At 42.5% G+C, this 144,179-nt stretch overlaps 2 protein-coding genes across 4 annotated transcripts; both read right to left on the minus strand.

Annotated features, from left to right (window-relative positions):
* Window positions 1-9,275: 9,275 nt before the first annotated feature.
* Window positions 9,276-16,646, minus strand: LOC116945321 (frizzled-8-like). Its single transcript, XM_032959725.2, has 2 exons — window positions 14,536-16,646; window positions 9,276-12,910 (listed from the first exon to the last, which is right to left on the minus strand). Exons 1-2 carry the CDS (start codon window positions 16,020-16,022, stop codon window positions 12,445-12,447), a joined length of 1,953 nt encoding a protein of 650 aa, XP_032815616.2. The 5' UTR covers window positions 16,023-16,646; the 3' UTR covers window positions 9,276-12,444.
* An 18,776-nt stretch (window positions 16,647-35,422) lies between these two features.
* Window positions 35,423-106,134, minus strand: LOC116945297 (pleckstrin homology domain-containing family M member 1-like). Of its 3 annotated transcripts, none has more exons than XM_032959715.2 (12): window positions 105,982-106,134; window positions 98,719-98,800; window positions 97,756-98,012; window positions 92,463-92,673; window positions 89,320-90,589; window positions 79,582-79,760; window positions 77,817-78,558; window positions 64,470-64,615; window positions 60,218-60,411; window positions 54,634-54,697; window positions 45,106-45,263; window positions 35,423-41,031 (listed from the first exon to the last, which is right to left on the minus strand). In XM_032959715.2, exons 2-12 carry the CDS (start codon window positions 98,767-98,769, stop codon window positions 40,863-40,865), a joined length of 3,441 nt encoding a protein of 1,146 aa, XP_032815606.2. In that variant the 5' UTR covers window positions 98,770-98,800; window positions 105,982-106,134; the 3' UTR covers window positions 35,423-40,862. The 3 variants fall into 3 exon arrangements, 2 of the variants coding, with proteins under 2 accessions (XP_032815606.2, XP_032815612.2); XM_032959721.2 differs by having other exon boundaries at window positions 98,719-98,833; window positions 105,982-106,128; XR_004403229.2 differs by lacking the exon at window positions 60,218-60,411 and having other exon boundaries at window positions 40,895-41,031.
* Between the last annotated feature and the right edge of the window lie 38,045 nt (window positions 106,135-144,179).

The following is a 144,179-nucleotide window of genomic DNA, read 5'->3' on the forward strand; positions in this document are numbered from 1 at the left end:
CAGGTTTCAAGTTGCAATAATTAACATTTTAAAGAAGATAACCAGGTAAACTTCATGGCTGTGTTGTGGCCGAAACGTCGTGATTTTTTGTTATTTTATTTTCACCTACGTGACTTTACCCAATAGAACCAAAGAGTATGGATCCTAGCAGTCACGAAAGCTTTAAATCTAGAATTCATGGCAAATACTTATGAAATGCTTTGAAGGTGAACTGGGACCAATGTAGGTTTCTCTGCCTGGCCGAGCATTTGTAGAAATGGATGTCATTCCCCAAGCGCTCATGCACCAACTTCATATTACGTTTTTGATAACGAATAAAAAAACATTTACAAGTATGAAACAGCTATATGTGAGATCGAGACTTCATACAGAAAGTAACAAAACATATTGGAAGGGGAGCCTTAGTTATTCACGGCGACATTAATATATATTTTATGGAAATTAAATCAAATAAAGGCGTAAGCATAAGTGGACAAATTATCAACCATCTTACAATTACTGATGAGATACTCATTGTAAAAAAAATGCAAATGAATGGTAGGACTTTATTGAAGTACTCAAAAACAAGTCCGAATGTATGGCATTTAGATAAATATGAATAAGACGAAAAATAATGTTACAATAGGTTTGGTAAACAAAAGGAAACAATTGTATAGCGAACATCTGGATAACTCATGAGATATGAATACCTATTCATCAGGTGATGACGGACGCTTGTGATTTATTTTATTTTATACCTGCGTGACTTTACCGAAAGAGCCACTGTAGAGATGAAGTGATGAGATCAGTTCCTCTGGAGGAGCTAGAAGATCATGAAGGATGATGTTGGCCTGGGGAGGCCTTCATCTCGCAGTGGATAAAGCATTATTGATGATGTCTCCTTCTGTAATGATAGTGTGAAGTGGTTAGGTTTAAAATAGATCACAATAATAAACATTGATTGTCATTTACAATAAATCATCTTGATTTAAAGCTTTCGTGACTGCAGTAATTCATATTCTTAGCTCTTTCGGTAAAGTCACGTTGAAGGGAAACAATAAAATAATATATATATAATACAATACAAACTCTCACGACGTTTCGACCACCTGATGACGACCGTTTGTGTTATGGTCGAAACGTCGTGAGAATTTTTATTGTTTTATATATTTTTTATTATTTTATTGTTTCCCTTCAACGTGACTTTACCGAAAGAGCTAAGAATAGAAATAAATCATCTTGTTCCAAAGTTGGATAAAAAATATATATAAATTTTTACCTACTCTATCAAACACTTTACTGCAATTAGTGTAGCAAAAACTATCTTTAGAAACCACATTAACAGTGGCACAAAGGCAAAGATCTCCCATACATATTAACATAACATAATGTTGGGGCAAGTGCCGTTAGCGAGCACCTATGAATGTCGGCACGGCGCACGATGGGGTGGGTGGCCAGGACCACGCGCGGCCGCCTTTGTCTCCCCAGTGACGATGTTTACACACCGCACCAGGTACTTATTTGAGGCTAAGTCGACCTTGGGGAGGCCCAGAACCGATACAGATAATCGTCACTGGTGTTGACCGGATTCGTAGCATGGCACGCGAACCGCTACACTACCGCTCCCCACTAAAAGTGGCACTAACACATACATACATACATGATCCACATCTAATTCATCTTACAAGGGAATATTTGCCATCCGGGTACTTCGCCTCACAGTCCACTCCTTGCGAGACCTGTCGGCATGGCTTTAGCTCCTTGTTTGGCCAAAATAACCTTATTTTGACAAAACATTCCCATATCTGTCCATCAGGTTATCAGGCCCCGGACACTAGGCTTATCTCATAACGAACGCTATATTATTATTATAAGTCTGGCGCCAAACTTTGCGTGAACCTGCAAGGTGATCTGCCATTATGTTTTTTTGTATCCACTATTCTCCATGTGTGGCCAATAGGAGGAAATGACCAACACCTCTGCACTGATAAAGACCATTCACGTTCATTGATGCGTGTCTGACTGTATGGGTCACAAAGGTAGTCTTCAACAAAGCAACTAGAAAAGTTGCTTATATAAAAACAGAAGTTTGTTTGACAGTCAGCTCTCGTCCTATACACATTTCCGTGTCGGTGGAATGCTTAGCAACAGCGTGAGACTTAATTGAAGAGAGGGCACATCCTGAAAGAAAGAAAAAAAACTGTTTAACATTTATTCAGACAAATGTGAGAGGTTAATCAGTAACAAGTGACAGGACAAATGGAACCGGGTAAAGCACAAACCACGACTTTAAAAACCCACCGGTTGGAGTGAGATGTTGGGACGAGAGGAAAGAGGAGTTGAGATGTTGGGATGAGAGGAGAGAGGGGCTGTTATATCAATTATAATCCACTTTCTGTACACTTCAAAGCTCCATTGACCCTTGATACAGTTTGTTTTAGGAAGGTCCCCACTTTGCAATGTTATCCAATTCAATCAATGAGTGGTTGTCATGTGAGAAGAAAACGCGAACGCGTTTTCAAGAACCCATTTGCTGTACTGTCACGTCTTGGATGCCTTTCAGTCCAAGCCTAACATCACTTGATATCCCCAGGCAATCTTTCATCCAAGTGCTTACCAGGCTCAGCTTCTGTGATTCAATTAAGAGTGGGTGCATACAGGGTAATGGTATCTGTCCATGAGACATGAGGTTAGAGTGTTCAACCTACGATTGGACGTTTGCAAGTTTTTTCAGGGGTTGTCGGGACGCCACGGTGGCTAGGAGATATTAACAACCTCGCCTGGGGTACAGGAGATCGTGGGCTCGATCCCGACCATGACGCCTGCTGTATATTTGGAGTTTGCGTGTCTGTGGATTTTTCTCCGGGTCCTCCGGTTTTTCCCTCCACATTTAGAATCAACATCGCGCGTTTAGAGCAGGGGTCGGCAACCGCAATGGAAAAAAGAGCCATTTAAATTTCGATTTAAAGCTTTCGTGACTGCATGAATTCATATTCGTGATTCTTTGGGTAAAGTCACGAAGAAGGGAATAATAAAATAATACAAATGAAACAATGCAATTCTCACGACGTTTCGATTGCAACACAAGCAATCATCATCAGGTGTGAAAACCACAGCAAAAACCGCCACTTTTTTCAAATGTTTTTGCTGTGGTTTTCACACCTTATGATGACTGCTTGTGTTGCAATCGAAACGTCGTGATAATCCTATTGTTTAATTTGTATTAATTTATTATTTCCCTTCTACGTGACTTTACCGAAAGAACCAAAACTAAGAGGAGCCATTGTTTTCGAATTCGGTAACAGCAACAACAAAAACCCAAGAGCCGCAATGCATGTCATACGAGACGGTGGTGATTAATACACAACGTCACGAAGCAGTCTTTCAAGAGCCGCATGCGGCTTCGGAGCTGCAAGTTAGCCGACCCCTGGTTTAGAGTATTTGGCTGCTTTGATTTAAAGCTTTCGTGACTGCAGGGATTCATATTCTTGGTTCTTTCGGTAAAGTCACGTAGAAGGGAACACAATAAAATAATATAAATATAAAACAATAAAATTCTCACGACGTTTCGACTGCAACACAAGCAATCATCATCAGGTGTGAAAACCACAGCAAGAAAATGTATTATTTTATTGTTTCCCTTCTACGTGACTTTACCGAAAGAACCAAGAATATTTGGCTGCTATAAATGCCCACGTAATAAGCCAATTCGTTGGCCTTTCTGTTGTGGCCAGGTCGCGCTTCTGAAAATGAGCTATACCGGCATAGCTCAATGGGCGTTACCTGGTAAAAAAAAATAGTTGAGTTTAGTTTTGTTCAGGGGATGACTAAGCCTCTCATCATCCTTCCAGGGTCAGTGAAACGAGTATTTGTAAGTTAGTCAACAGTAGTCGTCCTATACAGAGACTGGCTCTCGTCACGGGAATGTGTAATTATCACCCACACGGCACAGTAAAGATGCTTGTCACCGAAGACTCACTTGAGCAAGAAGACACTCTGTATTTTTTAGGTTTTTTTTACAGATTAAAACACATGAAACGTATACGTTCTTATTTAAACACAACTCTTAAAAAAATAAACACTAATTTCTGCACGGAAACCAGATTATTTATATATTTTAAACTGCGAGCATAAATATACAATTAAACTGCTGTGTTTGCTTTCATACAGACTAATTATTTCCTTGTGACTGCATTTTCTTGAACAAGGTTCACAATACAAATGTTGCACCGTGGAGTAATGATTTACATTTTAACATCGAGGTTTGTAGTTTGTACGTATTTTCCACACGTTACAAGCTTTTGTTGCCTTGCTCTGCCACTCATGCTATGACCGAATGAATGAATACTCTACAAAACTCATCCTTTTGGCTTAAAACATTGGGTTACTCTGGTATATAAGTGATGGAAATATTGTAGCCGGAACAATGTATTGCAAACGGCATGTGCTTTAAATTAAATTAGAATACTTTCCTACCTACACACCCACACACCTAAATTCCTTTCCTAAACAAACAAACAAAAGCGGCCTTTTGTCAATCCGCTGATGAATGTAGGCGTCTCCACGCCACGCTGTGTCAGTCATGGGGGTTTGTTTGACCATATTTCACCACGCTGGGCAGTGCGGGTTAGTGAAGGGGGTGGGGTTCCCAGGACCGGTTCAGATATCACTCGCCACTGATATTAGCCGTGGTCAGGAATCAACTCACGTCACCTTCTTTGTCTATTTAACTCAGACTTTATTGCACAAGGTGAGAGACCAATGAAACACTCCCCTGCACGGAACGCAAGTAGCTGGGCGTTGCGTGCTTTATTCATAATCAGAAATTGGCGATTTAAAATATCTCAGCGTAGTGTTAATCGAGTCCATAATCCCACTCGAATCAACACAATTCGTACCACTTTGTGGAATGTAATAAGTGGCTCCCTAATAGATAAACTGGTCTCTGTCATAGGAATGAGGTGCGTTGCACTTTTGTATCAGGACCGCCATAGGAAAACAGAACTGCGTAATGCTCGCTTGTGAAGCGAGATAATGACTGCTCAATAGATGGAAATTACACATTCCCATGGCAGAAACAAATTTTCACCTATGGCAGCCATTGTTCTTAAAACCTTTTTTCATTGTGATATATACGTACATGGTACAGGTACGAGTGCATTGAAACCAAAGCTCTTTTTAGCAATAGAGGCTTGGGATGATACATACATACGATACAGTACTATATATATACACACACACATGAGAAAATCACTCGGAGTGCACCCGATCACATCAGCTTTGGGACGCTAAGCAGAGTCGGGCCTAGCCAGTGCTAGGATGGGCGGCCACATGCATAACAGCTGTTTTAAGCTTCGGACCTACATTACATTGTGGATATCCGAGAGCAGTGCAACATAATTCATTGCTGTACTGCACTTATATGCTCCCGCGTCTATATGCTACCCCCCTTCACCAACAGGTGCCGACCGGCGTGGTGAAGTATGGTTAAATAACCCCTAAAACCCGCAGAGGGAGTGTGTGAAGGGCAGAGCCGGATGATGACATTGCTGGGATGATGACATTGCTGGGCCCCTAAGCCAGTGGCTCTTCACCTGGGGTTCGAGATGCCCTTTCTGCGGGTGCGAGACGTGGCCAGGTGATTTTTTTTTTACAAGGTTATTTATCGAAAGACAAATTAAGCATTGGAACGTAAGTGCAACGACTTTTGATTTAAAGCTTTCGTGACTGCAGGGATTCATATTCTTGGTTCTTTCGGTAAAGTCACGCACAAGGGAAACAACAACAAAAAAACAATAAAAATATAAAACAATACAACTACTTTATTTCATAAAACCCATGTTTTTTTTACAGTAAAGGTTCGTAATCGAGGAATTATTGTGTATTGTTGTGATATCGGAATGGAAATAACCGTTTTAGACATACTTATTTCGCTATCTCCTTTATTTTTCAACCGATTATGTAAAACTTGAAACTTCCCATTATTATTCTTTCGTGTTTAGAGGCTCCCCCCCCCCCCCCCCTAATCTGTAGCTTACTTCGCTTATGCTTAAATCCAGCACTTGCTGCTGGAGGCCCTCATCCAGCGAGTGGCATGACAAAGCTGCTTTGCCTGTAACATGTACGCACATATGATGATACGTATGCTGCACATGCGCATGTGTAGATGTCCGCATCTAACACCGCTGTGCGGGCATTCCGGCAGAAACCAGGTGTGCTGCATTTTCCTCTCGCTCTGTGGTGATCGAGATGCGCGACCACGAGTGAGTGTTTCCCCACCACCACCACCCTTCTTCCACGCTTTTAAGCTCGGGGCTTTATCAGATGGTCCCCGGTAGCCCTCTGTAAACACGCGCATACCCCTGCGAGCCTCAATTAGCCTGGAAGTGCTTATTTGGCTGGAGGAATGTAGGATGTTTGCCGGCTTGGAAAACTGGCACGTGATGGCAGGCGGGAGGCAACGCGCCTCCGTCCATTAGCGGCTCATTAGCGCTGCCAACCAACCCCAGGGCCCCCTGCTCCCGCCTCCGTGCTGCCCTTAAACATTTGGTTGACAAAATCATGAATAGGGACGCGGATGGGGGAAGGGTAAGACGATGGCGGGAGGGGGAGGGGAGTGTGGGGGGTGGATGGTTGAAGGGTGGTTGGGGAAGTCGAGGGTGGCCGATTGAGGTGAAGTCCACGCAGGAGGAGTGATGTGGGTGGCTGTGGGTGATGGAAGAGGCTGTGGGTGATGTTCGACTCTGCCTCGAATGAGTACCTGGTGCGGTGTGTACTGGGAAGACAAAGGCGGCCGGGCGGGGTTCTGGCCACGCCACTACCACGTGCGCCGCGCCGGCCTTCAAGGGTGCTACTCGCTAACAGCACTTGCCCCCAACAGCTTGTTAAGGCTACACGGGGGATCTTCATCTTTGTGGGTGATGGTGTTCGTGTTTCCTCGACCACGCAAGCGTCTTGTATGCGGGGATTCCGGCGCACAGCCAACATGAATACATGAACCGGTCTTGGGGGCCTCCCCTACGTCGCCTCAGCCTTAAATGAGTACCTGGTGCGGTGTGGGAAGACAAAGGCGGCCGGGCGTGGTGCTGGCACCTATTGCCCCAACAGTCTGTTGAAGGTTGCACGGGGGATCTTTGTTTGGTGTGGGTGATGGTTGGAGAGGTGTTGGATGAAATCCAATCGCTTTGGCGACAGGGTTGATGGATCACACGTAGATAGATCTGCGTGCGCCCGAAACGCATTTGCCTTCAAGGGTTACGGCAAGTCAAGCCAATGGTGGTTTGCTGGCCTGTGGCGTGCAGCTGGCAGTGAGAATGCTGAGAGAGTCAAAACCAAAGCCCTCTCCGGGTTGAGTGTCGGGTGAGTGGTGAGCGTCGGGTGAGTGGTGAGAGTCGGGTGAGTGGTGAGAGTCGGGTGAGTGGTGAGTGTCGGGTGAGTGGTGAGAGTCGGGTGAGTGGTGAGTGTCGGGTGAGTGGTGAGTGTCGGGTGAGTGGTGAGCGTCGGGTGAGTGGTTAGTGAGTGGTGAGTGAGTGGTGAGTGTCGGGTGAGTGGTGAGAGTCGGGTGAGTGGTGAGCGTCGGGTGAGTGGTGAGAGTCGGGTGGGTGGTGAGTGTCGGGTGAGTGGTGAGTGTCGCATGAGTGGTGAGTGAGTGGTGAGAGTCGGGTGAGTGGTGAGTGAGTGGTGAGTGAGTGGTGAGTGTCGGGTGAGTGGTGAGAGTCGGGTGAGTGGTGAGTGTCGGGTGAGTGATGAGAGTCGGGTGAGTGTCGGGTGAGTGGTGAGAGTCGGGTGAGTGGTGAGTGAGTGGTGAGTGAGTGGTGAGTAGTGAGAGTCGGGTGAGTGGTGAGTGGTGAGAGTCGGGTGAGTGGTGAGTGAGTGGTGAGAATCGGGTGAGTGGTGAGAGTCGGGTGAGTGGTGAGTGAGTGGTGAGTGGTGAGTGTCGGGTGAGTGGTGAGAGTCGGGTGAGTGGTGAGCAAGTGTGACGGGGTTGAGGAGTGGTGCTTGGAACGTCGCCCGTATGGACCGGCACTTGTACTCGGTAAGGAATTATGGACAAAATATATCCTAAGGGGCCGTCCATAAATGACGTCACGCGATTTAGGACGATTTTTGACCCCCCCCCCCCTTCGTCACACGGCGTCACAAAAAGTCAGACCCCCCCTCAAATATGACGTCACAAAGCTCTGCCCCCCCCCCCTATAAAAATAAAACATACTTCAAATCGCTTTAAACTATTTGTCATTGTAGTGCGTATTTAATGTGGTGCTGCACTCTGATGTTGTAGGAGAGAACATTTATTAAAAAGTATATTTAATTAAGTAGAACGTGTTGTCTATATTTATTTAAAGTTGCGCATTTTGATGTGACGTCACATTTCTCACCCCCCCCCCTCGTCACACATCGTCACAAATGTCTGACCCCCCCCCCCAAGCGCGTGACGTCATTTATGGGCGGCCCCTAAGCAGGACCCCCCTTAAAAACAATATCGCGACTCCGTGAGGAATACTTTGATTAAAATATATATAAATCAAGTGTTCGTGTCTCCCTGTTCATTCGAGCAGGTGTGGAGCCTTGATCCAGCGATGGAAATTCCACATTCACGTGGTGGGAGTCAGTCTTACAATGGACAGCAAATGTTGACTTTCCACAAAATGGTACTTGTTTTATATACACTAGAAGCATGATGGGCTGAATCGACCCAAACCAGAAAATATTCTCGCAGCATTCACGTTGAGCCTCAGCGACAAATAAGTGCATCTTTAAAAGACTTTAAAAAAACATAGAATAGAAGAAGTGCGTGGCTTTTCCGAACCTGAGATCTGCTAATGTAGGAGGGGCATTCAAATAGAGCCGGCTTACACAGTGTTCCTGAAACAATAATGGTTTTGTACAATAGTGCACAATTTGGATTTATGAAGCGTTTAAGCGAGCTTTAATTCTCAGCGCGAGAAGTCCTGCTGAGAGTCGAGGAAATGCGATTAAAGAGAAAGAGAGCCCCTTACTCGACAAACCAGTTTCCATGCCCTTTTATCATCCCCAGGGCAGAATGTGCCACAAGCCGTGAATGGACATCTCGTGCAGGCGGCGTCGACAAAGCCACACGGGGACAACTAGTTTCCTTTAGTTTGGGCGCATCTTAAAACCAGCGCCCACGTCTTAAAGGGAGGCTCCATGCCCACGTCTTAAAGGGAGGCTCCATGCCCACGTAAAATCTCGCCGATCACCATCATTGATTTCACGTTGGCTTGACCCTGCCGAATGTCGAAACCAGTACGGAGTTTTCTTGCATTGAATCAGCGCCTGCTGAGGTTTACTCCTCGAGGGCCGTGGGGCCGATGGGTTGTGTAAATTGTACTTCAATGTGTGTTGCTTTGAGAGGAATATATATATGAAGTGAGCGTATTTTGTCTGCTTGTCAACAACAACAACAAAAAAGCGGATAATTCTTTGCACGGTCGTGAGATACCGAGAGTCTCACGGATTGCCTGTGAGACTCGCCGTCTTTCGCATAATATGCCTTTGTATTGGGGCTTACGGTGCAATTGTAGTAGCGATGGTGGTGATAGTGATGATAATATTTGGTGATGTTGATGTTTCTGATGATAATTATGTCAATGATGGAGGTAAAGATGGCAATTAGTGACTGACTTTGGTGACGAAGGATTAATGGATGCCAAATAGGAGGATGCCATTTGTGATATTAATTATTGTGATGGTAATTGATAGTGATGATATGAATTATTTATGTGATCGATGATGGTTGATGTCAATGTGCCATGAAAAAAGGGCCATTGCCCAAAACGTCATAAATGAAACATGTTTTTTCCTTTTAAGGCCTCAGTGTTATTGACGAATGCGTTGAGTTTGTTGTTATTTGAGCTTGTGCACCATCGATAACGCAATATCACACGAAAAATGTGTGGTCATTATCGTGAAGATCCTTTTTGCTTTGTGATGAATAATGATTGGAATAAAATTATTGTAGCTCCGTTTATGCAAATTGCATCTAAAAGCACTGTAGAATTTGTAATGCCTGGTTTTCACTGATTATGACGATCATATTTGGTGATGTTTTCTAATGACAATACCGTATACTCAACGGTAATAATGAATGATTCATGCCAATGATATTTCCTCATGCTGATTATTCCAACAATTATAATTGGTTGTGTAATATTCCTTAAAGACCCTGTACTCATTCTCTGCAATATTCATGCTTTTGTCTTTGCTCTGTTGTTGTGCTCAGGCACCATGGATCTCCCTTGTAAAATATCCGGGAAACCGGCTCAACTGGATCAACTGTGTAACAAATTAAATAAATCTTGATTTGAAGATAAAAATTAAAACAAAACTCCAATCTCTTATGAAGATAATGTTGTCAGTAAGGAATGCTATGCTAATGATCAATGTTATTGAGGTCTGATGTTAATTATGATGTTTTTTTTTACTTTAAACTCATTTAGCTAATTCCTATTGGGTCTTCTTGGATGTGAAAGAAGACCGGAGAAAACCCTAACATATGAGATGGTGACACTCACATTTCACGCAAATTATATCAACTAAGTACCTCTGCTAAAATTAGTTTTAGCCACTGCTTATCTTTGTTGATGGCCATTAACCATCGGTGGAAACTCCACAGTAAACTCCACAGTAAACTCCACAGTAATCATCCATAGGACAAACCATTGTAGACTTACAACTGCAACTCATTTATTGACTCCTGGTTGCGTTTTCAACTTTCAACCTCACAACTTGTTAAGTAGCCGCTTTCACCACAATTCCGTTCAGTTATATGCATTATCGGACTGCACCAATAAGACAACATGGAAGCTTTTAAATAAAATCACAAGACAGCAATCGAATTCAATTTGAAAAATATATATATATTTCAACAAGTATCAACTTAGCAAGTGAAGCGTTCGTAAAATAGCATATAAATTAATTGGTGTATTTTCACTGGAATGCATCAACAATCATACATATGTAAACACGTGTTCCTAAATACATAGTAGCTGTACATTATTTACATAGCATATACTTCTCAATGGTAATCGGCATACATATATAACAATAGCAACAATAATGAATGCACAACAGCCTAAGGTTTGTACAAGATCAGAATCTCTTTAAGTGACTTAAGGTAATCTAGATTGACTTAAGGTATCAATATCCGATAATTATTCTCTTCATTGACAGTGGATTTAACAATTCCCAACTGCTGCAAGAATGAGAAAGCAAACGTATGAACTGTACCCTCTACTTCATTCATTCACTATACAGTATTCACATAAGGGACAACGCGGTGGCCTGAATTAATCAATTATACTTGAAATGTGTGAGTTGCCTTTGCATTGACAGGTACGATTGAACGGTTGATTGCCATCCTTTATTTATTCCAGTGAGAGTCCGAGATTCATGACCTCTTTCCCCACCAGGTCCGACAATAACAAAGCTAATTAAGTATCGTGTGTTCCGTGAGCACTACAAGGTTGCTTCAGTCCAATTTGTATCTTCTGCTCAAAGCGGAAGCGGGCAGTGTGCATCACCACTGGTGGCCCTAAGCCAGGAGTGGAAATCTCACATTTTTTGTCACGGGGCAAATGTTCCATACTTCAACCAGATCCCCACAAAGTAGATTCCATTTTTGGATTGACGTGTGTGAATCTTATGAATTGACGATTTTGATGTTGGAGAGTTAGATGGCACCTGTATCTGTCAGTGGTAAAAAAAATCCACAGTCATATACTAGGTGCCATTATCGCCACAAAATTAAGCACTGTGGAATGAAATAAAAAAGGAGTTGCAGGTATGAAATGTGGTTCCCTCTGCCATAGGAATGCGGAATTTCCACCACTGGCTTAGGGCCATGAATGGAGATGAGAATATCGAATGTGTTACAGCAGTAACGGAGTGGTGACTTCCCGTATGCATTGACTATAGTATGATGATATCAGGTTCATAATGGAGGTTCCTTTGTAATTGTAACAACCGGCCAAGTTGCGTCATTATCGCAGTACTTGAACGATGAAAATTTATGAATTAAAATTATGTTTATGGAGGGCCCACTCAGTCCTCAATCCTTCAAGGGATGATAAAAACCAACACCAATTCATAGGAAATAAAAAGCAGTTATATATGAAAACATGGGAATGTGTAATGTTCGTTGTTGGCTCAGGGTCACGAATTGAGATGTGCATAACCCAATGGTTGTTTGAGAGGGAAAACTATTTGACTGACTCTTATTCCGACTTGGTCCCCTTAAGAGTACTAAGCATTGCCTACAATTTCCCATTAATAATTGGACTGAATATTGGGGTCTCTGTGATTCTAACTTCCTACGGGTATTCTCCGGCATTGTTTCAAAAAATGTTTTGATCATTATTGAGGTCACCTATAAGTGTCCTCTTGAAGATCCCTCTCATTGACCAATACGTCGAGGCTCGCTAACCATCGGCTGGCCCATGTGTCCTACACGTGGGAGAAGGGCAGCTGCTTCGGGTACGATCCAGACCCTCTTCCGGCTCCGATCGGGGACCTGTGCCTCTTCCCCGCGCGCCAGGCCCGGCACCTTTTGTAAAACCTCTTCCATGACCCGGCCGTCTTGCCCGACCAGATCCATGCACCCGACGTGATGCCGCCCACCAGGCACACAAAGTACTTGAGCATGAATACCGCAAAGTCTGGCCGGGCACCCGGTTCGGGCAGGTGACCTGGCCCAGGTCCACACGCACTGGGATCCACGGAGAAGCCACCATCGCCGCCGACACCGCCCCCGCATACCAGGGTCCGCTCCCAGCTGTCGCGGTGCTGCTGCTCGTACAGGTGGCACACGACCGCCACGGCCGCGGGCACCGTGTAGAGCACAGCGAATACCCCGATGCGGACCATGAGCCGCTCCAGTTTCTCTGTCTTGGCGCCTCCGGGATTCGCGCTGCTGCACAGTGAGAAACGGGCGGCGGTGATTGGATGAGCGCGGTGTGGTGAACACGAGCAATGAAGAGTGGTTGAAAGCTTGAAATGCCACCCGGCGCAATGGGGAAAGGGTTTTTGGGGCATAACGTAATAGACTTTAAGTTTCTGGCTCTGCCTCTATTCCTGACAAACTAGCACTAATCCTCCCGTTGACCCTAACCCTACCTCCAATCCCACCCCTTTGCGAGGAACCTTTTAATGTTTCGTTTGTGTTTCAGTTTTTGGCGTTTACAGGGTGTGTGTACACGAGAGACGTCGCAACATTTGGTCAGCAGTGACAGATTAACTCACCCCTCAACTCAGCTCGCTCAATATCCTTCATGGCCCCCCTTGGGCTACTCAGCATGGGCCCCCCTTATATACTTACACCCCCAACTTCAAAATCATTCTCGTGCCCCTACTGGACGTCAGCAGTGGAAATGAACAGCCTAATGACGGTACAAAATACACTCGGCAACAGAGGCGCGGGGCTAAGTGCCACGCAGTATCCGACTACAGAGGGCCCCAGACTTAGAATTTGTTAGCCAAAATCCCTAATTCTGAACAATTGTCTTTACTAAAACAGTATTGCTATCCAATCCAGTTAATTGCTTAAGCTAGAGTTTAATGTGGCGGCTCTAAAGTACAACCATTGTTGATATCGCACTAATGTGCCAATGCCTGAGGTTTGAACTGCAACATTCCATGAGTGGAGCCCTTTAATGACAGAGCCACGCTGCCAGATAGTTTATAGTGGTGTCCTGCAAGGATGGTAGGCTGCGTGTTAGACTGTAGCACAGTGAGAATATAAAAACAAACAAGACAAAGATCCCCCGTATAGCTGTAACAGAGGCTGTTGGGGCAAGTGCTGTTAGCGAGCACCTATGAAGGCCGACACGGCACACGAGGGATTGGATAACCAACACCACGCCCGGCTGCCTTTATCTCCCTAGTGGCGATGCTTAAACACCGCACCAGGTTCTCATTTGAGGCTGAGTCGACCTAGGGGAGGCCAGGACCGGTTCAAATAATCGTCACCGGTGTTGGCCGTGAGCGGGAATGGAACTCGAGCCGCCGGGTTCGGAGCGCAGTGTAGCGCTGACCACTACATCACAGCTCCCCACAGTGCTAATGACACCTCAATCATAGACAGGTCTTCATAATGTTCATATACTAGCTATTAAATCTGATCTAGCCTTAACCTCAGTTACCTTAGCAAAGCCTATAGATAGTCTGCAAATTTAACAGCCCCTCCTCGTCAGAACCATAATATTATACTGGTCACTAACACTAACAGTTCCATGAATATGATCTTAATCGCTAACCCTAACAATAACACTGAAGTATAAGCTAACATTAACCTCAGCTTGAACCCTGACCTTAAATATTTCCTCTCCCGCCCATCATCCTCATGCTGATATTAACATGGCCTTAGAAGTTCAACATACATACTTAGCATAAACCCAAAGGTTAGAGTTAACACTGGCATCACCTCCACACAAAACCTCAACGGTAATACTATACAAAAAATAAACCCCATATGGTTAAACATCCGTGCTTACAACAGCGACCCTTCCTTTATTGCTTCATCACCATCACAGCACGCACCTCTGCATCAGTTGCTGCTGCTGCTGCATCAGCTGCTGCACCTGCTGCTGCATCTGTTGCTGCTGCTGTTTGATGGCGTTTCGGATCCGAAAGAGCGCCACCAACCCCGCCAGCAGGAACGCCGTGCCCACCAGCAGGTACGCGACCAGAGGAGCCAGCACAAAACCGCGAAGGTTGTCCAGGCTCTGGTTGCCCACGGAGCAGATCCCGGCCACGGGGTCACCGTCCACGGCGTTCATGGCCAGCGCCGCGATGGCTTTAATGCTCGGCAGGAGCCAGGCGGCCAGGTGATAATACTGCGAGTAGCCGGCTATGGCCTCGCTGCCCCACTTCAATCCCGCGGCCATGAACCAGGTGAGGGACAGGATGACCCACCACACGCAGCCAGCCATGCCGAAGAAGTAAGTGAGCAGGAAGACGGCGGTGCAGAGCGCTGGTCCGGAGCTCGCGTAGAGGACGTGGTGCCAGTCCGCGCTGCACGCCACAGCCTCGTGGCCCGCCACCATCCGCACGATGTAGCCGAGCGACGCCAGCATGCAGCACAGCGACAGGAAGATGATGGGCCGCTCCGGGTACTTGAAGCGCTCCATGTCGATAAGGAAGGTGCTCACCGTGGCGAACGTGGCCGCGAAGCACAGCGACGACCACAGGCCGATCCAGAAGGACGCGAACGTGCGCTGCTCCCGCCCGAGGAACGGCGAGTGGCAGGGCGTCGCGCAATTGCGCACCTGTCCCGTGCGCACGCGGTCGTAGAGGACGTGGCGAGGGTTCGAGATGCGCACCAGTGGCGCCCTGCAGCCGCAGATCGGTTCGCACTCCGCGCTGCCCCCGATCACTCTGCCCCTGCCTCCTGCTGCTGCCGCTGCCCCTGGCTGCCTTCCCCCGTCTCTGGGCGGCACCTGCCTGTCGGTCACGTCGTCCTCGTCCTCGTCGGAGGAGGAGGAGGGGATGCCACCGTCGCCTTGGCCCGCAGGCGCCCCCGGGGGATGCCCCGCGTCGTTGCGGTTGTGGTCCATGCAGAGGCTGTCGGCTGAACCTTGCTCGGGCAGGCGGTCGCAGCGCATGCGGTCGGGCCACGCGAATCCGTACTGGCGCATGAGCGGCGCGCAGCCGGCGCGGGCCCTCTCGCACACCGAGCGGCACGGCGGCAGCGGCTGCTTGTAGTCCTCCAGGCAGATCGGAGTGTACATGCTGCACAGGAAGAAGCGCAGGTCCGGCGAGCAGTGGATTTCGACGAGGGGCCAGAATTGGTGCACCTCGAGGCCGGCCTCCTCCTGCGAGTCGTGGCGAAAGTCGTTGGGCATGTACGTGTGGTTGTAGCCGATGCCTCTGCACATGGGCACCGTGATTTCCTGGCACACGGGGTCCCGCGCGAGGGATGTGGATGGAGCGCAGATGAGCAGCAGAAGCATCTTCATCGTAGTCTTCATCGTCGTCGTCGTCTTCATTTCCAGCAACGGCAGCGGCAGCAGCAGCAGCAAAAGCATCGCTAGCGATCGCGCAGTGGAGATTGTCGAGCCTGTGGTTTGCTCGAGAAACTGAATCGGAAGGACGACGGCTTCGAAATCGTGGTTTAAAGTTTTGTTTCGCGTGTTGGAATTGTGAATGGACGCAGTTCATGAAATCGCGGCTCTCAACGAGAGCGCATCCCGGCGAGAACCCAAGTCCCAGGTTGAGCGGTAACAGTTAGTTTTGCATTCTTGGCTTTTGCCCAAAAGCTTCCAAAAATTAACTTCTTGTCATTAACAATAATAATGATGATGACGATTCTGCTATTTATAAACTCGCTTTATCCCACCAATGACATGATAAGAACTGCGAAGACATTCGCTTTGAATGTGCTACGGATTGCCTTGGACAAAATTCGGAGGAGTACTAACAACGCGCAGATGAAGAAGCACTCACCAAACAACAGAATCGCGCGCCAGAAGTGTTTTTAGCGGACCGCACAGCGCCCATCCTCCTTATGTAATCAATGCGAGAGGAGCCAAAGGGACGAGGCTTGGGTCGCGGAGCCTTGCTCCGCCTTCATCCCGAGTCGCGTGGCCAATCAGCCCCAGCAGCTCCGCGCTCTGTGGGGGGTCTCTGCGGGGGGCGAGTTTGTTCGCAGAAGCGAGGGATGAGTGAGGTTGGGTGGAAGGGTGGGGGCACGCCACTGAGCCGTGGAGCTGCAGGAGGAGTTGGGTGATGGGGCGGGGGGCCCAGGATTTGTGCGGGGTGGTGAGTGCGAGAATTAAAACAAAACAATTAAAAAGGCCAGGGGGTGGGTGGGGGGGGGTGGTGGTGGCTAGGCAGCATTAACGGCAATGGATGGGCGTTTATTCAAATACAAGTGTAGGGACTGCTGGAATAGTTGTGGTCATTTAGAGCTATCTCCATAGTCTATACAGGGATGTGTCCGCCGTGTATACGGACGCGTGGCAATCAGAAAGTCACGGCGTACGAGGGGGGGGGGGGTGGTGTGGTGGTGTGGTCAGCACCACGCCCGGCGGCCTTTGTCTCCCCAGTGTGCCTGATGTTCACACACAGCGCGTGGGTGAATCGTACAGGGCAGAGTTCTACCAACGCACGAAACAGCGCGCGCGTTGTTGTGGCAGTGTGGTTGTCCCCGCGGGCCCTTCTCAATCATCCGCAAAAAATCGCGTCCACCGCTTCCTTTGTTTGTGCCATCGCCAGGAGGTGTTTGCCTAATCACCACAGCGCATACGATTAGGAGACCTCTAATACCAGCCGGTCCCGTAGCAGGGAGCACCAGCGTTCGTGGAAGTTGTGCCACGTAGACTCGGGTTGGGAAAAAAAAAACCCCATTTCACTGTCCCCACCCGCGTCATTAGGTGACCAAATGTCCCCTTATTTTCATCGTGCATCATAGAGTACGGATTATTTGGTGATACTGCGTTGTTGGCTGTAGCGCAACAAGCACAAGTAACAGCAAACTCAACTCATTCGTCAGTGACGCTGCCTTGAAAAAAATCAAACGGGAATGGGAGCTTTGAGTGGCAGTTTTGTGCTCGAAGGGCGCCACGTGTCTAAGCAAAAAAAAAGTATTTGACTTGACTATAATAGGCGACGTCTTGGGCAATGGCATTTCTTGACGTTACTCTTTAATTACGTGCCATGAAGGGCCATTGGCCGAAACGTCACATGCATCATAATCATGGTGAACCATTTATAGTTATCCCGTTGATATCCAGTGTGTCTTCTCAACAAACGGTTTGACTATTACAGCGATGGCTCCACTTCTTACAGAGAATGTATTACGATTCAACGAGTGCAATGACATTGGTGGGAGATGTGTGAGATGCTTCGAAATAAAGTGTTGTCTCTGCTCCAATGTATGCCGATTATAAATTAATGGGGTATCTGTAAATGGATCACCCAGGAATACAAAGCCAAATATCCCAGTACCGTGTAACCAATTTGCCATACTGTGCTGTTGGCGGTACGAGTTAAGGGACACACACACACATATTTATGTGCACGCATATGCATAAGTACAGCTCCTTTGCCAATCCACTGCTAGATGAGGGCTTCCCCACACCATAACGGGGCGTGGGGGTTATTTTTTCTATACCTTTACCAGTAGGGGTTGGTAAAGGTGGGCGGGGTGGGGGGGGCATAGACTTGGGAGCATATCTTCTTTGGTTCTTTCGGTAAAGTCACGTAGAATGAGAATAAAATAATAAATTGATAAAATAAAATAACACAATAATATTCTCACGACGTTTCGGCCACAACACAAGCGGCCTTCATCAGCATAGTGCAGTACGGCAATATACGTTTCCGCACTACCCTCTGCTCGCCACCACGTAGGCATGCACCCATTGGACAACTTGTCTGCGCAGGACGTTCACTCATGCAGCTAATAGCCAGGCTGAAACTGCTTAACTTCTGAGAGCTCACGGGCGATTTGGCCATATGCACATAGAACACAGTTTGAGGAATTTGATGAAACCTAGTGTAGATACTCATATCCATTTGCCGGCCATGAACAATTAGTGGAAATTCCACATGGCGATGGCATGGGCCAGTTTGGGCATATTGCCTTCCGACAAAGTCGTTTCCAAAGATAGTTTATCTTCAGGAGGGTTTAGCTTTTGGGTCCAATCTCGATTCACATTTTTCGTGTTTTTTTTGTTGTTGTTGTTACAATGTGGGAGGAAGTCTGGATGTCCGGGGAAAACCTACGTCCACACGCTCGGAGGAAACACTTAAACTCACTTGCAGTACTGCCTCCTATAGCCACCTCGTTGCTGTGCGACATCCGGTTTCCCGTTCATCATCCCTGAGCAAGTGGTGGAAATTCCACATTGTGATGGCATAGGCTAACCACTTTCTCACGGTTAACAAGTACTTAACGCATGAATGCTTTTTTTAAAAGCATATTTGTTCAACATTGTGGTTTACGTAAAAATGCAGCAGCCGTACATTCAGCTGTTTATTTGTGCTAGTCTCTAAACACATAAATGTCTGGCAAAACGCAGCCAAACCCAGTGATTATGTGACCACTCCGAGCAGGAACATTCCTCCTGTGGGCCATATCATCGAGGAGTTCTTACAATCCATTGTCAGCCTCACTGCTGCCTCCAAAGGCTACGTAATAAGACCACGGTTCGACAGGGTGTTTGAATCGTAGTCTCTCAAATGGCAGCAATACGACCACGTGCTCAGGTGAGCGACCTCCAAGGGCTTGTCGGGTGTTGCAGGCGTGGGACTGTGAAGTGTCCAGGAGGTAGCAGTGTTGAGTGCTACCCCCTCAAAGTTTCCTTCAACACGAAAGGAGAAACATCCGGAACGTGCTTACCCTGAGTATGTATCCCTATTCCTCCCTATTATTTTGAAAAAAAAAGAAAGAGGTTCTTCAGCTCTGGACTTGGCTCCTTGGTTTTGTCACGCCCTGTGTGCGTGCGTTCTGTTTGTCTGTCAGACGGAACTTGCTACTTTCATGGTCATACTGAAGGTCTGACTCTTAATAAGGTTCCTTCCTTTTGGAATATAATTTATGCTTCCAATGGTTTCCATACCAGTCGTGGGCTGGTAGCTGCTATTTGTATACACAATATTGTATTACATTTTAATTGCAGTAACTACAAAATTCACTTGACCCTATTTCATTAAAAAGGTCTTGAAAAAAACTGTTTAGTTTGTGCTAAACACTGTTTTTAAAAAAAAAATCACTGATTGGAATTGCATTGGGAAGTCCATGGGGTTGGAGGGCTGTCCCGTGGAGGGCCTTGTGGAATTACAGGGGTGGAGCCAGGGGGGGTGACAGGGGGGGTGACATTCTGCGTGTAAGTGTACGACACTCGGTCTGGCGGACTGCGTTGCAACTGCCATTGTCAGAGCGTGTCGCCAACCGATGGCGTCTAGTTCAACAGCCTGACTCTCTAATCATTCTTGAAATAAAAATTTGTTAAATGTCACCCCGGCCTGAAATCCTGGCTCCGCCCCTGCGTGGAAACATCTCTCTGTCTCTCTCTCTCTCTTCAGCGCCCTACTGGAGTGGTTGTAGTTAGCTCTTCATGGAGGGAAGGGGCACTGTTCATTTTATTTTTCATTTACATCCTGGGATTTCCCAAGATTAGGGAAGGGGGCGCTCCCCAAGGCACAAAAAGCTACGTCTCATATCGGTCTTTTCTCCTTTGAGAGCAAGGGTTGGGGTGGTGGGCTCATTCTTTCTGGGTTTTCTGAGCATTTTTACTCAATGCAGGTAAATGTAGTCTTTGTGCAAGGTAACTGGTGCATTAAGCACACACATCAAAAGGAAGGTAGGATAGTTTATTTCGTTTCATTTAATGTTCACGTATGTACTGTATTGTAATATGAGCCGATAAATAATTCATTGCAACCGATGCCACTTATTTCTGTATGTATCTTCTTACCAACCTTGTATGAAATATAAAATAAAATAAGCAGAAAGTAATTCTCATTCTCATATTTGTCCCTCCACATTAAAAAAAACACGTTAAAGTATGTTTGTAACATCCCATTATCCACACAGCCTGCTTGGAAGAGAGATAGATTGATTGTTTTAATCTATACATTTTTGTGTGTCTCACATGTTAGCTGCATCATCATTCTATGTATAATTCACAGTAGTTTCAGGTAACTCACTTCTCCGTGTGGATCTTGTTACCTGACCTGAACATACGTTGGTTTGCTCAGGAGGATCTATTCACTTTGGTGTGCGTTTGGTATTTCTCCCTTTGTATTTTGGGAAAGAAATGCCGCTTGACATATGTGGGGTATGTAATGGATACACCCTGCGTCCTGGATATTGCGATTAGCCTTGATCCCACACGTTTGGTCATCGGTTAAAACCAATGCATCTCGACAATGGGCTCAGTTTAACACGTAAGGCTTTCGCGACCAATGTTATACATAATAGAGGCTTATGGGTTAGACCGCATACATATAAATGCGTCGTTAAACCCGCCACCACCCGACACAGCCAACTAGTAATGTTTGTCACGTAAATAAACATTCAAATTCGTTACTAGTACAGCACACTGGTGTGTTGGAGAGGAAATCCACAACATTTACATGTACAATTTCGGGTTTACTCTCCAACACACCGGTGTGCTCGCTTAATTGGCATGTTTTTTTGTTTAAGTGACAAACCTTAGTAATTGGCTGTGTCGGGTGGTGGCGGGTTTAACGACACATTTATATTTACGCGATCTAACCCAAAAACCTCTGTTATGGTAATGAGCTCGGTAATATACTCTTCTTTTGGGGGGGGGGGGAGTGATGGTCTGATGGTTGTACCGTGGTGCTTGGCTGACACCTGGGAATCCCTAAAATAAAGTTTTACATCAGAGAAACGTATCAGCAGCACATTAGAACATTACAATACCACACCAACTCATTATCACATGTGAATTATAGATATCGCCACAGTGACAACAGTCACATCTTTTTGCTAATAGCATCATTTTCACATTCAAAAGTCAAAGTACTTATTTCTGCTGGCATTTCAGAACCAGCAGTGGAAATTATTTATTCTTATGGTGTGGGACCAGTCTATCCATAGTAGAACCACTGTTGAAGTGGTTATTATTTTATTTACCCTCTAGGGTTAATTGGCCATACAGATTAGTAAAATGCATGCCCATCTGTCTGTGTGCAAACTCCTATGCCTACGGAAATGGAGAAATACATTCTACAAAAATGTGTATAATGGAACCAATATGGACAGCTGAGGATTAAGAGCACTGTGAAAGTGGTTTGCTGACTTTCGACCTACATGGAATTAAAATTGAATGTGTGAAAATGCTGGGAGCTAACCAACGTCAACGATTACAAGAGAGCCCCTTACGTATTCTTGGTTCTTTTGGTCAAGTCACGTAGAAGGGAAACAATAAAATAATAAAAAATATAAAACAATACAATTCTCACGACGTTTCGACTGCAACACAAGCAATCATCAGAATAACATTTTCTTGCTGTGGTTTTCACACCTGATGATGATTGCTTGTGTTGCTGTCGAAACGTCATGAGAATTTTATTGTTTTATATTTATATTATTTTTATTGTTTCCCTTCTACGTGACTTTACCGAAGGAACCAAGAATATGAATCCCTGCAGTCACGAAAGCTTTAAATCAAAATTTAGCCCCTTACGTGTTTAGCATCGCATTTTAAAGGCAGTTATCAGATTAACATTCATTCCCATTAGCCACTTGGCTTCCATTTGAGGTCACTTGTCCTATCCTAAACTGGGTTCCTTGCCAATACGTATATAGAGGAGTAGTATGGAGACGTGACGTTATAGGCGCTGTGAGGTGCGATGACATCATGTCACCTGGGGGTACTTAAGGGGGGGGGGGGGGCCGTGACGAAAGCGGGGTCGTTGTGGGAGCCCGGGATGGTGAGCGGTTGAAGAGACAGCCAGGGGTGGAGCTCGAAACGTCTGTAGGAGCCGGCTGTAGTTAGGGAGGTGGTGCTCCCCTCGGTCGGGCGGTGTTGGCGGAACCCCCGTCCCTGCTCGAGTGAGAGAGCCCGAAGAGACGGCCAGCAGGCTAGCAGTAGAGAGAGCTAAGGGTCCACGTGAAGGACCGAGTGGAGGACACCGACCCCTGGTGTTTACTTACCACCTTCATTGTTAATGAACCGGCGCAAGCCCTTACTCAGCTGAAGATCTTCCTCCACGTCGTCATTCACTACACAACACATAGTCTGCGTAACATACACGGATTGGCTAATGTGATATGTTAAACAAACAAAAAAAACCACACACAATTAAAAGCCTCTTTATCAACCGACTGGCTGGATGAATTCCTCCAAACGCTGTGTCGGTCAGCGAGGTTGTTCGTGCATACATCAGGCTGGTCTGTGCGAGTTGGTGAAGGTGGGATGGGTAAGGGTGTGAACCAATGCCCGATATCATGCGCCACTGATGTTAGCCGTGGCTGTGAATGGAATTCAGGTCGCTGGGTGGCATAGCGCATCACTACGCCACCTCCGATGTGATATGTATGTTGTCATTATTAAAGTCTGCCGTATATACGATTATTTATTAAGGCGTAATAATGCTATACATGTTTCTACATTATTGTAAAACTAATGTACTTTCTGTCTTTATTTTGCCTGCAGCGGAATTTGCTGTCCTTCCTCTGCTTATTTAAACCCCAGGAATCTCGACGAAACGTGTAACTGTAGTCGTAACGAGGCCCTTACCTATCACGGCTATAAAAGGTTAACTGTCATACAGTTAACTGTGCACATCTGTGGATCGATCAACATTTACCTTGCGTGTTAAGTCAACACTTTGCTGATTGTGGCTCTTTAGGGGACTAATCATAGGCTTTCTAATTAACGGCGAGCAGTTAATTGGGAAGGACGGCCTGTTAAATTGGACCCCGAGGCTAAATCCCCACACAATGCTCACATCAGGGGTCAGCAGGAGTTAACGTGGGGAGAGTTGGGGGGTTAGGTTAGCGGGAGGTTGCGGGAGTTGCACAACGCATTCCCAAATGTATTTAAAGCCGAACGTTAAACCATCTAAAACTCTCTGCGCGTGTGTGGAACACGTGTTAACCGCACAGTGAATGCAGCCCTTCAGGTTAACGTCGAGACTGGTCCTGCTCGTGCACGTGGCTTGTGACTGCACACACAGACACACACTGGTGCCAAACGTGTGTTGCTTTTTGCGTGTAAAAGTACTCGTCTTGTTTTCCAGCCTGCATTTCACTGTTAATAATAATAATACTGTCATTTCATAGAGCGTCATTTATGCTAATGGAATCCCAAAACGCTTTCCCGCCTCGTGTTTCCCACCATTTGCAGGAGATTTACCATGGGCTGTACAATCAATTCAATATTGCACGGCAACATGTCACGAAAGTTGAAACATTCTTGATGCAAGGGTAACTAATAGAAATATTACTGTGTAAATTAAAGAATGCATACTGGACGAAATTGTATATTCAAATTACTCGCGATCATCACCCCTCCCGCGGGAAACTTGGCAGGACCCTCCTAACAAAGCGTCATGAGAGTCAGTTAGGCGTTTCTGGGTAATGCAAGCTTACCTTAAGCTTTGTAAGGTAGTGTGGTGACCATGGAACAACAGCTTTAACAACTATAGAAGTGTGGAAATGCAACACAGGATTCACGTGAATTTCATGAGTCAGTTTCCGCTTGGGCTTCCGGATCTTTAAGCGATGGCTTCCGATTGCATTTTCATCATCATCATCACCACCACCACCACCATCATCATCGTCGTCAAGTACAGTTTAAGAAGTACTAATACTTAAACAATCCCAATGCAGAAGTATCCTGAAGAAAAGAAAAAAAAAACGCCTTGACATTCAGAGGCTCCTCCGGAAAAAATAAAGCGTATATGTTTCGTGTTAATATAATAAGCTATGCAATTATATGGAGTCGAATGTTCAATTCCTGCAATTGTCCATGAATAGGGAGACAAATGTGGCAAAGTGTGCGCGGTGTTGGCCACATCATCCCTATGCATGATGCCATCCTTAATAGGTGCTTGCCTAACAGCATGTGTGCCTGCAGTCTGATACAAGATGGTGTGGGGCCATCAAGATTATGTGGGATCATCTTGTATTGTTTGTGAAGCACACATTCACGTTCTTACACAGTTCGTTATCGAGACGCTTACAATGAAAACACAACAATCGGCACAGCTTTGGAAGTGTTGGCTTGGCCCGGGTGCCACTTTCATCCTCAAACTAAATGCAGGTTTGAGGAAGGGCCCACAGACAGGTGAACGATTTATTTTTAGGAAATGAATATTGTGCGGGCATGGTTGCTGTTTGTTTTCGCTCGGCGTTAACGTCTGTTTGAAGTTTCTGCCGAGAGAGGTAACAGCAAAAACAGCCCGCTCATTCCCAGAGGGAGTACCGGGAGTGTTGGTGTTGGTGCTAATGAAAAGCAATTGAGTGAGCCCTCATGTTTACTGAGGCGTTCAATCCATTGACACCAACAATATTAATAATTCGTGGAGTCTGCAGGAAAGCCTTTAATGGGATGAGTCTCTCAAGGCTTTTGTTTTTCACCAGGAGTGTGTTTGCTGAGGATGTTTGGCAATTTCCCCTTTACAGCAGTGGTTCTCAACCGGGGGTACATGAACCCCAGGGAGTACGTGGCAATGTCCCAGGTGGTTCGTGGGGCGATTTATAAACGTGTGAAATCATATCATACGTGAAAGTCATTGGTGATTAACAATAATGTACAAATATGCAAATATAAAATAACTACGATATATTTTAAATCCATATGGTAACATAGAACGATATGAAATACCTTTCTAAATTCATTGATCGTATGCAATGTGATTTCCAAGCGTAATCAGCGACCGCCAAACAAATTACGTCACGCAGAGCGTCGTTTTTATTTTATTTCAAACGCTTTTTATTTAACTCATCCTCAAATCTTGTAACTCAATTTTTACCCACTTCCCAATGTGCTATCGACTGCAAACTTGGTATACTTATGTCATACTGATGACAATACTATATTATATATATAAAAAAATATTTTAAACATTGTTTTTTATGTTATGTTTCCGCTTGGGTCTAATTGTTCACGCTCAACTCACGTTGGCTGTAAATCACCACGGTCCCCTTACGTTGTGGCAAGCTTCGGGGCCACTTACTGGAGTCGTGGAGTTCTGCCATTACTAGTACGGTACATTTCATTAAAGCGTGTTTTTATTTTTTTTTAAACGTATTTTTAAAATATTACTTATTCGCTTGCAGTTACTCGCGAGTAAGGATACCTCACAAAATGGACTATTGGGTTAAAATATTGACGTTCATTATTCGCACATTTATAATCTCAGAACCACGTTGGGTCAGTTGGCAAGGGGGTGCTCGATTGAAACAAAATTCAACAAGCGAGACAGCAGCCACAACATGTTGAGAGCCACCGCTCTTTCGGGAGTGGTTTTTTGTCAATTGGGAGGAAACCGGAAAGCCTCGAGAAATAAAACAAATAAGGCAGAGTCTTTTTTTATTTAAAGCTTTCGTGACTGCAGGGATTCATATTCTTGGTTCTTTCGGTAAAGTCACCACGTAGAAGGGAAACAATAAAATAATAAAAAATATTGTTTTATATATTTTTTTTATTGTTTCGCTTCTACGTGACTTTACCGAAAGAACCAAGAATATATGCCATCCGACCCAACGTGGTTCTGAAAATATAAAACAATATTTTTTATTATTTTATTGTTTCCCTTCTACGTGACTTTACCGAAAGAACCAAGAATATAAGGCAGAGTCTCTCTGCTCAAACAAGCAATGATCCACTTAGGTAACTTGAGCCAGTGGTGGGAATTCCGCGTTTTGCATGGTAGGACCAGTCTTCCTATACCTAGAGGATGACCTCTGCTCCTGAAGCAGAGGATTAGTGCTGGATACAGCTGCATTTGCAAATGTGATTTGTAACTTGAATCCTTAGCCATGTATCGATGGTTACATTTTATTGTGCGATCTTACTGAGGGACTGTGTGTTGTCTTGGCGTGGTCTGGGACTGTTTTTTTTTTACTTTTGTTTTGCTGCCTTGCCTAAGCTTTCGAAATTGGTGTACTTATGAAATGTATCGATCTGAATTATTTAGTTATATGTATATATTTTATTACTTTCCCATACTTTGCACTGCTATAGTTTTAAACATTTATATTCTTTGGTTCTTTCGGTAAAGTCACGTATATAGAAAAATAATAATAAATTATAAAGAGAATAAAAATAAAAATATATACAAATAAAATAAAAATAAAATAAACAATCATGGAGACTGTAGCCTGGTTATTAAGTTTGGTGAGTGTACTGGCAGTGTATAATGTAGACTGTAGCCTCGTTATTAAGTTTGGTGAGTGTACTGGCAGTATATAATGTGTATATAATGTAGACTGTAGCAATGGTTAATAAGCTGGGTGAGTGTACTGGCAGTTTATAATGTAGACTGTAGCCTGATTCTTAACCTCGGTGAGCGTACTGGCAGTCTATAATGTAGGCTGTAGCCTGATCTACATTATAGGCTGCCAGTACACTCACCGAGGTTAAAAACCAGGCTACACTCTACATTATAGACTGCCAATACACTCACTCCGATTAAGAACCAGGCTTCAGTCTACATTAGTGGGTTTTTTTGTTTTTTATTTTCTTATTTTCTTTATTTTTAATTTTTATTCACTTTAATTTTATTATGATTTTCTATCTACGTGACTTTACCGAAATAACCAAAGAATATGAATTTCTGCGGTCACGAAAGTTTTAAGTCAAATTTTTGTTTTATTGTTTGTTGTGACTTTCTGACCCACCCTTACTGAACATTTATGAAAAAGAGCTTCATAGATCATCGGATTTCTTCAGGGTAGGTAAACAAATTGCTGAAACACAAATGAAACTCTAGAGATAAACCTGTCAGAAACCTGGTGTTCCACACACGCACAATCATTACATCTGTGTGTGAACTAGCAATCCCACCTCTGAGTCGCTTGGTTACAAGTGTGAATGGCCATGCAGTAGAAACCTCTCCACATGCACCTGAAATCCCGAGAGAAAATACTCCTTGCACACATTGATTGTTAGTTGAGTCATTGTGAGATTTTTATTGCAAGTTTGATTTTTTTTCTTCCTCCGAGTAATTTTATTCTAACAAACAAATACGCGTGCTTCCATCCACGCATTCAATTTGGCATTTCTGTGAAATGTGTGTAGACATCAGTATAGCAACGATTTGTGCGGTGCGTTGAGAGACCTGGGTTCGATTCCTCGTCATACACATCAGCAGCGAGTGGTCGGCCGAACTAAACCTATGCCTTAAATGGAGTGCCCATTGTGGTGAGTCGAGCACTTAGTGAGGAAAAGTTAATCGGGTGCAGTACTTGGCCACACCACCATGCTCTTTGGTTCTATTGCAGGGGTCGAGAACCTATGGCTCGCGAGCCAGATGTGGCTCTTTTGATGATTGCATATGGCTCGCAGATAAAACAAAATATTCTCACTTGTTTTAATCCATCCATCGATTTTCACTGCGCATGTCCTGTTCAGGGCTGCAGGAGCAATTGTCCATTATTTTAATTGGATGATACTGGCCTACGTTTGCCGTTGCTGGGTAAAACAGGTAAACGCCCCCTTTTGAATCAGTCTGAGACTGCGTCTGCTCGGTCATTAGCTCAAAGCTAACCCTTCGACGAAGAAGATGGCGAAAAGAAAAAAAGACGACGAGTATCGTACATTTCAGGACGAATGGACCGAAGAATTTGCCTTTGTGGAGAGAGCGGGTTCTGCGGTGTGTCTAATTTGCAATGACAAAATTACATCGTTGAAACGGTCGAATGTAAAGCGGCACTTCGACACGCGCCACGCTACCTTTGCATCAAAATACCCTGCGGGAGACAGCAGAAAGAAAGCGTGCCAAGAGCTTCTGAGCAGGGTGCAAGCTAGCCAGCAGCAACTCCGCGTATGGACCCGGCAAGGTGACTATAATTCGGCTAGCTTTGCTGGTTCTTTAGCAATAGTGAGGAACGGAAAACCATTCACAGATGGCGAGTATGCTAAAACGTTCATGCTGGATGTAGCCAATGAACTTTTTGATGATCTTCCGAACAAAGACAAGATAATCAAACGGATACAAGACATGCCTCTGTCGGCAAGAACTGTTCATGATCGTACCATCGTGATGGCAAACAAAGTGGAGGAAACGCAAGTGAAGGACATAAATGCAGCGCCGTTCTTTTCTCTGGCTTTGGATGAGTCAACAGACGTGAGCCATTTGTCGCAGTTCAGCGTGATTGCAAGATATGCTGTTGGTGACACACTGCGCGAAGAAAGTCTTGCTGTTCTGCCATTAAAAGGGTCCACAAGAGGTGAGGATTTATTCAAGTCTTTCATGGAGTTTGCTCAAGAAAAAAGTCTACCTATGGATAAACTTCTCTCAGTGTGTACTGATGGTGCTCCGTGTATGGTGGGGAAAAACAAAGCATTTGTGGCGCTTCTCCGTGAACATGAAAATAGACCCATCCTAAGTTTCCATTGCATTATACACCAGGAGGCACTTTGTGCTCAGATGTGTGACAGGCAGTTTGGCGAAGTGATGTCGCTGGTCATTCGTGTGATCAACTTTATTGTTGCCCGAGCCTTAAATGATCGCCAGTTTAAAACACTGCTGGATGAAGTTGTAAATAACTATCCTGGTCTGCTTTTGCACAGCAATGTGCGTTGGTTGTCAAGAGGGAAGGTGCTTAGCCGTTTTGCGGCTTGCCTGAACGAAATCCGGACTTTCCTTGAAATGAAAGGCGTCGGGCATCCTGAGCTAGCCGACACCGAGTGGCTCCTCAAGTTTTACTATCTCGTAGATCTGACTGAACATCTGAACTAGCTCAACGTGAAAATGCAAGGCATTGGAAATACAGTGTTATCCCTTCAACAAGCTGTATTTGCTTTTGAAAACAAGCTGGAGCTTTTCATCACGGATCTTGAAACAGGTCGTTTACTACATTTTGAAAAACTGAGCCAATTTAAAGATGCATGCACAGCAAGTGAGCCCATTCAAAACCTTGATCTCCACCAGCTAGCTGGCTGCACATCCAGTCTCCTACAGTCCTTCAAAGCACGCTTTGGAGAATTTCGTGAGCACACTCGTCTTTTTAAGTTCATCACCCATCCAAACGAGTGTTCACTGAACACAGCCGACCTGAATTACATCCCTGGTGTCTCCGTCAGAGATTTTGAAGCAGAAGTGGCTGACCTGAAGGCCTCAGACATGTGGGTGAATAAGTTCAAGTCACTGAATGAAGATTTGGAAAGAATCACACGACAGAAAGCGGAGTTGGCGAGCAAGCACATGTGGACAGAAATGAAAAAAAACTCCAACCCGAAGACCAGCTGATTCTCAAAACTTGGAACGCGCTTCCTGTCACATACCACACACTGCAGCGTGTGAGTATTGCTGTATTGACCATGTTTGGATCTACGTATGCATGTGAGCAGTCATTCTCACATCTTAAAAACATCAAGTCCAACCTACGATCACGTTTAACGGATGAAAGCCTCAACGCTTGCATGAAGCTTAACCTCACCAAGTACCAACCCGACTACAAAGACATCAGCAAATCCATGCAGCACCAGAAGTCGCATTAATGGTGAGTGTTATAACAACATTATTTAAAAGAATAAATTCAGAGGCTTATTATACTGACATTTAGTTGAATTCACTTTTAAAATATATTATATGGCTCTCACTGAAATAAATTTCCAAATTTTTTGCTTTCATGGCTCTCTTAGTCAAAAAGGTTCCCGACCCCTGTTCTATTGGGTAAAGTCACGTAGGTGAAAATAAAATAACAAAAAATCACGACGTTTCGGCCACAACACAAGCGGCCTTCATCATGGTTTTTGGGACATGGAAGTTTTTTTTCTTTCTAAGAGCACTTGCACCCACCATCTACAAGACGAAACAAGGGATGTTTGTAGAAAAAAAAGATATGTTTTAATGGCTGTGAATTCGCTTTACACGTGAAATATGTATTATTGATTTACATACTGTATGTTATTGGGGACCGATGGAGCGCTGAGTTCACTCAGGCAGTGTATAGGCAAGGCATGGCTTGCTGATGACTCCCATTGGCCATTGAGGTCCGCAACTTAGTTGCACATCCTGCTACAGGCACGTCAATTGTCCTGCAGTGGGTGGGTGTCTCACCTGGGTTTTCTTCGCTGCGTGAACTACCAACCCACTCTTCCTAAATTGCTGGATTACATTGTAGGCGTGCGTCACGACATCCGGTACTGCGCGTCCCGTGCCTCGCCCTCGTAATTTTTTTTTAACCGTAATGACCCCCGAGACTATCCTGGCATTTGGGCCCTGCGTAATGGTCGAGAATTGTTGTATTATTATTAGAAAAATAGACGCAGGTGGATTTTAAGCCACAATTTTGGGCTCACTGAGCAATGTAAGCAATGGGTGCAGAAAATCAATGATAGGGTAAAAACAGCTTAAACCACTCCTTTCCATTGACACTGGCCATTCATCATGATACACTTTACAGGCCAAGGGAATGGCTATGTGCAACATCAACAGCCTCAATAGTTCCACCATTGTGACATTTTCTATATACCGTTTTGAACACCATGACATCACCTCAAGCTGATACACAATATAAATCAAAGTTGAATTGTTTCCCAGCTCTGATGAGCCACACGTCAGTGCTCTCCTCCACGAGAAGCCCTCAACCATTGGTGAGAATTCTACATTCCCTCGGCAGTGGCCATGAGATAACCACATTTGACTTCCCATGAACTGGTCCAAATTGTATCGATCTCAGATTCAGTTCAGTTAATTTAGTTCAGTTCATTTATTTTGGTAATGCCCTGTGAGCCATTCAGCTCTTGAATCGGGTGCAACCACAAAAAAAAAAACACGAACAAGAAAACATCTTAAAGTGACTATGTGACTGTGCAAACAGAAAATCCATGAAAAAAACAGCTAAATATTCCTGAAAAAAGCACCGTACACCAACGCTGTGTGCAAAAAATCCTAGTGGGATGCAAGTCAAACAACAACCACAAGAAAACTTAGATTAAGGCCATCAGTCTAACTTCGTACTACAACAAAACAAACATGTCTAAACCAAAAAACTTTTCAAAATCACGAAAAAATAAAGTCATAATTGCAACGTAACAGTGATCATAGGGACTGTGACCTAATTTTTACAATAAACTACATAAATAACATGTAACACCAAATCCTAGAGCCATAGCTGGCTGCATGAGTTCCTCCACAACAACAGAAGCATCATAAGATCAGCACGCTAAATCAAAATACAGATAATACTTTGCAGCGTCATCCGGAGCGAAACATTTTATTTTATTTTACGCCAATGAATAGCAGTGGCAGCTAGGGGTGTACAACTCCTCTAGAGCAGTTTTGAGAAAAAATCTCATTGGTAGCGATTCAAGTTGCAGTTTATTGGCAATAGCATTCCAGACCCTGGGGGCATCAATAGCAAAGGCCCTTCCTCCAGTTTTTGTACGACAATAGGGAATGTGAAGCTAGTAAATGAGCGAAGACCTGAGGTCAAATTTGTTCTTTGAAACAGAGAGGAGATGCAGTATGTAGTCTGCGGATTTTTTTGTAAGTACATCGTGAATAAATAAGATCTAGTGCACAAGCCGTCGAACATTAAGAGATGTTAAGTTTGACCCAATGTAGAGATCACAGTGGTGAGTCCTATATGGGCAGTTCAATGTAAATCTTAAGGCCGATTGATAGATGGAATCAAGCGTCATCAGTACAGTACTTGGGGCTGATTTATACACGATGCCACAGTAGTCAAGTAGAGGCAGTATGGTAGCTTTTATCAATTCCAAACGGAACATTGGGGGGAAGCAGTGCTTGTGTCGATACAGAAAACCAATTTTTATTTTTGTCTTTTTACCAATATAATCAATGTGATGTTCAAAATTCAGTTTTGAATCCAGGATGACCCCAAGATACTTATAGATCTTGACTTGCTCTATTTGATAATTATTTAAGGAACGTAATTGGGGAAAAATAACTTCCTGCTTTAGTCCTGGTGAGAAGCATAGCACCTTGGTTTTGGAGGTATTCAGGACTAGTTTAAGAGCAACTAGCTGATGCTGTAGTTTGTTGAAATCACCCTGTAGCTTAGGTCGTCTGGTGTGGCTGGGTTAAGTGTAGCAATGTTCATCTCTTCCATGATGTCGGGTCGGTATGGAGAAGTAGGCCAAAATTCCCTGTTGAGGGGATGGCTGGAGGGGGGCTCTCGAGCTCCCTTTAGTGGAGGCTCTTCTGCTAGCAGTGACGTTTAGCCAGACATTACAGAGCTGCACCTTAACGTTTTACCTTTAACACTTGACCACACATGCACGCGTGTAAAGCAACATTGGGCTGGAACTTATTTTGGCTGATTATTTTTTGCCGATGAGCCAAACCCTTGTCACTTTATTAATCAGATAGATAAAAAGTTAATTTGGACCACTCATTAGGATTTTAACTCGCATTCCAAGTACATGTAGGTGTTCTAATCAGTGTTCCAAAAGCCAGGAGATAGGCATATAAACTCCTTTTTAAATACATCTCAAGTTTTTAAATCACTCAAGGCTCGTTTACAATGCACTATAAATAGTTTATATTTTTTGGGCTATTAAGATCAAGGTGTTATCATGGCCAATGCCATTGATGCCACCATCTACTGGCAATGCAACTTCTGGCAAGAGAAGGCAGCAGTGACTGCGTGCTTGCTTCCAGGTTCTGGTCGTGGAGTGTATGGAGGCTGCGTCTCCGAGTGTCACCCTTTGATGCCTGTTTTTTTTTCAGTTGAATAATTTAGTCATATTTCTAGAAATATGCGTTTTAGAGGTTAATTTCAGTTGGTTGTGTGACCATATTTTAAAGGTTAAATTATACAGAGGATGCAGATGGGAATGAGGCCTACTCGTTTGGCTAGTCTCAGTACTCGCACATGGATAGGGGAATTAAAGGCCTACGTGATCTGTTGATAGTCATGTGTGGATTGGCAGAGAAAGGACACCAGAAGCCTGATGGAGGAAGTGAGCCAGGGTTATAACCAAGGATATGCTCTCTGCTTCCAGGTCCTGGTCGTAGTCTACGATTGTATAAAAACTGCATTTGCGAGTGTGATGCTATGATTCCTGTTTCAATGAAGTGTCTGTTCATTTGGAATGAAGAGCCTTCGATGCATTCTCTTCACCTTCTCTACAACCATTGGGCAAACTAGTTGAGAGTTTCACATCATATCTTTTAAGGACGTTTGTCCTGAATTCTACCAGTTTCCCATTATCGCCACATGCTCATTCTGATTGTCAAAGTTGTGTCCATTGGCACGTGACCCAAACATTTGCTGTCCCCAATATTTATTTCTCCAAGACTGTCGCGTTAATTTGTATCGGTGAATGTTGCTAAAATGTGATAATATAATTCTAAAGTAAATTGAAGGAACTTGGGCAAGAAATATTATTGTAATCAGCCTTGTTTTACTCACAAATGTACAAAATATGATCGAGGCAATTTTTGTGGACTCACTAAACGTCTTCTCATTCTTTTACGTATTGTATACATATTTATATTTAAAGCTTTCGTGACTGCAGGGATTCATATTCTTGGTTCTTTTGGTAAAGTCACGTAGAAGGGAAACAATAAAATAATAAAAATATAAAACAATAAAAATCTCAGAGAGAAATAATAAAAATATATAATACAAATCTGAGATTTTTATTTTTTTATTATTTTATTGTTTCCCTTCTACGTGACTTTACCGAAAGAACCAAGAATATGTATAGATATTGGTAAATAATGGCAAAAATTTCAGGATAATAGCTCTACTAGTTTTTTGCAATATTCCAGTGTGAAAGTGCCCCCCAAACACTGTCGTTAAATCAGATCATTGATCCCCCCTCAATGTTTAAATGGTCATTCTGACTGACAGAATTTAATTGAAAAAATGTATGTGGCCTGGTTCTACAGTACTAAAGCACAGAGGACCAAAGGAAAAACATGGAGACGGTGACGCTGAAAGGTCCTCCCCAATCTCTGGATGAATGACCCATCTATTAACTGCCTTTATTATAAAGACGTGAAAACTACAGCCCCTCCCTGATCTAAATACAAACAGATTTTCCCTGGAATGTTTTCTGATTATAGAGCAACATTCTGGTAAATACCTTACCTGGAATGCTCAATAGACTTATCCCCAGTTACTGAACTCATCTTATGTTTTATGTAGTGGCATGACTGCCTTCAGTTGTGGCAGCTATTCTCTATTCCAAGCAGTGTTACCTTGTGCAATTCCTCCGACATGCAATGGCCACTTTCAGCATTTTAGCAATGACACATTTCCATTGCCTTACCTGCTTTCATCTGCTTTACTGTTGTTTCAACCTCTAATCTGGTGACCTCTGGCTACAGGGTAGTCAGAATATGGTAATAAAAGTAGGTTGCTGGATTTTTCACATGTCATTTTTTTAGTGTTATCTTGTTATTCCAGTTTCCTCTGGTCAGCAATGCTCAGTCGAGCAATAGAAACCTGCCTTGTCAGGAGTCCAATATCTTTCAAGGGGTTGTCTTATTTCCGTCCCTTGATAGCACTCTTCATATGTCCAGTCAAGTCAATGGTTTTTTTCTGTGCCTATTTGCCAAATAGTCCATTAGAGAAAGATGCAATAAAGTGAAATTCCAAATTTAATATTGTTTTTTTGTGTAGTCATTGAAGACTGAACTTGGTTTATTCATGAGCAGCTGAAAATCACGATAAAAATTAGAATATCAGTTGTGTTGCTTCTGTTTCAAACATCCACCAGGCACTGAGTCACATGGCCATATCTAAATGCATCATCTTTAATTGTGTGACTACCATGATCTCACAAAGAGACAAGCATCCAGTCTTACCAATCGGTTTTATTTTCATTATACCAGACAATTTTTGTCCCATCAATTTGTTCACTTATGATTGTGCGCAATAGTGTGCATGCATTTCCCTATTATAAATACAATACAATGAACAAGTAACTCGATTTGAGAACAACACTTGCACACTTCATAATTTCAGTATTGTATGGCGAATTTGCACATTAATAAAGAGAAAAGCAGTTTGAAAACTTTGGCAGGTTATTATTTTACACCATATACAAAGAAAACACAATTAGGGAAACAATACATGCAGCAACATCATGAATAAAGTTCAAATTATAAATTGACATTGCTATAATACAAACAGTTCAAAGGACGTTTCCCATGAACAATATATTAACACACATGCAATACTGTACATTAAGGCATTAAGTACAGCGAACCTACAAGGAAATTCAATTGACGACATTTGTATGAGGATCAAACATTTGGTTGGCACTTTATTGACCCAATATTAATCAGTCTAAGCTGACGGCCTACAACAAAGTGTTAGTAACAAACACGGAGGTAGTTGAGAACTTTGTAATCTCGGTAATAACGTAACATGGATCATTTAAGAAGAGAGGACAGGAGGTGTACTGCAATAACCTGGCAGATGTTTCATAGTCTAAATAAAACCAATAATGTCAATAAGTTTGGAATCAAATCCTGCCTAAATGTATTCTAGATAAAATTAGGGAGAGGTTGCAAGAAGAGGGACGTGTGCAGGATAGGAGGGAAAGTTACACCGTCATTAGAATGGCACCGAGGAGTGTGTCGCCAATGTAAAGACCTAAAGTCAGTTGTTGGGATACTTTGAGGAGACCTTGGATGTCAGGTTTTGATTGTTCAACAGCTGTGAGATCATGGAAAAGGAAGCAACGGTGAAGTGCAGTGGCAATGATCAGGATTAACTGTTTCCCTTCGTTAATGAAGCCACGTAAATTCCTTTTAGTATGGTTAACGAATATACATTACAACACTAAAGCACAAATGTTGTTAATTATGCTGGCCTAATAACACCAGCACAATTAAGTATGTTTGACACAACACTGTGTCGAATCTGGAGTTAATTAAATTTCCTTGCATTTTTGTTGTAACTATTCATACGAGCACTGGCGGAGCCGGGGGGGGGGGGGGGGCACGTGTCCCCCCTCCCCCCAATGATCCGATCGAAATCCCTGATTTCGATCGGATCATTGGGGTTTATTAGTAATAAATCGGCATTTTGCGACCCCCACTGCCACTGTGTAGCATATTATTATGTGCCAGGGACTCCATGAGATGATAGGACAATAGTCTGTGTCCATAATTGGCGATAAGTAACGGCAAAGCAGTTATAAGTGACTCAGAATTGTGCGCAGTTGCGTATACAGTCCACGACTTCCCTGAAGGCATCAACACCTTCAGCGAGCGCGATGCCGATCACACACGATTCGAATTCGACCCTCGATCGATGGCTACGCCATCGACGTTCACGCGTCGAATAAAAAGCAAGGGACAAGTCTTTACTGACTAACAACTCCGCTATCATTTTTCATTGCTGGAGGGGTTGCCCTCCCCCCCACCCCCGAACTGAAAATCCTGGCTCCGCCATTGCATACGAGACCCGCCTTATAGATATAACATGTTAAACGTCTGTGCAAATTGTACATCACTGTGCAATAAACTTTGAATCTTTTCACGCATCCTTTTGCAGAATCGTGTAAACAAAAATACCCTAAAAGATTACTCGACATCTGTGATGACCTCTGACCTGTACGTCAGAGAGTCATCACAAGAACGTAAACACAATGACCAGAAATGGCCTTCACCTCGCAACAGCAGCAATAGAATATGGCTCTGCCAGTGCCTGCACCCACTGGCTGATATGAGCTTAAAATTCCTGGGGTTGAACCATTACCTTGATCTGTGAACTTAGTGAACATTCATTTTGAAAGACATGAGTGGAAGGTATTTACCATTTCCCCAATCAGACACCTTACCCTTAGATAGTGGGAACGTATGCATTTCCCACCGGGCCAGTTTTCTAAGGATTGATTTCTACTACAAACACCTGGGAAATTCTGTGCAAAGTTACATTTACAATAATAGGTCCACTGTATTCCACTGTAATAACCTAAATCTCAAACCGGAGATTACCTGGAATTAGTAAGAGAGCACTTGGTATGTCAACAGTGATCACCCTATGGATAGAATGACCCCTGTCATGGGTATGTGGAATTTCCACTATGGAAACAGGGTTGCCAACAGAGATGAATGTATTCGCAGTGCTCCTTTAAGCAAGGAAACACTGACATTTTAAATTCGAATTTTGACTGAGCCATTGATCTAGGCGCTTAACAGCCTCTGGATGTATCACACACACTCAATACCCTCACCCCTTACCACCGCCCACAGATACATCTACACAAATCTTAAACATACACACGTGTATTGTTTACACCCCCCCCCACCCCCAGAAACATTTGTGAGTTGTATTACTAGAATCAAATGTGTTGCTCCTCTATTTAAAACTACATAACAGTACCATAACTTGGTATGTATGTCTGTATTTTTCCTTGCATCTCAGTTTTCACATTATTGACAGCATCATCTCTCTGAGCTTGTGGCTTTGGAAAATTCACTTTTACAGATTTGCATAGCATGTAAATTTCACTCCACGGGTGTACATTATGTATCAACAGGGCACATTACTATTATTAAAAATGGCATTTTTTTGCCACCTGCAATGGAATCCTATATTTTACGTCACTCAATTGTGATTTTACAATTCACTTGTTTTTATTTTACACAAAAAGTCATGGAAAATTGGTATTCTACTTCAAATGCCAAGTGGCAGTGCACATCTGCTTGTTTGCACCAATGATCCACTGGTATAAATTCCTCATGCCTATGGTGGAGGCCAGAATGGCTCCATATGGAAACCACCACCACCATTGCCTTCAAACAAAGAGATACTCATTTTATCGACCATGGAGGGATAAAGTGCTGGGCTGACTCATAACCATAATTCGAATAAGTAATCTTACAATTATATTCTTGGTTCTTTCGGTAAAGTCACGTGGTTTTCACACCTGATGATGATGATTGCTTGTGTTGCAGTCGAAACGTCGTGCTAATTTTATTGTTTTATATTTTTATTATTTTATTGTTTCCCTTCTACGTGACTTCACCGAAAGAACCAAGAATAGGAATCCCTGCAGTCACGAAAGCTTTAAATAAAAATTTAAATCTTACAATTGTGAGCATGGACTCTAACCATTGTGCCACCCAGCCCGCTATTTCTTTAACGTTGCCTACCAAGAGAAGCATTCAGGCTTAACAGGTCTCAATGTTCCTTGCCGTACCAAACAGTCACATGATGAACATCTAATAAGTCACATGAGTAAACTCATTTGGGTGGAGCAGTGGTCAGATAACTAATTTAACAGTAGGAAAGATTTGCGTTCAAATTCCAGATGGAGTTTAATTCGTCAATCACCCCTCTGCAGTCAATACAATTAGTACCACTCTGATGGAAAGCAACAAAGGTCCTTCTATGGAAAAATCGGCCCCCATAATAAATGTTGAGTTAGGCCAATGGCTCGAGGCTGCCATTGCAGATGAGCACTACCGCATGGTTTGTTGAGTAGAAAAGCATTTAGCCCTTTACTTGAAAAAAATTAATAAAAATGAACACATTTAATTTGACTAAAAAGTAACTTTATGGCATAGACAATGCTCACACCTCTACACAATGCCCTAGTAGTGTCTTTGACGCCACAAGTGTGTACCACCTTTGATGCTGTGAAGCACTCTTTTGTAGTGATTGTTTATGATTCGTTCATCATGTGCATCTGTCTATGCAATGCAGGTGTCCTGTGCATTCAGAAACGGCATATACAACTAGCTTGAAAAGGGAAAAAATGGCCAGTCTTCAAGATACTGGGAGCACATTGCACTGAATGAAAACCTTCATAATATTAGTTAGTTTTTGTAAAATTATTTTTTCAGTTAATCAATACAAATTATGAATTTGGTGTAACACAAGCAAACTAAGGATGTGTACACATCCACATCTGTGTTTTGCCATAGAAATAGTCAGTTATATTTTAACTTTTTCCAGTATATATGCTTTCCACATGATTGGGGCAATTTGTCACAAAGTTTTGAGTTTAAACCTTGGCCAGCATTGATTCGACCTATTGCCATCACCGGTCATTCTTAATAAAGCGGATTCACTCGGTGGCAAAACACAAGTGGATGTCCTATGGAGAGAATGGCCACAAGAATGTGGAATTTCCATCTGTGGCTCAGAACTGCTACTGGCGATGAGTGTCACCGAACACTCAGCAAGAGCAATTTGTGTTTTTGACTGCATGTACCTAGTATAATCCACAATATTATCCATTATGACAGTATATGTGATTTGATCACATAAGGGATCTGGCTGGATATTCGTATTGCTAAGAGCGATTGAGTCACAATTGGAAAGTTGTCGGTTCAATCCTGGCTAGGGATCAATACATCCCATCATCCCTCAAGTGTTGATAAAATAGTTACAACTTTTTTGAGAAGTCAACAGATGTGTTGAATAGAGGATTGTAGAATGGTATCCATTGGCTCAGGGCTGCACAAGGAGTTGAGCATTGTCTATTGTTCATTTGAACATGGAGATCATTTAACTTGACTTTGAATTTGTCATAAAATACATTATTTAGGAATAGTAAATATGTAAATCACTGGCTTGAATGATTTTTTCCAAAATATTTTAATTACAAATTCTAAAGCTTCCTACATCACTCACTAACCTTCCAATGTTTCAAATTATCAATAATACCACACCTATGGATGATTATTTTTTTCAAAGAACACAGAACAAAAAAAAGTTAAGGAAAATATGGTTTTATGCATCAACTATGAGTTTCTGATAAGAAATTTCTCTACACAGTGGCTGTTGCTTGTGGGCCTGACTCTTTTTGACTTTCATCATCTCGGAGAGAACAGCCATGCCATTTGTCAGAAACTCAAAGACAAGGGATGTCCGAAATCCCCCTTTAAGTCACCAACAGCTCCCATAAATACCACGTCTAAAATGCTCAATGTCAGGAACAGTGTAAGATATAATTGTAGGCAGTGGTTTCAGGAAGTATCCATCCAGTGCAGATTTCGCCTTGGGTGCTGTAGTGAAAGAAGGCCTCCTGGTCACATCTCAGCCCTCATACATTGGTGGTCTATGAAAGGTACACAGACACGTGAAGTCGATGCAGCTAGTGCGAACTTGGAAGTCTCAAGGCGTAGCAATGCCTACCAGCGTCCCACCTGAACGCCGGGCAGTCTGTACACCACACGGCACCGCAAATCTGGCGGTAGCTCCATTAACAAGTGTCATCTTCCCAACCTCCCCCCCCCCCCCCACCTTCCTTTTACCATTCAAAAAATTGTCGTCAGGGGCTGCTTGAGTACGGGAATTCAGGTATGGCTTGTGAAGGGCCCGTGTGCTCCTCGGGTCTGCAGTATCTCTGCATGGTCCTCAGCTCCCGTCTCATGCACTTGGGGCAGGCCACCGTGCTGCCCTTGCAGGCTTTGTGGAAAACGGCTTGGCATCGCTCGCACCTGCAAAAACACATTCTCTCAGCGTCCCTCTTGCTAATATTGACCACACCACGTGCAGGGAGAAACGCATCACTGCGGCGGTGGCAACAAGGCCTTTTATTTTCAGCCATCTGGCCTGGGGTAGTGCTGCGGTTGAAGCGCTCGAATTGCAATGGAAGCGTCTCAAGCTGAAATCCCTGGAGGAGATTAGTACAACTTTGGGGGGGAAGTCAGCAGTCGTCATCCTCAAAAGTAACCTCCACCATTGCTAGAAGCATGTGGAATTTTCACTGCTGACTTGTGGCTACTAACAGAGATGCCCCAGTTGAGGATGGAGACGAGTATTCTTTTTTTAATTTGCACACATTTTTATGATTTAGAGTATTTGCGTGAGTTAACTCAGGACAGCCTCACCGAGTCTCAAGACTCATTTTCAGGAGGGTTCTGCCAAGTTTTCTCAGGAGGCGTGCAATGTGTTTATGAGTAATATCAGTTGAGTTATTTGCAGGTAACATTTGCCTAGCAAACAACTGGTCTTGTTTAATATGCAAATCAGTGATCTATATCTGTGCACATGAACATGCATTTAACATTGCATGTAAATGGTAGGAAATTGATACAAAAAAACATGCAATTTTAATTGACGGTGCAGTTATGCAGAAAGCACTTAAGTGCAGATAACTGCATATATAAAATAAAATGGCAGACAATATTTACTGGGAAATCTAAACTCTAACCATTTAATTACCATTATATCATGGTTCTCAGTGACAGTCTGCATCTGGGTATGGGCATACTGATGAGTCCTTATGTGGGAATAGTATCCAAAACTTCCATGCAAGGGAAAATAAAAAGAATGTATTTATAAAAAAGGTATGTTGCTTAAAATATTGAATCACTGCTTGTTCATAGGTACAAAGGAAAAGTTACAACATACATTGGCCTATATTCTTGGTTCTTTCGGTATTTTCGTCTCCCCCCTCCTTTTTTCTGAACATAGATGGACTCGTCCATCTGAATAACTGCCAAATCGCTCTCCGTGGTGCTAACGTTAAAAAAACGCCACTTTTTTCAAATATTCTTGCTGTGGTTTTCACACCTGATGATGATTGCTTGTGTTGCAGTCGAAACGTCGTGAGAATTTTATTGTTTTATATTTGTATTCTTTTATTGTTTCCCTTCTACGTGACTTTACCGAAAGAACCAATAATATGAATCCCTGCAGTCACAAAAGCTTTAAATCAAAAAATACATTGGCCTACTTTTACAAATTGTTATGTAGGGCTTCAGTAATTCCCCAAAGTTGCTGAAGTAGGAGCTGAACTTCCAACTGTGTGCAAACTGGCTCAGTAGCACTTGCACTGAATGCTTCGGCTATACAACCCACTTCACCATTGCAAACTTTTCTTTATTAAATGCTTGATGGGATTGCTGAAAGTCAACAGATACACTTTAGTGTTGCTGAAAAAAATATACACAATCAATCCCCATTGCAGTTAATTTCACCAAGTTTGCTAAGTGTTAATCTTAGCACTCGGGTGCTGTCAACTTTTGAAACTTAGCACAGCCGTTGTCACGATTAAGAGTTTTTAAAGAGGCCAGCACCTTCCGATGACAGATTTACCGACATTCCTAATGCTAGTGTGACAAGTGCACACACACACACCCATTTGTGTGTGTGCATACATACTGCCCTGCGTGTAGGTATGTCACCTTAGCCAACACTTGCAAAATAGCCACGTACAAGCATACATGCGAGGCACTGGCATAAACTCACCAAGTTAACATTTAGGACTCGTGCGCTAACACAAAAGGACAAAGATTTCCCTCTTAGCTTTGGGGAAGAGCACCATGCATGCTCGGACACCTTTGTCTGACATTAACACACCACACTAACCCATGAGTTAACATTAAGTCAGTGAGAGGGAGGTCTAGATCAGATAACACTTGTCATTAATGTGCACAGCTGGGAATAAAAACTGCATGGCTGGGATCATAGGGCAGCAGTGGATGAACCACTATACTAATGCTCCTGATATATATACACACATACACACAAAGACAAAGATCCCCCGTGTAGCCTTAACAGACTGTAGGGGCAAGTGCTGTTAGCGAGCACCTATGAAGGCCGGCACGGCATACGAGGGGGTGGGTGGCCAACACCACGCCCGGCCGCCTTTGTCTCCCCAGTGGCAATGTTTACACATCGCACCAGGTACTCATTTGAGGCTGAGTCGACCTAGGGGAGGCCCAGGATCGGTTCAGATAATCGTGACTGGTGATGGCCGCGAGCGGGAATCGAACCAGAGTTGCCAGGTTCGTAGCGCAGCACGCTAACCGTGACACTACCGCTCCCCATACACACACACACAAGACACACACACATGCATTGACAAACACACACGTACCCTTAAGAAGTTAGGACTATGTTTTCCCTGCATGGAATTTGTTGAACCATTTCCACTGGTTCAGTCCTGAATTCTCTGTTCACATTGGGTCACTTTCTTCTTGCCAATGCCAACCGGCATGACCAGATGGGGTCGTGCAAACAAACGGGCGAGTGTGGGGGAGGAGGGAGAAAGGGGGTGACAGAACGAGGGAGAGAAGGAATTGGCCACCTACGCCAAGGCTTGTAGGACCACACAATAGCCTTTGTTTTGCCTTGTTATTGTGGTAGTTAGCAACGGGTCTTAGCCTAATGGTTGTTCACACAATGGTGCCAAATTCAAAAGAGCACTCCCAAAACATGGGCAGCATTCAGGCAAGCATTGATTTATTCGTCTCCTTTATTTAACCAGGTTAGAGTCCATTGAATTACACAGTCTCCTAGGCCTTATGTTATATTAGGATGGCTATTATTATTGTTTTTTAAAAGTCAAAACGATACCCTTGATTATCTCAAATGATGGCCATAAGCTAGTGGTGGCAATTCCACATTAATATGGTAGAGGCCAGTCTCTCTGGAAGGACAGAAATGAACATGTTCTACCTGGTACACTTTGTATTGCCCACAAAGGGATGATGGTCTGAGTCAAAACTTGATGGGGAGCTTAACTTAGGCCTTCTGAATGTGAATGTTCTCTAAGTACAGTTTCATCTACTTTAATAATAAAAACAAATCTGATCTGCAGTCTATAATGTCACTTTATAGCAGATAGCACACATTGGTTACCAGGATACCATCATAGCAATTAAATCAATATCTCAATATATTGGCTTTGTCTCGATGTTGCTGATGTTAACACACAGTACCAGTCACTCATTTAAGGCTGAGTCAACCTAGGGCTGGCCCAATTGCCACTGAAGCGCAAAGGGTAAAATGCAGGATGCTGTGATCGCAGTACGAGCCACTGCGTCACTGACCTGTACATACGTACTCATATACACATACGCCCAACCATACACATGACTTCAGTAGAAATGGAGAATAAAAACTGACAAGAGCAGAAAATAATAGATATTTGCTACCTAGTGATTTTTTTTTATATTCTTGGGTCTTTCGGTAAAGTCACGTAGATAAGTTCAAATCGAATAACAAAAATAACAAAAAACAAGCAATCGTCATCAGGACGATTGCTTGTGTTGCGATCGAAACGTCGTAGTTTTTGTTATTTTATTTGAACCTATCTACGTGACTTTACCACAAGACCCAAGAATATGAATTCCTGCAGTCACGAAAGCTTTAAGTCAAGATTTCTACTGATTTTTGTTCCAAGCATTGTTAACGAGCACCTAATAACATTTAAACTGCATAATTGTGCAAAATGTATCCAGTATCACTTCTAGCAGCCTTAGTCTCCTGTTTGGTAATGGTTACCACACCACACTAAATATGGATATTTTAGGCTAAAGATGACAGTGAAGACACAACACTACATTCATGTAAAATTAAACACGCTTAAATTTCCCTATGACATTGAATATCTGCCAGACTCACAATACGGTGATGTACAGAGCCACTGGACAGATGTGAGGGGATAAAGCCGCGCACTTCGCAGGGACTGTGATTCAAAACTGGCTAGCTTGTAACACATTACAAAAATTGTATATTCAGATCCAGGTTCAGCAAATTAGCAGCGTCAGAGCTATACCCACCGAATGGTAGAAGACACCTCGAAGGGGTAGATGATTTCAGAGCTGTTGCAGATTTCACAGATGAAGCCCTTCTGGCTGCAGAGGCCACAGGAGTAGACGTGGTCGGACGCAAACTTGATGGTCTTGGCGAGGAATGGGGCGAACCGACCATCGATGACCTGAGGAGTGCAGCTTTGTGTTAAGCAAGGCCGCAAGCGAAACGTGAAGACAAAAAGAAACACGGCACGGCTATTTCTTGCGACCTCCACTGACCCACGTTCCGCCCAGTGTCCACTTTCCCATGTCAGCTGATCTATCTCCATTCAAATGCAAAAAAGGGATCATCGATTCATTTGTAAATTAGCTTACACACATTATCTGCTGATAAGGAGACACTGGATGCTTAGGTGGTGGTGAAAACAGGTGAAACAAAAACTGGTTGATTTTGGCAACCATATATTAAACTTTGCTTTGCTGACTCATAATCATTAGCATGGGCTGGCAATTGTGTGCAATGTCATATGCCAAGTTGTACATGCGAGCAAATAAATATAATTACATAAGCATTAACTTTTTAAATGTAACTGCAATCATCTAGGTCATCTTTTGCGAAAACGAAAATAAACATAATAAATTTTCACCATTGGCTTTGGGCCACCAACGAAGATAAACACTGGCCAATGTTACTTATGGCATAATATAGACATGTATAACCTATCAAAAAATAATCTAATACTCATCAAATTTCGAATGCCAAGGAGGATTTTGAGCATGTATTGTGCTTGGATGGGTGACCACCATGCATAACAGGTTGTCATAGTGGTGCATGTCTGTATGGTGGCCAGCAGAGGGCAGTGCGGCAAAATGCATTGCATTGCCCTGTGCTCACTTGTCTATGCTCCCCACACCTTCATCAACCAGCACTGACCAGTTTGGTGAAGTATGGTGAAATAACCTCCACGACCTGAATGGTGTGCTGATGGTCCTCATCCACAACAGACTGAAATAAGGGCTTTACATGTGCACATGTACATACACCTTTATAAACTTTAGAGACAATATATTAGTTCAGGGGATTACTGTATAGAAAACTGTAAAAAGATCTCGTCAACAATTGCCAAACATGCCATTTATGTGACAAGTGAACATGGCGTTGAGCGATAAATGAGAATGTATAATTGGTCCAAAAAGGCATGCAAACTACTGTACTGAACAAGCAACATATCTCATTTTCAGCCACATTTTGAAACATCTGCTCGTTCACAACAAAATGAAAACAACCCTGTCACAATTTACTCCATTCAAAGTCGTGTCAAAGTGTCTTCAAGCTCATACTTCTTGGTGGCCTTTTCCATGAGTGGAAGTCCACATTTCTATGGTAGGGGCCAGTATCACAAAAGGATTGCGCCATTGCCGAGTCTGCCGTCTACCCCTCTTGCCATCATTGTGGAAATATTTTAATTGGGCAGTGACACAGGCATGATGGTGCGATCCTGCACTCCGGTGCTTTGGACAAGAGGTTATGGATTGTATAAGGACCATGATGTGCATGAGACATCTGACCTACTTGTATGTGTTTTTTTTTACTCTTACCCCCCCCCCCAAACATAACAGTTTTTTTCCTCTGGCAAATTCATGCATCACACATGCGACACATGATTTAATAAGTTGCCCAAAAATACCAAACCAACTCCCGATTCAAAAAGTGTCTTGAATCTCAGTGAGGCTTTCCTAGATAAGTAACGACTTAGTTCGCTTACTGATCAGCAAGCTAGCCCAAATGCTACTTTAGCTGACCGTACAATGTTTTCAAGTGAAAACCATGAAACGGACATTGAACATAGCTGTCAAACACTAATCATTGAAATGTACACCTGGAAAACTTTAAAAAAATTCCAAGAACCACAGAACCTTTGGGAAGGAGTCAATGTTCAAAATGCAACGTTTTACCATCCCGAGTTGAACCTGTATAGCTTGCCATCACATAGGGCCTAATCTCAAACTGTTGATAGCTAAGGGGTGGTACCTTAAGCTAAGCAACACATGTTAACTTTGAAATCAGGTAGAAGGCAGTCAAATTGTTTGGTAATAAGGCACCAAACAAACCCACAGTAGAGCCATGATCACTGGTAATAACCTCATACTTTTTCCACAATAACCACAGACTCGGCAAAGAATAAAGCCAGTGGTGATGGCACTAAAAAATCTGCTGCTAAATCTCCACAAAGCAGATGTCTCAGATTTGCAAGCCAAGTCAAAGTGTATCAGTGTTAAATTCAGCGTTTTGTGTTACTCATCTCTATTGGCAATCTTGAGCTAAAGTGAAAATTCCACATTGCCATGACAGGAGTCAGTCTCTGCAGAGGGTGACCACCATTAATTCCTCATAAAATTCTACTCATTTAAATCAACCCCAGAGGGGTGATGGATTAAGCTGACCCCCTATCTAACACACCTACCAACACAAACCCTTGTGTCCATCCGTTTTGTGGGGATGTTAAATGTGAGTCGAGCACTCTAACCAAAGCTTGGGAAATGGAATATAATTACAAAATGAGAATTGTAAACAGGACAACCCAAACAGAACAATCAATGCTTTGGCATGACAAAAGCTAATAAGGGCTGCTTTGATGTGGTAGCTTGTGTCGATGGATTGATTAAGGAAGGAAGCACTTTACATATTAATGTTAATTGTTTAACTGTGAAATAATGCATATCCTTGAATTTGAGATAATGAAAGACGAAATAATTACAACAGACAAAATAATTCAGGATTTCAGTGCAACCTACCAGTTCTCAAACTTCACCTCGAGCAGCGAAGACGCATACCAACACACATTTCCGTATACCACTACTTCATGTTGTGCTATCCGCTTCATGAAGTGCTCCACATAAGTTCCATGTTAACAGCTCTTACAGCATGGCAATACTGTTATCAAAATAGCAGCTGGTGGCACCAAAAGGCTTAGACTAAAAAAATTATACAAATTTAAATAAAATAACCAAAAGAGTAATGGTGCAGGGCTCATCTTTATTGGCAACACTGAGTCAGTGATTACAATTACATGTTCCTATAGTTTCGACTGGTCCCCATGCAATAAGAACAGCCATGGGCACACAGTTCACCCAGCATTGCGTGTACTCAACCCTTGTCACGTTTATATTTTAATTAACGGTGTGGAGGGTCACTGAAATTGCTGTGACCATGGCTTTTAAAAACAAGCGGTAAGCTGAAATCAGATGTCATTCATCTACTGGAATTTTCCTCAGCTCCATTTACCAAACGCTTAACCAGTCACGAACATGGGAGCGTGTTGTTTTAGTGTAAAAAAAAAATTGAACGATGACATGCTTCAATGGCGAGTCCTCATCAAGTTTCCTTACGCCTGCTTCAGCTTCCCAGCAGAGATGGAAAGAAAAATGAGCTAGCACGAGTTTGGAATGGACTTAAATGGTTACGCCTGTCATGAAACGTGTAGGCTGTCCCAATCACCCCTGCCCAGCTCAAGAGTGATTTTTTATAAAAAAAATGCATATTATGTATGGATATCTATCTATTAAGTCAACTTTGTTCACCTTCGTGGGTTTGAGACATGGTCGTCGGTATGCAGTTAGGCAGAGAGTGCTTATAACTGGAGCTTATGCCGTCAAACAATGTCTGCGCTAATTAAAAAAACACGACAGTACACAGCACTGTGAGCTAATTCCCATGTTATGCTATGATGTGGGGAGGAACATAACCGGTGACTCTGTAGCAGATCAACGGATTACAACAGGCAGTTGGGGATGCATTTAGGTCAGAATCACTGTACTTGCCTCAAAATCCATGAACGGTGGTAAGGCCAACCTCCTGTATCTATCATTGCCGCCATCCATACTTTAGAGCAGTGGCGCATACAACTGCCTAAGCACCTGTGCAAGCGAGCCCGTCACGGCACTGCTGCTGTCTTTATCGGCCGGAAGGCAGCGACAAGAGCCCGCATGGCACTGTAACTGAGGGACAAGAGCTGTTTAATAAACTGTGTTGGTTTTTTTCTGCCGGATTTGCAATTAAAAGGTCAGCTTTCACAACAAAGAACTGTACGGCAGGCAGGGCCACACGTGCAACTCTGACATGGGCCCGAATGACTGCTATGCTAAGGCTTGGCGGCTCACATATAATGAGAGGGCATGGCTGTCATAAGCAAATAACTGGTTACCTGTGGCTTTGCCACTTTAAATTGGTTTCCTGAGTCTTTGGCAATACCACTGACCCATAAGAATCCCGAAGGTGCCTTAATCTGGCTCTCAGCCCTGGTTAAAAACAGGAAGCCCTAAAAATCCTAAATGGCTTTAGTTTGATAAGATGCAGGAGTTAATAATGAATTCTAAAAATCATAAAGAAATGCCATAGTCTGAATCCTAAATATGCCCTTAGACTTTGGCTTGTTGCGACATGGGGATTTTATGATACATAGTAAAATGTAGCATTTTCGCCTTTTCAAAGTATAGTCATATGATGATTACTGTTACTTTATATTTCATATTTTATTTCCTGAAAAAAAATACATTTATGAAATAACATTCAATAACTGAATGTAAATAGTTATTGATAGCTATTTAAACTTAATTTGTACTGGAAGCATAGCAAAGGGCACAATGATAAAATAAACATGTCAAGTACAATTACGAAGTTATGGGAAAGTTAGTGATAAACGCCATATCAGAAAATTGTATATTGTATCGTGAAAAGTGATATTGAGGCAAACCTACTTATACCAATCTTCTATACTTCAGCAACCGTTAATCTCAAGAGTGAAGCAATGTCAATGGTAATCCTTTTGTTCTCCTAATAAACTCAGTGCGTGGCCCTTCAACGCTAATTTGCCAAGACATGAGATACTATTTTGAGTCATGGTTACTATAATTACCCATCCTACTTGGAGGTGGTGATGGAGATTATTATCGTCGGTAAGCTGCGCCATGTGATATGAAATCATCAGCGGTTGTATAATTGGTTAACCGAGTCCCGCCATAATAATACGAAATTTCCGCCAATTGCTCAAGACCACCAACAAGGATGAGCAGATCATTTGAGCATGGGGGAACATTTGAGTGTGGAGGAAATTCTACTTTGATGTTTTTGTGTATGTAATTACTTTTCTTGTTTTTGTGTTTACACATTTTTAATAGCCATATTACCTTCAAAGTTTGCGAATTTCATACCAGGCATACAATTACACGCTTTTCCTCTTTCCCATCGACACAAGAGTATCTTTCCAAAAAACTCTGTTCCAAATTCTGAATTGTATTATTCCTGGTCTCCTTCAAAATAATGGCACAGTATAAAAAAACTTACCTGTTTAAAAATGAGTGACAATCATGACGATATTTACTAAAACAAACTTTTATCGCATACATTTTTAAATACTAGACAGAACGTCATGTATACAAGTCCTTTGAAGTCAAGGATCTTTGGTTACAAATATACCATAGGTTATGATCATTAGAGTTTAAACAAAAACAACTTTCAAAACCGTTTTACACACTCACTATAGCTGTGCATATCGAAGTTCTTTGAAGTCAAGGGTTCTTGGTTTTCCCAAAACATAACCATTTCCAAGTAATTCTCACCGAGGGATTAGTCAGGACAGCACAAAGGCTGCTCATCGGCCCTTTCTGGCCACTGCACATGAGCAGTATTACCAGAAAATCCAGTTCCATTTGAGTGCTGGTTAACACACGCAACATAGAATGCGCTTTCAAATATTCAAGGATTGTTAACAGTAACCCAATTTTACCTCCGTCTTAAATTGGACAATAACCCGCTTGATGTGTTTGTGGTGCATCAGTAAACGAGAGCAATTTTGAAAAGGAACATGCAAAGGATGTTTGTGTAGCCAACCGTGCTAATCGGAGGTGCGAGGAATGACAAACTGAACACAAAAAGCAATTCAAGAAATTCGTTTTCAATCTAGATTTAAAACTGCATAGCACTGGTGGCTTCCTTATATCGGAAGGATGTGCATTCCAGACGGCCATAGCAGTGCATCTGAAAGCGCGCACTGCGTTAACCGTCTTTGTTCGATGACTACAAGCCATTTAAATACAAATATGCACCAGCAGCCGAGCTTGAATTCTGGATTTTAATTGGATGTCACGGTATGCTATCAGTTCAGTACTCATCTGGAAGTCCCATTAGTCAAAGGGTTAAATACGAATGAATGTTGTCAACTAAACAAACCCATTGAGATATATTGATTATTTTTATTTTCAACTTGACTGTTGGTTGTTGTTGTGGAATTTACTATGGAACATCAGCCAAAGTGCACATCCATCTCAATCACATTCCACTATTTTGTTTGGACAAGCTGAAGATTAATGTTGTGCACAGTCCCTTTCTTTTTCATACTTCTTTCTGCTGTGCAAGCTTCAGTTGGGATGTGTGAGCAGCAAAATTTGCAAAGTGTTATAAAGAAATGACCCAGTGCTTGTTCTGGGCTCATCCATGCAGGGCTGTCCCCACTTATTTGTCAGACAGCGCATTCTGCCAGCATAGATGCCGGGGGGTGCTTTAATGCAAGCTCAGAGCGCTTGGCTAGAATTCTAGATTTAAAGCTTTCGTGACTGCTAGGATCCATACTCTTTGGTTCTATTGGGTAAAGTCACGTAGGTGAAAATAAAATAACAAAAAATCACGACGTTTCGGCCACAACACAAGCGGCCTACATCAGGTGAAGGGACGAGACTGTCCGGAGGACAGCGCTGATGGCTTCCTTATATCCTCCAGACAGTCTCGTCCCTTCACCTGATGAAGGCCGCTTGTGTTGTGGCCGAAACGTCGTGATTTTTTGTTATTTTATTTTCACCTACGTGACTTTACCCAATAGAACCAAAGAGTACGCTTGGCTAGAGCCGATTTATTTCTGAAAATGGCTTGGTGAATACCCAATTAATATATTATATAAGTTCAATATACATACATACATGTTGGTGGCATCTGCCCATTAAATTCTGGTTAAAGGTGTGCAGTACACAACATCCGCATGATGTTGCTATCACATAATAGCATGCATGATATGGCTTGCTCTTGTTTGTCCCGCAGTCCCAATTGGAGAACTTCAGGCTCAAGATTAATTGGAAGATCGAGTCAGATGGGTTCCCTGTAACCTGCGAATCACTGCCGTCATTGCTCAAATCAATGCCGTCATTGCTCAAACCAATCACGTCAAAAGTTCTAGCCACATCGCAGGTATCTGTATTAAAATTCTACAAATCACAAACATATAGACAGTAAAATTACCACGCAAGTTGCAAGCTATACCAGCATGTTACCCACATATTTTGTGCTATTAACTACTATGTTCTGAAAAACCCTGCAAGAATTGATGTTGCTGATATATATATTTCATCAGCTGATCCAGGGTTGCAAAATTATCTCTGTGGCCCGCCAAGCTGACATCCAAAGTGCTGATTACAGTTGTCAATTGTATGCATCTGTTCAAATGTAGGATTACTTGAGATGTTTTTTTTTCAAGAGGAATTTAATATTAATACCGAAAAATACTATCTTGATGAAACAAATAAAGAATGGTTTTGAATGCTTATTATATAACTTATATTTGATTTAAACATGGTGGTCATGAGATGGCAGTTTTGAGTAATTGCTCAAAATTGTGGGCTTTGAATACTCAGGCTTTTCTGGGTAAATAATTTACACTATTATCATATTTTAATTTAAATTACCATAATTATATAATGTAATTAAAGCTATGCGTGTATATACAGATGCACCATGTCTTTTCGAAATTAAGACCTAGATTTGGGGAAAGCACAGTGGGGTTGAAAATTCAATTTTACAATTTAGCTGCAATATGAATTTTATAGGAGGTGATTGGATAGATCTGTCCTGAGCTGGCACCGCTGAGATCCTGGGTTTGAATCTGAGCAGCTATCTGTGATTTCAACTGGGTTCTTACATTTAGCATCATGTTAAAGTTGATTATGCACTTTTGCTAAATTCCATCACTTAGAATATAGGTTGGCTACGTAAGGTATGAAAGAAGTTCAATATAAATACATGTGGCGATGTCAGAGCAAACGTGTAAGAGACAGTGCACTTCCTACTGTGTAAAAATCAATGCTTAGGATTCGAGAAATACCTCTTTCGTAGGCTCTTCTGACACACTGCCCTGTGCGATCTACAATTTGATTCTTGTCTCATGCAAAAATGCCAATAGCACAATTAGATTTGGGGAAATAAGATAATACAACTGTAAAAAACTGACGTTATAAAACACGGGCTTGCTCTTTCAAACACCTATGCATGTATTTTACTTCCACTTTCAACAAACAATAAGACGTTGCATGTGTTTGCTGTTACGGATGACAACATTGGAAATGGGTGAACTTTGTTTCCTGGTTGACTGGGGCTCTGTAGCTGCTGCTACTACACATCAAGTGAATTTTCTGAGTGCAGAGCCTAAAAAAAAGACTCTGTGTGTACTTAGAGAATAACCGCACCAATCGGGTGGAAGAAACAAGGCTTTTAGTTTGAGTGGGCTAATCAATGTGCTCCCTTTGAATGGTGCTAAAATCAACTTGGTAAAAACCGTGCATTTACTCCTTAAGCTCCTTTGCCCTGGCAGCCTTTGTTCAAATATTGACACCATTAACGCTAAAACCGCCGCTGGTGGATTAAGTCCAATCCACGGCCAATTTAATTTGAAAGCATTTTAAGATTTACATTTGTTAATCTCCTCCATTTACCTCGGAGGACATTCACTTAGAAACAATCTAATCCCAAATGTAAACGAGGAGAAATTGGTGTGGGATAGCACTTGAAAAACGTATCAGACTATAACCTCCTCATGTATGTATGTATGTTGAACTTCTTTCGCACCATATTTAGCCAACCATACTAATCATAAAGCATTATAACTGAAAAAATATATAATAGGCAACAGCATAACTCGACAGAAATATCACTTCTTTGGCACAGGGGTAAAAGGCAGCCATACCGATAATGGCTGACTTAAGAGCTGGAGGGAGCATATTGCTCTTAGGATATTTTAATCAAGTCGATCTGAATAAAACTAAAATTAATAGATAATCGTGGAAACGAAATCTATTGAAATAGTGACAACATGACGTTACATTTTAAGTCAACAAATAGACCAATTTAAAAGTGAAAAGCTGCATAAAAAGGAGGTTAAAACCAATTAAAATGTAAAAGCGGAGACGTTCTGTCTATATAAATGAGCTTGGGGTGGTGGCTCGTATTCATTGGTGACCAGGGCAACGGTGGAAATTTCACATTTGCACGATGAGGGCACATTTCTCAATCGGACAAGCACCAATGCAGTTCAATACTTAATGGTACACACATTTGATTCTATTAACGAGTGGCTCATCGCACTTGTGATACTTTTCAAATGTATTAATAGGGGGGGGGTGGGTTGTTAAAGACGCCCTTTAGGGTCTGTAAACCTCTTGTACACTTCGCAGCAGTGACATTAAAGTGGGCACCTGTACATTTCATTGTGGAGAGGAAAAGGTGGTTGTCATTACCTGTTGGAGGTCTGTGATGGAGTACAGGTGCATGTGCGCCAGCAGATACTCCCTCGGCAAAACCCTGGGAACAGAGAATTTCACATGTGAATGAATACCCCGACTCATTCTTGACTCATGACTGATATTCTACCGAGAAATGATTGTGTGATGATAAATGATGAAATGAGTTGCACGATAATTTTAGACAGTCCAGCTGACCCAATGGCATTGTGTTCAGAGCACTCAAATCACAATCAGAAGGTTGCTAGTACAAATCCTGGTTTTGTGTCAACTCAGGCCGTCATACCTCCAGGGCCAATGAAAAGACTAATACTTTGTGGCACTCTACAGCGCCACCTGGCTAAATCGCTCAATTTCAGCATTGTCTTGAAGCTGTTTTCTACGCCTTCTCAATGTATCAAACATTTTTCTACTTTACAAATATGATGTTAATGATAAAGTGACACACATTGTGGAATAGTCTTTATTATTAGAATATCAATCAAAAGAAGATTTAGGATTTTAGCCTAAAACCATGATACCAATTCAAAGTAGCATTTGCTTGTTTTGTAAAGTAAGATCATACTGGACTTTTATTAACTAATTTTAGTTATGACTGTATAATTGTTTCACATTTATTTCAAGTTTGTGTAGATTGGGGCATTAATTAACCCCAGAATTGAGTAGATTTGACATTCAAGTCCAAGTGTTTTCCTGCTCAAATGAGCATTGGGTGGTGCCAATCTCAGTTGGCCATCATGAGCCGATGGTATAAATTTTACCTTCTAGTGGTATTCATTTTATCAATCCAAGAGGAATTGTGGGTTGAGTTGTTCTACGAACCAGGACATGAGCCCATGACCTTTCAATTGTAAGTCGAGCATTATCACGGTGCTACCTGGCCATATTACATGAGTTATCATGATCTAAATATGCTTGTTGAGATAATATTATGAATTATGTTTAAGTATCCTGGCACGCCTCACAGAACCTCAGTTATTTTCAGGCTTGGGAGTTTAAAATATTTTCACATCAACCCCAGTTTTTATGTAAACCAATGCTATTGCAGGTCAGAACTTGCGCCTTTTCTAAACTACATTGTCATCCATCAGCATCCTTACAAGTTTACGCACCGCCAGAATTTGAACTACCCCACGTACTGCCAATCCCACTGGATTACTGTAATTGAATAATTTGAGTGTTTTATCTTTATCATTGGTGTTTATCATAGTTTATGAATACCCACAAGACATCTCCCTGGCATTATTTTGGTATGTTCATCACAATGGTATTAGGGCTGATGTCTTGGGGGATTTTGTCTAGGCTGCAACTTGAAGGCACTGTTTACAAAGGTCTAATAAGCAGTGACATCCCAGTGTGTATTAGCTGTGCTATCAGGGTCCTTAATAGGCAATGCTGCCCATTTTCACCAGCAAATCTAATAGCGGAAAATTGCATTTCATACAGCAGTGAGTCTAAAGGAGAATTCAATTAAATGAGACTTTGCTGCTCATTAAGAAAATGCAACAGTCAGAGATTAAGAAACAAAGTGTATTGCCATTTACATATATTTTCATTTCACCCATGTGAAAACCCATTCCAGACTAATCTCTGTTACAAGGAAAACGGGGGATAAAATAACAGATAATCAAATATTTTGGAATGCTGTATTAAATAGGTTACATCAAAAGTCAAACGGCCAGATTCACATCTGGATGAAAAGGTAAAAATGCATTACTTTGGAAATGTGCCTCATTGTTGGAAATGAAAATATCAACAATTGTTTTTTTGTAATTGGGCAACGCATGAATTGGGCACAAGGTGTCTCTATACTCAAGTGAGCATAGGCTGGTGTTCTACTTCCTATGGCAGGAACTAGTATATGAATAGGACAATGTTAACTTCTAAAAAAAAAAGTTGTGAAAATTTACCCACCCCGGAGGGACCTTGAAATCCTCGATTGGGATTTCAACTTATGACCTCTCACTTTTCAGTTGCGTGCTCTAACCACAGCGTATCCCGGGCGGATAAGAACAGATAAGGCCATTCACAATAACATACCGATGCAAAGTGTATGTTTATGTTTTGGTACTGCTGGCTTTAATCAGACACATCGACAATATTTTCCACAAGTTTGAGACAGCCTAAAATAGGATGTGGTGAATATGATTGAAAAAAGAACGTGTCTTTCCAATGGGACACGCACTTCTGTCGTTACGCAAGCGAGACTGCGTGTGTCCAGACACACCTAGAAGCAAAACAAGTGTCACAGGATTAAGGCCCTTCAAACAAAACATCCTGTTTAAAAGAACTGTCCCCTATTCTGCAGCGCTAAACAGGTGTGAATGAACAGGAAGGCACATTAGTAAACACAATAGCAATCACGGCTCCTTGTGTCTGCATGGTTAGAGGCTTAGCAGAAACATGGGTTAGATTACATTATCACTGCAGGAAGTGTGACCTGGCTAAGGGGGGCTGAGGGCTTATGGCTGCTGCTGCCTCTGCATTGCACTCAGGGATATAGCAGGCCTTGCCAAATGCAGTGACATGGTTATGTTGTCCCTCTGTCTTAAATGTCTTTTTCACACCTCCGATTAGCGCGGTTGGCTATGTACGGTGCGAAAAAAGTTCAACATACATACAAATGTGGATTTGCAGGCATGGTGACATATACATGTATTCCAGGCATGGTGGCACATGCCGATAATCCAGTGCTCTAGAAGAGAGGTTGGTGGATGGTAAAAAATCAGTTCAGCAAGCATGTTGTTGCTATACCCGTTTGGACTTTGTGTCATCACCTCGCGTCTGTCGATTTTCTGTACGTACTCCAGTTTTCTCCCAAACATACTTACAAGAATGTTCAAATTCAAACAATTTAATCAGGAAACGTCTACAAAACACACTCGGTAAGGCTTTTCTGGGCAAATAAATGACTCGTATTATTGCTACTTTTCCAGGGAATATTGTTTGAGCCGGTGGGAAACAAAACTCCCATCTTGTGTAATGAATGGGGGTAAAGACACAGTCACACAAGGCTCATCACAGAAAGTCCCTCCAGCCTCTGGTACACGTGATACATGGCTGTAGTTGAGGGCACAAGGCAGGCATTCATGACCGTATTAATACACAGAGTGAGTGTGTAATGTGATCAAAGTAAGGAGCCAACAGCACCCCACTCCGAAACACAAGGTTTCAGGTACTTATGCAAAAGCCTAAAATGAAGTACAATTCCAACTATGCCATATATTAAAATAAAAAATGTAGTTCTTAATTTGAACCTCATGGCGGGACACCGGGGTCCCATAGGCCCCCGGCTCTCGCATAAACATATCATAATGTAAACAAAATCTTTGCTCTTTTTCACCGATGGGTTTGAAGGATGGTGGCAAGTGTTGTCTTGTTAAACTACGCCATTAAAACTGAAAACTACTTACCTGCAGTACCTCTATTTAAATACACTTTCGAAAAAATTATTTACACCCTTCTGTCAATCATCGTGTTTCTCAGTGTGGATTTGTGAACACCACTTTGTAAACGGTACGTAAAATAGTAAGCGTTTTCAATGCGCTGTTCATATTGTAACAAGCATTTATACCAATGTTACTCTACAGTGTAGTGGGTCGCCGCTCCTCTTATCCGCATTGATACGAGCGGTATGTGGGGACTATGGCTTAACCGCAAAAAAAAAACTATCTGCACAGATGCAAACGGACAAGGGAAGTATTATTAAACAGAAGGAATCTCATCTGTTAAACATCTGCAGGTAATAGGATTGTCATCGTTTGATCCTGGCTGCAGACATTGGTAGGTCACAAATAATAATGAAGATAAGAGAGCAGTTTAACTGTATTATGCATCCTGTAATGACAAATAAATGACTCAAGTAATTTAGGCAGTTTGAGCAGCTTTGGATCAGACTTATGATCCTGCCCATACCCGAGCATGGAGTGCATTCGCTTATTCAGCTCTTCTGCGTATTCGTCCTCGCTGCGCTTGGACGACATGACAACAGAATGATCCGCGCCAGGTGGGTCGCGGTGGGACAGAGTCGCCAAAAACAAATATATTTATTACGATTTTGACTCCCGTTTATTCGGGGCCTCGGGGTCCCGTCATACAGTTCATTTATAGAAAAAAAGCCTCGTGGGGTCTAAAGATTGTTGCAAAAGATGCTGCATTGGGATGTTTGAAATAATATTACATTTTATTACTTTGCATTTAACACTCAAGGTCCAATAGGGTCTGGACCTGTGGCTAAAACACCGATAATAACAGTCAAAAGGGTAGGAAGTTCAAATCCTGGACAGATGATTAATGATTCAGCCCATTATCTAACTGTGCAGAATTAACATTGGTCATCCTATGGAAAGACTGGCTACTGCCATGAGTTATGTGGAATGTATACCACTGTCTCAACATAGCCGATGGAGATTTAGTGCCACCCAAGTTCAACTGAGTAGGGAGATACTTTACCTTTATTAACTATGACGATACTAAATTAATCTGAGGGATTGTGCTCGTGATGATAAACAAGGTAAAATGTATCTATGCAACTGTGATTTCAAAACCCCGATGAATACATTGGCAAATGAACACACGTAAGGCTGGTTGAACACAAGGAGAGTTCATTTAATATAACACTACAAGTTCAACTGCAGCACGTAAAATAGTATCACGCTATATTCTTAGTTCTTTCAGTAAAGTCACATATATAAAACAATATATTTTATTATTTTGTTGTTTCCCTTCAACGTGACTTTACCGAAAGAACTAAGAATATGAATTACTGCAGTCACGAAAGCTTTAAATCAAAATTTAGTATCACGCTGTTTAAAATTACTAGTGGTTGTCCTGTGAAGATTGATTCCTACTACAGCTTCAAATGTGGAATTCACACCACTGGCTCAGGTTTACCAAGGGAGATGAGCACTGCCCCAAGCTTGTTTGAGCAGGGAGCTGCTCTGATTTATGCGACTTGAAAGATGTATTAACATTAAAACAAAGGCAGTTGTGTCAGTCAGTGTAAACCTGCTAAAAACAAGCAGTGGGGTGGCACTCATGTCTGCTGACAGCCGAGTCAGTGGTGGAAATTCCATATTCTGTTGATTTCCCATAATGTGGAACAATTTTTTTGACCCTGGAAGGATCACTGTGGGCTGAGTCAAGCCATAATTTAGATTTGAACTCGCAACTTTCTGATTTTGAGTCCTTAGTGACCATGGGTTATTGATTATACGAATTATATTTACAATAATTTAAATTACTTATCTCAGAAAGCCCAATTGAATCTAAAGCCTTTTATGATGGTTCCGCACAGGGCCCTTTTTCAAATGTGTGTTTTAATGAATGTTTGGCATGCTGGAAGAAACCAGAGTGCCTGAAGAAATGTATACATAAGGAGAAAACAATCAATGGCCTGGAAAGATAGGCCAGGAATCATCTTTCTTTACTTATCTCATGACTACCTCTCTGCCCAGCGGGGGATTTTCACCATCTGTGATCCAAGGCAAAGGATTAGACACATGGTTCCACCACACCCTTGATGCTAAGAGTGCCGGATGAAGGTGAATTTTGTACGAGTGGGTTGTGGAGTGCCCCTGACCTTCGCCTGAGCTCGTCTGCTACGATGGAGCGGCAGGTGAAGAGGTAGGCCCGCAGTGACTTGAGTTGCTGTCTCATGGTTCGCAAGGATGCCAGCTCAGCCACATGCTTATAGAGCTTAGGGTTCACCTCGCTCACGTCCAGCAGTGGCTCCTCCGCTATGTATTCCAAGAACTCCTTGGCCTGCTTTGCCACCTGCGCATTCACAGGATCAAACAAGCGCAGGGGCACATGTGAGTGTACTGTACAAGTGCTTTTGTAGGCATGGGTATCGCTGTGGTGAGAGGTCTACCCGGAATTATGAAAATGAAACCACTGGTTGTATCTAATTGCACTGCTCAGAATGACAGCATATAACACTGAAGGGGACGAATGCTAACTCGATGTAAGGCTACTGGAGATGAAGGGAAATACAGAGGTAGTCGATCCATGACATCTGGGTGCCGAGACAGGAGGGTGATTGATGCTGCACCATAGCCATCGAGATGCGAGACCTCTCACAGGAGTGTTTACATTAAAATAAACGCACCACTCACTCAGTGCCTGTATTTTAACCGATGAGTACAGGGCTTTAATTAAATGGGGTATAGCTTTGCATACATGCGTCAAAGATTTGCAAATGTTATTATATTCACATTACATCTACTTTAATCAATTACGCAGTTTGATATATGTGGTTTATTTGGATTAATTAGACGAAGTTGTATTGTAAGTTGTAGTTAGGGTGCGTAGCTCACAATCAGAAGGTTGTGACATCAAATGCCAGAAGGGGGTCGACACTACTTATCATCCCTTCAGGTAAAAAAAAAGGCATACCATTTCACGGGAAGTCAGCAGTGGTTATTATATGGAAAAACTGGCCACTACCATCATAAAGAGACACTTCCACTGTTGGCTCAGGCCTAGGCAATAGCTATGAGCAACATCTCATTGCTGGTTTGGGCATGGAGACACTTTGGCTTGGCTTTGATGTGAATGTTGTCAATTTATTATCTTTCATTTACATTAAGAAAAAAGTTTTGAGATCAAACTTTTAATTCTGAAACCTACCACTTATCGGCTATTGTATAATTATTTCTGCAATATGTTTTGAAACCATGTACGTAAAGTTTTTGCAGATTAAATAATATATTTTTATCCTCAGGGTCAATTTTTACAATGTTTTCACTTTTTAAAGTCAAAATTTTCCTGCTCAAATGAGCATGGGCAGAATCAATATCTAATGTCGGCATGGAGCCACCAAAGGAAATTACACATTCCTATGCCAGAGATAAATCTATTGACTTCCAAACAAGAGTTTCGATTTAAAGCTTTCGTGATTGCAATGATTCATCTTCTTTGGTTCTTTCGGTAAAGTCACGTAGAATGAGAATAAAATAATAAATGATGAAGGCCGCTTGTGTTGTGGCCGAAACGTCGTGAGAATATTATTGTGTTATGTTATTTTATTTTATCAATTTATTCTTTTATTCTCATTCTACGTGACTTTACCGAAAGAACCAAAGAAGATTCCAACGAGAGGTACTTGTTTTTATTAGCCCTGGAGGAGTGGTGAGCTGAATCAACACTCAACCGGGATCTGAACTCATCACTATCTCATTGTGAGTCGAGCGCTGTAACCACAGTGCCACCTCGCCGGATACATTTTAAGATTAGAAAAATCAAATGAGATTAGAAGAACGACTGTGCGGTTTATTTCTCGCTCAATCTGTCGCCACCGTTCGGGGAAATGGAACAACAGGAGTAGTATCACCCCGGATGTAGCCATAACACGTCTGGCCCAAGAGCCACGAGTGACGCACAACAGCTGTTGAAACAAAGCGAACGCTGTTTTTTCGCATCGGCCCGCAGCAGACGAAGTTAGCAGCCTAGCAAGGAATGCCGCAGGGTCCGCAGCAGACTGGCAGCAGGGCTCGTTTGAAAAGCTCGCAGAAAAGAAATGCCCCGCAGCGAAAAATAATTGGTGGATCGGCTGTAACATTACCCTGTGCTCTATGCAGCAGCACACCCGAACAGGTCTAGCATTTCAGGCTTTGCTCTTTTGTGGCCTCGGTCAGATTCCTTTGATTGGGACTGACAGCCGTTATCAGATCCATGTGAAACAAACCATGACTTGACGCTTGCGTAAAGGGGGTGGGGTTTTGCTGCCTGCGGGGACTTTGAATGAACAATTGCATGGCCAAAACTTGTTCCGCATTTATCCTGTATGATGCAAATGCGATTTTCAAAGCATATTTGATACTATGCTATATAGGTAGGCAATAGGTTAGCGAAATGTGGCAGCAGCTAAGAACCAGAATATACAGGAAGTAATTCAACATAGCATTGTAATCAGATGCCCAAAGGCAGGTGTTAATAATGCTATTTGAATTCTAGATTTGAAGCTTTCGTGACTGCAAGGATTCATACTCTTTGGTTTTATTCGGTAAAGTCACGTAGAAAAAAATAAAACAAAATAAAATAATTAAATCACGACGTTTCGGAGGCAACACAAGCTTCAGTCTTCAGGTGGAAAAGTCAACGCAGAAACGTCGTGATTTAGCTATTTTTATTGTTTCTAAATATTTTTATATTTAGGCCTCAATTTGTAAAAGCCAGGATTACTGTCAATTTCTACTATGTGTACTAGATGTTTTAAGTCTACAAAGGGGAATTGAAATGCATTGATCTTCAAGAATATGATGAATAGTATGTATGTGGTCTACGGTAGGGAAAGCTTTCCCAAAACCTGCTTGCCCACGTGTTTGGCTGGCCTGTAATATGTTCATTATTTTGTTCCAAATGATATTCTTAAACAATTTATACACGTGTGATAAGAAGCTAATGAGTCTACAGTTTTTCAAGTCAGTTTCAGCTCCCATATTGAATTAAAGAGCAAGTAAGGCATCATTCCGTTGTTGTGGCATTTCATTTATCCATGAACATTCATCAACAAATCTGCAAATCGTGTTCCAGCAGTTGGTGTCCCCTTCGTTGATGATGTTCAATGTTATGGCATTCGGTCCAGAAGCTTTTTCATATTTGAATGGGCAGAGATGACTTGTTTAAAACTTCCTCCTCATCCTGAGAGATGATCTTATTCCCGAGCTAAATGCATGTTTATGCTACAGAGATCTGCATAAAATGACTCAACGAATTTTAAGATTCTATCTCAGTGAGTTATTATTCCATCCAATTCCCAAAGGGCTACCATTGTGAACTGCCAATCATCAACCTCCATTTTGCCGATAATATGATCCCGTAACTTGTTATGACGTCCTCAATTATTTCTCCGAGTTGTGCTCCACAATTTGTTTTCATTTGCTTCCTAATTATTTTACAGAGTTCTGTGTATTCAACCTTCAGTCTCGCATATCCGTGCCTTTGATATTTCTCAACATGTCTTTTATGATTTCAGACAACTTACTCTGTTTGGTTAAGAATCCTTCCCCCTCACTAGTAGTGTATTGGAATGTAAAAGTTAATGTATTAATTAATAGTGACATCTATGTCATCAATTTGATTATCTAGGCATAGGAATGTGTTACTTTGCATTAACATGAAACCTACAATCAGCTAGCAGATGCCCAAGATTTTATATATGCCATCTTATAATTGCCTGAAGTTAGTTTTGCCCTCTTTGGCCATATTGGATCACACCCAGTCTGTGTTCACTTCCTGTGAAGACAGAAATGCTTCAATCTGGGATTTGTCTGTTAGAATCAAGTCACTCTCATTCCTAAAGACGCGATCCGAGCTTCTCAATATCCGTCTCTTTGATTCCTTATTTTTCATATATAATTCACAATTACATCTTAAAATTCCTACCATTCAGCGTGCGTCATAATGTAGGCGGGGTAATGGGGCTCCCACCTTGTCAATGCAGGGAATCTCCAGTGTGGCCTTGGATTAGTGTTGGAGCAGCATGGGTGCTTCAAGAGCACAGCTGTATGACGCAGTAACAGCGTGTCACCTAATCTCGGGAAGCACCGCGTGTCCGATAACGACTCCGACACTTTCCTCTTTATTTGCACACAAGTAGCCACGTGCTACCCATTAAGAGTTTGTATTCCAGTACTGTCTCTAGATGGCGCTAAGGCAGAACACCTCAAATGCCACTTGGCTGTGACTTTATATTCTCTTTTCTCATTTATGAAGCCTCAGATGGGTGTCAGGCAGACCAAGATACACAACCTTGGTATGCAACTATAAAAAAGGCAATGTCTTATTTTAAAAGATAAAAGGCCACTCACGGCTTCAAAATCTAACTTTACCTTTTGCAGACTGACGTCCCAGTTATGCAGCACGCGCCCAGGGATGAGGACGAGATCGTCTGCGTGGCAGTGCACGCAGTAGTAGCGCCGACTGTAGGAGCACACCTTGGCTTTACCATAGCAGAAACCGATCTCCCGGCCGCAACCTATATGAGAATTAAAGGAACGGGGGGGGAAGTAGCCAGTGTTATGGAGTCCATAGAAGCAATGACTGCCAAGCACGAAAATCGGTATGGATGTGCTTGCTGTATGCGTGCTTGGAGAGCTGGGCATGCATGCTTGCAGCCAAGTGCTTTGCTGGCACGGTTTGTGGATCCCGCAGAGGTCGTCATGTGCCTAAGATGCTCATCACATAGCTGCTGACTTGCTGCAGTTGAGAACCTGGTTTAATAACCAGGGGCTAAAACCTGAATTTGAGCTCAGAATCTCAGTGGTGCCAAGTTAGTACTGTACAGGTACTCTGAAAGTGGAATAAAATGTCTAATTGTATTCCTTAGTGGGCTGATGTCTTTGAACTCACTGCAATCTCACTATACTTGTGAACCTAGATTAATTCTGAAGGGCTGCATACATTGAAACTCAGCAGTGATGCCTTGAAGCTTCAACACAAGCACGAACTACCCGAGCCATTAGACTATTTGAATTTAGCTCCACATGGAAATAAATATGCTCATTTAGTGTCATTATCATTAGAGACATCAATATATTAGGTAAAATGGGCTGTTTTATATAGCTCTCATTGCAGTTATTTATCCTGTTTGCATGTTTAATAGACAACTGCTCTTGAAATAAAATAAATATGATTATTCCAGCTGAGAAAACCTGGTAAATTGGGATTTATGGACATGCATTCACTGATGGCACACCAGAGATGAAAATTACACAGAACTGTTCAAAATACACAAAACATAAAAAATGCACAACAATTAAATATCTCCTTTTCAGACAATTATTATTTAGAACACTCATTCTACAGATGATATTGTCACTTCAGAAAATTAAGCTAAAGTGATTGTGCGCTTAAAAAAACAGTATGAAAGAAAATGACATCGTCAACAATATAATGGTTTTTATAATGTTTTAAATATTCAAAACACCATTTACAACTAGCAATTGATTTGAAACAAACTTAAACGTGCACCACAATATGAATTGACTTGCAATGGTGGCACTTCCAATTTTCATAGATGAATCATCCAACATATGAATCATCCATGAACACCAGTAAGATGCATCATATTGTGCCGCGTCAAACAAAATGCAAATGCACTTGTGCGTATAATGCTTATAAACGATGTGAGAAAAGTGTTTATCCACAGCACTGTCGGCACATCTATCTCCGCTACCTGACAGACTACACGAACAATCAAATGTGCCTTATTCTTTTTTATATCGATCCATGTGGCACTGTGATAAGTATTTTTATTTTGGAGGTCAACTTGGTGCACAACCACTCTGGATTCAGACAAACGAGTGCCTCTGTGGGAAATGAACAGTTGATATTATCACAGTTCTTGGTTCATTCGGTAAAATCACGTTGAAGGGAAACATTAAAATAAAAAATATATGAAACAATAGAATTCTCACGACTCTAGATTTGAAGCTTTCGTGACTGCAAGGATCCATACTCTTTGGTTCTATTTGGTAAAGTCACGGTAAGTCACGGTAAAGTCACCTACGTGAATTTACCGAATAATTCTCACGACGTTTCGACTGCAACACAAGCAATCATCATCAGGTGTGCTTGTGTTGCAGTCGAAACGTCGTGAGAATTGTATTGTTTTATATATTTTTTATTTTATTGTTTCCCTTCTACGTGACTTTACCGAAAGAACCAAGAATATGAATCCCTGCAGTCACGAAAGTTTTAAATCAAAATTCTCACAGTTGCTCAGGGCTGCCAATATTTACGAGCACTGCCTCCCAGGCTCGTTTGAGTAGGGAGAGGTTTCTCACTTTTTATGGTTAAAACAAATAATCGGCAATCCAGCAATTATATTCACTATTAAAAAAAGGCACTTGAAAAAAAAATGTAATGCTTAAGCCAACACTCCACCAGAGCACAAAAAACGTTATTTTCATGCCATGAAAAACATGTTCAATTAATATGGTAATGTTTTAAATGAGCCTACATACAGCTGCTCAGGCACAATATTTGCCATCTCTAATAAACACGCTCAACTGTCACTTGAAATGATGGAGATATCTGTGCTGAGACAAAAACACAGTAAAACTGTACACTCGACTATTTGTATTATTTAAATATTCTTCACACATTATTTGCCAAAGATAAAAAAATATAACACCTCGGTGACAGCCAAATAATGCATTTATCAAGGAACAAACGGCTCACATTCTAGAGCTTACTAGCAGGAAGTACCCGGCATAGCCCGGGCGAATCTTTTTTCGTCAAAACTCATCTTAATAACCTTACATATACAAACACAGATACTAAGCTATTTTTAAAGGCCGGTGGACCGTTTGTCCATTTCTTCACCAACAAAATTATAAGAGGCTTGCAGAAGTCCAAAAAGTTATAGAAAGCGGGGGGTAAATAGTTGATATAAAAGGTTTCCGAAAATTCTCGCCCCCCCTTAAAAAATGTGTACCCCAGCATGTATATATACGTACACACCCTACATACAACAGAGCAAGTAGTATTGTTATTGACTCTGTAGTTGTATCAACTGACTGTACAGGAGTATGTAGTGAGCCAGTTGTAGCTACTGAACGTAGTTATATCTACTGGCCCCACAGTACTATATACTGACTGTAGTAGTAACTACTGACCATAGTAGTATCTACCGGCCCTACAGTAGTATCTACCGACTCTATAGTAGTAAAAAACTTGATCTGAAGCCTTCGTGACTGCAGGAATTACTCTTTGGTTCTTTCGGTAAAGTCACGTAGAAAGAAAATAAATTAAATAATAAAATACGTTTCAAATGCAACACAAGCAATCGTCATCAGGTAGAAAACAAACCGAGTGAACTTAGAAATACAATGCAATTCAACACAGAGAGTCGGCTAACACAACAGTCAACATCCTACCTGGTTGATTAACGTTCTCCCAAAGATTGCTACATTTGAGAGAGACAAAACACAGACACGAAGACACACAGACAGACACACAAGCAGAGAGAGACAACAGAGACACATAGAGACACAGAACATAGACACACAGAGAGAGACACACACATAGACACACAGAGACCCAACGCCTCTGTGTCGAGGCCTTAAATAGAGAGAGAGAGAGGGGCGGGGCAAAGAGAGAGGTGGGTCACACTTAACTTCTAATTGAGCAATCTTTGGGGAACGTAATGAACCAGGCTATGCATTAACTGTGTTAGCCGACTCTCTGTGTTGCATTGCATTGCATTACATTTCCAAAAATTTGCTAAGTTTGTTTTCTCAAACTGCCTATTTCTCTCTCTAAAATTTAACCAGGCTCTCATAGATCCATTCGCTTTCTCTCCCCAGGCCGCTGCGGGGTGGATTTCCACACAACTCTCTCTAATATTTACCAGGCTTGTTGGGTCTTTTTCTCCCCCGGCTGCCGTGGGGGGGATTTCCACACAGCTCTCTCATTGACATGCTAATTTCTCTGCTCCAGCAGACCCACCTCTCTTTCTGCACCCCCCCCCCCCACCTCTCTCTCTATTTAAGGCTTCGACACAGAAGCGTTGGGTCTCTGTTTGTCTATGTTGTGTGTCTCTCTCTGCTTGTGTGTCTGTCTGTGTCGTCTCTGTGTCTGTGTTTTGTCACTCTCTCAAATTTAGCAATCTTTGGAAGAACGTAATCAACCAGGTAAGGTCCTGACTGTTGTGTTAGCCGACTCCCTGTGTTGTATTGCATGGTATTTATAAGTTCACTAGGTTTGTTTTCTACCTGATGACGATTGATTGTGTTGCAATCGAAACGTTGTATGCTATTATTTGATTTTCTTGCTATAGTAGTAACTACTAACTCTATAGTAGTATCTGCTGACTCTATAATAGTATCCACTAACTACAGTAGTAACTAGTAACTGAATAGCAGTATCTAGTGACTCTACAGTAGTATCCACTGACTCTATAGAAGTAGCTACTGACCGTAGTAGTATCTACTGACTGAATATTAGTATGTATTGACTGTAACAGTATTTACTGACCGTAGTGGTATATACTGACTGTTTTACTATCTACTGACTCTATATAGCGGTATCTACCAACGCAATAGCAGAATCTACTATCACTACAGCAGTGCATAGCGACTGTGGTGGTACCTGCTATCACTACAGCAGTGCATATCGACTGTGGTGGAACATGGTATCATTCCAGCAGTGCATACCGACAGTGGTGGTACCTGCTTCCACTACAGCAGTCCATACTGTGGTGGTGCTGCTATCACTACAGCACTGCATACTGACTGTGGTGGTATCCTGCTTTCACTACAGCAGTGCATACTGTGGCGGCACCTGCTATGATTACAGCACTGCATACTGACTGTGGTGGTACCTGCTATCACTACAGTAGTATATGCTGACTCTATAGCAGTATATAGACTATAGCACAAAGTAATCACCTGACAAAATGGCGTGGTGAGGCCTAGTCCCGTGCAGAGTCCCCGGCCTCGCCTAGATTGCCCAGCCGGCCAAGGTGGCACCTTGGCAGGCTGGGGGCTGGGCCGCTACCCCAGCCCCCCCATCATCCACCCACCCGCGCTACAATAATACTATCTAAGCGCTATATTATTATCTACGGACTCTATAGTAGTAACTGCATGCATCAGGATTGGGGGGGGAGAGAAGAGGACAGTACACTGAAGAATTTACCTCAGCGTTTTGTGTTGTTTAACAGCATTTTTAAAGCGAAATAAAACTTCCCCCTCACCCCCACCGAACGCGTGTGACTTGGCAGGGGCCGTCCCCCCCACCGAAGGCGTGCGAGTTGGTATGGTCGAGCGCACGTAATAAATAAAGATAAATCGATAATTAAACTACTTTTAAGTTGACGGATGAGAAAACGGAATACCGCTTGCTCACCACGGGGCTTACGGCGTGGTACCTGGCTATTTTTTTTCAAGTAAACCCCACCGTTTGAGAGCCAAATCCTTTGCAAGCGTGCGAACACACACACAGACAAAAAAATGTCATTTATATATATGAAAAAGGTGGGCCATTGCTCTCCATGTGTGTTAATCAGGATGCATCTAAACTCTAAACCCACATCAATGGCAGAAAGACAGACCGAATGAACACAATTCTGTGTGATCATCATCATTATCACTACACCATTACTTTGGTTATTGGATGTCCTTTCAGTAAACAAACATCAGAAAGCCCCAAAAAGTAATTTTCTCCTAATTCCCAGTCGGACATATCATGTTAATCTTGGCAAACTATCTACATAAGCAAGTTGCAGCAGTCAGAGACGAAGGTTAATATTGAAGTGTTTGATGTATCTGGCCTGGTAGAGATATAATTTGTGTGCTGGATTCAGTCGTCAACTTGGACCAACATTTCTTCAGGGTCACTTGTTATCAACAGTAAGACCCCCACACTATGGAAATGTGGACGTTTCAATAATGATGGAAAAACAACTAGTGGATAATCATCTCGTAATTTTCCTTTTTGCATGCAAACACTTCTACCTTAACTATCATGTATATAGATTGCAGGGTGTGATATGCAGAGTGCGATGTGTAGTGTGGTGGACAGGGTGTATTGTGCATGGTTGGTGTGCAGGTTGAAATTGATGTTTTCAAAATGTTGCCAACCTCTAGCAAACATCAATACAATAAGCAACACAGATCCGACAATGGTTAGGCATTAAAAGCACAAGTAAAAGTGTGGTTAGTAGTGAGTAGTGAATTGTTTTCAGTGTGCGCATGTGGACAAAGTGCACGCCAGGTGTAATCCCCCGGCAGATCTAGAATTACACAGGAACTCCCTCTAATCAGACTCCCAAGCCAACCAGGCGAGGAAGCATTTTATTAGACAGGGGGCTGCCCTACTTGCATGGCCCGACCTCCGCCCTCACCACCAATTCTGCCAAGTCAAAGTTGATGGAAGTCTTAAAATTACCCAAAGAACAGGTACCAATGTGCTCCCCATTTTGTCAGAAAGCTCAATTAACAATCACACTGTTGTGAGCTGATATATATATATAAATAACACAAATGTCTGCATTCTGGATAAAACAAGAATGGGTGCTCATCTCCTATGGCTGCTTGAAACAATTGGTAAAAAATCTTCTTTCTTACAGTGGTGGCCATTTTCAACAGAATGACCAATGTAGACTTCTCACAAACTGATACTTTGATGAGCTGGGTTGGATTGTCACAACTCCAAGCTAAAATCAGATGTGGAAACACAATACGTTCATATATAGGGACCCATTCACATGTTGCTGAATGTTACTTTTTGTTAATTTGTAGATGATCTCTCCATTACCAACTTTGTGGCTAATCAACCAGGCAATGTGTTTAATTAATTTAATATAGGTGTCAATGTGACCTGCAGTGTTTAAACTGATTTTGCGAACATTTGGACATTTTACTTTGGATTCTAAGCCAACAGTAAAACGAAATCCTCATTCATTCTTGCTCTGTATTTTAAATTATTTCACGATTAAAAGAACTGTGCAAGCACCTTGAGAACTTGAAGCAAAAAGTGCCATAGAAGAAATAAAGATTGTTTCTGAATTTAACATTCACATTCATTTCATATTGCTAAGCTTACTTGGCCCAATCCAGTTTCATCCATGTTCCCAGGAATGCCAAGCCACCAGACAGCCCCCAGAAAGATAACCTGGATCAGCTTACACATGTCACTCTCAAGGTACTGTTTACAGCAAAACTTAGGGTTTTTTTCTGTGTTATAGAAGCATGATAAAGCTACCATAATTTGTCACAAAATTCACCAGTCAGTGTCTCAATGCTCAAAGGTGCAATGAGGGGGCATTCATCTCCACTGGCATCCAATGAATGCCACGGTGGAAAAATGTTAACTCCCTCGCCTGTTATGCAGCAGGTCGTGGGTTCGATCACAACCCTGATGCCTGTATAGTTGGAGTATGCATGATTTCCCTGTGGTCGCATTAATTTTTCTCCAGATCCTCTGGTTTTCCCCTCCACATTTAGAAACATGCATGAAGAGTATTTGGTTGCAGAAATTAAGCCACTTCGTTGAGCTATGATTTGTGGCAAGGTTGCTTATGAAAAAGAGCTATATAGCTTAGTGGGTCTTACCTGTTAAAAAAAAAATTGCTTCAAAAACCAGTTGGGAACATTTGATATTTCTATGGTGGGGACCAGGTTTATTAATAAGATGGCTCCTGTTAACGTCCATCAGGAGGGTTCAGTAGAACGCCTGGCTGTGATTTTAGCTTACAATCTTATGATTACAGGATGAGCACTCTTGTCAATGCAACTTGGTCGGATTACTTTAGTAATGATGTCATACAACAGTTTAACAGATTTTGATTTAAAGCTTTCGTGACTGCAGTGATTCATATTCTTGGTTCTTTCAGTAAAGTCACGTTGAAGGAAAACAATAAAATAATAATATATAAACAATAAAATTCTCACGACGTTTCGACTGTAACGCAGTCATCATCAGGTGTGAAGAACCAACGGCAAGAACATTTGGCTAAGAACAAATAACCATCTAATTTGCGACTTGCCTTTCGTATCAGTCAAGATGGACTGTTTATAAAGTATGGCTTGAGAAGATAATATCTATGGCGAGTTTGAAACAAGCAGTGATCAACGGAATGCTCCAAAATCGGCACCCCCATGCTGACAATAATCAATAAACAATGACACAAATTACTCGTATACGTAGAGGGAAAATATACTCACGTTAATTACACGCTATATGTTAACTAAATAATGCTGCCAAAATATATTTGAAGCTCTTCAACTGTTAAAGTGGGTGGCATATTTAGACCCGTAATAAACAAAACAAGGTATACCAAGTTGTGCTCAAATGATATGCATTTTTTTTCTTAAAATTATAGATGTGATTGTAAAATATTTTTTCCGAAATGACTCATTGTAACAAGAACGATAGTGAGAAGGTTACACGATCATATCATTCTACGCATGGACGTGTGCCTTCGAGGCAAACATTTATAAGAATGCCTTGAGTTAACCAACGTGAAAGAACTCGACAAAGCCTTATACACTTCCTACCGTACATTTTAAGAGTCACGATATTGATGTATTGTCATGCACTCAAGAAATGTGTAAGAAAATGTGACTTACTGTGAAGAGTTGAATATTGTCATCTTCATTACATCAAGAAAATAACAGAAAGTTTGTGTCATACATTTCTGAAGATGCTTCTACCGCATATGATGAGTTTGTTCAACAGGATGAAAAGCCATATGCTGTTTACGAGCCCCCCCCCCCCGCCGCCCCAGCTGCTTGATATGGGTCATCATGACTAATCTCCCCCACAACTTTAAAAACGTTTGCATGTGGTCCACCGGTCCTTTCCCCCCAAGTGCTGAAATACGAGTATGGTGCAACACCCCATATAATATTAACAAATAAGAAACTTACCAATTGAATCCCTAACATTGTCATATGAAATAATAACGTAGGCTTCCATTTATAGAAGAGAAGGGCAATTTCCTATTATGCCGAACTGTAAAGCAGTGTTAATAGCGATCGTGGTAGGGTTTTTGTTTATTTGTGATGTGTGCATGACAATGCATTACGTTTTTTGTCTAATTTTAACACTGCGTTTAAAATAGGATATCCCAGGCTATTTTATGTCAGCCCTGAATACATTGCGTGCACGCATGTAAAATGTTATTCTCAGCGCATTGTACTGTCCCGGCACTACACTTATCAGATATGGATAATGTTCCAAGGGATCACGAAAACACAAACACTCGCATGAATAGGGTTACAGGTGCTGTGAAATCTTAAACAACCTCTCTCATTTGTGGACAAAACCCCACAGCCCTGCGGCCCACACATTACACGAGGCTTCACACCCCCTGGCTAAGTCCGCTCTTGCCCCATGTTCGGCCACCGTGTGATTGGTGAGGAGCAGACGTTTATTGTCAGCTCAAAGCGCTGACAATGCACTTTGCCTGCCAAGAAGTTTCCAATAGTATGCTTAAAAATGGCAGTCAAAAGAAAATATATTTCTTTTTGACATAGCCTTATACACTACATGGCAAAAGAGTTTACCATTCATATTAAGTAAGGAAAGCAGCCCCTTTGAAGAGGTACAGATCGGGGCCAACCCCTATAGTTCAGCTGGCTAATGCATAATTCTCTCTGCTCTTTTCCCCACTTTTTTATTTTCTGCCCACTTGTTTTTCCAAGTATTACTGGCGATAACACACACCCAAACAGTTGCAAGCCAATTATTATATGAATTGCTAATCTGGCCAGTGAGAAAAGTGGTGAGCAGGCGAAGCAAACATCAACAAAGAAAAAGTTGGATCTGGCAGGGCTGTGCAATTACCTACAGGCAAATACCAACAGCAGTGGCAGCACCAAAGCCTTAACGGATTGAAAAGGGCAGAGCGAAAGACAAGGAAAGCAGGCAGATCTGTACCCACTGATAAATGGAATAAAATAAAGCTTTGTGGAGTTACTGAACCAACAGACACCTTGCATGGGTGGTCATTCAGGTTAAGGGTTTATGAAGCCAATTAGTGAGAGTTTTGAGGCAGACACTGGTAAGAGGTATTCCGTAACCAGGTTTGAGTAAGAGAAAAAGTCAACGTTTAACAAGAGATGTAATCACAGGTGTCTTAAACATTCGGCCACCTCTGACAAGGGCAATATGAGCCCTCTGAGTCACCCAGTCATCCCACAGAATTACAAAACTTTGCTGGACTGAAATTGACAGACAAATGATCTATGAATGAGCAGAATACACACCAATGCATGCAACTGTCGGCTGAGAGTATCGCAAGAAACAGCACATGCGCACAAAGGCCAGGTGATGTGTTCCTATCATCACCAGCCCATCTCCTCCACTCTCCCCATCCTCCCTCGAGGGATTACGGTAAAAGCAGAACAATATCTGCAGTCATTGGAAAACCGTACAAAGTCATTTGGAATCTGCAGGATCTGAACAAGCAACAAGGTCTGCACATTTTAGGGTTTTGATTTGTGGATAACATCTCAGACTGACGATTTTTGCACCGGTTTTAAAGATAGATATAATTTTTATAATCACAATAAAATAAAGATTTCCCGTGCTTGAATGTACATGGGGCGGTTGCTCATCTCTGTTGGTGGTCTTGAGGCAGTGGTGGATATTCAACTTTCCTATGGTGGAAGCCAGTCGCACCATAGGACAACCACTGCTCACTGCCATAAAGTAATACAGTACTCACTTTATTCATTCTGGAACAATGATGGGCTGAAGAATTCCTCAAATGAAGATGATGAGACAGGTGCTTTAACCACATCACGACCAAGTCACACAATGTAGAAATAAATTCAGTGCTTCCTATTTTGTTTATAAATGAGAAATCCTGCTAATGGTTTGCAAAAATATCTTTGTGACCACATTTACATGGGGTAACACATTCCTGCGGAGGGAGCTGGTAGGATCGTTGGGTTGCTCGGTCAATGGCCAGGGTCAACGGCGGCGTGGTGTATTCCGCAAATATGCCGGACTGTGAGGGCGGGCACAAGCCGGCGTGAGTAGGCTAAACGTTGAGTTTTATAAGGGCACCACGGGGTGACCAGCCCCTCCCCACCCTCCTCTCCCAGCTCCACCCCACCCAGCCCCACCCCTCCCACCCAGCCCCACCCTCCCCACCCAGCCCCACCCTCCCCACCCAGTCCCTCCCCACCCAGCCCCTCCCCACCCAGCCCCTCCCCACCCTCCCCTCCCCACCCAGCCCCTCCCCACCCACCCCTCTCCACCCAGCCCCACCCCTCCCATTTTATCCGGGTGTCCGCATACACGTGGACAGACATCCACAGACATACACAATTAATCCCCTGCCTCCTGTGAATTAATCCCGGTTGGGCTTCCAGTCCACCACGTTTCCTACCAGTATTAAACTACAGATCATTGATTACCTGGTGATTTCGGTGGGGAAGAGGGCACCGGATTTTAAAAAATGCCGGATAATCACATCATTATTTAAAATAGCTTCTTTTGCCACATTTTTGCATGACATTATGCTTTCAGGTTTTGTTTGTGTTTGAAATTTGTTTACGATATGAAATTGGCATACCTAAACATACAAATAGCCAAAAATAAACATCCTACTGTAAAATGTACTGTATTTACTGCACCGTACTTACCACTCCAATATCGAAGACTCTGCATGGGGTGCAGTATTTTCATTGTTTAAGTTGTATGTAGTGCATAATGTACCGTATATAATATTGAACACTGAAATCAAGCATAGCTACTTGTTTTTGTCATGCTCATGGTGCCAATAGCCAGACTGAGTTACAGCGATTCTGCAGGTTTCGCCGGATCGGCCCGGGACCGCCGGACAATGTTGGATGCAGCCAGATAAATCTCGTGGTGCCGGATAATCGACGTTCAACTGTAATCTAATTACCTTAGAGTACACTACTAAGATTGCATCCATTCCTCCAACTAAAGTGACATAACAACGTTGTGTTTATAAGGTGAGTAATCTGAAAGTCATATTTGCACTTGATAGCATACATTTTTTATTAAATTAATTTGTAAACCTCACTTCACTGTAAACTCTTAATTGGTACTTTCGGTAAAGTCACGTAGGTATAAAATAAATCACGACGTTTCGATTGCAACACAAGCAATCATCAGCAGGTGGGAAAACCACAGCAGGAAAAATGTTTTTTGAGACGTCGTGATTTAATTTATTTTATTTTCTACCTACGTGACTTTACCGAAAGAACCAAAGAGTATGGATCCCTGCAGTCACAAAAACTTCAAATCTAGATTCTTAATTGGTAATCAAATTGCATCTCTAGTTTCACATTAACGAGACCTGGAGCGATGCATCAGTGCAAAATTGATTAAGCTGGCAATACATGCATCAAGGGATGTGTATAAGAAAGATATACTTTACAATGTTTGCAAACTATGCAAGCTATAAGCTAAGTTTGCATTCAGGCGAATGTACAAAATATGATAACTAATTATACTGTAAACTTTTTTTTAATTGCAAACCTAAATTGTGACGATTCATCGAATCTCTAAAGTGAATTGGCACGTGCCTGTATTAAGCCCTACACGAAAATGCATACGAATACACATACAAGCTTTGATCAACTCCTTGTTACTAACTCAAAAAAACTCTCCGAAAAACTTTAATATATTCTGATAATTAATTTGTTTTACATAGCCAAAGGATATAAATGAATGCAAGCTGATTAGGAAGAGTTGGGGCCAGACAGCATTAACACAACACTGCCCTCTGTTGGAGTGTAAACTCAGCGTAGCTACAGAGCCTCAAAACGTCAGACACATATAGCTCTGTGGTGGTCAAGCAACCATGGAAACATTATTCCAAGTGTTTAGACATGACACTGCTACCTCGTATTATACTTGCAAATATCATTCTTACCTTCAGATTCATCCACAATGTACAATCATATAACTTTACATGGCAAATGTGACCAGATTTATAATACTAACCTACACTCAATTTTGGATGGACTTCATTCTAACCATAAATGCCAATCTGTGTGCTTAAAAAACACGAATTAAAGTGTCTCCTTGATCAAATACGCAAAGGGGCAGCCACACCTACATTGGTGGTCCTGAGCCATGGGTGACGATTCCACATTCCTCTGGTGGGTCATTCCATCTGTAAGATAACTACTATTGGCTTCCCACACAATGGATCTAATGACATTGAACATAGAGATGAGGGACTGAATCAACTCACATTTTATTTGAACGTGCGACCTTCAAATTGCGCATTAGTTGTCCTCTGCCAGAGCACCATCTTGCCTTCTAAGGAATCATGTGGTCGGGTGCCGAGATTTTGAATCCCAAATGGGACTTGAATTGGTCTAAAAAAAACCTCCAGGGTCAACAAATCTGGGTACCACATTATGCAAACAAGTGGTCATCTCAGGGTCCTAGCTGATCCCAACAGATAAATGTGGAAATTCCACATTAATACCACACCACTGCTCTTTTCAGCAGTCAGACATTCTGGTGTAAAAAATTGTAAAAATAAAATCTCTTGAAGTCAGACTTCCTATTAAAGATCAGCATTCCAGTATAGCCCAACATGTGAACACGATGCAACTTTCACCTAGATTTTGGATCATTTCAGCACAGTTCAACTACCATACTGTCACGAGTTCTACTTGAGATAAGTAAATAAAATCTTAAAAGTGCCATCGCATCTGCCGCATGCATCTCACCAGCACACTTGCAGTTCTGTGCATCCAGGCCTTTCTCCGCGGGCAGCTCGGTGAGCAGGTTGAGGAAGGAGCTGGTGATAGTGGCGCCCTCTTCCTCACCCTCACCGTTCCGCCCCCATGCTCGCTCTGGACTCTTGCAGCCATGCTCCCCTGACCCTGTCTGCTGCCCCTGAACGCGTCTGAGCATGTGAACCCACAGGCGTGCCTCCATCTCACTGACGGCACGCAGGTGCAGGGTGTCACCGCCCAACACAATGCTGAATCTGCGTGGCGCACCCCGCTTTCTCTCCACGTCTCGTAGCTCGCGAGTTCCGTGTGTGCGGACAGGGGCGCCGTTGCGATCGCTCATGGCATAGCGGCACAGTGTGTCCTTGTCCAGCGTGAAGTAAAATGACTTCCATGCCTGCGCCGTGCCTGCTGTCTCCTCTTGCTGTATCTGCTGTACCTTTAGCACACCGTGTAGCAGTGGCTGTACCAGGCAGCTTTCATCAACCGTGGGCTCTGGGTGTGGTGGTCCAGATGTGCAGTGATTTTGTGGCCCTTGGATTGTTGTGTCGTTATCATCGGCTGGCAAGAACTGCATGGCGGTGATGGCCTCCTGCAGCCGTTCAACCCAGTCGTCGGCCTGCTCTTCTGAGGGCGCACGCAGGTGTATGCGGGTGCCCGAGTAGGTGAGCTCCAGGCAACAGCGGTTGCCACCTCCGACCTGGAAGAGGTTGCTACTGCCGCCTCTAATCACGCCCTGCACAGCACAACACATTGTCCATCGTTGACAGATCATTCCTTGTAAATCTATTCTGCCATGCTTACAACACATAGATTGTTAAAATATTGTGTTTCGTTTTCACATCGTTGCACGAGTTTGGCTTTTCTTCCACTGGTAAAGAGATGCCAACGGAAATAAGCACTGCCCTTTTTCACTCGCATTAACACTTACGTTACATGTTCCTAGCAATGACAAGCTATCTAAAGCCTGCAGCACCACTGCCTATATAAATGCCGAACAAGCCCATGTGTGTACGCGTGCATGTGCCGTCAGTGTGGGTGTTTGTGGAGATATCTGGTACAATGATTAGTGCAATGAACTATAATCCCAGCAACCTCGGTTCAATTCCAAGCCATGCACTATATAATGATGCTGGCCACACCACCCTCTAATGTACCTTACTAACCATTGTAGGTGCCCGCTAAGCAATCGCTCAATGCTATCAACATTGATTATGAGCATACAAGCCGTACTAGGTGGAAGTGGAGATAAGCTTATTGTATACATTTAAAAAAACAATAACATGCTGATTAAACTTATGGTAAACTCACCAGTGATTTTATGAAGTACAACTGCACATGATGCATAATTGATGGGACATTGCAAGAACATGGAGCCACTATTTAAATATCCACATATAGAATGGGTTAAAGATTAAATGTCCATAAAAATGTCGTTAAAAACTAATTTTCGGCACTTCCTTCTTCTGGCCACTTTGCAGCTCATCAGGTTTGATAATTCTATAAACATTCGTAATCCTCTAACCCTGAATTACAGGTGTGAATTATTTGTATGTACTACCATATCTGCTTCAACCTATTCTTGATGAGACGTGAAGGGGAATGGAAATAAGAGTGCCCAGTGAACACTTTTGAAACTGATAATAACACTGCAAGATCCACAACATAATTTACCCTATGTTCCAGCATCTAAAATCTGGGATCTCTGTCTCTGCGCGTCTTGGTGCGCGACTTTAGCTCTGGCAAGAGGTGAACTCGCCTGGCAATGAGCGACCATGTAGACCTCTTTGGGCTTGCCGTGCACCTCTGAGCCTGGGTTGAAGAGCTGCAGGGACATGGGTGCCAGCACACAGTGGTACTCCTTCCACAGCAATATGGTGCCCGTCCGCTTCTCCAGGTTGCCCATCTTCAGGATGTTTTGAAATGGGTTGTAGACGCCTGAGGGGGTGGCAACGGAAGGTAATGTTGGTGTTAAAAGAGTCAATGCTCGACTCGTAGGTTAATAGAAGCACACTCGTTTTTTGAAGGACGTCTGCGTAAACAGATTGTATTTTTCATTGCCGGTACTCTGGATATGTGATATGGTTCAAATCCAGCAGCATTAACACGATTCATTACCGAGCCACCGAAGGTACTTAATCTGGCTGCGCCATTGCACTCAATCATTAGCTCAAATCAGACCATTCTGTCGATTTTTTTAACAATGTTGGTCTGCTTTTAGTAATGGTACTGTTGGTGTCAGTTCCAGAGTATATAGCACGACTTCATAATTGCACCCCCTAAATGAAAGAAGAGTGTCACATCTTGCCAGTATTATACTTGGGGAAAAACACTATCGGAATTCCCTGAGCTTGCTTAAGCTTGTTTGGAGCACAAAGACCACTTTTTAGGATCAGTGACTTGAAACCGTTCCCTGAGATTGAGAGATAGTTTTTTTTCAGATCACTTTCGTAGAATTAATTTTAGATTCACTTTTGATGATGCAACCAAGACAATGTGGCTTAGAGACATTCATGAATGTAATCAAGTGTTTATACAGTAATAGGACTAAGTATATTGGGATGCCGCCTTGGTATTTTAATCATCACACTGGACTTACAATCCAGGGGCAAGCCATTTCATTACACTAGTGGAATTTTTTCGATTTAAAGCTTTCGTGACTGCAGGGATTCATCTTCTTGGTTCTTTCGGTAAAGTCACGTAGAAGGGAAATACAATAATTATTTTGTTTCCATTCTACGTGACTACAGTGGAAGTTGAAAATTTCCAAGTTGATAAATACATGAATCCACCCAGCAGTATATGTCCACCACGGTTAGATGATTGGCAGCTTGCATTTGGTGCGGTAATGTGTGGGTAGGCCAACACCCTCCAAATGGGTTCTTTAGTCGGGGGCCCTTCTGCCAGCAGTGGCATGAGCATGCAATTGCAGGACTCCCACTTTACCGTATTAATCTTTTTTTATCTCGAAAAGCCTCCAGTAATAAGGGCCTTTTACATTGGGATGTTTGGCCTATTATATATGAGAGCCTTGCTTGTGAGAGGAAACCCGAGTAAATGGGTAAAATCCACGCGTAAGAGATAACAGGTAAAATGTCTACACAACAAACCCATTTAGTATACTGCCATCTACTGGCTCCGTCGCAGCACTGCAGGTTTGAGAATGAAATGTAAGCGATTCACCAGTCCTGCCTGCTCAAGTATTTGTTTACAGGCATACACCAGCCAGGCCTATGTGGCCTGCAATGCTGTTGATTATATTTCGTAAAAATGTATAATTTACAAACTTTTGTCATTCAAAAGCCAAACTCCTCCCCATACCAAAACATTCCTGTTTTTTTTAGTTAACCCAATATAAAGCACACTGAATGCCGATTGCACTTTTGTTGCAATATAATAATCAGTAAAGCCATTTGAAAGACTTCCAATGCCTTTGCACATGCATTTTATTTACATTAATCGTAGCAGATCCTAAATTATGGCACTTATTAATCCATATGGACTAATAAGCGTGTTGTTTGCACATTTTAGATTGACAAAAAACAAGCCAAAACGAATGTATGTATGTATGTTGACCTTCTTTTGCACCCAACATAGCCAATCGTGCTAATCATGCCTGTATGACAAAAACTGTTAATTAAGCATTACACGATTTTTATAATGCTGGAAATGGGTCTATTTTCAACATTTACCACTGATGTCAGATAATAAATCAGCTGTGTTAATAGTTTTGTAATAAAAAAAACTGTGCTGTACTTCATGCACTAGTTCAATTTTCAGCTTCTCAATGGCTTTTAGATTGCCATCTTACATTAAGACCATTTACCGTAACATTCGGGTCTGTCAACTTAACATGAATAACGATACAATTACAAATAAACCCACACAGTTGTTAGGAACCAACTCTTGGTCACTCTGATAGTTCATAGCATAAAATGCGTGGGGGCAATCTGTCTTTATAACAGCATCTAAATGGCCTATCGTATTCCACATTCATCACTCAATTAGCATGTACATATTCCCTTTCCAACCGCCTTTAAATCAGCGAGGTTGCTTATGGGCACAAAGTCCAGTCAATATGGTTTATGTTAGAGCATGCGATAAAGTGGCACTATGAGGCAGAGAAATGTATTAACAATGAAAGTGATGTATGGGTTATGGTTAATTTCCAAGGCATAAGCTGACAGAGTAATAGCATCTAATTAAGGTTGTGCACTTAAACAGGAGGTAGACTTTAAACGCATTATATCTACAGCTCAGCAAAACGTAAGTGAAATGTACAACTTCAAAGGTATGTAAATGACCAAACCATGGCATGCTATTCATTCATATTACTATACTTAAAACATTTATGCTGAAAATGTTTCCCTAATTGTTAATATTAAAATTTCATGCTCACAATGGAGATCTTATCCTGCTAATATAATCAAGCATTGGATTTTAAACTAGCTTGCATCGAGATATTTTAAAAGCACTTTTTTAAAAAACAAATCACGGTGGTGGTGCTGCTGCTGCTGCTCAGTGGTAGCAACAAGATTTGATTTACAACCAGCAATGTCTGCGTGAACTCAGGGTCAAAAAGTCTATGCTCCAAGTGAACATTGGTTGGTGAAATCTTGACTTAAAGCTTTCGCGACTGCAGGAATTCATCCTGATGACGATTGCTCGTGTTGCGATTGAAACGTCGTATCTTCTTTGGTGCTTTCGGTAAAGTCACGTAGAATGAGAATAAAATAATAAATTGATAAAATAAAATAACACAATAATATTCTCACGGCGTTTCGGCCACAACACAAGCGGCCTTCATCATTCTACGTGACTTTACCGAAAGAACCAAAGAAGATGAATCCTTGCAGTCATGAAAGCTTTAAATCGAAAAATGAAACGTCGTAGTTTTTTTGTTATTTTATTTTAACCTATCTACGTGACTTTACTGAAAGACCCAAGAACATTGGATGGTGCTCAACTCCATTGGCAGCAACTCTAAGCCAGTGGTCGAAATGGCTCGGGGACATTCCTTCCATGGGTCGACCACTGTTGAATTCTAACAAAGCTGTATTCCGTTTGTTTTTGATCCCGAAAGAATGGTGGGCCGAGTCAACCCCCAATTTTGAGTCAACCATTCTTGCCACAGTGCCACATATATAAACCCATGTATATACTTTAGAGATGTGTAGTTATAGTACAATCACATGTATTTAAAAGGATTGATGCATACCATGCAATGAAGCAATGACCTCTATTTATACATTAGGTGAAAACACATTTAGACAAGTCTCTTTCATACCTTTCACCAGAATGCCCATGTCGCACCGTAATGTACAGTGGCTCAAGATGTTTTGATGTATAAATGAATCATTTCGCGGGACCCCGGGGTCCCGCAAAAATCAGGTCAATCATTATTATTTTTCAGTCCGCCCACTCGTGATCCCGACAGCAACGCGCCGCCCGCCCAGACTCGCTCCAACAAGCGCCAGCAGCAAGCGGCGATCAACACGATGGGCGCCACCCCACCGGCCAAACTCAAGCCCGGGGGGCGTCCGCCGCAGTCGCGCGCGGCGACAACGCCCTCCGGTCAGCCGTCGATCCTCAGCTTCTTTGCCAAGGCGAGCCCCGCCCCCCAGGCAGTGAATTTAACGTGTTTATGTAATTTTTCAACTTTTTACGAAACTTAGTGCCCCGAGTAGCTCTCGACGAGGCCAATCGATTTCCCACCCCGGGGCAGTGATGGGACCCCGGGGTCCCGCCAATTGCTTCAAATGTAATTTTTTGTCCGTCTCTCTGTCTGTGTCTGTGTACGAAACTTGTGAAGGATTTGGCTCGCAAACTGTGGGGTTTACGTTTAAAAAAAGTAGCCAGGTACCACGCCATAAGCCCCGTGGTGAACCAGCGCTATTTCATTTTCGCATCCGTCAACTTTAAAGTAGTTAAATTAACCATTTAATGTTATTACTTATTTATTTTCTTACGCCACTCACCGCGCGCCAAAGCACGCATTCGCGCATGCGCGCCAAAGCTGACCGGGGGGTTGCCCCTAGCAACGCACACGCGCCATCTGTGGAGGGGGAATTCTTATTTGGGTTTAAAATGCAATAAAATACACAAAATACTGAGGTAAATTCTTCACAGTGTGATGTCCTCTTCTCCACCCCCACCCCAATGCGTGCAGTTACTACTATAGAGTCGGGAGATATTACTACTGTAGAGGTGCTAACTACTCACTGTTCGGTAACCTGCATCGCCACTAAGTATCAAGGGGCAGTGCAGCGTTACCTGTGTACGTAACGGTTGGGGTCAGACGAGGTGAAGTGGATCGTAGCCACAGTTTGGTAAGAACCAAGCAGACAGTTCCACGTGTGAATGTGCGATTGGTTAGACCTGGCCACAAACGGGTATAAGAAGGGTGAGCGTGCAGAGCACAGGGAGTTCTCTCCCTACACGAAGACCGAAGCCCGGGCTGAAGATAGACAGGACCCTGGACCCAGCCTCCCAGTCCTTCTGAGGGCTAAGGTTCAGCGCATCCAGTGGTCAAGACCCGCCGGGCCAGTGGTGGGTCAGATAGCCTCCCCTAGGTCCAAGCCGGAGGACTCTAGGATAGCGGTAGACTCAAGAGTAAGTCCCACCAAGACAGGAGGCTGTACCTCCTTAGGTTAGCAAGAGACCTGTGTGTAGGTCACGCTAAGTCCGGAGGCTGTACCTTCTTAGGGTATCGGGTGAGGGGACCGTATACCCCTTTGTGTGTTAAGGACTGTGTCAGAGAAGAAAGACAATAATAAACAGAGTGTGCCTCATAAGAAGTTTATTCGTCATTATAAACATACACTACTATAGGCCGTAGATATTACTGCAGAGCGGGTAGTGGGGGTAGCAGCCAAACCCCAGCCTATTAAGGTGCCACCTCGGCCGGCTGGGCATTTATCGGATCAGTTCATGAATGTTTTCACAAATTGGAAGTCGAAGCTGCAGAACAAAATGCCCTTGGTGATTACGTATTTCGAAATCTTCAGAATTGCCCCAGGATTGTAATTACGGTCAAAATGTAAAATGCATCAGGTGTTTGATATGTGAACATTGAGAGCAATTTGTAAATATAATTGAATTATAATACTGAGTGTTCATTGAATTATAACTTTATGCATTCAAAACTCATCTTGTTAGGAATACTTTGGATCCATCCATGTGCATAATGTACTGAAAAATGTCACTGCAAGCAAAAACTGGGTGGCGATCACCTTTACTATGAGCCCTGAGCCAGTCGTAGAAACTACTTTGGGAGAGGTCAGTATCTTCTGAGAAAAGCCACCATTGACTTCCCTCAAAATGAATGGAATTGTATGATCAGGGAACAATGACGGACTGAATTGACCCCCGACTGCAAATTTAACTCGCCATTTTCTGATTGTGACTCGTGCATTCCGACGATAACACTAACTGGCCATAACACCAACTGGCCAGATCACAGTGCACCCAAAGTCAAAGCATCTATTTAACTAAACTCCGTTGACGGACCTGAACGAGGGTTAGATAGACATACAGTCATACCTCGGTATACGACCGCTTTGGAATACGTCGAATTTGGTATACGTCGTGTTTTGACGATAAAAAAAAATGTCTTGGGTATACGACGTCTTGCTTGGGATACGACGCCTCGCTTGCTAGAACTTGCATGGGTCGGGATGAGTCACCGCGTACAGTACCCGCGTACACAATACTGTTACGGCTCCAACAAGCCGTAACAGTATTGTGTGGAATGACCAGACAATGTCACACTTCAGGAATATTCTTAGAAGAAGGCAAAAACAAACTACAATGGACAGGTTTTTAGTCAAACTCAAACCTGGTGAGCCTCAACAAGGTCCAAGTCAAGTTAAAAAAAGACAGAAAAGAGAAAGAAAAAAGAGAATTTCAGCTTCCTGAAGTTTTAATGGAAGGGGGACTCTGCTTCCAAAAAATAACATCTCCTCCTCCTCCTCTGCCTCACCACCATCCTCGTTGGCTATCAACTCCTCTCAGCAAGGTAAAGTGACGTAAAATTGTATTCCCATTTCAATTTATTTTTTATTTATTTATGCATTTATTTAAATTTATGTATGTATTTTAGTAATAATTAGTGTCTAAGTTATTGTATACAACCCCATTAATGTATAATATGCCATATGAAATATCATTCCTTATACTCTGGAACGGATTATTTCCTTTCCCTTTATTCTTATGGGAAAAATTCGTTTGATAGACGTCATTTTTGGTATAAGTCCTCCTACCTTCTGGAACGATTTAACGTATACCGAGATACCACTGTATATACATTTTTAAATGCTTAGACCTAACAATGAGGGTTTTTGTTTATTATGAGGATAACATAACAATCGAAATACATAATCACCAAGGGCATTTTCGTCTGCAGCTTCTACTTCCAATTTGTGAAAACATTCATGAACTGATTGGATAATTGCATTGCTATTTGGAATGGTAGCCAAATTATCTGTTTAGGAATTGCCCTTGAAGCTGGAGAACCCTAGGACACAGATCGAAACACTAATATGGGCCAAGAATGTCTGTGTGTAACGCGCGTGACATTGAAGGTGGAGCGGAAACACATTTTTTAACTCAAATTACCTTTCAATTTGACCTTTCTTTATGGAAAGTAAAGCTAATAAAGAAATCAACGCATAAACTAATAACGAGCCAAAAAAGGCTGTGTCCCGCGCATAACGTCACTCCACATTAGGCCCCCCCGCCATTAATAATCATGAGCGGGTGACGTCACTCCACATGCCGCACCCCTCCCCAATAACCATTAGGGGGTGACGTCACTCCAAATGGGACAACCCCCCCCCCTCATTAATAATCATGAGCTGAACAATTTTTCTATTGAATATTTCAGATTTACTGCAATATACACCCGTCCTTGGATGGGCAAACAAGCTAGTATGAGACAGAATGAGCATCATAACATCTGCAATCCTTGTTTTTTTTCTATTTTCTAAAGCTGTTGTTTGGATATTCTTGGTTCTTTCGGTAAAGTCACGTAGATAGAAAACAAGCGGTCTTCTTCAGATGAAGAAGACCGCTTGTGTTGCGATCGAAACGTAGTGGGTTTTTTGCTTTTAATTTTGATTTGTTTTCTATCTACGTGACTTTACAGAAAGAACCAAGAATATGAATTCCTGCAGTCACGAAAGTTTGAAGTCTGTTGTTTGGAGTATAATGTAACACACACTTAGCACTGCATTCACTGTGCTCAATTATAACCCCTTGAAGTGTTACGTAATATTTTTTCCACTATGCATTACTCTCAAAATGCCAACTAGACTGCACACTGTCATTTCAGTTTTTCCTAAAGATGATCATTTATATTCTTGGTTCTTTCGGTAAAGTCACGTTGAAGGGAAACAATAAAATAATTATATATATAAAACAATAAAATTCTCACGACGTTTTGACTGTAACACAGTCATCATCACCTGATCATCAGGTGATGATGACTGTTTGTGATCATCAGGTGATGATGATGTCTGTGTTACAGTCGAAACGTCGTGAGAATTTTATTGTTTTATATATATTTTATTATTTCCCTTCAACGTGACTTTACCGAAAGAACCAAGAATATGAATCACTGCAGTCACGAAAGCTTTAAATCAAAAGATGATCATTTAGTGAAGTTGGCATTGAGCATCACACATTTTTTTTGCCAGCATCTCTAGGAAGGCTCAGTGGGGTGCTGTAACTCAACTCCCTATCAAAAGGTTGCAGGTTGCAGGATCCAGTCCTGGTTAAGGGAAAATGTAACACATTACTTTTCCCGCATCTACAAATAAGTACCTTTGTGGAAGTCTAAAGTTGTCCTGTAAAGAGACTGGTTCCCAAACACAGGATCTTGCAATGTTACTGCTGCCCCAAAAAAAGATGCAAGCCACAACAACCTAATACTCTTAAATTTTGATTTAAAGCTTTTGTGACTGCAGGGATTCATATTCTACGTGACTTTACCGAAAGAACCAAGAATATGAGCCTAATACTCGTTTACATATGGAGATAATTTAAATGAATGCTTGCTATAGTATTACACCGAGTAGGATGTGATAATGTAGGGGTTACCAAAAAAATACACAATGTAGGATATGGTATCCAGCTGAATGGTACAACAGTTATTGCACTTGACACCCAATCAGAAGACCATTCATTATAATGGGTTCATTCAGCCAATCATGAAGTGGGAAGCGGCACTTTGTGACACTTCAACAAAAGTTGTCCGATAGGTACACTGGTTTTTGCCACTAAAAACGTGGAATTTTGACCACAGACTCAGAACCACAGAAGACAATGAGGGATCCAATGTTCGTGTTCATTCAAAAAAACAGAGAATTGACGAAACAATTAGCATCCAAATGCTTCAAAGCGCACTACCCTCAAGAGTTAAAACAGGAGCCCGCAACCATTCAACCACTGCTTCCGGTGGATCGAATTGGCCCTTCAGCAGTGATCATGATCGAAGGCATGGCTACTGTGATCCGCGTGACCAGCGTGATGGAGAGGAGGGAGGGGTAGTGGGGCTGGCAGATGGTCTCGTGCGGTAATGGGTATGACAGCAGCGCGCATTTGCCTTTTCTCTGAAGGCAAAATGCACTACCCCCTGCTGCACTGTACACATCCGCACATGCCATACCCACTCTCAAACACTCGTTGTTTACAAATAGACCCATAACACAGCAATGTACCATACCAAAGTCAAATTTCTCATGAAGAGATGTCATTGAACTCACCCATAATACGCACTGCTGTACAATCGTACACACTTGCATATATGAGCACTGTACTGCATAGCACACATGGTGTACTTGATGTAAACATATATGGGAGTCAGTTTATATACATACAAAGGCTTCAAAGGACTGACTCAAAGCGCTCTCCTGTGAGATAAAAAGGCTTTCATTCATTCATGTATAGTACAGTATTCATGCAGTTGATTTCAATTCTGTTACAATATCTTTTCCTGCATATCCAAGGTTATGCACTTACTGCATGGTCGAGAAGCATTGCTTATTTTTATCACTCACGTTGGCAATATCAAGAAGAGCTTCACTTGATTCCAATTATTAATGAAAATAGTGTGCAAGATAAAATGGGAAGGGGTGGTCACTATTGTGTCCTATTCATATCCAAATAAACACGACCATGCGTGTGCACAAAAACAAATTTAGCACCAATACAACCACAAGCAAGGGAATACATAATCACGTTAACTGTCCGTAAACACGCCCATGCATGTGCACAACATTTTTTTTAACACCAATATAAGCATAAGCAAGGGCTTTTTTTATCAAAACAGACACCAGTAACTCGATAACAATAATAATTTCATGCTACATAGCGTCATTCACGCAATTGTATCCCACAACGCTGCACATCAATTATCCAGTTCCGTGCACGCATATATAAACAAAACCCCACTACTTAGCAAAAAAAAAGGAATGAACGCCACGTTAAAAGCACTTGCCTGTTTTCCTCTTGTGCACCACCACAATGTTGCTGAGCGACGAGCAAGGGGCAGATGAGCTCATGCTTGCGTGCTCTGTGTTGGGGTAGGCGCTGGAGGCAGCGCGCTCCTGTCGTCCCACAACAGGGTGCAAAGAGCCGCCTGTCTCGGATGTCGCCTCCCTCCCGCCTGTGCTCAGCGTGTAAATGTCCTCCTCCGAGCCGAAGAGATCTCGCCCGCTGCTTTTTCTCCTGTTTATGGCGTCATCTACCCTCGAGGGAGTTTCCGGAGTGACCTCATCATCGTCCACTGCTGAGAGTCCCAAGGGTGCTGCGGCGATACCGGGCATTCGTAGGAGTGCACCGTTCAAAGAGGCGGAAGCCCCTCTCACTCCATCCGATGGGCACATGGCATGCAAGTTAAGGGGACCGGCATTCATATTGGCAGTAGAGTTGGCATTAGTGACGAGCCGCACATTCAACGTGAATGGATCCTCCATCGCCTCTAAAGCCGGGCTGACCTCGTCGGATGGAGTTTCGCTTGATGCTGGGCTGGCGTGGCTGTTGACACCATCAGTGAGGGGTGTGCTGCAAGACGATCCTGTCATGTCATCAGGAGGCAGACTCTTCTTGCACTCCAAACCAGACGAAAGGAGACTTAACTTTGCCGAGAGACTCGGGGCAACCCCACATCTCATTCCAAGAGAGGCACTTTCTTTAGGAAGGTTGCTGCATGGGCCGAATCCATTTGCGTCAGTAGCACTGCTCAAAGCAGAGCCAACCCCTTTCACTTCGCAATCAATACTAAACTTTAAGGTATCATTGTGGGTCGATTGGGTGCGATCCATCCCATCCACCGTCACATTCGCGGGTGCGAGCAACGTACCCTGCATTACCAACGACTCTTGCGTTCCTCCTTGCCAGCTGTACTGTTCCGGGTGCTGCTGATTCTCCTGCGGCGTCGTTGCTACCGCTGTAATGTTCCCACCAACGTTGCCTGTTATCCCCCCATGCCGTCCCTGCCCAGGCCCCATGCCTAGTCGCTCGGAATGGCTGTAGCTGCGCTTCGGCACCCCCCGGAAAACCTCCACGGCATCACTTGTGGTTGACGCGATAGAACTGCCATCCGAGGACGAGCTCGCTACGCTGCTCATACTGGGCCGCCGGTCCAGACTGTCCAGATTGGACGAGACGCTGTGTGGCAAAAGGCCGGCAAGAGCGAGCGGCGTTGTCGTCCACTCATTGAGAACACTCGATTTGTAGGAGAGGGTGAAGGTCAAGCTGGCGGTGCCCTGTGTACATACGCATCATGGATAAAATTTGGTACATTGGTCCCAATCACGGGAATAGTTGTGCATTGTGTATCAACACAGTTGCATGTAATAATTTACTATTGACCTTTGTATTAATAGCCAGATGGTGATTTGGCAAAAATTGTTAATTCATTATGACACATTAGTATGGTTTTTTTTCTGAGATTTTGCAGATAAATGGTCAAAGGTCAATGGGATAGTAATGTGAATATCTCTACCAGAGAAATTCTGAGAAAACATTGGATTATCCAAAATACTGTTTAACACGTAGGCTTTCGCGACCAATATCATCCATAATACAGATTTTTTTGGGGTTAGATCGCGTACATTTTTAACATTGGATTATGCTGGTTAAACAGTTAAAGAAAAAAATTCACACAAATACGTCTGACATATATGATTACGTTCTTAAGTATATGAACAGTAACTTAGAAAATCACACATTATAGTGCACACAATAAGAGAAAGCTATAGCTGGTGGCATGTGGATTGATCACCCATCTCACAATTGGAAGGTTGAAAGTTCAAATTCTGGTGAAGGGTTGGTTCAGCTAATGATTATCCTTCTAGGATTGATAAATGCGTACCACTGGCTGAGAAGTCAGCTGTGCTTGTCCAATGAAGATTGGCAATTTCCTGATGAAAACAGTAGCAATGATTCTGTGTGAACTGGCTCAGTGGTGAGCTCCCTGATCACATCATCCGATGACTATTAAAAGCCTTGCATGCATTGGATATCAAATAACCAACATAAATATTACAATGTGATGGGAATCAATACTTGAAAATGTTCCATATACTTCATGGTGAACAAATCATGGTGGCACATGCCTGTAACCCAGCAGGGTTAATGGATCACGCATAGGTCACCATGGATGCGACTCAACAAAACTTCTGCTGTGCTGCGAGGTGGCCAGGAGATGGCAGGATAGCATATACAATTCTGACCCATTTGTGCTAACTTTAAATGTCATGTCATACAATGTTTTTTTCTCCTGTTTATTTCCACTTGCAAAACACTTATATCCTGACAAGTTAAGTAACACGATTCAGGACACTCCTGAAGACAGTCTTGACAGTCAACGAGGCTGTTATGGATTGACTTATGTAGCTAGCGAAGGATGCTAGGTTTAGTGATGTGTGTTGTGTGTGTCGCTATTGTAAAATTTTAATCACATTTGTTGGGAGAACTGTTACGTTGTTTATATAGCATTGCTTTAGTAAGTTTTAGAGGGGCTTGGTTTGGTCCGATTTTTTATTTAGTATAGATGTATACTTAAAATTTTGATCTTTATTGTATTATGATTGTTATTGGGATCAAACATCGAAATGGAATGTTTTCCACTTTTTGTACGCAGCATGGACGGGTTGTGCTTTTTCTGTAGGATTTGATTGTTTACGTGGTGAATTTTACGTGGTGAATTTTTAGGTGTATCTTGTAAATGTATTTTTGCTGCGGTGGAACCCAAATCAAGAGCCGAATGGCTAACAGGGTAAATCCTAATAAATGAAACTGAAAACTCAAACTGAAATAAAGGATGTTATAATATTCATGCAAATACGTTGTGCGTTAACATGGAAATAATGCTCTGTGCTATCTGTTCTTAATAATGTGATGCTCAATTCCACTGGCAGTTCTAAGCCATCCATTGAAAATTACACAATTTTCGGGATTGTAATCGTCTTCATAGGAGACACCAATAAAAAAATTGGTATTAACTTTTACCGCCCCTGGAGTGTTGATAAATGGGCGAGTCACAAGCGGGACTTGAACCTTTGGACTGCGAGTCAGGCGATCTAACCACAGTGCCACCTGGCAGGACCGTGACACAACGTTGCATCAATGTGCGACCTGGAGGTAGGAGAGGAAGATGGTGGTCTCCTCAGGGTCCATGAGGAAGGCGCTTGGATGGTAGGCATCAGCCAGGGTGGCCTTCTCACGCAGCAGCGACGTGAAGTAGCACTCTATTAGGCTGTCATTCAGTGCCAGGCGTAACCAGGCCCGGCAGCGGCCTATGTCCGTGTTGATGAATTTTAGGCTGTTCAATTCTGCCAGCACATTCCTGCAGGTGACATAAGAATAACACAGGCTTTAGATAAAGTACACACCTAAATCAACTCGATAGCTATTCATATTCTTAGTTTTTTCGGTAAAGTCACGTTGAAGAGAAACAACAAAATAACAAAATATATATAAAACAATAAAAAAATTCTCACGACGTTTCGACCATAACTCAAACGGTCATCATGATGACCGTTATTTTGTTGTTTCTCTTCAACGTGACTTTACCGAAAAAACTAAGAATATGAATTACTGCAGTCACGAAAGCTTTAAATCGATAGCTATTGTTTGATCCGTTATCTCCATGTGACCCTTTCACTATTTTTTTCTGTTTCATTTGGATTATTTTGCCAAGAGGTTTTTGAGGGACTATTTGTTATTAGCAACACAGATACAATGGGTGAGCAATTAATATTAGATGTTATATGAATGCAGGTTGCAATTACGTGGGAAGACAGTGGAGTTACAATGTAGAAGTTGTTCATCAAAATGAGGAGGCAAATCACTTTGTGCAGTAGACATTTCGACATTTAAAAGAACACTTGTGTTGAAACATGCCTAGTTCGTCAGTAAGTATGATTCAAACGGCAAAATGAAGAGATCGGAGTCGCACAGATAGGCTTCTCAGGTAATTCCTGCAGTCACGAAAGCTTCGAATCTAGGTTATATGAAGTTATAAAGACAAACGGAGTCCAAAAGGCTGAGCTGTGTGGGAAGCAAAACAACAAGAGATATTATATTTTGCAGTGAGGCACATCCCTCCGCCCCATGCCTTCACCAACCCACACCAAAGCAGTCATTATGAGCGGAGTGACAATATTGCAGCTATTTTTTTTTATCCACCACAACAATATTAATCCATGACTTTGAAAAGTGAACATGTGCTTGTGTAAATAAAAAATCGAAGTTTGCTACCAATACGGATTTCAAATCTTCCTCTATGCACTGTACTTCATAGACTAACATGGAGAGACTCAAACAATACACGTTGTTTAATAGGCTGAATGTGTCTCATTAACATAGCCGCTGCTGTGGGAGCCATCTCACATTGACATGGTAATCTCTAATCTCTAGCAATACAATGGCTTCTTCAGCACCGTAGTCGTGGGATTACATTAACAGATTGACATGCTAATCTCCAGCAATACAATGGCCGAGGTATATTACTTGTAAATTCCATCTCTAGCCCCACCCACTTACCCTTGGGTTGTACCCATCTCAAACCTATATAACCTCTTGCTGCAGTAGCTCTCTCGCTATATTTATCCTGCCTCAGCAGTTCGCCTGCTGTATTTTATCACCTGAAGACGATTGCTCGTGTTGCGATCGAAACGTCGTGATTTTTTATTTTATTATTTTTTTCTATCTACGTGACTTTACCGAAAGACCCAAAGAGTATAATGTACCATGTTAACTACTACAGAGTTGGTTGATACTACTAGAGTCGGCAGATAATACTATTGAGTCAGTAGATATTATTGCAGTCAGTAGATACTACTATATAGTGAGTAGATACTACTACAGTCAGTAGATACTACCGTATGGTTGGTAGATACTACTATAGTCAGTAAATACTACTATAGAGTTAGTAGTTATTACTATAGTCAGTGGATACCATTATAGAGTCAATAGATGCTACTTTAGATTTAGTAGATACCACTATAGTCATTAGATACTACTGCAGGCAGTAGTTACTACTATAGAGTCGGTAGATACTACTATAGTCAGTAGATAATATTACAGCCAGTAGATTCCAATACAGTCATATACACTGCTGCAGTCAGTAAATACGACTATAGTCAGAAATACGACTATAGAGTCAGCATATACTGATATAGCGTTAGTAGTTACTACTATAGTCGGTAGATACTACTATACAGTCACTAGACAACTACAGAGTCAGTAGATACTGATATAGAGTCAATAGATAATAGTATAGTCAGTAGATACTACTGTAGAGCCAGATACTACTGGATAGTCACTAGATACTACTCACTATTGTATCTAGGGTGTGTAGGTACACAAGCCTACGAGGGAGGGGTGTGGTAAAAATATTTTTTGAGGGGGGGGGGGAAATTTTTTGGAAATCTTTCAGAGCAACTATTTACCCCCCACTTTCTATTATTTTTGGACTTCTGCAAGACTTTCAGTAAAGTCACGTAGGTATAAAAATAAAATAATTTTCTACCTACGTGACTTTACCGAGAGAACCAAAGAGTATGGATCCCTGCAGTCACGAAAACTTCAAATCTGGATTGTGCAAGACTCTTATAATTTTGTTGACGGACAAATGGACAAAAGAAACGCCGGGCTTTTACAATGGCTTTGTAAAGTCACGTAGAAGGGAAATAATAAAAATAAAACATAATAAAATAAAATTCTCACGACGTTTCGGCCACAACACAAGCAGCCGTCCCTCAGGTGAAGAAATAGAACTGTCGGAAAGACAGCGCTCCAATGGAGCTCCAATGGACAGCTCTGTTTCTTCACCTGAGGACGGCTGCTTGTGTTATGGCCGAAACGTCGTGAGAATTTTATTTTGTTTTATTTTTATTATTTCCCTTCCACGTGATTTTACCGAAAGAACCAAGTAGATGAATCCCTGCAGTCACGAAAGCTTGAAATCGAAAAATAGCTTTGTATTTATGTACAGTGAGGGAAAAAAGTATTTGATCCCCTGCTGATTTTGTACGTTTGCCCACTGACAAAGAAATGATCAGTCTATAATTTTAATGGTAGGTAGACAGAATAACAACAACAAAATCCAGAAAAACGCATGTCAAAAAATGTTAGAAATTGATTTGCATTTTAATGAGGGAAATAAGTATTTGACCCCTCTGCAAAACATGACTTAGTACTTGGTGGTAAAACCCTTGTTGGCAATCACAGAGGTCAAACGTTTCTTGTAGTTGGCCACCAGGTTTGCACACATCTCAGGAGGGATTTTGTCCCACTCCTCTTTGCAGATCTTCTCCAAGTCATTAAGGTTTCGAGGCTGACGTTTGGCAACTCGAATCTTCAGCTCCCTCCACAGATTTTCTATGGGATTAAGGTCTGGAGACTGGCTAGGCCACTCCAGGACCTTAATGTGCTTCTTCTTGAGCCACTCCTTTGTTACCTTGACCGTGTGTTTTTGGGTCACTGTCATGCTGGAATACCCATCCACGACCCATTTTCAATGCCCTGGCTGAGGAAAGGAGGTTCTCACCCAAGATTTGATGGTACATGGCCCCGTCCATCGTTCCTTTGATGCGGTGAAGTTGTCCTGTCCCCTTAGCAGAAAAACACCCCCAAAGCATAATGTTTCCACCTCCATGTTTGACGGTGGGGATGGTGTTCTTGGGGTCATATGAAGCATTCCTCCTCCTCCAAACACGGCGAGTTGAGTTGATGCAAAAGAGCTCCATTTTGGTCTCATCTGACCACAACACTTTCACCCAGTTGTCCTCTGAATCATTCAGATGTTCATTGGCAAACTTCAGACGGGCATGTATATGTGCTTTTTTGAGCAGGGGGACCTTGCGGGCGCTACAGGATATCAGTCCTTCACGGCGTAGTGTGTTACCAATTGTTTTCTTGGTGACTATGGTCCCAGTTGCCTTGAGATCATTGACAAGATCCTCCCGTGTAGTTCTGGGCTGATACCTCACCGTTCTCATGATCATTGCAACTCCACGAGGTGAGATCTTGCATGGAGCCCCAGGCCGAGGGAGATTGACAGTTCTTTTGTGTTTCTTCCATTTGCGAATAATCGCACCAACTATTGTCACCTTCTCTGTGGACAGGTGTCTGTTATACAGGTAACAAGCTGAGATTAGGAGCACTCCCTTTAAGAGTGTGCTCCTAAACTCAGCTCGTTACCAGTATAAAAGACACCTGGGGGCCAGAAATCTTTCTGATTGAGAGGGGGTCAAATACTTTTTTCCCTCATTAAAATGCAAATCAATTTATAACATTTCTGACATGCGTTTTTCTGGATTTTGTTGTTTTTATTCTGTCTCTCACTGTTCAAATAAACCTACCATTAAAATTATAGACTGATCATTTCTTTGTCAGTGGGCAAACGTACAAAATCAGCAGGGGATCAAATACTTTTTTCCCTCACTGTATATGTTGTGTTTTTAAGAGAAGACAAGTTTTGAAAGAGATTTTTACCGGTAGAAAATTATAATTGTTAGTAATGAAGCTTCAAACTAGTGTTGGACATTCCATAATAAAAAAAGCCTTGGTAGTGCGCAGGTACACTATGACTGAAACGTTAAATTTGGTTCTAATTTGACTTTAGCTAAATTCCAACTTTGAGAAGAATTAATATTAGTTTGAATGTCATGGGATGGTGAATTCAAAACTGAGATTTTTGTAATTCAAGAGTGCCTAACCCCACTGGAAATTTTTGAAACGGTGCCTGGTGCTGATCATTAAGGGCCATAGATTCATAATTAATTTCTGGACCCGGAGTCCAATAATACTTATTTCCCTGGCAAATCTGAGCCAGAGCAGGGCCCTCATGGGTGGTTTTCCACTGCCTATTTTCTGGGCCAAACCGAAACAAAACCGTCAAACTCTGGCCTCACGAGACATTTGAATATTGCTCGGGGCTAAGAGCCAGGGGTGAAGCCAATGGATTATTCTACGAGTGTGATATCATCACACCTGACAAAGTGAACAAAATGGTGATTAACAAGTCAGAGGCGATTGTATGCGAATTTGTAAAACTTTGTACGAGTGTCACCGCATCACCCACATGCATCTCGACATCGCACGTTGCATGTGATGTCAGCAGCATGGCTCTGGTTTGGATATGCCAATGAAAAAGGCATATACAATAATAGATTTTAAATTATGGCTATAATCTTTTACAACAAAAATAATGGGGGGTTTTTGTTAAAAATATCAACATTTCCCATGTTATTGGCTTATCAGACAACATTCAATTTCATGTGGTATGTCAATCTTGGTCAAGTCATAAGTCAATTCTTGCATTGTCAGTCTCATTGGATCAAATCCTATTGCAATATAAAAAAGAACACTCAGTAATTTTGTTTTGGGAAGGGTCTTCCTTTTACACTGGAGAAGACTCTACCTGTGCGTGATGGACTTGAGCAGGCTCCAAAAGACCGGTTCAGGGAGTCCACCGGAAGTCCGGTTATTCCTCCGGACGCGTTTGTCTGAGGGGGCATCACTGCGCAGGTACTTGTCCTTGAGACCGTGCATGAAGGTGGCCTCCAGGGCACAGCACAGCTTGTTAGCATCGTCCTCATCGCTCGTCACGTGCTTGCCCGACGTGACATGGCTCAACTGGAGATTGCGCACTGTGTCCGCCACGCAGTAGCTGATCGTCTGAAAATGGCGGGTGGGAGTGAGAGTCAGGCCTCATACAGCTCGGTACCAAACGTATGACATTGATTTTGTTGCCGGTTATGTACAAATTGTGTTTTCAGTCATGTCACGAGACATATGCACGTGCCTATGCAAGAAACAGCTGTGTCACTTCCACAATTGCTGACTATGAGGGATAAACATAGATCATGTCATACAAGCCAAAGCGTCTTCCTGCTAAAGCGAGCAAGGCGTTGTGCTTGTATCCATTGGCAGCCCTAAGCCAAAAGTGGAAACGTTACATTCTTATTGCAAAAGCAGTCTCTCAATAGGACAACCACTACCAAGTCCACCAAGTGGTACTGATTTTACTGAATCTAGAGAGAACAGTCAATCCCTGACCGGAACTGATCAATGGTCATTAAAAAAACATTTTGGGATAATCTTTTTTTGAGAATTAATTTAATTCAGACCTGAGGTCAATTATAGTTGTCACATGTAATGAATTGTAATCACACTGGAAATGTAATTTTCGCTAATAATGCTGCTGTAATTATAATTGGCCCTGGGTCTGATGTGTTATTATAAAGGTAATCAACCAGTACATTCTAGGTGTAACATGATGAGCAAAGTGTTATCAAAGTGTACAGTATTCATTGTATCTGTCCCTGGTAATTTGATTATAGTCATGATTTTTTTTTGCCAACACTGCATGCAGTGCACTCACTTTTTTGGTCTCCTTTTCTGAGATATTTCTGTACTCATCTGTGCCCGACATGACGCAAACGCTGCAGCAGCCTGCCCCTCACCTGAAGAGGACAGCACAGTAGCATTCACGCAGACTTGAGGACTTTGTGAATCAGCATTTTCCATTGTCTTTATGTACTAACTTGGTAGAAACCAGGTAATGGATAAATAGACAGGTAAGCACTAAAGTTAAATAAAATGCATTCCATTGAACAATGGGCCTTAAGTACCAATGTTTACCAGTTGTTTATTCAAAACCAGAAAACACTGGACCAATGTTACTCTGTTTCATCAGTAAAGGCTCTATAAACAGAGCACTGGACCAATGTTACTCTGTTTCATCAGTAAAGGCTCTATAAACAGAGTACAGAGCTTAAGTGATACATGTGAAAGTTATCGATGAACACTACAAGACTAAAATATAAATTACAATGGTCAATTTAATACTTATTATTATGACTATGAGAGACGCTTGGAAATAAATACAACTGTTTTGTGCAGGTGAAGGTCAAATCAAGTTTCAAAATAAAATCATAGGCACAGTGTATGTACAGATGACAACATCTCATTGAAAAGGTTAGAAGGAATTGTACTGTGAATAGGAAATAACTCAAAGAATTAAAAATGAATTGCGCCATCATAAACAACATTCTTACAAAATTGCTTTCTGCTATACATAGTCTTATCTGTGGACAAAAATGCTGACATCGATAGATGTTCTGAACACTTCAATGATTTGGAAATAAGGAAAAGATGAGTGGACATTAATGTAGATAACATGCCATTTGCCTAAAGATTTTCAAGTTATTACAGTAGAAAGTAGGACCCTGAAACACCTTGAAATAGTATATTACATTTGCATGTTAAATATATCAAATATCCCGGTTTAATTTTCAAATTAAGTGTTTTTTGACTATAGGACTGGCATACGCGTCACAAAAATTCTCCAAAGAAACACCAGAAAGGAATTATGCAACCACTGCCATTGCAAAAGATAGCCATTTTAGATGTTTCACACTGACAACCATACAAAGTCTTACACAAATAGTGTACACTGTATATTGCTGGGGATGGAGACTCCATTGTTTTGGGTCCATAGTGGAATGATATCTGAAACCGGTCATGGGCTTCATCCTTCACCAACTCACAAAACCCCCCCCAATGACTGACATGGTGTGGAAGTGCATACAGCAGTGGATTTACCAAGGCCTAAAGTTGTTATATTTTATTATTTTACAGCAACAATGCAATACATAAATGTACGATAATTTCAGACTAAAATAAACAAGAAATACAAAGAGTACCACTTTGTGGAAAGCTCAAACCTACTTAAGATTCCGAGATACTGACCAAAACTGGTGCAGACCACAAAAGAACATATACAGCCTTTCCCAAAAGGATGTTAAACCCCACAATGCATTTCATGCCACCTGCAGAGATGCGCATTAGCCAACACATGTTCAAGTAGGGAATATAACCTTTCATTTTACTTCAGTGAGGTGGCTGGGTTTGATTATGTAAATGTACAGGCATCTTGTCAATAATGCACTGCTGGATTCGGGGACTAATAATAGAATAGGTCTGCCAGAGAGCTGGGCCAGTACTACTAAGATTATTGGTACAAATTCAAATTCCAGGTGTACAGTATTGGGTTGATGGTATAAGTGCAGTTTCTAGAACTGGACATAAAACCAGAATTGTTTTAATCTACTTTGGCTAATAGGGCTATAATTTATTACATTGGAACTAGTGTAAGGGCATGCGAGCCACCCTCACGAGCCACCCTCACACACGCACCGTGCAGACATGAAATCTCCGCACTCAGTATAACACGCACCAATCACACACACGGGAATACACTAGACGGGGAGTCAAGGGTTAAAGGACACTGACGTCACCCGGACCAGGCGTGCGAGACAAGGATGTGTATTTGAAACGAGGGCGGAGATGGAGGGGTTAAAAGGGGCTTTGAGACGCGTGTTGGGGTTGATTTTTTAACAAATGTTGCCGTGGGTTCACGAATAAAGAAGTGCTTAACCAGTCTCTGACTCCTCTTCACTCGTATGGGACAAAACCACTCTTTACTGGACATAAAAGAACATGTAGTGGTGGAAAAACAGGCCAAATAAAAATGAATCTGCAAATAGTCCTGTGGTGTCAGGTTGCTGTCACATTCCCTGAAAATAGTCCTGTAGCTTCACCTTGCTGTACCATTCCCCTAAAATAGTTCTGTGGTGTCACCTTGCTGTACCTTTGCCTGATGAGACATGATGGGCCTTTTGGAATTCTGAAAGGATATTTCTGACTCTTATACCATGCCTCAAACAACTAAACTTTGATTCAAGTTTAGGTGCCAAAATTATCCAATGAATGTTGAATCATTGCTCACCTATGTAGGCAAACTTGAGTAGGTGGTAGAAATTAAAACATTATGGCTGGAAACAGTCTAGATATAGGATGACCACTGATGACTTGTAACAAAGTGGTGATAATTTCATGGACCATGGATGGATGATTGAGATTGGTTAGCCCCAAGTTGGTATTTTAATTTGCAAACTTCTGACTGTGAAATGTATGCTACAATCATAGAGCCAAATGGCATACATGATTTGAAATATCTGTAGCTACTTGGTAATTATTGAGGGATATGACAAGTATATTAACTATTTCTCATTTCATGTGGAAATGTGAAGTTAGCCATGTTATATGTGGGAATTGAGGTTGTAAAAAGGTAACTGAACATAAAAGATCCCACAACAGCATTCACAAGAACCAATCATAACATGTGCAGGTGTTGTAGGTCAACCAACACATTTAAAAATTACCTGCGCTTTAAAAATAAAAAAATAACTGATGCTCAATCACTATATTTGTCAACCAGATCCTTTTTGCAGTGTATCTTGGACTCTCACCTAATTACTACTATAATAACCTAGAAATGTGTGTAACGCGCGTGACGTCACTCCACATGCCGCACCTCCCCCCCCCCCTCATTAATAAAATAATCATGAGCGGGTGGATTTTTACACTCACGCGGAAGAAGGTCGAGTGGAAAGATTTTGTTTCGCAAAGTCACTTCAAATATTATGTTTCTTTACAGAAAGTGACGGTCAAAAATAAATCTACGCATCACAGCGCTACATCCGCACGTGACGCCACTGCAAAAGAGGGCCCCCCGGTCCCCGGAAAGATTTTTTTAATGCAAATTCGCTTTAAATTTGAAGTTTCTTTATTGACAGTTAATCAAATAAATAATTCTACGCAGCAACAAAGTGCATTTGGTATCTTTATTTATTTCTTCAGCACTTGAAACAAAAGGTAAGTCAAATTTTTGCTTCTAAATTGTGATAAAATATATACATTTCTCCATGATTTTCCAAACATTGTATCGAATTCAAATTGATTACAACCCCAGCGAGCGAAAGCACAAGAAAATGAAGTATCAGAGCAGTGATTTCGGACTAAGTGAAGGCGAGTTCAATGCAGTGCTAGTGACATGAAGTGAGGCGTTTTATGACGTAGTTTCGTGCAAGAATCACTGCCATTAATACAGCACAAGAGATTAACACAAAATATCGTATACCGAGGTTTCATTTTTTAAGTTAAGAAACACTTATTTACGTGCAACAATTCCTAAAAATACGTACAATCACACAAGAAAACGTAAATGTACATCTTTAATAGTACAGCTTCTGTCCTAGGATGGGCAAAAGGCTAATTGAAGGTCAGTTAAATACAGTGCTACAGTGACATGAAGTGAGGTTTTTATGACATACTCTTTGGTTCTATTCGGTAAAGTCACGTAGGTAAAAAATAAAACATAGAACCAAAGAGTATGGATCCTTGCAGTCACGAAAACTTCAAATCTAGAATTTTATGACATAGTTTGTGCATCACTGCCATTAATACAGTACTACAGTGAAATGCAGTGGAGTGTTTGATGACATTCTTTTGTGCAAGATTAAATTTACACAAGATACAAATACTCTCTGCTCAATTTTATCGTAAATAGTACAGCCTCCGTCCGAGGACGACGGGCAAAAGGCTAATTACATATGAAACAGAAACAATGAACTCACAGTGAGTTTTGCTCTTTTGTGGCAAAATACTTTTAAAATAAAGCACACAATGCAGACCTCTGACCCCGTATCCGAGTGAAGTTGTAAAATGGAACACAAGGCTGCATAATCCTCAGCGCACTGATAGGAATCCTCTTAACGTGGAAAGGTGCACCAGGAAAAAAACATGTTTCAGGAACAGTCAACAAGCCATACCCATAAAGCAAAGCTCTAAATCCCAAGTGAGAATTGCATCATGCTGACACGCTTTTTACAAACCACTATCGTAGTATTTTGAACATCATACGCCAAACCATTCCAGTGAGCCGGGTTGTACAGCCTGTGTACAGAATTGGCCAAGTTATACAGAACCAACATGTTGATGGCCACATTGGGCTGGTAATTTCGAATTGTGAATTACCAAAGTACAGTCTACATAGTGTATGGGACATTAAATACCACGTGATGTGGTTTTCCCAGTACTGCACCCCCAATTACAACTTAGCAAATTGCTCATAAGCAAAAACATGTTTTACTACCCTGGTGTAGCTATGCTCATCCAGGTACTTTTTACCTCGGTGAGCTCTCAATGGACTAAATTAGTCAAACTGAATTGGCTGCTTTTGAAAAGTAATTTGAACGTGCACAGAGATTTATTTATATGCACTAATTCACTCAAAACACTGCAGGCCAAAAACACAAGTGTCCCAGTAGCATTCATTGGCAGGTTAATGTACATACATTTATAGTTCTCTTTGCAACATTAAGTTTAAGCATAACCTACGTTATAATAACTTGAACAAAATTATAATTGTATATTTTTAAAAATACCAATACCAAAAAAGACATTTCACGTTTTTAATTTACTGTTCAGACGTGGTAGAAAGTTGAAGACAAATATAGAATACACTTACATACCGAATTTAAATATTTTAATTATCACCACACGCGGTACAATGGCACAAATAATTAAACACGCATTTACATACACTGTGTTTAACATTTAAAAAGTTAAAGCTCAGAATGCTCAAACCAGCACAATGTTGATGCTCATGCAGACTTCCCACCAAGTGATACAGCATCAACAGGTGGTGCGCTTATGTTACAGACCCCAAAGAATCACAAATAGCGATATGACTGCTAAGATATAAACTCCGCGAGCCAAATTGGCATGTTGACTTAACAGCTGCCCTTGACGAATTGACCAGCTGGCGATGGAGACATTGGCACACACGTGAAAACTTTTAGGAAAAGGAACATTCGTCAACATGCGAACCGAGGGCATGAAAACATAACTGGATGTCTTTACCAATTGATTGACATACCATTCGTCCCTTCTTTATATAAACTGAGTACAGTTCAGCTGGCAGCACGAAATGAACGCCTCATCTTCACTGAAAACATTACTGTGTTATTGGGTGCTTGACAAACTTCATCCCTAGCTAGTTTCATTTTTCAAATTCTAGTTTCAAAAGTTCGACGAGTGTGTTGAGTTTTAAAAGTTAATTATTTTCTATTCACGAAGGCTATCACCCGATAGCTTGCCCCAAAAATGTGGCAGTCAAACCTTTCATTATAATAGTACAGTAGTTGGGCAGAGGAGTTAGTTGAATTGTAGGACCCCCCACCCCATCCCACTTCTCTGCCTCAGAAATGCAAGGTAGTCAAATTCCTTCTTTTGAAATTGTAATTGTGCCCTGTTTGCATCTAGTTTGTCCTGAGGAGAACACCCCCCCCAACATTATGTATAGTCCCATCAAAGTGTTCTAAAACATGTTTTGTTATTTAAATTGAATACTTTGGATTATTTTTAGGATTTGTCTGCTGTTACTCAATGGCCACTATTACGTAACTTCATATGCCCATTAAAAAAAAACGCTGGTATAAGAAAACATTTTAAATGTAATTCCCATCAGGTCACATGGTGATATTAAGTGCCATTGACTCTCTCTCTACCTCTTCAGACCTCTGTTTAAGTGCTCGCAAGAAGGGCCGTGGCAGATTATTTTATTTTGTGTTCGTGCACCCACTGCCAACGCAGCATCACCAATAGTAATACCCATTAAGCCACATCGCAATGTGGAGACACTTACATTCAAGATACTGCATCATAGAGTATTATACAGTATCGAGAAAGTTATTAAGCACATGTGCATAAATAAAATAATGTCGATCATTATCAGAAAACATCTGCGTAGCCTCAAGGCTCCTTAAGCAGGGATAGTCCTGCTTAAGAGTCTGGGGGAAATAGCCTAAAGTGCTGCAACATCTACATCATTACCACTTTTTGTGTGAGAAGTTAAGAGTGGCTCAAAAGAAAGCCGTCCCTTGGTGTGGACCAATCAGTTTCAAGGACAATGCATCATATATTATCATAGTATGTTTTTTTTGTTTGAATTTTGACTGCAGGTATTGTGGTTAATGCAGACACGAATCTTAGTAAAAAACGGTTTCAGTTTTGTTGCCAAAAAGAGGGGGAAAATCCTATTATTAATGGGACATCGTTATTTGTGTCCTTTTGGAAGTAACCGAAGAGAAAAACAAAAGACGAGCGGGGAATAATGCAACACTCGAAAAGGCCATGAAATATATAACGAGTTATTAAAAGTACGACTTGCCTCCCAGCTCATGGGTGAGATGGGACCCTGAGCCAACATTCACACGGTGAAACGTGACCTACCACCCCTACCCATAGGAATACCACCACTCTTAACTTCTCACAGGCACACAGCGTCAATCGTCTCTTAACTATCGACGGGATATCAATAACAATACATCTCGGTAACCGGGAGGCGTTGGTTGTCTCGGATAACGCGGTCCCAACCCTGGCCACATCCAACTTAAACTCCAACTCTTTTAAGTCGCTCATCATAGGCGAACGCTAAATAAGCGACGCCAAACATTGAGGTAAACATAAAGCCCCCCCCCTACCCCCAACTATCGTGTAAAACCTTATCAAATCACACACGACCAACCATACATACATTCATTGCGTCTTTAACTCGAGGCGCAGCCCCTCTGCGCGCGCATCTTGAACGGACATCTACCGCCGCTGACGATTTTTTTTTTACAAAACCCGTACGTACGCGCGTGTTTAAAAAAAAATACCTACTAAAAGCGTAAAGGAGCGAGCGCGTTCGATAATAAATGTAGCAATCGTTGTTGTAAACGCAAAGTGGGGGTACCTGGAACGCCAAGGACCGCCGACCGACCAACCCGCGAACCGCTCAACATGTAAACATCAACGCGGCGCCCGCCGTCTTCCTCATGACGACTTTGCCAAATCCGGCAACCCTCCCATTGGCCACCCCCCACTCCCCGCCGCCAAACGGAAGTACCGTCAAATCCGCCGCGCGTTGCGTCAGTGCGCATGCGTAAAAACCCGCCCCTGAACGCTGGGGGGAGGGGGTGGGTGGTGACGTGCGGTGGGACGTAAATTTGGCGAGAGGCCTTGCCGAATAAGGCCCCACCCCCTACCTCCCCCCCACCTTGAGTGTATTAATAGCGGCGGTGTAGCGGTTAGCGCAACTACGAACCTTGCCCACCCGGGTTCGATTCCCGCTCACGGCCAACACCCATTTCGATTTGAAGCTTTCGTGACTGCAAGGATTCATCTTCTTTGGTTCTTTCGGTAAAGTCACGTAGAATGAGAATAAAATAATAAAATAACACAATAAAATTCTCACGACGTTTCGGCCACAACGCACGCGGCCGTCTTCAGGTGAAAGGTACATTGAAGCTCTGTCGTCCCGACAGGTCTGTACCTTTCACCTGAAGACGGCCGCTTGCGTTGTGGCCGAAACGTCGTGAGAATTTTATTGTGTTATTTTATTGTTTTATTCTCATTCTACGTGACTTTACCGAAAGAACCAAAGAAGGCCAACACCCAGTTACGATTATCTAAAACCGGTCCTGGGCCTCCACTAGGTCGACTCAGCCTCAAATGAGTATCTTGTGCGGCGTGTAAAAACATCGCTGCTAGGGAGACAAAGGCGGCCGGGCGTGGTGCTGGTCACCCCCGTGCCGGCCTTCATCAGGTGCTCGCTAACAGCACTTGCCCCAACACTCTGTTACAGGCTACACACGGTGGGATCATTATCATTAATAAATATGTAGGCAATACAACGCAACATTGTAGGCTGGCAAGTTGTATGATGCTGTGGTAGAACTGAATTTTTTTTTACACTATTTCCCAATGTTACATGTAAATGGGAATTACAGGACTGTACTTACACGTTTGCCTCTTTGTGGCCGATCAGAAGTTCCACCTCTTAATTTTAAACTCCCCGCAGGGTTTCAATTATGTTATTCTTAAATGCCCTGCAATGTTTACTTGAGACTCTCGGTTGAGAGAAGGTAACAAACAACAATCTACAAAAAACATCGTCATTGGCAATGTGACGGCCAGATTGCTTTTTTTATGGCAACCGTGGCTTGGTTTATATTGGGGTGGTGTGTTTTTGTTTATTAACAGCCTGACCTTGTCTGTAAGAAAGCTCCGAGGCCATATGGCCATCGTGTGTGTGCGTGTGCCCTTGTTGCTATAAAGTCTAAAGCCTCGTGTGACATTGTGGTGCATCTCAACCGGCTCCGCGATTCACCACAAATCTACGACCAACATTTACCCCGATTTAACCATGGAATGACCCAAGCACAAACGGTCGTCATCAGGTGTGAAAAAACCAACGGCAAGAAACATTTGCCGTTGGTTTTTTCACACCTGATGACGACCGTTTGTGTTATGGTCGAAACGTCGTGAGAATTTTTATTGTTTGATATATATTTTATTATTTTATTGTTTCCCTTCAACGTGACTTTACCGAAAGAGCTAAGAATATGAATTACTGCAGTCACGAAAGCTTTAAATAAAAAAAATGACCCAAGCAGTTTTCTTTTTAAATTCAGGTTGCGCTACTTTATTCATTTAGATTCCTGGAGTGTGTGTGTCGAATACATGTTTATATCTTGTCCTGCCACATTGCATGTAATGCGCTAATGTAACAAACATAAAAGCTTAGTTGTCCATTGTTAAACATCCATAGCGGTGTAATATTTAAAACAAAATGCGTCAAAATGAGTGTCCTGTTTTTTTTACATTCTTTAATAAAGAAAAAAATGCAAACACACGTATATATATATTTTTTACAAGAATCTCCGGGATGCATCGTGTTTTATTCACATTATTAAGCGAATCTCTTGGTCCAACTCAGCACCAGCCATGTGTCCGGCCAGCTCGGTTATGAGATCTACAAAACATCTTTTGGGATCTATTTGTATTTCGCGGCCCTTGTCTTGGATGTAAGCGCTACCAATAAACCCTCTGCAGTTATGGATTTGAAATGACAGTATCATGTGTGGAAAGGGAAGTGAAATACCTTAACAGTACATACCTTTGGTAGCTGTGTGACTTAGGCTAAACCACAAATGTCCTTATGTACAGGATCTAATAATATATGTCATGAGTAAAGATATTATTTGCCACCTGTATACTTCGTAAATGTAACACGGGTCCCTCTATTGTCTGTTCAGGTTTATGGAATGGAAATATGCTATGCTGTGTGCTTGGATGTGTGTTGCACAAGTGGTGTAACATTTGTAATAGTACCACTTTTAAAGAAGGAATAAGTTTGAAGTTTCATTTGTGTAACCTGATGAGAACTCAAGAGACAAAGAGTCTCATTTGCAAGGATGACTTGGGGATGTTTCATATGCATCACTGACTTAGAAGTACTTGCATCAGTATCCTTAAAGCTGAGATGTAGTACCAGTGTTTCTAAAAATAAAATCTACATTCCGAAAGGTTTCACTTCTATAAGGCCAGAATGTAAGGTAATGTTTCAGTCTGTCAATTGAGCGCACGTACAATTTGAGATGGTTGTTAACAATGCAATACACGTGAAATGGTTCGATAGAGGCGCACACACTGAATTAGGGAGGCAACACGATTTATTACTCAACATGTGACAACACTGCACATAGAGTGGTGAACACCAACCTATCCTCGCTAACACACACTGACACTCGCTAACACTGACACTCTGATACGACTAGCGTGACCAAGCCAGGAGGGCTACTGCTTGGCCACGCTGACTTGAGGCTTGACTCTTCTCTTCATGAGGCGTCTTCATCGTGGACCCAAGCAGCCCCGCACCAGGTGCGGTGCCCGCTTATATGCGCCTCGGCGTGTCCAGGCCACACCCCAGCCACGCCCACCTTCGAGAACTCTTGAGAAGGCTCTTCTTCTGTCCACGTGGCCCCCAAGGTGCCCCCGGGGCCCCCGGCCCCTACCTTGATCCGGTCACATGTCCAGTCGGGTTCAATCAGAGTGCCACGGCCTCACACAACCCCCGCGGTACTGACCCACGTCCTCCAGACCCCCTGACCCGGCCGTGACGTCATTCTCACATGTACCCGTAGTGACGTCATGTGTGTGTGTGTAGACACACACGGTAGTGACGTTCCCCCCACGTAGTGACGTCATGCATGTGTGTGTGTAGGCCCACACGGAATGACGTTACAAGTCACTAGATCACCCCCCCCCCATGTAAAAATACAGCCGTCCGGGCTGTGATAATACAGTAAAAACATACTGTGTGCCTCCCAACAACAATGTTAATAAATAACCGCCGTCCGACAATAACGCGAGAACATATGTATAACTCGGAAACCCTGAACGAAAATACGAAAATAACAAGAAAAACTAACAAGCATCAGTACCAAAAAAACAGAAACGGGAAACCAGCAACACTCCAACCTCGGGCCCCCCCCCCCCCCCCCGCACTTGCAACCCAATGAACCACAGCGGCAACCCTGTGGGGGAAGAAAACAACACGCATTTGTAACAATGAAGATCCGCAGAAGAATCCACAATGTATGAAAGTGTTATTTGAACCGTGTGGTCCTTGAGCGAGTCCGCGTGACCGGGCCCTCAGGCGAGGTGGGCCTAAGCACCCCAGAAGGTCCGGGGGTAGCGTCGCTGCCGGCGGGCGACCGCGGCCGCCCCGTTGGGGGCGGCGGTGTGGACGGTGGGTGGCCGGTCGACAGCCGCTCCGCATCGAGCGGGGTGTCCGGAGGAGCAGCCCCCGGCAGTGCCGAGGGGATCACGAACTCCGATCCTGCAGGTGGGACCACAGAACCACCCTGAGGGAGCACCTCAACCGGCGCACCCCTCAGCTTGCCGGGCACACCAGACATACAGCCCTCGGGGATTGGGGATGAGTGAACGCGGCAGGGTTGCACAAACGGTTTAAGTGTATAAACCAAGTCCGGCGGCTGAACCGAATCTTAACACATTGAGGCCGGTCGGCTTGCACCACCTCGACCGGACCTCGCCAGGGCTGGTACAGCTTGGGGGATGTGCCGATAGGCACTTGGGGACAGTGCAGCCAAGCCTTGTCACCAGGAGCCCACTGCTTTCCCGATACACGACGACCCCTCAATCGTTCATTGACCAGCTGCCGTACGGCTGAAAGTGCTCTGGAGGCCTCGCGCACCTCTGAGACGCGTCGAAGGGTGAACCGCATAGGGTCAGAGATGGCCACCTTAGCCTTAGTAGGGCCCACTTTAAGTTGAACGTCAATGGGGGGGTTAGGTTCCCGGCCGTACATTAGGAAGAAAGGCGAGTAACCAGTGGAAATATGGGGGGCCATTCTGTAGGCCGCCAGCACGCCAGGGATGCGTAGATCCCAATCTCTTTGAGACTCATCGACCTGCTGGCTCAACATCGCAACTATTGAGCCTTTCCACCATCCCATCTGTTTGTGGATGATAGGGCGAGGTGCGAACCTTCTCGGTGCCCAAAAGGTCGCACACATCCTTCAGTAGCCTGCCGGAATTTTTTTTCCCTTGGTCAGTAAGGAGGCTTTCCGGGGCCCCCTTGTCCAGCACATACCCGTGTAGGAACGCCTCAGCAATACTGATAGCCGTCTGATTCAGAAGCGGCCAAGCAACCGGCCAGCATGAAAAATATTCTACACCCACAAATAAGTACTTGTTTCCCTGGGCCGTAGTGGGGAAGGGGCCCAATATATCCAGTGCCACAAGCTCATTATTGCGGAACACCTTAATTGACTGCAAGGGCGGGCAGCACTTTACAGGTGGCAGTTTGAGGCGAGCACACTGCGTGCAACCCTTGATAATGTTCACAACGTCCGCCGGCTGCGGCCACGACTCGACGGGCCAGTTGCGACTATTGGTCACGCCCGAAAGGCCAACACTCACCCAACGCCCCGGACCCCTTGCGCAGTGCAACCCGACGAGGAGGAGTAACAACCGTACGTGGGTCAACGCGATCGAAAGATGGGTGAGGTGGGAACGAGGGCTGAATATGTGGTGCACCACGACTCACCTGGGGACCTTTGGTGGACGTTGACCGACAAAGAGACAATTGAAGCAGACACCTCGAGTGGAGGCCGGACGGGGAAGGTAAGGTGGAGGCCGGGCGCGTCTCCATTGGCGATCAGCAGCGTGCCTCCGACCTCCGCCCCTGGCCACGGTGGCACAAACTGGGGCGGACTCGTCCTCCTCCGAAGGCTCGCGCCCATCTGCAGGTGAAGCACATGCCACAAGGCCCGAGCGTTTCTCAAACCCGAGGTGAGACTGAATACATCGTGCGATCACGAGGGAAGTTGGATCGTACTCCTCCGAAGCAGGTAGGGCGACATTCAGTTCCTTTTCCAGCCCCAACAGTCTGTCCATCACCAGGGATTCGATGCCCACCACCTCCATCTTCAGGAACGCTGCCTAAGCCAGCAACAAAAGGGCGCTTCTGAAGGTGAGGGGCGTTTCGGTTTCTCCCCACCATCGTTCCACGAACCTGTTACGAGCGCCGTGCAGGCGGGATGGCACAAAATGCCGCCAACGCGTCGTCGTCGAGAGAGGTGGGGAGCGCCTTTAAAGCTTCTTCCTCCGTCCACCCCGCCAAGGTGCAGCTCGCGGAGAAGCGGCGTATAAAAACCTCCCAATCCCCGCCAGCCGCCGTGAATTCGGGCACGAATGGGAGTCGGCAATGCAGCGCAGGGACGTCCCGTTGCGTGGCTGGCGGGTGTTGGGAAATGGCGGCCTCCCCGCTGTGCATTTCCGCCAAAATTGCTGCCGCTCGATACGGCGGTGTGGCGGGAGTTTCACGCACCCGGCCGGCGGCAGCAACAGCGCCATCGCCGCATGGTCCCAGCCCAAGCTCCTCCGTCGATGGCTCCCTGGCGTCGAGCTTGGCGACCAAGTCTGCCGCGGCACCCTGCAGCTCAGCGAGGCATGCGCTGGCCGCCCCACGCTCCTCCGATGGCGAGGGGGTGGCCGTCCGGACCGCGCAGCGTTGCTCCGCCGCTTGCGAAGCATTGGCGGGACTCTCCGTGGCTGCCATCCCCGGGGTTGTCGGCGGGACGAGGTTCACGTCGTCGTCCTATTCTCCCGATGAGTGCCTTGTAGGATACCTATGGCATATGAGCATCTTGCCTCACTCTGGGTAAGTGTAAACCTAGTGGTTCGATAGAGGTGCACACACTGAATTAGGGAGGCAACACTAATTATTTCTCAACATGTGACAACACTGTACATGGGGTGGTGACCACCGTCCTATCCTCGCTAACACACACTGACACTCGAGAACACTCGCTAACACTGACACTCTGATACGACTAGCGTGACCAAGCCAGGAGGGCTACTGCTTGGCCACGCTGACTTGAGGCTTGACTCTCCTCTTCCGCACCAGGTGCGGAGCCCACTTATATGCATCCCCCGACCCGGCCGTAACATCATTCCCGTATGCACCCGTAGTGACGTCATGTGTGTGTGTGTGTAGACCCACACGGTAGTGACGTTCCCCCCACGTAGTGACGTCATGTGTGTGTGTGTGTGTAGACCCACACGGTAGTGACGTTCCCCCCACGTAGTGACGTCATGCGTGTGTGTGTGTAGGCCCATACGGTAGTGACGTTACAAGTCACTGCACATGTAGTTGATGACTAAGTATAGAAACTGTTGCCATATTAAAACAAATAAAAAGTGTTCATTACATGTACCCTGAGCCAGTTGAAGCCGTTCCATGTGTCGTGTAATAGCGCTGGCTGGTGGACAGCAGCAGCTGCTGTGGTGGACAGACAGTACACACGCCGGTGAGCGTGAGCACGGGTGTGGAGAGTCTAGGGCATGGGTCACGGAGGACCCCATCTGGGCGCCCCTGGAACCTGTTAAAGGGTTCGATAAGGGAGGCATGGTCAGAGCCGAGCCAGGCCGCACGGGTAGCATAAAAGGAACCGAGAGGGGGGGCTCATGGCTGTCAGTTCTGGGAGTGGACTCGTCTCGTCGTTGCTGTCGTCTCGTCGCCGTCGTCGCTAAACGTCTCCGCTAGATATTGCGCTATGAAGGATAGTAGTTGGCTATCTCAGTCAGTGCCGTCAGTGTTAGACGGCTAGTGTTGTATACAGGCTAGGCTAAGCTACTGTGGAGAGTGTGTGGAGAAGACCGTGTAAGTGGTTAATAAAGAAAGTGCCTCCTAGCAACTCTGTCTCTGAATCGTTGAAACTACAAATGGTGTCAGAAGTGGTTGGAAAAATTAAGTAGACATTCGGGTATTGTAGCAATATCGATGTTATAAAGGATGAGGAACCCACCCATAGTGTCAGAGGACCAGGACGGTGAAAATGGTCATCCCTCTGCAAATTCCGGGACCCCGGTTACAAACCCTGAGGGTGCGGAACTGGTGGCTGCGGATCAACGGAGGAGGGGCATCGATCCTCCGGAGTCACGAACCAGGGATGGGTGGCACGAGGTGGTTAACCGCCTCGACCTGCTCCTCATGACCATCGTCCAGCTGGTCGCGCAGCTCTCCGCGTCCGCGCCTGCCGTCTTGGGGACGGCGAGTGGGCCGCCGGAGCTGCCACCTGCAGCGGCAGTTCCCGCAGCGGAGACCACGCGGTTGCCGGGCGACATTTTGCCTGCAGAGGGCATGGCGTGGCTGGTGGACGCCATTGGGATTGGGACGCGGGACGACGCTAAGGAGATGTGTCCGGCGGCGCTGCAAGGAGCCACATGCCGACCGACGGAGGCTTACTCCCGTTCGGCAGTTCGTGGCTGCGGGAGGCGATTGGACTGTGTTCCGTCATTGCTTCGAAGCAGCTTGGGTGTCCGTTGGGTAGATGGAAAAGGAGGCCCTGCGGGTTCTACCAATGGCCCTCTCCAGGAAGGGGCCGCGCCGTTTAGGCCAGTTTTTTTGTTCTTTGGAGCCCGCAAGAAGTACAGGATCCTGTCCAAGATGGGGGACCGGTGTCAAGGACTCGGTTCACGTGAGCAATGTCCGGTAAAGCTGACTCTCCCTTGTACTGTTTGATTCGGGGGAAATGGCGTGTTAAAGGGTAACAGGTGTTGAGAAGGGGTTATGTGGTGCTGTGTGCTTTGTGTTGGTGGTTGTTGACATGTTCTTTTTTGCCTGCGCCACGTGCCGAGTGTCACGGCTGTTGTGTTGTCGGTTCGCGGGGGGCACCGCGGTTGTGCTGTGTACCTGCGCGCATGCCGACTTGCTCGGAAGGAGTAGGTGTTGGGTTGTTGAGGCGCGGGGAGTAGCGCAATTGTGGTTTTGGATGGTTGTTTTTTTTGCGTTTGAGGGTTTTTGGATGTTCCTCGGTTGTGGGAGTTGCTCTCCCTGTCCACCTGGTTGCGTTGCTGTGTATCAGCCGGGACGGCTGTTTCTTTTTAAACAAGGGGGGTTGGGGGTGATGTAGTGTAATAGCGCCGGCTGGTGGACAGCAGCGGCAGCTGTGGTGGACAGACAGTACACACGCCGGTGAGCGTCAGCACGTTGTGTTGGCAGGTCAGAGGAACTATGGCAAGGTTCACGGAGGACCCCATCTGGAGGCCCCTGGAACCTGCTAGCGGGTTCGAGAAGAGAGGCGTGGAGCCAGGCCAAGCTGGTAGCATAAAAGGAGCCGAGAGCGAGGAGCTCGAAGCTGCCGGTTCTAGGAGTGGACTTGTCTCATCGTTGCCGTCGTTTTGTCGCCATCGTCGCTACACGTCTCCGCTAGATATTGCACTACGAAGGAGAGTAGTTGGCTATCTCAGTCAGCGTCGGACAGCGTTAGACGGCTAGTGTTGTGTACTAAGCTAATGTGGAGAGTGTGTGGACGAGACCGTGGAAGTTGTTAATAAAGAAAGTGCCTCCTATAAACTCTGTCTCTGAATTGTTGACACTACACATGTTTCCATGTCAGGAACCAACTACTATTGACGTTCTTAGCGGTACTCATTTGATCGCAGAGGAATCAATAAACTCTGGACCAGGATTTAAACATCCTAAAATACATTTGGTTCATGAATCGATCGTAAAGCAATACTTTGGCTAAATATTGAGTCATCAGTACTGAAGCAGGTTAAAATAAATCAACTGTGACTTTCAAATTAAATAAAACATTTACTTACAAACCACAATTCGTGCAAAGAATGCACTACTAAGTGTTTTACAGGAGGACCTAATGCAATGTAAATAACAATAAGAATGATATGTAAAAAAATGCACGCATTATAATGAACTAAAAGTTTAATAAAATTCATAATAAACATAATGAAAGCGTGAATGATCAATGTTTTTGTTATGAGTGGGTTTAGCTGGGTGGCATGATGGTTCACGTGCTTGACTTGCAATTTCAGCCTGGGGGGGATTGTTGAAGTTTTGCTCTTAGCTTGTTATGAGCTTCCCAATGCTCAGTGTTCAATCAACAACGTGAGTTTTGGTGATTAACTTCTGCTTTTAACGTAATACTATACCAGGTGGTGGTCAGGGGTTGGTTTGTTGCTGTGGTTGTACATGTGGTCGTGTGTTATTGTTCAGGGTTGTTGCTGATAATGGGTAAACGCTGACTATATACAGTCTATACAATACACTCCGACACCTGATCACCTCCAACCAGTCAACTTAAGCAGGTAAAACTCCACACACTGACACTAATAACACAACTGCTCCGCTGTTAAAACTCCTCAAGTCAAACAAAAGGACCCTGTGACCACCACCGAATTTAAGTGGGGTAGTCTATTCAGTACCCTGCATATACTGACTTATGGTAAATATAAGAAACAAGATGCAGATTTCAGGACAGATAATTATACGACCGTAGTTATTCTACCCACACCTTACAGAAAACTCTGCCATTTGCCAAACATCAGTTTCCACTAAACTATTCGAGATTTGAAAGGGGCCAAGATTCTATTCAAAAGCCCCAACTCAATTAGATCAAAATTCCTAGAATAATTTCAATGCACTGCAAACAAACAACATTACACTAAACAATACAAAAATCTCTAATCTGAAAACTCACAAAAGTCGCCTCTCACGGGCTCATTAGAATCACCGCACAAGTCACAAACACTCCAAAACACGTGACAATAACATAACACAACTCACCCATTTCACCACCCACCATACATTATCACCACAGCCAGACACTCCACCACACACACTTATCCGTGATCCGCAACATGTCTCTCAAAACCACTTGTTTTGTCTAGCATGACCTTTAGACCACGCATACCAAAGACACAAAGCCCCACACATTTACAACCCATTACTCCTTAAAATACCTTGCATTTCCAACAACATGCACTTCTTCAAACTCCCAGCAGTACTGAAACTATTCACTGAACACACACACACACACCTCACAACCACTTAAATCATATGATTTTGAGGCCAGTAAACTTACAATAGGTTTTCTAACGCGTAATAAAAAAATTTTTGGGTTAAATCACCTAAATATAAAATATATTTGTTATGCAATAATTTAAATGCACTAAAAAAATCTCCCATCTGGACTGGCACCAACTCTCTGCTGTTCTAAAAGCCCAGGATTGTTCAACCGACGCTTGGGGGGACAGAGTCACAAAAATCTGGAACACACCGCCGCTTGCCTGTCATCGGACAGCCGAAACGCGCCGAGCGTCTCTCAATCCTGTCGTCTGTCAAAGACACATCTACAGAGACGCGCCTTCCCATGAAATATAAAATAAATAAATAAGACAATTTATTTATCTTCTTTGGTTCTTTCGGTAAAGTCACGTAGAATGAGAATAAAATAATAAATTGATAAAATAAAATAACACAATAATATTCTCACGACGTTTCGGCCACAACACAAGCGGCCTTCATCAGGTGAAGGGACGAGACTGTCTGGTAGGACAGCGCTGGAGTGTTTATTTACGTATTGTTCATTTTATTTACTACTTACCTTTCTTATGTTATTCGTTGCGCACGATTGCGCTTTATTTTGCGCGCAGTTGCAATTTGCTTTGCTCAGCCGGTGTTATCCGCTAAGGGCGTGACGAATTGTATTTTCTCATTCCTGTTTCTGTATGCCCCCTGTGCCGTTCCTGCTCTGCTGCAATGTGCACTGATGGCTACTTTATTGAGGGACATATTGGCACATTAAATAAATATTGATTGGTTGAGGCTCAGTGCTGCTTGGAAGCATATTAAGTAATTCACCATTTAATTGTATGCCTGTTAATGTCATAAAATATAAACTGTGACGAACCCAACCAGTAATATGTACTCTATATTTTGTCATACTAACATAATCTATTATAATGTATATGATTACATTAACCCTATTGATATCTTCACACTTGATAGACACACAGTAAACAGGAAGACTTCTTCACAATTCTGGCAAATCGCCTGATGAAGCTGCATTGTTATCGCCAGAAGAACGTCGTACTCAAATTGTAAATGTTGTGGGTTTATTCTCCAACACACCAGTGTGTTGAAGAATAGTAACTAGATATCTATTTGGTGTCTGAGCATCTTAACACCCATTTTATTGCCAGAAAGGGTCAACAATATTCGTATTTTACATCGTTTTGATACTGGCAAAAAAGATCCCATAGACTAAACAGAAGCATTCCTCATCATTCACATGACCACTGACGATGCAGCTGTTTGCACATTGGGTATAACAGAATGGTACAAATAAGCTGCATTGTCATGATCTAGCTATTGATTTTCATTGCACATTACAGGCCTGTGAGCTTTGCATAAGACATTGTGAAAGATCTATGTGAGGCATCAGTACTGTACTGTTTCCTTTTGCACACAAAGGGATTCATAGTTCATAGTTCCATTTATTTGGTATAGCCCTGTGAGCCATTCGGCTCTTGAATCGGGTGCAACCGCAACAAACAAAAAACATGAACAAGAAAACATCTTAAAGTGACTATGTGACTGTGCAAACAGAAAATCCAGGGAAAAAAAAACATCAACATATTCCTGAAATAGCACCGTACACCAACACTGTGCGAAAAAATCTCAGTGGGATGCAAGTCAAACAACAACAACAACAACCACAAGACAACTAAGATTAAGGCCATCAGTCTAACTCCATACTACAATAAACAAAAACATGGATTTAGGAACTTGGTGACTCCACGTCATGAACATTTGCATGTGAGATCTGCAAGGGAGAAATATTGTGGGGGGGAGGGAGGAGAAAAAAATCCCCAGTCTTATTCACAACCTTGGTTCTTTTTTACTTGCTACATAAAACAATATATTAATAGTTGAGAATACAATGGCTATAATTCCAATTTACATCAGCTATTGTCTATCCACTGATAAAGCGCCACCCCCCCCCCCCCCCTCCAAGTATCTGTTGCAACAATCCATCTCGCTTCTCCATATCAGCGGATCGCATTGCTCCATTTCTGTGGTGGTCGTCCTTTAGGACAGTGCTTCTCAACCTATTCCATTCCACGGCACACTTTTAAGCTTGCTTGATCTTCATAGCAGCGCACCGAACGGAAGAATCAGTCCTATTCATAATCACAAAGTTCCAAGCCCTCCCCCAGCCCCTCCTGGAGCCCGGCCCATGGGTGATGGGCAGTATAGGGGAATAGGGCTTGAGTTATTCCTATTTGGTTCTACATGAATACTATAGGTTATTTCCTAATTCCAGCAATTCCGTTGGACACTTGGGGGTTTGCCGCTTGAGAAGCACTGTTAGAGGGTTGTGCTCTCTCCTTTGGCTGCCATTATTTTTGACTTGAAACTTTCGTGACTGCAAAAATTCATATTCTTTGGTTCTTTCATTAAAGTCACGTAGATAGAAAATAATAATAATAAAAAAGTGAATACAAATTAAACATGATTTTAATTTTTATGATTTTTATTCAGTTTCCTCTTATTATATTTTTTATATCTACGTGACTTTACCGAAAGAAACACAGAATATGTCATTCTTTCGTCTTTCTTCTTCTTCCTGGTTCTTTCGGTAAAGTCACGTAGAAGGGAATTAATAAAATAATAAAAATAAAACATAACAAAATTCTCACGACGTTTCGGCCACAACACAAGTAGCCTTCCTCAGGTGAAGAAACAGAACTGTCGGAAAGACAGCACTCCAATGAGCTAAGCTTGGCAGCGTCTTTTAAGCTGGGTGGGAGGAGCAGAGCGCCTTGACAAAGGAGTTTACATATCAACAGAATAATTTTTTTATTATTATTTCCATTCTACGTGACTTTACCGAAAGAAACCAAGAAGATGAATCCCTGCACTCACGAAAGCTTTAAATCGAAATCTTTCGTCTTTCTTGACCCAGGGGGTCGGTAACCAAAATAACAAGAAAAGTTTTTATTCTTTTATGTTTTTTTATAACGTCACGAAGTAGTCCTTAAAGACTCGCATATGGCTCGGGAGCTGCAGGTTGCTAACCCCTAGGTGTTGACTATTGGCTCTCATCTCTTCCAGCATAGTGTCTTGCGCAGTTCCACTTTACTTTCTTAACATTCCACAACAAAATCTCAAATTAGCATTTGTTATCCGACGCATTGTGTGTTCCTCTTTCCGTCTCGAATTATCATTCCAAACATGCCCTTCTCCAATCTTCTGCGCACACCTTTCAACTATTGTTTCATTTTCTTTGTGGATTCACTCTTCAACACACCGGTGGGCTAAAGTAGTGAACTATTTGTCTTTTGTGAACGTGACACTTTTTTGCTGATTGGCCGTGTCGGGTGGTGGAGGGTTACGACACATTTATAAATAACGCGATCGAACCCAAAAACCTTTATTATGAATAATATTGGTCGCGAAAGCCTACGTGTTAAACTTCCCTGATCTATATGTTATAGTAGGCAATATACATTCAGAACCTTCTTGAGGCATATTGGTATGTTGTTTCCAAAGCACTCCAACGTGCTCTCTTCCACCTATGTATTTGATACTGTAATTTTGATTCTGATCTATCTTCAACAGTTGCCCTAGGTTTACGAACAGTATTTCGAGGTGTTTTGCAGTTATGTCCTGAAAATAAATATCTTTATTTCAGAAAGCCTACACATCATGGTTGTTTTATTCGTACAGTATTTATTTATTTATTTTGAGCACACCTTTCCAGCAATATTGTATATATTTTTTATGAAGTTCTTCTTTCATGTCCAATAATAATATTCTATTGATTGTAATAATGAGTGTTTTCAGGAAAGCTGACTTAGTTAACATCTTGTATTTTCACCAACAATATTTATACCTTGATTTAATGTATCAGAAAACATCTGGTAATGTCCTAAAAATGAACTTTGAAAGAGTGTGTTTAACACGTAGGCTTTCGCGACCTATATCATCCATAATATAGTTTTTTTTTAGGTTAGATCACGTAAATATAAATGTTTCGTTAAACCTGCGACCACTTGACATAGCAAATTAATATGGTTTGTCACGTTAACAGAACATGCCAATTCGTTACTAGTACAGCACACCGGTGTGTTGGAGAGCAAATTCAAAATCCAGCCAGATTTGTGACTGTCTGCTGTCCGTCTGATGATGCTAGTTGTAATAACACAGATAATCTGCCCGTTGCGCTTAACCGAAATGGGGACTAATTTTTCAGAGCCCCAAAAAATAGCCGACAATTTTTACCTTAATTTTTCTGAAGCTGGTGACCTTTTTGATAATGTATTGGGAGTCACCCCTGCTCATGCAATTTCCTACACCCCTGACCATACATTAAATGAATTTAGTTTCCAGCCTATCCACGAAAGTAATGTTCTGAAACAACTGTCCTGCCTCAAAGGGTCCTCCTCTACCAGAGCGGATAGTATTCCCGTCTTTACTCTGCTAACTGTTGGTCACCTACTATACAAACCTATAGCCCATATTTTCAACCTGTCCATCAATGAAGCATCGGTACCTCTAGAATGGAAACATTCCTATGTTCGTCCACTTCACAAAGGGGACCCTAAAGATGATCCAAATAACTACCGACCTATCTCAATTTTGTCCCCGTTGATGAAAATTTTTGAAAAATTATTGAACTACCAAATTAGCAGTTTCCTGTCCGACAACAATCTATTACATCGACACCAATCTGGGTTCCGAAAAAATACAGCACCACATCTGCTGCATTCGACTCTCTGAATCACATTTACGGTAGCCTTGATAAAAAAAGCAGTACTGCGCCAGTCTTTTTCTTGACTTGTCCAAAGCCTTTGATACAGTCGACCACAACACCCTGCTTAGTAAACTAAGTTGCCTCCGTTTCTCCAGACACGCAGTAGAATGGTTAAAAAATTACCTCTCTTCCCGCACCCAAACTAGTCCTAAATACCTCCAAAACCAAGGTGCTATGCTTCTCACCAGGACTAAAGCAGGAAGTTATTTTTCTCCAATTATATTCCTTAAATAATCATCAAATCGAGCAAGTCAAGATATATAAGTATCTTGGGGTCATCTTTGATTCAAAACTGAATTTTCAAGATCACGTTGATTATATTGGTAAAAAGGCAAAATTTTAAATTGGTTTTCTGTATCGGCACAAGCACTGCTTCCCCCCTATGTTCCGCTTGAAATTGATAAAAGCTACCATACTGCCTCTACTTGATCACTGTGACGTATATAAATCAGCCCCCACTACTATACTGAAGAAGCTTGACTCAATTTACCACTCGGCCTTAAGATTTGCATTGAACTGCCCATATAGGACCCACCACTGCGATCTCTACATTGGGTCAAACTTAACATATCTTAATGATCGACGGCTTGTGCATCAGATCCTATTTATTCACGATGTACTTACAAAAAAATCAGCAGACTACCTGCTGGATCTCCTCACTGTTTCGAAGAGCAAATGTGACCTAAGGTTTCGCTCATTTACCAGCTTCACATTCCTTATTGCCGTACAAATACTGGAGGAAGGGCCTTTTCTATTGATGCCCCCAGGGTCTGGAATGCTATCGCCAATAAACTGCAACTTGGATCACTACCTGTGAGATCTTCACTCAAAACTGCTCTAGAGGAGTTGTACACCCCTAGCTACCACTGCTATTCAGTGGCCTAAAATCAAATGTATCGTTCCGGATGACTGCTGCAAAGTATGATTTTGAGTTTTGATTATAGTGTGCTGATCTTTAAAGGTGTATTAAACATTTTTTTGATAGTGTTTCTGATACTCCTGCTGTTATGGAGTGACTCATGCAGTCAGCTATGGCTGCAAAGTTTGGTCGTACGTGTTTATTTATATCGTTTATTGTTAAATTTGAATCACAGTTCCTATGAGCACTGTTATATTGTTTTTATAGCTTTATTTTGGTGATTTTGAAAACGTTTTGGTTTAGCCATGTTTGTTGTAGTACAGAGTTAGCCTAATAATTTTAATCTTATGGTTGTTATTGTTTTACTTGCATCCCACTGGGATTTTTGCAGGCAGCATTGAAATACGGTGCTTTTTTCTGGAAGACTTTTGCTGTTTTTTCCTGGATTTTTCTGTTTCGTGTAGTCACTTTAAGATGTTTTTTGTTCATGTTTTTTGTTTGTTGCGGTTGCACCCGAGTCAAGAGCCGCATGGCTCACAGGGTTATAACCTAATAAATGAAACTGAAAGAACAAAAAACTGGCAAAACGTCCAGATTGTAAATGTTATGTATTTGCTTTCCAACACACCGGTGTGCTGTACTAGTAACGAATTGGAATGCTATGTTTACGTGACAACCCTTACTAATTGGCTGTGTCGGGTGGTGGTGGGTTTAACGACACATTAATATTTACGCGATCTAACCCAAAAAAAACCTCTTGTCACTGAAGCAGTATCATGCTTCCGCAGATTTCTACCATCCCTGTTGATAACCCTTTGTAGTTGATTTGAGGTTGTCCAAAGATCCACACGGTTGGAAATTGCCCTCATTAATGTTTACAGAAGACCTTGATTAAGCAAGCCACACAAAAATAAAGTGTCAGTATGACATCCCATGTTGGGTTCTGTTCAATAGTTGGTACGCAATTGTGAGCGGAAACAACAAAAAAGTATGGCAGTAAAATTGTACCAAGAAAACTATATTTTGAAAGACTGTATCTCCTTACTTTACTTTTTTTCTGATATATATGTTTTAACTTTTTGGAAGCAATCTCAGTGTAGCGGTTCCATCAATGCAAATGTTTTTTTAATCATTTTAAAATGTATTTATTTTTAAAGTTATTTATTTGTGAGCTCTTTGCGTGACTGCATCAATTCCCAACGGCTTTACGTGACTGTATTCACAATATATTGCAGGGAAAAAGCAGTTTCAGTAAAGTTGTGCATAGAAAAATACTCGAAACAATTACACCTTGCTTTGTAGCCATTGTGAGAAATAAAATATATGCATAAATATGAAAGTCATCTGCTTCAATATTGTACTTGTATATGTAAATATACAATTACTACAAGCACCTCTGTTTAGCACGGTTTGGCTGCGTATGGGTGCAAAAAGAAGTTCAACATACTACACAAATGTACATACAGCCCGTTTGTGGCGTGGCTGTTGATTTGACCGTACGCGTACCCACGATAGCCAATGCAAGTAGCTAAAGACGGGCAGCGGAGATGTGGGCGGCAATAAATTGGAGAGATACGGTAAATTCTTTACCAAGAAAGTCCTCCAGACAGTCTCGTCCCTTCACCTTGATGAAGGCCGCTTGTGTTGTGGCCGAAACGTCGTGATTTTTTATTTTTTATTTTTTTACCTACGTGACTTTACCCAATAGAACCAGAGAGTATGGATACGGTAATCCCATGGGTTTTTGCAGCGCCGCCCTCTGCTGCCTACCAGTCGTCACTCGGCTCTGTGACGTGGCTTGTGGGTGGTGGCGCTCCACCCTCGCAATATTGAGGCACAACCCTGCTCATTTTCCTCGGAAAATTCTCAGAGCAAATCGGGCACATTCCATGTCGTTTGGTCACGGTGGTTAGTATGGTATATGGCTATAGGCTCTTAATTTTTTCTAGCATTTTACGTCAGATTTATTTTTAAGAAGGCATGTACCTATGCATCTACTCATTGATTAAATCGATGTCTCTGCTCATGATACGTCAAACAGAGTAGGAATCTGTTATTTACATTCCTTGCAAACTCTATGCAAACGATCTGCGAATGTTACATTTGGAGGATAATTGAGTGAAGGAAATCTTAAAGACAACACATGAATATAAAGTACAAACGGGAAATTAATCATTAGACCCATTTAAGAACTAGACGCATAAACCACCAGGATGAATTGTCACATAAGTGTGTTTTAGACATCTCCACACAACGTATCTTGGTGCTCTGTCGCAAGCTTCCTCAATGTACAATTGCATTGACATAAGCCATCAACGATTGTCTTACGGATAGATAAGTTCCCACAATAGAAACACAGTTTGGAATTTCCGCGACTGGCTCAAAGCTGCCAAAAGATATGAGAACTGCCCATTGTTTGTTGTAAGCAGGCCGACTTTTTTAAATGTTAAAACTGGCTTTAGCTAATGGACTTGCAGTACACTAGTACCTACTTCCACTAGGTGTCAGTAAAAGCTTGTATATCTGATCGTGCTCCAGGTTTGCTGGGAATGGTGACTGGGTGAAAATACAATACGGTAATAGACCACTGGGGTGAATGTCCAGTAAGCTAAGGAAATGTCTATGTATACATTTTTGTTTAAAAAAAAATCTGCGTTTCATTTATGAAATGTTTAAAAGGGATTTGAGAATTCCCATCTGTCCAATTTAGAAAAAAACTTTTTTTTGCAAAAATAGCACTATCAAAGACAGTACTGTGCTTTGTTGATCAGCAATCTGATTTACCAAGAAAGTCTCAAGACTCATTTCCAGGAGGGTCCTGCCACGGAATGCATGACAATTCCTACTGAGTCTTTCTATTTGTGGGAATAAACTGAATTACCCAGAAAAAAAGCATATGCTAATAAAGACTACTTTACAGATGGGGATGCTGCCATTGTGCAATGGTTATCACACTCGAGTTGTGTAATGGTTATATTTATCACACTGGAGTTGCAATACAGAGGTTGTCGGTTCCTTCTACCATCGCAACAGTTGAAACACTGGACACGTGAATTAAATCCCTACACCTCTGTCCACCGAACGGTATAACAGTAAAACCTTGGATTTGCGAGCATAATTCGTTCCGGAAACGTGTTTGTAATCCAAAGCACTCGTATATCAATTGTGATCACGTGACGCTCGGCAGACAAAGCGTATACATACTACTCGTATTGCAAGACCTCGCTCGTTTATGAAATTAATATTTATTTCAAAAAAATTGCTCTTCTTGCAAAACACTCGCAGACCAAGTTACTCGCAATCCAAGGTTTTACTGTATTTGGGTACATCACAGTCTATCAGCAGATCGCGTGTGGTGGGCTACAATGTGGGTATGTTCACCTCTTCAAAGACGCCTGGCCAGTGTGGAATAGAAGGCCAAATATAATCTAGGTGGTTGATCCCTCTAAGTCTTCAGAGGCCCTTCTGCCAGCAGAGGCGTGAGCACAAACTGTCTGGGATGCATCGTGATCCTGGCTGTACTTTTTTGTTATTGTACAGATAGGAAAGCAACACATACTTTCAGTACTGCCATATATTTGCCATCTCGTGTCCCTGCGGTTGAGTGACTCACATGACAATCCCTTCCTGTTCCACCCACCCTGCCTGATGACAGGCATGCGCCACCGCTCTTGAGAACATGCACTTCACATTACCAGTGATGTTATGGCTTAATTAGCCAAGTTGACAAGAGGGTATGAAAACTTTAGAGAATGCCCTTCAATAAGCATTGATTTTTTTTCCCAACGTATGATTTATTCACGTAATTTAGCATTTTATTGATCTGCATTTAAATGGCAGCATCTGCCTCATCCTGCCGAGTGTGTGAGCCTCATCACTAATGTGCTCCGAGAGGCACACGGTGCTCCTATTATATACTTTTCGTTTTAAGGCCAGAGTGTTATTAATTCATGAGTTGAGTTTTTTTTTGTCCATTACCCTAAAGAAAGCTTACAGCAATATCCGAGATTGGCAGAGTGAATAACAACAATACAGCCATGTGAATGCCAGGCCTGTTACCATTTCCACACCCCCTCCATTTACGATTCGATCAGTTGTCATTATTCTGAATCATGAATACAATCAAAAGAGTAAAGCGTTATTTGTTGGCTGTAGCCACATGTTCTGCCGTACACAAATGGGCGAAAGGCAAAATCTGATGTGCCTAATCTAACAGCTGAATTTAATTCAGCCTTTCCAAGGCAGCCCATGCCCCAGGGCAGGTCAGAGCCTCGTCTCACCTCTATTCAGAGTTAAATCACGCGGCTGTTGAAAGAATCCTTGTTTTACGCTATGTTGTAAAACACGGCGTTACAGCCAGGGCTGTTGCATGGTCAAAACAAAATGCTGACACATGAGTTGGGATCTGATGCCACAAAACACTGGATTTTTTGCATGTGAGAAAGTTACAACTGTTATGTTTTGTTTATACATATGTTACTAATGTTACGACTGAAAGTAAGGGGAAGATTGACATGGTCATTTTTTTTTTAGTACACAGCCATTTGCGACAAAAAATATCTAAATGTATAACTGTGCCTTTCATCACAAAACATCTCTAGCTATAGATACAAACCAAAAAACTACCCTCACCACCTTTGTCATTAACACTGCTTTTTAATTCGAAAACAGGTATAGAGGTGACTCGGTAGTTAGCACACAGTGCACTTTGAACCTAATGGCCTGCCTCTGAATCCCAGCCACGGTTAACATCATTGGTGTCATTTCCAGAAATATCTCAACTAATAAACCAGTGAAGCATGGTCAGACAAACCCTATTATTGACAGCTTGAGGAAGGCCTGCATCTAGCAGTGGATTGATATAGCTCTGGGCATTATTATATGTGTAGTGCCGTGAATTCACTCGGACGACAACCGTCTCTTTTTCCGCCGTCACTTTTATTCCATCGTTCCGTACACACAGTAATTCTCTCCGTGCTCCGCCAACTCGGACACTCCCGATTTACTTCAGCATCGTCCGTGCATCCCCTTACACACACAGTGTTTCTTCCTCTATCTCTTCACACACAAGTGTCTTCCCTTCCACACACAGTGGTCCGTCTTCTATCTCCTCACACACAGTATCGCCGCTATCTCTTCACACGCAGTGACTTCCCTTCCACACACAGTGGTTCTTCTTCTATCTATTCACACACAGTATCCTGTCTGTCTATTCACACACAGTGACTCCATCTGTCTATTCACACACAGTGACTCCATCTATCTATTCACACACAGTGACTCTATCTATCTCCGCTAACGCTAATTCTCCCTATCGCTATTTACTGTCTTTGGGGTTCGGCTCTCTATCTATTCTTCCCTAACATTGCCAGCTGTCTTCTTCGTATCTCTTCACCTCTCGCCAACAACTGCCCAGCAACAACTCTCCCGCAACAATTCTCCAGCAACAACTCCCTCGACCTCACGTGACCCGTTCTCCTTGTCTGTCTATATGTACTGTATGTGGCCAATTCCTATGCGTATTGTTTACTCCACTACATATGTACTCTTTGGTTCTATTCGGTAAAGTCACGTAGGCAACTTTACCGAATAGAAGCTCTGTCGTCCCGACAGTTCTGTTCCTTCACCTGAAGAAGGCTACTTGTGTTGTAGCCGAAGCGTCGTGATTTTTGTTGTTTTATTTTTTTACCTACGTGACTTTACCGAATAGAACCAAAGAGTATGGATCCTTGCAGTCACGAAAGCTTCAAATCTAGAATCATTATTATACGTATCATAACAAAACATATATAGTGGTATTTTTACATTTTGGGTGATGGTCCTTTAGGGTCGCAAGAATACGGGCAGATTGATGATCTTACAGTAAGAGATCACACTTTACAGGGTCATGCTTTAAAAACAATGACGTTTTTGAAGATGACGAATGATATGTTTTGTAATTATAGCTGTAAAAGTTCCTAAATTATATATTTAAATCAAGGATGTAGATCATGAGACCATAAGTTATTTTGTTTCATTGCCACATTAAGATTTTTTTAAATTCTCCTTTATACAGTATATCTGATATAGAGAAGAATAGGATTACATGATCCATACACGGTTGAATGCCTCGTTGTCAATTCAATATCAAGCCAAAATGTTTAAAAGTGAAATGGGGTGACACTCATCTCAAATGATGGCACTGAGTAAGTGTTGTAAATTCGACATTATCACGGCAGGTGTCAGCTTTTTCATAGAACAACCATTGTTGGCTACCCACAAAGTGGTTCTGATATTATTGCCTGTAGAGAGATGATGGGCTCAACAGATGCACAAATCAGGATTTAACCTTCGAACCTTCAATTTGCGAGTTGTGCATTTAGGCAACAGCAACAATCAGCCTGAAGCGAGAAAACAATGCAGCCAGAAGAACCAAACAGAAACATTTCAGAAACTGAATCAATAAACATAAATATTTAAAAACAAACAATGCACTTGATACTAAATCCTTCCACTGTTTTTCCAAGAGGAAAATTACATAAGCAAATTCAGTCTGGCCTGATTTACAATCACATTGAAATTCCAAGTCATTTACCTTTTTAGAAAACAGTGAGTTCTGCATAAACTGAAGTTACTTTTATAACCTGATTTACTTGTGTTTAATAGTATAATGGCTGTAGGCTTATAGAGTGCCAAGCTCAGCACTCTGAGAATAACAATGATGCTATTTAGATGTTTTATTACATCCCTGGGCTATGGTGTATTGCAATTAAAAAGTATCACTTTAAATTGAGATTTCTAGATTGTTGAAATTTAGCAGTAGGAAGCAAGCAATGGCAAGGTTTGGTTGCATATACGGCATTGGCCGTAATGACCTCTTGATCTTGTGATTGGCCCGTTTTTGTCACCTGATCCATACATCTCCATGTATTTCAGAAAAAAATACCATCTGCCAAACTATTCCCTGCAGGATGGCAACTAAACTGTGATCATACGAGAGTAAAACAACAGTGACTTGTAAAATGCAACCAGTTAAACTAAAGAGCCGCCAAAACTGAGAAATAATTGACATTCCACTGACAAAGGGATTTTACGATCTCAGTTTACCTTCCATAATTAAAGACAATGTTTGCCCGGCTTAAGTAACATTGTCTTGGGGATAGTGATTGCTGAGAAAAGCCACACAGGCTTTTAGAAGGGCTAGCCAACTGTATTGGACTCGTTGTGACCATTGTATCAGCGGAAAGTTGAGATATCTGCGCAAATACTTCATGGTGGTAGTTCGTAAACTCTAATGACCTCCCTCCAAATCAATTCATAAAAGGAACATGTGTGGGTGAAAATGATGGTTATGTCTGTGAAGTAATTAACAACGAGAAAGGTGATATGCACGGATTAATCTGCAAGTTTAATTCTGCTCATTGTATGTGGATACATCACAGAAATTCCAGTCTATGTGAATACATAATCTAATGTTATAAGAAAATGGCATATGTAAAATAATATTTCAAAGCATACAGAGAAATGCATTCAATATAGAGGGTTAACATGTATGTTCAGGCGGGGTTTTTTTTCTTTCTGAAATTGTTGTTAACATTTTAATGGAAACAACATGTTTGTATGTGTTCGTATGAAATCTGAAATTTTTTACCACTCAGGGCTGCCAATGAAGATGAGCAATGCTCCATGATTAGTTAGACCATGGCCACCCATTAACTTTATATGGGGGTAATTCAAGGCTAATGTGCACATTAATCTCTGCCAGCATATGAGATAAATGTAATCAGCTAATGTTATTCGTGAAATGTTACTAATCACTATAGTCCAATTGTGTTAGTGGCCCACTGTAGTCATATCATGAGATTAAGAAACTCCAATTGGAACTCAAGAGGTCGGAGTGCATTACATCATATCAAGGAATGGTGTTTGGGTCATGAAAAAAGCTAATCGTTGAAATTCTACATTCCTATGATAGAAGGCAGTCCCTCCACAGGAAAAAAAATACTTTTGATCAATTGCATTTAACCTTGTCTGACATACGCTTCAGGATGCACCACTGCTGACTGTCATCCAATGGTCGCTCTATACACACAGAACAAGGGTGTGATTTTTTATTTAAAGCGTTCGTGACCGCAGGGATTCATATTCTTGGTTCTTTCGGTAAAGTCACGTAGAAGGGAAACAATAAAATAATAAAAAATTATAAAATATATAAAACAATTGTTTTATTTTTATTTTATTGTTTCCCTTCTACGTGACTTTACCGAAAGAACCAAGAACAAGGGTGTGATTACTGATTGCGAAGCAATGCCTCACTTCCTCAGCACCTTGAATGTGTGCTGGTTACAGGCTGAGCCAGTTCTTAACTCAAGTTTAGTCTCTTCTTATGGCTTTAACACTCGACTTTGGCCAAACCCAGGGACCAGAGTATATTCATACATTTGGCATTTGTTCCAGGTTTGTACCACGAGGGTATCACGAAGGCGAAGCGTTTCACAGAGAGCTAGATTCTGCCAGCAGGGGACGATGGTTGTGACGTGGCTTTTCCCCTGATTAAGTAATTTGTTGCAGGTAATGTTCAATCTTGGTAAATTTGAAGTGTGACGCCGCCACGCAATAACCTACCCTAGTCTTGAACGACGTCACAGGAACGTTAACGTCCGCTGTGAAGCACACGGCACGTGGTGTTTACGGTTAACGCATTCACAGTATTAACCAGGGCGGATGCTGGGCTCGAACCGCGAACCTTGCTCCCCTTGCTCGTACGTTTGTAACCATATTTATTGAAAAATGTACACAATGTCTATATATCTTGTCTAACCTTCCAGCGCATTGGCTTTTGTCTTAAACAAAATTTGGAAACATAATTCCTTGACCTCACCTATATTCAGGTCCAGTAATGGTCTTCTGTGCTGGGGTCACACACCAGCCTGAGGTAAGGAGAGGGATGGGTTGAGGTGAAGTGGGAGGGAATGAGGTCACACAATTTATGTGGACGTGATGCGGTTCACGGAGATATTTATCACCATGGCACACCATTGAACAAGCTGAGGAAACCTGGGACAACAATTGTGGATAACACGGTCCATTGATTAGGGCGTTCTGCAATTCTTATCAGCTTGTTGTTTCTCTGGCTTATATGACAGTGGCTGGGAATTCTGTTGGATAGGAATGTGGCCTTTTCTGGCATTTGGGCTGCTCATCCTCCCTCCTGCTCCCTGCCCAAATGGTCATTATTGAAAATGTGCAACTTGTCAGTAGTTTTTCTCCAGGCACAAGAGAACAAAAGAGCCTTGTACTTTACAGCAAATGGGCTGTGCACACTGACTGTGTATATTGTCGCTTGCCTGTCTTATATTTTGATGTAAGTGCCAGAGCAAAATGTATTTTCGAAAAATTTGTTTGCCTTTAGGGCTTGTCTGTCTCAACTCCTGACAGCCTTGTGGATGACTACAACTGCATAAAAGAGCAAAGGAAAGGCTTGCACACTGATTCATGAGCTTCCTAGAGTAATGGGCATTTATGACATGGGGAGTAATTAATGCTGTGGAAAAATTAATGCAATGTAAATAAAAACTCAACAAGCAGTGTGTTCTTATGAAAAGATCAAGAGGTAGTCATGGAAAAAGCAGTTGCTTGTTTAAAAAAATGGTTATATGGAACTACTATACCAGGCATGTGATGCTGTGGTGGAGCGTCATTCTCACAATGAGAATGTTGCAAGTTCAAATCCTAATTGGGGGTCACTTATGCCCATTATCCCTATGGTGGCCCATACAATTGGTATTACTTAGTGGGATGTCTATAGAGGTTGTCTTATGGATAGACTAGCCCCTGTAATAGGAATGCACAATTTCCACCACTGGATCATTGCCATATATGAATGAAGAATACTTGTTCATTGGTTGTTTGAGCAGGGAGGCAATTTGGATTAAAACATTTTTTTTTAAAGCATGGGTTATCATTGCCACTTTTCAACAAAACGAGACTTGGCAGAATTTACCATTATGAAAGTATGCAGTGGGGCAGAAGGGGAAATTGCAGACTCAGCTGCTGGGCAGCCCTGGGTGAGTTTGATGCCTTGGGGGCAGCAATTCATCAGCAACAATAACCGCAGGTCATAAGAGGCGGGCGAGTGGGCAGGACTCACATGATGAGGGAGAGTAGCATGTGAAGGGCATTTAATCAGAGTTGTCTTGTATACAGACTGGGCCCCCACCCACAGCAATGCTGAATGTCCACCGCTAGCTACAGGCCACTGTGAATGGAAATGAGCACAGCCGTGTACTTCTTTGCACGAGAAAATACTTTAACTTTGACATGGATATGTGAGATGGAGAGAGGACAAGTTTCTGTTTGTTGTTTTTTTGCATTGCTTAAAAATCTTAATCTTTGTGTAGTTTGCCATAATTTGCACCCAATACCTATTGAGAATAATGATGATGATTATTGTTTTTGTTCAGAAGATATTCGAGTCCCAAGATCATACTGTATGTAATGTAGTATTGTTTTTAATAATACCAACAATGCCAATTATTTACTTATTCACTCGGGAAAGCCTCACTGAGTTACAGAACTCCTTTTTGGGAGGGTTCTGGCCAATAACATAAATTCGGAGAACAAAATAACAACCAGAGAGAGAGCCCATGCATTGAAGGGAATAACACTAACAGCTCCACACAAATAGATTAAATATACAAATAGAGAGTGCTCTAATGCTCTCTGTCGACTACACCTATTGCTGCATTGCCATCTACGAGCCCCTTGCAGCCTTTGTATCCCTCACAACCATATGTCTACAACACCGGCTACATCTACAACACAGCTGTTAGGCACAGTTGGTCAATTGTCCAAGCATTAACGAGACTCAAGCCTCCTCGGCGTTCACAATCTGTTGAGATTGGGCACTCTCAGGGTGATTTGGTTGTTGGCATGAGAATTGCTGTAGATTCGATCACCAATGGCAGGTACTTGTGATGCTGTTTCACGACTCAATTTTCAATGTGCAATCAGAGTTAACTATTATCGAGCTCGTAGCAGCATATATATAAAAAAAACATTTTCTCTTCATAAAATCCGAAATTATTACAAAACACTTTGAAGGTGGGAATGATTATAAATAGATTGGGATAATAAGAAGATAGCAATAGCCCTCGCATACATAGTCTAATGTAAATAATTCTGCAAGGCGTAACTTAATAGGATAGGGCTATTTACAAAAAAAGTATATTCAACCGAACAACTATCAACCTAAAACAATTAAACATTTTCTTCCTTCATATACAGCAAATGCAGTACAGGATTACATTGCAATACTTCTGGCCTTCTAATATAACTCAATGCGAAGGCTGCGAGATATTTAAAGACAGGATAGGATAAGCCACTTGGAAGATGGAGTAGAATCAGACGAGAAACAATGTTGTTATGGGGGTGAGACATATGCAGGATGGAGGAGAGCAGGTTACCAAGAAATAGTTGACCAAGGGGAAGCCCCAAAGCCAGACAGTGGTGGTGATGGGATTGTAGAAGCAATGTTTTGGACGTCAGGTGTCGACTGTTTGAATGGAAGCAATGGATGAAAAGATGTGATGGCATCAATAGCATCAGCTAAAGACCTCTTAAACTTGTATTTTTTTAGTTGTTGAGTTATTTTCTTTTCATATATAACTCAAAGTCATGGTCAAATGTAGTCCGGTATTTGCTAAGTAATCATAATGATAGGCTGATAACTTTTTTTAAAGTACAGTGAGGGAAAAAAGCATTTGATCCCCTGCTGATGTTGTACGTTTGCCCACTGACAAAAAAAATGATCAGTCTATAATTTTAATGGTAGGTTTATTTGAACAGTGAGAGACATAATAACAACAAAAAAATCCGGAAAAACGCATGTCGAAAATGTTATAAATTGATTTGCATTTTAATGAGGGAAATAAGTATTTGACCCCTCTGCAAAACATGACTTAGTACTTGGTGGCAAAACCCTTGTTGGCAATCACAGAGGTCAGACTTTCTTGTAGTTGGCCACCAGGTTTGCACACATCTCAGGAGGGATTTTGTCCCACTCCTCTTTGCAGATCTTCTCCAAGTCATTAAGGTTTCGAGGCAGACGTTTGGCAACTCGAACCTTCAGCTCCCTCCACAGATTTTCTATGGGATTAAGGTCTGGAGACTGGCTAGGCCACTCCAGGACCTTAATGTGCTTCTTCTTGAGCCACTCCTTTGTTGCCTTGGCCGTGTGTTTTGGGTCATGCAGGAATACCCATCCACGACCCATTTTCAATGCCTTGGCTGAGGGAAGGAGATTCTCACCCAAGAATTGACGGTACATGGTCCCGTCCATCGTCCCTTTGATGCGGTGAAGTTGTCCTGTCCCCTTAGTAGAAAAACACCCCCAGAGCATAATGTTTCCACCTCCATGTTTGACGGTGGGGATGGTGTTCTTGGTGTCATAGGCAGCATTCCTCCTCCTCCAAACACGGCGAGTTGAGTTGATGCCAAAGAGCTCCATTTTGGTCTCATCTAACCACAACACTTTCACCCAGTTGTCCTCTGAATCATTCAGATGTTCATTGGCAAACTTCAGACGGGCATGTATATGTGCTTTCTTGAGCATGGGGACCTTGCGGGCGCTGCAAGATTTCAGTCCTTCACGGCGTAGTGTGTTTCCAATTGTTTTTTTGGTGACTATGGTCCCAGCTGCCTTGAGATCATTGACAAGATCTGCACGTGTAGTTCTGGGCTGATTCCTCACCGTTCTCATGATCATTGCAACTCCACGAGGTGAGATCTTGCATGGAGCCCCAGGCCGAGGGAGGTTGACAGTTCTTTTGTGTTTCTTCCATTTGCGAATAATCGCACCAACTGTTGTCACCTTCTCACCAAGCTGCTTGGCAATGGTCTTGTAGCCCATTCCAGCCTTGTGTAGGTCTATAATCTTGTCCTTGACATCTTTGGAGAGCTCTTTGGTCTTGGCCATGGTGGAGAGTTTGGAATCTGATTGATTGATTGCTTCTATGGACAGGTGTCTTTTATACAGGTAACACGCTAAGATTAGGGGCACGCCCTTTAAGAGTGTGCTCCTAATCTCAGCTCGTTACCTGTATAAAAGACACCTGGGAGCCAGAATTCTTTCTGATTTGAGAGGGGGTCAAATACTTATTTCCCTCATTAAAATGCAAATCAATTTATAACATTTTTGACATGCGTGTGTCTGGATTTATTTTTAGTGTGGCATTCTGTGTCTCACTGTTCAAATTAACCTACCATTAAAATTATAGACTGATCATTTCTTTGTCAGTGGGCAAACGTACAAAATCAGCAGGGGATCAAATATTTTTTTCCCTCACTGTAACTCTCCCAATACTGGATACTCTGCATATAATCACGAGAAGGAATGAGTGTCTGTAAACTTGGGTTCGAGCTAGAAAGCTTCTTGGACCTGAAATCTGTTTTTCACTGTATAAGGTTGTGAGCACACACACAAATTCATGAAATGCCCTTTTAAAAAGACACCAATTACTTCAGACCTTTTGCAAATGGTCCCAGATGTAGCAAGGGAATATGCTTCAAGGATTTAAACGGCTCTGTGGCACGTATTATATTTTGTGTATATTTGATAGATCATATTAATTGATTTGCGAATAGTTTTCATTTTCAAATCAGCATATAGATAATAAAGAAATATATATTGTAACTGAGACATTATAGGCTCAAATTGCACAGATGACCAATTAGAAATACATATTTCGTAAATGTATTTCAAATAAGGACATGCGATTTCAATTTACTTTAATAGTGCAATCTATGCTTAACTGTATTAATTTAATTTTCAACACTGCAGAATGGATGCCAGAAGTGTAACAATCTCCATGATTGCCTCGACCTTTATAAGTCTGTGTCTACGTTGTCGTGCTTTGGAGTTTAATACAGTTTTGAGTTGAATGCCAGATTTATCAACCGATTTATAAACGATAAAAGCCAATGCTAAAAGTCGAAGTGTCTCCCTGCTCTGACAAATAATGATGTGGTGTCCATCTCCACTGGCAGCACCACCATGTCGGTGGTGCTGCTTTTAGGAATGTCTCATCCCTAAAAGTGGGGCCAGATTTCTGCAGAGGACGTCTATTGTTAAGTTCCCACAATGTTGTATCCATAATATTGATCCAGGAGAGCTTAGTCTGCTGATTTAGCAACATGTTTTAATTTCAACCTTCTGATTCCCCTTCAAGTGCTTCAAATATCTTAATTCAACCAGATACTTAATCTGTAAAAACTGGGAGCTCCAATAAATTATTATTTCAACAGTTGGAGTCCTTTGAAAGAGAATGGCTCCTGCCATAGTGTGCAATTTATGCCATTGACTGAGGGCCACCAACGGAGATGAGTACTGCCAATCCACACGCGTCACTTAATAAGGAATACACTTCTAGAATTGAAGCTTTCGTGACTGCAAGGATCCATACTCTTTGGTTCTATTCGGTAAAGTCACGTAGGTAAAAAATAAAACAACAAAAATCACGACGTTTTGGCCACAACACAAGCGGCCTTCATCAGGTGAAGGGACCAGACTGTCTCGAAGACTGCGCTGGAGTGAAACAGAGCCAAGCTCAGACTACGACCTTTAAGCTGTGTGAGAGGGATTAAGGTGCCTTGACAAAGGAATTAGCTTAAAGGTTGTAGTCTGAGCTTGGCTCTGTTTCACTCCAACGCAGTCTTCGAGACAGTCTGGTCCCTTCACCCGATGAAGGCCGCTTTTGTTGTGGCCGAAACGTCGTGATTTTGTTGTTTTATTTTTTACCTACGTGACTTTACCGAATAGAACCAAAGAGTAAGGAATACACTGTTCAATGAAGAGAACAGATGGAGGAAATTTTTGAATGTACAGCATGGCGATATGCAAATGTCAATGGAGTTTTAGGTTGAAGTAATCAACATAAATTAGTGCTTTTTCTGTTGTATTCTGTGTATTAAATGACATTTGATTTGCTACATTCTGTACGGTAATTTATGGCTCGATATACAATTGCGTAGAACGTATTGTAAACCTCGCAAGTGTATATTTACAAAATGATTAAAACTTTAAAAAGTGCAGCGTACGCATGACTGGCTATACAAACCTGCAAACGTATTATCCTGTTGCTCGTCTTGATGATGTACATTCTAAGTTTATTGAAATCTCTCAGAAATGCATGTGTGCATACTGTACAGTATGAAGGAGTTTTAAATTCTGGCCTGGGAGCATGAATTCCATCAACTAATCAGTGTCTCGTTACCAATTACTTGACATTTTAAAAGTTACATAAAATCAAAGTGAAAGAATCCAATTACTGTACTTGATTACTTGTATGAATACACCCTTCAAATGAACATATGTAAAGATTATTTAATATCATAAACAACAGCACTGCTTCATGATTAACACGTAGGCTTTCGCGACCAATATTATTCATAATAAAGGTTTTTGGGTTAGATCGCTTAGGTATAGATGTGTCGTAACCCTCCACCACACGACACAGCCAGTAACGGTTGACACGTAAACACCGTGCCAATTAGTTACTACTTCAGCCTACCGGGCGATGATGCTGGATGTAATTATCAGCGAAACGTTGTACTCAAATTCGAAATGTTGTGGATTTACTCTCCAACACACTGGTGGACTGAAGTAGTAACTAATTGACGCGTTGTTTACGTGACAAACCTTACTGGCTGTGTCTGGTGGTGGAGGGTGACGACACACTTATACTTATGCGATATAACCCAAAAACTTTTATTATGTTTCATTTTTGTCAGCTTTGTGTCACCCTCTGTTATTCATCGGTTGCTGCTGCCATCACGTTAACACATGCTGCTGACCAGATCATAGCCGTTATTATTTATTTAAACAATAAATACCGTACTCAAATCAAAGTACAGTCATACCCCAGTATACGACCGCTTTGGAATACGTCGAATTTGGAATACGTCGTGTTTTGACGAGAAAAAAATGTCTTGGGATACGGCGTCTTGCTTGGGATACGACGCCTCGCTTGCTAGAACTTGTATGGGTCGGGATGAGTCACCGCGTACCAGCGTAGACCCCGTTCACGACTGAGACAAAGCGCCGCTCCTCAGTCTGCCTGTAGATCTCGTTCAGTGCACAACCCTTGCTGTAACTCTCTGAATTTTCACGTGTTTTTTTTCATTTTAATGTATGTATGCATTTTAGTAATAAGTAGTGTCTAGGTTATTTTTTGCAACCCCATTAATGTATAATATGCCATGTAAAATATCATTCCTTATACTCTGAAACCGATTATTTCCTTTCCTTTTATTTCTTATGGAAAAAAATTCGTTTGGTATTCGTCATTTTCGGTATAAGTCCTCCTACCTTCTGGAACGAATTAACGACGTATACCGAGGTACCACTGTAATAAACCAGTCCCTACTTAGTATCAGTAATTTCCTTAATTCTAAATACTGTCTTATTAATAGAGGTGTAAAGATTTGTCCATTTGCCATTCAATAAAAAAACGATCACGATTCGAGAGTAGTTTTTTTATAGTGGTGAATGTAGCAGCCTCTAGTGGCTGGATGGGGTCATATGAATCCATTTTACTGGTAGGAACCTCCTGGTTACACCACCAGCCCACAGGGCATTATTGTGTCCATCCGTCCTGCATCCAAAAATGGGAGGGGTGGGGCTGGGTGGGAAGGGAAGGGTGGGGAGGGGCTGGGTGGGGAGGGTGGGGCTGGGTGGGGGAGGGTCGGGCTGAGTGTGGGGTGGGAGGGGTGGGCTGGGTGGGGAGGGGCTGGTCACCCCGTGGTGCCCTTATAAAACTCAACGTTTAACCTACTCACGCCGGCTTGTGCCGGGAATATTTGCGGAATACACCACGCCGCCGCTGACCCTGCCCATTGACGGAGCAACCCAACGTTCCTACCAGCTCCCTCCGCAGGAATGTATATTATAACACATACAAATATTTAAAAAATGCATCTATTCTTATCATGATGCATCAATCGTGAGCTTAAGAATCGAAATTGATAAAGCAATGCAGTCGAGAAATCTGATGACTAACATGTGAATTGTTGCACATTTCTGTCAATGCCACTCTGTGTACACCTAATGGTGCGAGATGTTGCTTAGAGCCATTTAGTGTTGAGCGACCATGTCCCAATATTAACAGCATCGTTTTAATGTAGTGATTTGGTGGTAGGGCTGGTGGATTATTGCAAGACATGTTCAGGAGACACCCACCTGCCCGGGCCACAAGATGGTGCCTATTGGAGGCGGTTCTCTCAGAGTGGATTTTAATTGTCTCCTAATTTGTGTGAATTTTCTCTGGGCATCCTGATATCCTCCTGAATTAAAAAAACCTCAAAGGAATCGGCCAAATATCACAAGCAAGGCACTCATAAAAATGTTAATCACTCGACCAGGCTATCCTAAGTGAAAAATTAAAAGTTTCTCCCTGCTCAAATGAGTATTTAAGAGTCACTAAACTCTAATGTTAGCATTGAGCTTGCGGTGGAAATTCTACATCCCTCTGGCAGGGCCCGGTTTGTCCGCAGGTCAATAAAAATCGATACCCTATAAAGTGACACTCATTTTTCTAGAGCCCAGAAGGATGATCAGCTGAGTAAATTTTTGTTCAGAATTTGAAGACTCAACCTTCCAATTGTGAACTCAGCCCTCTATTTAGAGCCACTCAGCCAGTTAAATAATTAAAATATTATCAAGAGGTCTGTTCGGCAAGGTAGCAGAATGGTAGAGGGCATGGCCTTAAATACGAAGTAGTGCTAACCTATCTGAATACTGGTTATCAGTTTGACTCATGGACTACTATAGCATGAAAATAGCTGGGGGAAAAAATCTCACCTCTTTTCTCACATGTGCCTTTGGATCGGATGCAATGGGCAGGACTTGATGTAATTGACATAACCATGGCATCCCACTTGGTGTGGTTTATAGGGGCAAGACACCTTTTTTTAAAGGAGCCCAAGTAATTCTGAAGGGCTCCAGCTAATTATATATTTTGTATCGATTCATTAACTCAATTGGATAATCGTCCTCGCTCTCATCTAAAGTTTATGAGTAAAAATCTCATTAGTAGGTTGGCTCTTCACACCCCCCCCCCCCCCTCCAGAGTTTATATAAAATTAGTATTACATTGTAAATAACCCCACCACGTGCAAGAATGTGTAATGTCCACAACTGGCTCAGGACTCTAATCGGCAGATGACTACCACCCACGAACGGGAAATTACAATTTGGCGTCGACTTTTAAATTGTGTCTGGAAGGCAGCGCTCTCAGCATGTTCACATTTTGGCTACACCTTCCTTTGGTAGACCTTCTGCTATTTGGGCTTCTTGTATGAATTGGTGAATTTTGAGTCCGTGCCCAAGAGGAAACAGCACTTGATGCGCTTGACATTTTTCAAGTTTCACGTAGGTTATGTAAAGCGGAACAACAAAAGAGACTTGCGGGCATAATCGTACCACAGTTACAAAAGTGTCAGTCTTGGTGGCGGTTGCTCTTACGTAATGAGAAACACGTTCTAGATTACAAAATAGTGTAAATGTTCAATATCATGCCCCATGTATGTGTAATGGTTCGACAGAGGCGCACACACTCGTGTGGAGGCAACACTCTTTATTTAACACAACTGCAGCAGAACTTCAACACACCCTACACATAGGGTGGTTACCACCGTCCTACTCTCGCTAACATTCGGGTACTACTTGGCGTGGCTAAGCCAGGAGGGCTTCTGCTTGGCCACGATGACTGGAGGCTTGTCTCTTCAGAGTCTTCATCCCAGGCACCAACAGTCCAGCTCTGCGCGGTGAGCCCGCTTATAAGCCTCTCCGGCGTGGCCAGCCACACCCTGACCACGCCCCCCTTCTCGATCCCTCAAGAAGGCTCCACTCCCTGACCACATGACCCCCAGGGCCCCCGGCCCCCTCTTGGATCCGGTCACGTGTCCAGCCGGGGTCACTCGGAGTGCCACGGGCTGACACAACCCCCGTGGCACCCATCAACAGCCTCCATACCGAACAGGCAGTGACGTCACACATACAGACCCACCATGACAGTGACGTCATGTATATACGGACCCGACATGGTAGTGACGTCATATGTCACTACATTTGTATATATGTTTAGCTTATTTCGCACCGTATGTAGCTAACCGTGCAGTATCACTTGGTGAATCTAGCATCACTCGCTGAAGTAGCAAATCAAATCAAGTTTTAGCTTAACAAGCTCAACATGATAATTGTTTTTTTACCCTTTTATCTGGCAACAAAACTGACACCTTTTTTTACAAGGAGTCATATTTGCATTGACCACAATACCTGCGGTCGGAATGCAAAAAAACACAACTCTGATAATGTATGCCTTTTGGCGTCATCTGGTCCAACACCATGTGAGAATAGGCTCTAAGAAAAGCTGTCTTGGGTGTGGACCAATAAATTTCAAGAACAGTGCATACATTATCAGAGTTGTGTTTTTTGTTTGCATTCCGACCACAGGTATTGTGGTCAATGCAAACATGACTCCTTGTAAAAAAGATGTCAGTTTTGTTGCCAGATAAGAGGGTAAAAAACCAATTATCAAATTTTGTTGCTGGCAAAGGAGGTTCCAATGGTGTAAAAGCTGAACATGATCCATGAATATATGAATCTATTCATCTATTAGTCGCTTTTTGCTGAAGTTTTCACAAGCTCCAAAGTAGGGATATCTAGCCCTTGAAATTACACTTAAGCATACGATGGCAGTTTCTAGCTGGGTATGTCTCATTGATGAGCTCTTATGAGGGTTAAACACATCATAGTCTGCATTCTGCAGGATAATGCCATACTGGAATGCACATCAGCTGAAATATTGAACTATATTTGTCAGTGAGTAACAATGTATCGTTTTGTTTCTAACTCTGTCTGGAGCAACATTTTCTTTATTTAATTAAGCAATAAATATTTACCAAAGGTGATAACACAAAACCATCTTTAGTAAATATTTTTTGGCTTAGATCGCGTACGTATAAATATGTCTCGATTTAAAGCTTTCGTGACTGCAAGGATTCATCTTCTTTGGTTCTTTCGGTAAAGTCACGTAGAATGAGAATAAAACAATAAAATAACACAATAAAATTCTCACGACGTTTCGGCCACAACGCAAGCGGCCGTCTTCAGGTGAAAGGAACAGACCTGTCGGGACGACAGAGCTTCAATGAGCATTGAGGCTCTGTCGTCCCGACATTGAGGCTCTGTCGTCCCGACAGGTCTGTTCCTTTCACCTGAAGACGGCCGCTTGCGTTGTGGCCGAAACGTCGTGAGAATTTTACTGTGTTATTTTATTGTTTTATTCTCATTCTACGTGACTTTACCGAAAGAACCAAAGAAGATAAATATGTCGTTAAGCCCGCCACCACCCAACACAGTCAATTAGTAAGGGTTGTCACGTAAACGAAATGTTCCATTCATTTACTACTTCAGCACACCGGTGCATTGGAAAGTAAGCCCACTACATTTACAAATCAAGCACAACGTTTCGCTGGTGATTACAACCAGCTTCAGATGTTAATATTAAAACCCTAAATACTAATGCTAACCACAATCCTAGCTCCAGCTTAAGAGTCTTGTGTAAGTGGGCTTTAAGAATCATTCTTAATATAGTTTAAATTTACATGTCTTCCTTTTTGGTTTTATTCACACAACTTGCAATTTACATTTGACACCCTATATACATATCTGTCAATTCCTTATCAGTGCCTACCTTATTACAGACTAATTCAGACGTTAGTGGTCACCTCGTGCCCGTATAAATCTCAACGTTCATCCTACAAAGTCTCATCACAACAGAAAAAACCCAAACAAATAGACAAAAACAAATGTTTTGCCCGTATTGAAACGGCTATACACCGCATGGACCTGAAAACTCAATTTCCCTGCACAAGAATACGAGTTAACCTCATAGGTTGAAAGGTATGTATATAATACACCAAGCTAGAAACATGCAATTGTTTTTAGATGTTTTATATATATCCAATTGTTTGGTATCTTACCACACAACAGTTAATAAAACGGAGGTATTGATATTAACCAATATAAAACCTTGTTTTGCAGGGTTTACATGTCAACATGACTCAAGAGTAACACTTATCTAACAACACAAAAGGCGAAGGCTCACTTAAATTATATGCATCCATTGTCCATGCGAGAAGGCCTACTTTAATTATACATCTCTGTGTGGGTGCAAACCACAAATTACATTGCTTAAAATCTTTGTTTTAATACGTCATCACATTTAGCACATTCATATATTTCAGAATCTTGCACTCACCTGGATGCCTACTCACTCCTGAGCAAAATAATTCAGTAAAGGAATAAATTGCTTCATTAAAGTCGATGTATATTAATGTTGTTCGTTTGGTTACTCAGAAAGATTTGCTACTTATAAACACTGTACTCTTTTTCTTGATGGCCGTGCATTGAGATTGTTGGCCAATTCATGTTGGAGTATGATTACACGTAGGAAGAGACTAATGTCTAAACAGAATGCTCACATATGAGAGACTAACACGGAAACATCCATACAGCTAGGCCATCAGACTTTATACTTGCCACCTCATAGCCTTGATGGCTGTATAGCTCCCAAACATGATAATCTCTTAAAGATCGACCAAACCTACCTTCTGGAGCACAAACATCCATAAATACAGTGAATGAATGTGTGATGGCAATGCGAGACAGTAATTTCTTCTTTTAAAAATAGCAAAAATACCACCATGAGTCTGCGCATTCAGGCGTGAGTGCACAATTGCTGATCTAAAATATAAATAAGAAGTGCAGTCGCGTGTGGGTGATATATGGCCGCAGAGAGGTGGGGTGCATTTTTGGTGGTGCACATTGCCCCACATCTTGCACCAACATGGAAGGCCCTGGTGACCCCTGCTTTATGACCTAACCTGCTCCTCCACTCGACCTCAATCATTCTCTCTATACAGTATATGTTCAGTTATGCAGTTTTTTTATGGCTGGGGTATAGCCCTGTTGAAACTTTAGGCTCTCCCAAATGCTACGCCGCATGCCCAAATCAAGTGACTTTGAGGTGGGGCTGGTGGATCGCACAGAGACGAAGCG

Source organism: Petromyzon marinus, chromosome 2, assembly GCF_048934315.1.
Source record: "Petromyzon marinus isolate PM22_M1 ecotype Great Lakes invasive population chromosome 2, UKy_Petmar_22M1.pri1.0, whole genome shotgun sequence".
NCBI classification, from domain to species: domain Eukaryota; kingdom Metazoa; phylum Chordata; class Hyperoartia; order Petromyzontiformes; family Petromyzontidae; genus Petromyzon; species Petromyzon marinus.

Coding starts and splice junctions, on each gene's coding strand:
- LOC116945321 (XM_032959725.2), bottom strand. CDS start 16,022: ATGCTTTTGCTGCTGCTGCTGCCGCTGCCGTTGCTGGAAATGAAGACG. Junction 12,911..14,535: donor CAGCAGCAACTGATGCAGAG/GTGCGTGCTGTG, acceptor CTCACTGTGCAG/CAGCGCGAATCCCGGAGGCG.
- LOC116945297 (XM_032959715.2), bottom strand. CDS start 98,769: ATGTCGGGCACAGATGAGTACAGAAATATCTCAGAAAAGGAGACCAAA. Junction 60,412..64,469: donor GGGACGTCAGTCTGCAAAAG/GTAAAGTTAGAT, acceptor GTGAATGCGCAG/GTGGCAAAGCAGGCCAAGGA. Junction 54,698..60,217: donor GCAGACGAGCTCAGGCGAAG/GTCAGGGGCACT, acceptor CTCTGTTCCCAG/GGTTTTGCCGAGGGAGTATC.